This window comes from Martes martes (genome assembly GCF_963455335.1).
Source record: "Martes martes genome assembly, chromosome: 9".
Taxonomy (NCBI): Eukaryota; Metazoa; Chordata; class Mammalia; order Carnivora; family Mustelidae; genus Martes; species Martes martes.
In genome coordinates this window covers 131,117,864-131,259,241 of record NC_137896.1, presented here as the reverse complement: position 1 = coordinate 131,259,241, position 141,378 = coordinate 131,117,864, and the positions used below count along the sequence as shown (strand labels likewise).

At 51.4% G+C, this 141,378-nt stretch overlaps 2 protein-coding genes across 7 annotated transcripts; one reads left to right on the top strand and one right to left on the bottom strand.

The window, feature by feature from the left end:
- Positions 1-54,297: 54,297 nt before the first annotated feature.
- Positions 54,298-125,339, top strand: GREB1 (growth regulating estrogen receptor binding 1; the record flags this gene model as incomplete). Of its 6 annotated transcripts, none has more annotated exons than XM_080814435.1 (32): positions 54,298-54,469; positions 59,118-59,225; positions 61,473-61,649; positions 68,788-68,970; positions 70,347-70,490; positions 72,372-72,500; positions 75,897-76,010; positions 76,444-76,599; positions 78,969-79,154; positions 82,610-82,960; positions 83,821-83,949; positions 84,625-84,753; positions 85,599-85,796; positions 86,519-86,699; positions 88,168-88,360; positions 89,915-90,051; positions 97,935-98,274; positions 100,041-100,156; positions 102,074-102,273; positions 103,605-103,694; positions 106,304-106,932; positions 109,653-109,755; positions 112,014-112,172; positions 113,108-113,250; positions 116,365-116,526; positions 118,317-118,521; positions 118,890-119,064; positions 121,083-121,301; positions 122,146-122,281; positions 123,229-123,429; positions 123,884-124,022; positions 125,176-125,339. In XM_080814435.1, 32 exons carry the CDS (start codon positions 54,298-54,300, stop codon positions 125,337-125,339), a joined length of 5,868 nt encoding a protein of 1,955 aa, XP_080670561.1. The 6 variants fall into 6 exon arrangements, with proteins under 6 accessions (XP_080670561.1, XP_080670558.1, XP_080670560.1 ...); XM_080814432.1 differs by having other exon boundaries at positions 88,165-88,360; positions 102,074-102,263; positions 103,586-103,694; XM_080814434.1 differs by having other exon boundaries at positions 88,165-88,360.
- A 6,484-nt stretch (positions 125,340-131,823) lies between these two features.
- Positions 131,824-139,973, bottom strand: NTSR2 (neurotensin receptor 2; the record flags this gene model as incomplete). The annotated part of the gene is made up of 4 exons (XM_080814699.1): positions 131,824-131,992; positions 132,983-133,073; positions 134,650-134,899; positions 139,350-139,973. The coding sequence occupies 4 exons, from the start codon at positions 139,971-139,973 to the stop codon at positions 131,824-131,826; spliced, it is 1,134 nt and encodes a 377-aa protein (XP_080670825.1).
- Between the last annotated feature and the right edge of the window lie 1,405 nt (positions 139,974-141,378).

The window sequence follows — 141,378 nt, the reverse complement described above, 5'->3', positions numbered from 1 at the left end:
ACGCATATGAGAGCATTTCATTGATTCACAACTGCCTTTCACTCCACTGCTTTTGTGCTCCCCCACTCCTCTTAACCTTAATTACCTCCTTTTGGTTCTGTCTCCAAATACAGCAAAGCTGGGAGTTAGGGGTTAGGGCTTCGACATATAAATTTGGTGAGAGGTGGGGCACGAGGCTTTAGTCGGTAACACACTGCAAAGATTACCCCTGAGGCGAGCGTACCCAGTTTTGGATCCCGCAGTTTGAGGATCGGCGTGTAAGAGCACACAGGGGCTCCCGGTGCTGGCTCAGGGGCTCTGAGGAAGAAGCGCACTCCTCTCCTGGTGTAAGGCTTGGAGCACATGTAGGGGACGGCTGGTTCTGGCGCCTCTAGTGGGATTCAAGAACCGGACACCATTTGATTACTTGAAAGCAGTAACAGTCGTCTTTTATTAAAGACGTTAATTTCATATGTAAAACCTAGGCATTCAGCATCTCTACATGTCATGTTGTGCTCACCCCATGGGTTGCTGCCACCTGTCACCGTACAGTGGGATTCAATACCATTGACTAGTGAAACCGAGTAAATAATGGAAAGGTTCCTGCAGAGTTAGCTGTAGGCTCAGTTGTCTTATTGAACTGTAGAAGTTTCAGAGTTTTCATTGGTTCCTTTGTGGCAGCAGCGTAACATTGCACGCATCTAGTTGGATCCATGGAAGTAATTCGTAAATCATAGAACTCGAGGCCAGCAGAGGGAGTGAATCCTCCTCCCTTATCAGTGGGAAGGTTATCAGTGGGGCCAAGTCAATGGGAACCAAGAATTACATGGCTACTCTGGGCCACGTTCCAGATGGAGGGGTATGTCGTCCAGCCCCCCACAACTACCCTGTGAAGGGTAGGCATTACCGTTCCCATTTTGTATGCCGGAAAACCCAAGTCCAGAGACGTTCAGTGACTTGTTCAAGCTCATATAACAGGTGGATGCTGTACCAGGGTTTGAATGCACATCGGTCTGACTGTAAAGCTATACACAGACACGCCAGATCTCAGCATAAGAAAAAGTCTGTGTCCATGCTATGAAATTTTCATCTCTGTTTCAAGTTAATTTCTGCATAGACTTATTTGTCTGCCTTTGGATCCCCCCTTCTTCTGGCCCCTGAGCTGGTCAGAGTAACATCTGTCTCTCAGGACAAATGTTCTGCCCCTTTCCCCTCCGTCATCTCCCGTTTCTTTCTGAGAACCTGCATTTTCTCACTGGCTATTATGAAGGATTAGTCTAGAAACTTCTCCGGCCCTCTTACTAAGCTATATTTTGGTTTTGCCTGGAGAATGAGTTAATTGTGACTTTCGTAGCTCCAAGAAAGGTGCTTTGCCCCACTGTGTCTGCGATGCTGGCTTGATTTTACCCTTGCCTTCAAATCACAGACTTCCTTCTGTTAATTCTCGACTGTCTACAGCATCCCTTAGAAGTTAGCAGAGAGGAAAGGGTCTTGGTTGAGCAGAAAGCGAGAACTACTGTAAGCTCTCATCTCTGAAGGTTTATTTTTTTTCTCAGAATGTTAGTTTGACAGCAAATTCAGCCTGTTTGTTTGATCAATAAATCCATGTTGAATGCTTACTCTATGCCTGATTTTGCGGTAGGTGTGGTGAGGGCCACGTGGTGTGTAAAAGCCATGGGCCCTGTCCCCATGAGGCAGTTTGTAAACTATGGAGATAGGAAGTATTGTTGCTGTTCCTACTAATGCCTACAGACATGCAAAACCGTTTTTAAAAAGAACTTGGGCTGGTATGTTTGGGGATGTAGGGAAACTGAAACTGATTGATAAAAAGTGAGAGAAGAAATAAATCGTTACTGACTTTGTCCTAAGCTTAAGTACTTGACATATTTCACCTCACTTAACCCTTACTTGGTAAAGAGAGTTATGTTCCCATTGTAAAGAGAGAATAGAGATGAGAAAAGCCAGTGGACTTACTCAAGGTTATATGGGCAGCATATGTTGGCGAAACCATTTTTGTCTGGCTCCAAAGTGGGAGTGGGGGCTGGACAGATTCTGGCTGAGAAAATGGGCCTTATGGGTCTGAGTGTACCCCACGCTGAAGCCATTTTCCCTGACCTCCCATCCCACAGACCCATGAAGCTTTGGAGTTGTAGGACATGGACCAGCTGTATCAGCATCACTTGGGAAATCGTTAGATGTAAACTGTAAATGGAAATTCTCCGGTAACCCCCCTCCCCGATTTTCTGAATCATAGTCCCTCCTGGTGGGGCCCGGGAATTTGTTTTCAGGAGCCCTCCAGATGAGTCTTATCAGTGCTAAAGGTCGAGAAGCACTGCTCTAGAAGCTGCTTTAGAACTGCCTTGGCAAGAGGTCAATGGAAGGGATCTTTGATCTATAAATCTGGAGACCGTCCTGGCCGCAGCTGCCGACTTTTGGCTTCCTTGGTCGGTCTTGCTTTTCGTTAATGATCCTACTTCTGTGTCAATGAGGGTGAGCTGGTAAGGTAAGGGGAGTGTAGTTAAGAGCTGGTTGTCTGGAGTCATGCAAACCCAGCGTCAAACTTGAGCCCAGCTATACTTGGGCAAGCTGCTGAATCCTCTCTAGGTTTGTTTCTTCATCTGTCGAATGGGGCCAATGCTAATAAAGCCTCACAGGGTGGTTGCAAGAATTCAACATGCCACGTGTGAGCCAGATGCTGAGAACACACCTGCAGTCTGTCTTGGGGGGCTGGCCTTAGAGGTGCTCTCCCATGGGGGTGCTCATTTCTGAGAGGTTAAGGAAGTTAAAGCTCCAGAAGGCGATGCAACTCGATTTCGCGCGTCCCTGGGTCTGGGTCTGACTGCAGAACCCTGTCCATCCTTGCCCTCCTACGGTACAGTTGCTGTGGAAATCGTTCTCAGGAACCCCGTTTCTGGGGTGCCTGGTTGGCTTAGTCAGTTAAGCGGCTGCCTTTGGCTGAGGTCATGATCCCAGCATCCTGGGATTGAGCCCCGCATCAGGCTCCCTGCTCAGGGGAGAACCTGCTTCTCCCTCTCCCTCTGCCTGCTGCTTTGCCTACTTGTGCTCTCTGTCTCTCTAATAAATAAATAAAATCTTTAAAAAATAAAATAAAAAAATAACAGGAACCCCGTTTCTGCCCAGAAAGTCTCCATGCCTCGCTCTCGCGCTGGTGAGCCGAGGCGCTGGCCACACCGTGGTGCTGCTCTCAATTCACGGGGCTGCAAAAGCCTCTCAGACTGAGGCTGGGGTCACCACTAGGGCCTTCTTTCAATTATTTGATCACCATGGAAGGGAACAAAAATGCCTTGTTGGGATTTTAACCCCCTCCGCTTGTATTTATCTGAGGTCATTTGCATGGGTGAAAAGGAACAGGTTCAGACTCAGCCCTTGGATGCTCCCTTCCAATCCCCGTTTACACTGTGTAAAGCTTGCGAATTCCCAGGGGGCTTCTCACGCCGAGACAAAGGCAAGGGATAACACCGCATCTTCTCCAGCCCTATGTCTGCACTTGAATATCTGATTCCCAAAGCAGGGCGTCTGGACAAAGCATTCTCTGCTGCTCGGACGCCAGAGTGTTACGGCAAGTCACTAGCAAGAATATTTTTTTAAAAAATGCTGATGTTATTTTTAATTAACATTTTATTTTGAGATAATTATAGATTCACCTGTAGTTGCAAGAGATAATACAGAGCTCCTATGTACTCTCCCCTCCGTTTCTCCCAACGGCAGCATCTTGCAAAGCTATGGTACAGTATCACACCGGTTGTGCCATCCCTGCAGGGAGCCCTTATGTTGCTCTTTCAGGAACACAGCTGCCCCTTCCCCTCTCTTATCCTCCCATCCCCGAGCCCTGGCAGTCACAGTTCTGTTCTCCAGTTCTGTAATTCGGTTGAGTCACAAATTTTTCACGAAATTATGCAGTATGTGATCTCTTGAGATGGGCTCCCTCCTGGTCCCCACTTAGCATAATCCCCTGGAGACTGACATCAGTTGTTTTGAGTGTCAGTCCTTGATTCTGTTTCATTGTTGAGTCTATGCCTCGCTGTGGACGTACCACGGTGTGCTGAACCATGAACCCGTTGAAGGATATCTGAATTGCTTCCAGTTTTTGGCTGTTACGAATCAAGCTAGTGTGCACATTTTAGGTTTTTGTGTAAACATAAGTGTCAGTTTCTGGGGAATAAATATCCAAGGGTCCAGTTGCTGGATCTTATGGTAGTTTGTCTGTTTAATTTGATAAGAAGCTGGAGAATGGTTCTCCAGGATGGCTTTATCGCTTTACCTCCCACCACTGTTGTGTGAGGGTCCAGTTTCTCTGCATACTCAGCATTTGGTGATGTTGCCCTTTTGTGTTTTTGCCAACCTGATGGGTGTCTACTTATATCTTACTGTGGTTTTAATTTGTATCTTCCTGGTGGCCAGTGAGGCTGACCATCTTTTCATGGCTTATTTGCCATGTGTCCTTCTTCTTTGGTAAAATGTCTCTTCATAGTTTAACTAGTGAGTTTTGAGAGTTAAAAAAAAAAAAAATCCCGGGTATTGGTACTGTGTTGGGCATGTGGTTTGCAAATATCTTCTTCCGTTCTGTAGCTTGTCTGTTCATCTTCTTCACGGGGTCTTTTATGGAGTAAAACTTACACATTTCGATGAGGTCACGTGTATCACTGTATCATTTTAAGGATTGTGCTTATGGCACCAAACCTAAATTGTCTTTGCCTCGCCCTAGATCATGAAGATGTTCAACTGTGTGTGTGTGTGTTTCTCTTAAAGTTCACTATTTTATGTTTTACATATAAGTCTTTGATCCATTTTGAGTTGTATATGGTGTAAAGGTTTAGGTCAAGGTTCATTTCTCTGCAAGTGGATTTCCAGTCGTTCCAGCACCATTTGTTGGAAAGGCTGTCTCTCCTGCACCAAATTGCTTTTGCATTGATTTCTTTTAAGATTTTAAGAATCGGTGTTTTTTGGAATAGCATGGAGGACATTAGGAGAAGGAAGGGAAAAATGAAGGGGGGGAAATCAGAGGGGGAGAGGAGCCATGAGAGACCGTGGACTCCGGGAAACAATCTGAGGGTTTCGGGGGGCTGCGGGGGAATGGGTGAGCCCGGTGTTGGGTATTAAGGAGGGCATGTATTGCATGGAACACTGGGTCTTACATGCAAACAATGAATCAGGGAACACGACATCAAAAACTAATGATATACTGTATGGTGACTAACATAACATAAAAGAAAAAAAATTGGTGCTTTTTATTACCAAGTCAAATATATTGGGTCACAAAAGGGCCTAAAGTTTGCACAATAAATTTGAGATGCTCAGATAGATGCTTTTAGGCTTTAAAGCGATCATAACAGCACAGGGTTACTGTAGGTCAGGACTTGCTGGCACTTAGGTGGGGGTGTGAGGCGTGGTATGGGGAATCTGGGTGGGTGGTGGGGGGCTGATGTCCTGGTGAATTTTGCTGCTGCTGTGCAGCTGGGCAGCCTTCCTCTCCAGGGAAGGGTGGGCGACCCTGGGTGTCCTGGGTCAATCTGGGGCACACTGACCTCTGGGGTGGAGTTGACCTTGCAGTAGGCATGGGCATGACCATTAGGCTCCCACTTTGTCTCCTCTGTGAGCTGCAGCCCTGCCTGATCTCTGACTGATGTCAGCTGTCAGCTCCCGTGTGGTGTCCCCGTCTCCTCCGTGGCTTCCAGCAGCTGGCCGTTTGAAAACCGGTGTATGGAACACACAGGGCTCGAGTGCAGCTTTGGAAGTCCGAGTTGACATTTTAAAAATTATCGTTTTATTTTAAGATGTGTTCTGTTACTCTCTCTCTTGCTCTTGGCCTAAAATAGATAAATAAGTCTTTTAAAAAAATGGGGTGCCTGGGTGGCTTAGTTGATCGAACGTCCTACTCTTGGTTGCGGCTAAGGTTGTGATCTCATGGGACGTGGGACTGAGCCCTGCACTGGGCGCCCTGCTCAGGGGAGAGTCTGCTTGAGATTCTGTTCTGCCCCTTCCACTGGGTCCATCTCTCTCTCTTTCTCTGAAATAGATAAATGAATGTTTAAAAAGATAAATAAAATGTTTTCTGTTACACAAACGTGTTCATCGGAGAAAAGGGAGATAGCACAGTTAAGCAAAATTTATCTGTAATCCCCATGCCCTAGGATAATCCCCGTAAGCACAAAATTATTAATTTTGGAAGGAAGAAGAACATGATCATGATTATTGCTTGTTTCTTTCATAAACTCTATTCTCCACCTGGGTCATCAAGACACAAAGCTGATTTGGGGGGAAAAAAGGAAAGAAAGAAATTGTTTTCTCATCGGCTGGATGTGGAGAGTTCTGATGTCGCTGACCGCATCGCCCATGGGGCCCATGGTGGTGCAGTGGCCGGCGTGGGGGTGCGTACCAGAAGCGGGGAGCAGGTGGACCACTGCAGTCAGGACTGCGAGAATGATCTTTTGTTTCCAATGTTCATCTGTCCAGGATGATGGCCGAGGACATCAAAGACATGTCTAAACACTGTTATCTGGCTCTGTCCTTTGCCCCGAGTGTGTAAGGGGTCTCCCCACAGGGAACCCTGGAGACCAAAGCTTCTATCATGCTATTAATTCCAGGCAAGAACTGATCAATAACATTTGCATTTGCCATCTCCAGCAATCTCTCTGTTTTGTTCTGAGGAAAATTATTTATTTACTTTGCTGATGAAAAGACTAGAAAACATTTTCTTCACATTTGAAATGTTAGATGTGTGACACTGCAGAAAAGCTCATAAAACACAGACAAATACAAGACAAAAAACTGTAATTCCCCCACCTAGAAATAAGTTCTTGTTTTTTTAAATGTACACGTATAATACACATTTTACCAAAAATGCCATCGTATAGTATGCGTGATTTTTCCGGTAGGTGTGCTAGGAACCTTGAAGGTGTCTTTACTGTAAATATTCCACTACGCAAATTTTGGTATCTGTATTCTGTCATAATCCCTTTTTACATAATTGCATTGCATTATAGAGTTGTTGCTTTAAAAAATTAAATTGGTATGGCTGCCTTTTTTGATTAGTAAGAGAATTCTTACTGTAGCTAAGATTGTCCGCTTGGCTAACAGGAACACATCAGAGGTATCATTCACGTAACATATTGTTTCCTGGGGGAACAGTTGAGAGCTACTGAGTTTTGTTGAGCGGCTCTAGCGTAATTCACATCTTCATGGCAGGGAATGAATACTGGTCAGAATTCTGCCCCTCACCGGGCGCCTCTCTGGGAGGAAGTCTGAGCATGGGGGACCGCAGGTAGGTCCCTGGCACATTTTCCGAGACCAGCTTTTGGCTAAGAAACAAAGAAGAGGAAAAGGTAGAGAGAATATTGGCAAACTACTGTACTATTTCGGTGTTAGCCTGGAGATGTGAGAAAATAGAATAATTTGGGGGATGCCATGTCCCTCCCCTCTGTTCAGCTGTCATATGACTTGGCTGCCACGGAGGCTCAGGCTGAAGGTCCCATCTCAGAGTTTCAGATCCCGCAGGGACAAAAGCTCTACCTTTGTGCTGACCGCCCTGTGTTATGGTCACATGTTACCTGTGTCCCCCCACCGCCTGGCACAGCCTGCCCAGCTCCTGGAGGGCAGGAACCAGGGCTCCCTCCTCCAGGCCTGCACTGGACCCGAGCGGGGTGCCGCAGCCTCCTGGAATTGGCCGGTGAACTTGCTCAGTGCCGTTCCCTGTGGACTTTGCGTTTATTCATTGATGTCCTGAGTTCTACTGAGTACGTTGCTGTAGTGGTGGTGGGGAGACCAGGGCAGCCCAGGGGCAAGGGGATGAGCCTGGGTGGGGGGGGGATTCTTTCCATGATGGGATGTGACGTGTTTTAGACATTTCACGTGTATCTCTAAGTCACTGTAACCCAGTTCATTACAGAGAGGACGAGTTTTTAGATTCTATTTTGTGTTCTGCTTTTTAGGAAGATACTTTTGGGAGGTGCCCAACCACAAACACATGGGAAGTGCCTGCTTCCTGCCAGGCCCGTCCTACTTTCATTTTCAGGAATCATACTCTTAAAGGGCCCCCCCCCTTTTTAAAGATTTTATTTATTTATTTATTTGGGAGAGAGAGCGAGACAGAGTGAGAGTGCTGAGGGGGGGCAGAGGGAAAGGGACAAGCAGACTCCGTACTGAGCACAGAGCCTGACGCGGGACTTGATCTCACGACCCACAGATCATGACCTGAGCCGAAACCGAGAGATGGACCCTGAACCGACTGAACCACCCAGGTGCCCCCGTAGGGTGCCCTTTTCATGTCTGTTTGGGCTGAACTGATTTTAATTTGGCAGAGCCTGCATTTCCTTTTAAGTGAACAGAACCAGCATGAGGTGGAGCCTGGCTCAGCACTTGAAGTTGCTCCTTTAATCCTTTCCTTGAATAAAGGCAATGCTGACGAATATGAAGACGTTTGCTGGCCACAAACCTTGGACCAGGAGCTCTATCTGTATCACCGCCTGTGTTATTATTGTATCCACAGAATTTCACGTAGTGAAGGCCCGTTGGAGGCTGAGTGAGTGCCTGATTATCCGAACAAGCCCACGAGGGAAGTTTCACTATCTTCCTATCTTCGCATGGGAGGCTGAGAAAGCCTCACCGATGGGATCTGGGATCGTGCAGCTGGGATGCTGGCAGTGGGCGTCCAGACCGAAGCCCCGAAGCCCCCTGTGCTCTCAAGCCTGTTGTTGGTGCCTCTGGGCTATTCCCCTTCCGGGGCGGGAGGGAGCGGCTTCATTCCCGGTGCAGGAAAAGAAGGAGCTCCAGCGGGTGAAAAGAAAAGATTTTCAGGGCACCTGGGTGGCTCGGTCAGTTAAGCTCCGTCTTCGGCTCAGGTCATCATCGCAGGGTCCTGAGGTCGAGCCCTGTATCAGGCTCCCTGCTCTGTGGGACTTCGGCATCTCCCTCTGCCCCTCCTCCCTGCTCGTGCACACACACACACACACACACACACACTCTCTCTCTCTCTCTCTCTCTCTAATAAATAAACAAACAAAAAAAGAGATTTCCAGAGGATGGTTGTGTGGCCTGGGAGATGGTACCATCCCTGCCTCCTCCCAGTCTGGATAGGGGTTTCTCATGTGCCTTGGGTCAGAGGTAACCTCCCTAGTCTAGATATCCTGAACGGCTTTAAAGTTTCTGGAAGATACCATTTACTCTTTCATTGATTTCCTCGGAATTCTGGTGGTCAATTTGTGTGTGTGTGGGGGAACAATTTTAAAAAAGGTGGTGGTGTTTTGGGTGACTTTGGGGAACGAGCTGAAAACCAGTGGCAGGAGCTGCTGCTTCTCCCCAGTGGTTCCCGATGTGGCGGAAACAATCAGAGAGCCCCCCGAAAGCCAGGAAATGTTAGTCCGTCTAGCAGTCACTGCTACTTATTATCTTCAAATTCTCTTTAAATTTTGATATATTTTAATGGAATGATAATATTTCCTTTCCAGCTTTTAATTTTGATGTGATATAATCGAAACTATTTCCACATCTTTGTATTATATTTAATACGTTTAGAGAAAGGTACGCGTACATCAGGATCATGATTGATAATAAAGCCCCAGAATATTGACTTTGTCCTTGAGGAACTCTGATAATAACAAATCGATAAATTGTAACAAATGATGAAAGTGTTCCAAGTTACTTATAAACAGACACTAAAAGAAAAGCAGTCGTAAGGTATGCTGTACTAACTAATTCCTTAGGGAAGATGATGCAGGGGTGGTGCAGGGGTGCGGGGAGACCAGTAAGTTACTTACAGTTCTTTATTTTTCTTTATTTTTACATTGTATTGGCATATAGGGGACACACAGTGTTACACTAGTTTCAGGTTGTACAGCATAGTGATTCAGCAACTCTGTAATGCTGTGCTCGCGGCAAGTGTAGTGACCACCTGCCCCCATGTGATGTTACCACAACACCATTGACTGGGTTCCCCAGGCTGTACCTTTCATCCGGTGACTTACTCATTCCCTAACTGGAAGCCTGTATCTCCTGCTCCCCTTCACTCATTTTGTCCCCCTGGCCGTCCCGCAACTATCCGTTTGTTCTCAGTATTTAAACGCCTGATTCGGCTTTTTGTTTGATCGTTTATTTATCCATTTGTTTTTTATTTTATTTTTAAAAAAGATTTTATTTATTTATTTGACAGAGAGAGACACAGTGAGAGAGGGAACAGAAGCAGGGGGAGTGGGAGAGGGAGAAGCAGGCTTCCCACCGAGCAGGGAGCCCGACGTGGGGCTCGATCCCAGGACCCTGCGATCATGACCCGGGCCGAAGGTAGAGGTTTAACTGACTGAGCCACCCCCTTGTTTTGTTTTTCAGATTCCACATAGAAGTAAAACCATATGGCATTTGTCTGTCTAACTTATTTATTTTTGTTTTTACTTCTTTGAAAGATTTTATTTATTTATTTGACACAGAGAGAGAGCAAGCACAAGCAGGGGGAGGAGCCGAGGGAGAGGGAGAAGCAGGCTCCCCGCTGAGCAGAGAGCCAGACGCAGGACTCAGTCCCAGGACCCAGGGATCGTGACCTGAGCTGAAGGCAGACACTCCACGCACTGAGCCGCCCAGGTGCCCTGTCAGACTTACTTTACTTAGCATAACCCCTTCGAGGTCCGTCCACGCTGTCGTGAGCAGCAGGATCTCACCCTTTCCCAGCCAGGCTGCCGCTGTTGCGGATTGCTGCAGCCGGTCTTTGTTCAGTGCCTGCGGTGGGTCAGGCCCTGGGACAGGCTGGTGAGCCAAACACACATGCGCCCCGCGTGCATGGGGGTTCAGCGGAGTGGGGGAGAGAGACAATCTAACAAGCCCTGGATGGACGAGGGGGAATGCACTCAGATGGGTGGAAAGTTCCAGGAGAGCAGAGAGCAAAAAACCCAGTCTAGACCGGGACGAGCTTTGCGGAGGGTTGGCGGTAACTGCGAGGCTGTGGGGCGGTCTGTTGTGACCCAGGAAACGGAGCGTCCAAGGGCGCCGCTGACGTGGCAGGTGTCTGCAGGAGGGCCGATGCCAGGAAGGCAGAGTGTGCAGCCAGGGGCCTGCCCGAGCGGACTTTTCAGGTTTTGTTAAAGATGAGAGACTTCAACTTCGAAGCAATGGGGAGCTGCTGCTGCGGGGGTTTCAGAGGGTGAGGTGCGAGTGGGGTGCAGGGGCCATTTAGTGGGCTGTCCCCCAACCCTGTGTGCTTCCCAAGCTGCCTCCGAAAACCTGATGCTCTCTGTGAAGCTTTCTGCCAGGCCGAGGAATGCCCAGGCAGATGTAGCTGAAGGGGTTGGCGGGCCCAGCCTCTGGCTTTCGAAGCTGGCTGGCAGGTGGCCTTCCTGGGTCCCTCCAGTCGAGATCCAGCCACATGGATTGGGGGCAGTTGTGAGCTGTTTCAGGCCGTAGTCACGACTGGTATCTCCTGCATGTCTTACCTCTACAGACTCCCAGTGTTGCAAGAATTTGAGGCACCAGGGACTGTTAATGGGGTGACCCCCCTTCTCTTGCTTATCTGCACACTCCCTGTTTGAAAGCCTGGCAGAGTCCTAGTCTTGTAAGAAAGCGTCCCTGTGTTTGCAGATTTCTCTGATGTCTTCTTTCTCCTTTGTTTGAAGCTTATTGTTCACACTACAGAACTGAGGGGAAATTACTTGGGGGAAACCCTGATACAGGCAAGCCCTGAGTCCTTGATGGCAGAGTAGGGAGGGTCTGGTACGCACTCCCTGACTCTGCACACATTTGTGCGCATCTGGAGAGATGCCAACTCCTGCTTCTTTGCTTTCCTGAACTCAAGGGCTCCCAACTCCAGCTTCTTTGATGAGTCGAGGAACCAAACCAGAAGGTCTGACATTCATAGATGCTGAAACTAAGTTCAGAATTAAAAAAAAAAAAAAAAAGAATATATTTATTTTAGAGGGAGAGAGTGAGAGCACGAGTATGAGCAGGGGGCAGGGCAGAGGGAAAGGAGAGAGAGAATCCTCAAGCAGTCTCCCAGTTGAGTGTGGAGCCCCATGTGGGGTTCGATCCCCCAACCCCAAGATCATGACCTGAACTGAGACAAAGAGTTGGAGGCTTAACCCACTGAGCCACCCAAGCACCCCCAAAATTCAGACTCTCTGACTCTCCATCCAGTTTGCCAGCCCCTCGGGCAAGAGAGAGTGCCCCTTTCCTCCCCACTTCTTCCCTCTGTTGTGTGGGGAGTGGGGGTTGGGGTTGGGGGGGCATCTGTGTAGTAACTGAGAAAGGGCAGGCTGGGATTCCCTTCTGTGAGTTACAGGGGCTTGATCTTTGGGTGCAGACATCTTCTCAGGACGGTCACATGGGTGCGTACCTGGAAGATGTATGCCTGTGTCCTCACCTTTGGGATCCCTTGGTAGATTAAATTCATTGAATCCTGAAAAGATCAAGCAGGAGAGGGGTGTGTGCTCACACATAACGGCCCCACTGCCTCCATGAGCCTGGGTTGCCCACAGGGCATATAAAGTAAATAAAATTTTTCCCTTGTGGATGCAAACGTGTACGATGTGCATCATATACATGTAAGAAAATATTTTCTGAAAATGGAAGCTGAGTGTGTGCTGTGGATTTTCTTGCCTGTTTGATTCCTTAGTTTGGCAGGGGTGGGACTCTGGGGTTAGGCAGGATTCAGTCACCCACTTCTGGGCTCCTTTGCGCGGGGGGGATGTCATCACTTGGAAGATGAAGGATGAGCCTAGGAGACTGGGGTCCCGTTGAGCGATACCATTCTCTGTGCCCTCACAGGAGCATTTCCCACCACAGCGCATCAGCTAGTACTTGAGTGTAGACAGTGTAGACAGCGGGACTTCCTGTCGTGGAGAAGCTTGGTTTGGGATGGGGGCCAGACACGTAAGCAGGTAGTTAACACACAGCTGAGCGGAGCAGAGGCGGAAGTGACCAGACTGCACAGAAGCTTTCTCTAGGCACAGAGCCTGCGCTGATGTCCTCCGGGCACCAGGCACACTCAGTAGTCCAGGGAAGGTAACCGCTCAGGCCCAGAAATCAAAGCTTCTCTTCTCATGATCGGTCTCCCTGGCAGTCCTTTCTGCCAATCCTCACTCCATCTGTGTGTTTTGTTAATTGGATGATGGGAAACGCTTTGAGGCAAATGGAGAACGCTGGGGGTCTAACTGGTGTATTTATTATTTTTTTCAAGACCAGATGCCTTTGCAAGTGGCTAGGAATTGGGGGTGGCTTTCTCCAAAGGAGATATAGCCCTCCCCCTCTCTCCTTCCTTCATTTATTAAAAGTTTGTCATACTTAAGTGTTGGGACATAGGCCGGGCAGGAAAGAAGAGAATAAGGCCTGGGCTTGCAGTTTGGTTGTAGTAGGAGGAAGGAGAGTGCCCTGAGGGTATTCTGGGAATGCAGGAATGCCAAGGAGCCCCTTTGTCTGGAGATGTCACGGAGAGCTTCACAGAGGAGAGTCGTCTGAGTTCTAGCACTTTGAAGGGATGTGGTATGAGGACCCGTGAAGAGGAGAGGACTTTCCCTCTGGAATGGAAGGAGCTGTAGGAGCACAAATTTGGAGGTCAGATGTCTTTTCTAAAATTGCATTTTTAAGGATCTCCAGTTTAGCATTACGGCATGAATAATGATGGAGCCCTCTGGGGCCTCGTTTCTGTTTCTCCGTACAAACGGGGTGGGTAGACTCGGTGATTGTGAAGGTGTCGGCTGAGGGCAGCTGTCGGGGCTCAGAGGGGCAGATGGAGATATCTGGTTCTTGCTGGGCGCCAGGCAGAGCGCTGAGCTCTTTACACCGGCTGCTTCTGCTGCCAGCCAAAAACTCAACACCCGGCCTTGCCTCGTCCTGTTCTGTGGACGAGGTCGGGGAAGCCTGGGGAAGTCACAAAACTGGCTCGTGAGTGTGGGGTGTGTGTAGCCAGGCCTCCTGCCTCGCCAGACATCCCACGGGTGGGGGGGTCATCCCCAACGCTTCAGACCCACGGTGGGCTTATAGCTAACACCTTGGTTTTCAGAACTTTCGGGATCAGAGCTTCACCCACAGTAGCCGTCCTTGTAAATACAAAGTATTTATGTCACCTTATGTGTTACGTGAATTAAATATGGTGATTTTGATGCTGAATTGCAAAATAATGAATAACTCATTTAACCAAGGCGTTAAAACAATATATACTAGTTTTGCTCAGCGGGTAATAAGACAAGCATGGACATTTCCTCCCGATGAGCTGATAGCACTGGCAGTGACACGACAATGAAAATACTAACAGCAACAGTGTGGCCCTCCAGTGACTGTCTGCTCTGTCTAGTCACTAGGTCAGATGCTTTATGTTTGATATCAAGAAACAATAAAAGTGAGCCTGTGTCGTTTTACTTTTTAGTTTGTGACTATTTCAAAGAAGTGGTCCAGAACTTGCTGTTCTGTGCAATGGGCATGATTATTACTGACCCAGGAGTCCCAGAGGCGTGGAGCTCCCACCTGCTTCTCTGAGTCCCTCCTCCCCTTTGGGGGTCCAGCAGTCCACACCAAGCTCGTCCTTCTGCCTCTGCTCTAGGCTGGGGTCCTGAGATCAGCTGCCACCTTGCTGGCCTTGGAGTGGATGAGAAAAAGGCTATTTCGTGCTTTCCTGAATTATTTTAAGGAAGGGTTCTGGTCTTTCCTTAATTCTTTCCTTTAAGTCATCAAAACCTGGGTTGTATTCCTTTGATATCGTTCCAATTTTTTAGTATATGTGCTGCCGAAGCGAGCACCCTTTGAAATAACATATTAAAGAAATGATCCCGGGAGGGAATCATAGCCTGGAAAGCCCAAAACCACATGGTAGATAGGGTAGTTTTCAGAGGCTCCTAGACAGTCTCTAGCTCACGTCTCCAGTGGTGGAGTCTGCTCTCTCCTTAGAGAGAGAATGAGCAGCTCTTCCAGGTCTGTCCCTACCGTGGTCCACATTCTGTCTGCCAGGCTGTTCTTGTCCACTTTCCATCCCCAGAACTTCCTTCTCCAGAGAGCCTTAGCAGTTGGAATTTCTAATTCTCTCAAGAAAAAAACCCTAGTGCTTACAACTAGGGCTGGCTTTGCCCTCCAGCCCCACGCATCTGGGACTCAGGAGGACGACATTGGGATACTTCCCAGAGTTCATTTTCCGGTGAGAAGCTGTACCCCACGGGTTCTATAGCAGCATGGGCTTTCCGAGTGTGGCCTCCCCTCTGTCCTTTGTGTAGGCCGGGGCAGGTTTGTTTTCCATCCTTCCTGACGTCTCTGGATTGCCTCTCCTGCTTTTAGGAACAAGAACATACACAATCCTTCCAGGAACAAACAGTCATTTTCCAGGACAGTGTACTCTAAACCTATATTTAGAATGAAACAAAACAAAACAAAACATTCTTTTGAAGCCAATATAAACCGTCGGGGTTTGGCTTCAACCTTGTTGAAGATGCTGTTTTTTCTGGATCCACACCATATGCCGCCATTGCCAGAGCAGAGTCCCGGGGACCGCTGCCTGCCCAGAGCGTCCTCTCTGGGGTCTTCTGGAGCACAGACAACCTGAAAGCTGAGTCCAGACTCCTTTCCCTCACCACTGGCTTGCCAGAAATTACCATCTCCCACCCCCCCTCCCCACTGAGTCCCAAAGTTCTAGGGCCAAATCTACTTTTTCCCTTTTTTCAGTCTTTTGTTGTGGAAAATTTTAAACATACACGAAAGAAGATTATAGTGAGCCTCCAGATAGGCCTTGCCCATCCTGAGAAATGAGCAACACATGGAAATCCTGTTTTATCTATACCCCGTCTTTCCACATACAGGTTTTTTTTCTCTGCTGGATTATTTTATTTTATTTTATTTATTTTTTTGGAAAAAAATTTTTTTCCTTTTTAAATAACCTTTTCTTAAAGAGGTTTATTTATTGGGGCAGCTGGGTGGCTCAGCTGGGTAGGCGTCTGCCTTCAGCTTGGGTCATGATCTTTGGGTCCTGGGATTGGGCCCGACGTGGTGGTCTCTGCTCAGCACGGGGCCTGCTTCTCCTCTCCCTCTGTCTGCCGCTGTCTGCGGCTCTGCCTCCTTGTGCTCTCTATATAAATAGAGTCTTTAAAAAAAAAGGAGTGAGATTTATTTATTTATTTGTTTTGAGACATCATGAGTGTACATGAGTGGGGGAGGGGCAGAGGGGGAGGTGGGGAGATAGAATCCCAAGCAGACTCCCCGCTGAGCATGGAGCCTGACACGGGGCTCGATCTCAGGACCCTGAGATCATGGTCTGAGCAGAAATCAAGAGTTGGACTCTTAACCGATGGAGCCACTCTGATGCCCCTAGATTTTATTTTCTTTAAGTACTCTCTACGCCCAGCATGGGGCTCGAACTCACAACCCCAAGATCAAGAGTCGCCTGCTGCCCAGACTGAGCCAGCCAGGTGCCTTACTGCTGGGTGATTTTAAAGCAAATCCCAGATACATAGTTTCATTCAGAAATACTTCTGTGGTGGCGCAGCCTACGGAGTAGTAGCACTGTAGTAGCACTGTGTGGGGACAGATGGCAGCCACACCTGTGAGTATCGCATGCCGTATAAACTGAGTCACCTTTTACACCTGAAACTAAGGTCACATCGTGTGTTAACTATACTTCAATTTAAAAAAAAAACCCTGAAGGTACTTCTGTGGGTATCTCTAAAGGTATTCTCTTTTTAAAGAAGCCAGTGCACCTAAATAAAAAATTAACAGTAATTCCTTATAATCCGAACTATCTAGTGAGCATTCCGTTTCCCTGGATGTATCAATAATATGTTTTTGCAGTTGGTTTGCTTGTTGGAATCAGGATCCAAACAAAGTCCGTATGTTGCATTTTTATTGATAACTCTCTTAGGGGCCTTTTGATTTATAGTCGTTCCTCCCCCCACCCCTCTTGTCATTTATTTGTTGAGAACACCAGGTCACTGGTCTCTTGCAAGTCCCTACGTTCTGGATTCTCCTGATGGCCTCAGTGGGCTGTTGTTGAATATGTACCTTTCCCCTGTATAGTCAGTAAATTGTGGCTTGATGTAGAGGCTGAAGGTCAGATTCAGGTTCAATATTTGGCCAGACACGTCCAAGTGAAGCTGTGTACCTTATACTGTGTCACTGCGGGAGGCTCGTGTCTGGGTGTCCCCTCTGTGATGTTGGGATCGGCCGGTGGGTTCCGGGATCGTGAGCCTGATCTTTCCATGTGAAAATTCCCCATCAGCCTTTCAGCTCTGGATGCAGCCACAGCTGATGGTCCCTGCCAAGATCCCGATTTCCTTAGGGCCTGATACCTTGATTCATAATTTCTTCTTCATGTATTTGCTGGAATCTTATAGCGGACATTCCCTCATCACTCTTTGGCTACTCTAAAATAAAATACTTTAAGATACTCTAAAATTCCATGGGAAAGGCAGGGGAAGGGCTTGGCTCTTTGTCTATCAGGTTTCAGAATAATGGGTTATTAATCTCTAGCATCCTTCAAAGCTGACCGAGAAGTGTTGTTGTATTTTTGTAAATGTGTGGACGGTTGGCATATTCACACTGCTCAGTGAAGTGAAGGCATGGCTGCTTTGGGCACTCCTGTTGCCTACCTCTGTCCAGTGGGATCCCTTTCCATCGGCTCCCGCAGGCCGGGCTTGGTGAGGCTCAGGCCCGGCGTGTGGGGCTCATCTCCTCCCACAGTCTCTTTGAGGACGAAGCTTTTCCCTGTGAATGGCCTTGGGGAACCAGATTATGATGAAGGGGCAGCCGCTGGTCACTCTCTGTCCACTTTCCATCAAACAATTCTTTGACCTTTTAAAAGTTTTGGGAAGGGCACCCGGACCTAAATTTCTACAAATCAGAATTAAATTTTTGTATTTTCTACATTTGTTCTTCCCACGTTTTTTCCTTCCTGAAGTGGCTGACCGCACCCTGCTTTGTGCCACCTTGACAAATAGCGTTCTGGCTACATTAAGAGGCCTCGAGGCCACGCTCCCTTTTTTCGAGGTGCCCTGTCAACCACTGACTTCTGGAGAAGGACTCATTTCTTAGAATCATCATCATTTAATTTAGTAGAACTTGAAGAAAGGAATTATAATTTTTATGGAGCTGGAGTAGAAAATCAAAAGAGACAGCTCTTTTCCTATAAATAAAAATTAATTCACTCAAGTATTTATTGAGTAGTTACTATGTGCTATGTCCTGAGTGTTTGGTAATGCACTAGGGAGATGTGACTCCTGCAGGATTTTCTTGGAAACATTTGGGCAAGAGGAGAGGTGCATGTTTGCTAAGGCTTGAGAAAAAAATAAATCTTGGGCTTGGAGGGCGGAGGGTCGAGGAGCGCTGCAGTTTTGGTGGAAGGCGCAGTGAGCCTGCCCGCACTGGGATGGAGCAGGGTGATCGGTCCCCTGAGCCTCTTTCCCCACCTGACGGAGGGGGTCAGACCTCTTACCTCAAGAGGTGATCAGGAAAAAAAAAACCTCATTAAAAAAAAACAACACACAGCGGGTGCCTGGGTGGTGCAGTGGGTTAAGCCTCTGCCTTTGGCTCAGGTCATGATCTCAGGGTCCTTGGGTTTGAGCCCCAAGTCGGACTCTCTGCTCAGCAGGGAGCCTGCTTCCCCCTCTCTCTCTGCCCACTTGTGATCTCTGTCAAATAAATAAATAAAATCTTAAAAAACAACAACAACAAAAAACCACACAGGTGCTCGATGACCCAGCAGTGGATCTGAAGTGTCCTCTCAAGAAAAGAATGAAAGAAATGACTCTTCCCAGCAACTTGAGACATTTTACGCAGCCTCGCTAGTTTTATATTTGACTTAAGTGAGTACGATGTAAGATTTATAGACAGAGATAATCAGGTCAAAGTGACCCTCCCTCTGTGGCTGGAGCAGCTTTGGTGAAGGAGCCGAGGGAGAGGTTATGTGGGAAGATGGTTATGAATTCTTCGTCACGCCGTCTGCCTGGGACGGGAGAGTTCGATAAAGCCAGATTCTCAGTTCCAGAGCTGAAGAGAACGTTTAAAAACAGGAGACCTTATTGGATCTGGTTGTTTTCCTGTTCGTTATTCGTAAATGGCACCATAAATAGGCAGGGCATGGTTCCAGGAACCTCTGCAGATTCATCAAATCTATTCTCTTTGTTCTCAAAGAAGGACATTTCTTCATCTGTTCTGGGGGTGGGGGGTCTGCAGGGGGCCCATAGCTCATCTCCTGACAGAGAGACGTGGGCGTCTTTACCTTAGTCCCAGTGCGAGAAGAGTGAGGCTCCAAGCCCCCACTTCGGGATTCCAATCTGAGAACCGAAGGATGGGTTTCTCAGGGAAGGAAGTCTTAAGCATCTTGGCTGTTGTAATTAATTTATCCAGGAACGACATTCAAGATCTCTGCCATCATTAGACTTCCCGAATCTCTAGCACAGTCCTGGATTCCTAGGGAACCTCTTAGTTACCCTTCAAGGCCTACATCCTTTAGGAAGTCTTCCCTAATCTTCTTAGCCCATAGAATTTTCTCTCTTTTCCGAACTTCTGTAGCCTTAGGTTGGAATTCGATTCTGACTTGTCAGAAACCTAACACGAACGTCCCATTTCCTGATCAGTCTGGTTCATTGAGAGTTCTCAGTCTTGATCTCAAAAAGCAAGAACATTCACCTACCCACATCATCCATCCATCCATCCATCTGCCCTGCACCTACCCAACCTTTCACCTCCTTATCCACCCATCCATCCACCCACCCACACATCCCCCCACTTGCCCGTCCGTTACTCAGTCTTGGTTTCAGCGTTCTCTGAGTAACAGGCCGTGTGCTGGGCATTATGGCCAGTGCTGAGGTAAGAGAGTTGGAGTCAGAGGCAGACCGTGCTCCCAGAGAGCTCAGCGTCTGGACGTTATAAGAGGAAGTGTGGTAGGTACAAAAAAAACATGATTGAATGCAGACAATGATATTCGGATGCTTGGAACTCTCCAGGAAGATATCAGGTTGTTTCTTTTCTTTCTTTTTTTTTTTTTTAAAGATTAAAAAAAAAAATTATTTATTTGACAGAGATCACAAGTAGGCAGAGACGCAGGCAGAGAGAGAGAGAGAGGAGGAAGCAGGCTCCCTGCTGAGCAGAGAGCCCAATGTGGGGCTCCATCCCAGGACCCTGGGATCATGACCTGAGCTGAAAGCAGAGGCTTTAACCCGCTGAGCCACCCAGGCGCCCCTCAGGTTGTTTCTTTATCTTAAATGGTGTAGATTTGAACGAGGCAGCTGCTCTCGGCCCCGTTTCTCCTGTGTCTTGGCCTCTGGGAGGTTTCTGCAGGCCCCATCTGGCTCCTCCTCCTGCGGGAAGCCCTCCGGAGGCGCCTGCACAGCGAGGGAGGGCAGGGGGCGCCGACCTGGCAGCTTCAAGGTGGCCACTTCGCCAGCCCCTCCTGCGTCTCCCCGAGAGGAATACTGCCTAGGAGGACAGAACAGATGGTCTCTGGGCAGAGCGATCAGTCATCAGCCCCTCCCCTGGGAACGGGAGGTGACAGCACATTTCTCTGAGAACAGAGGCCAAATCCGCGGACGTTAGTCTTGATTCAGCCTGCTAGCGTCCTGTGAAACACTCCAGACTCCTGGGGCCAACGGACGTTCATTCACCTTCTCTGGCCTTTGTGATCGAGGGGCCCGGGCCAAGGTGCTCAGGGAGGCTGATTCGGCCGCGCAGGACAGCCGCTCGGGCAGGCTGCGGAGCACCATCCCAGAGAAACCTCCGTAGGGCTCAGCATTCCCGTATTTTCAGACCGTCCTGGCAAATGAGTCACCTGGGCATTCAAAGTGGAAAAGTGGAGATGGCCCGTCTTGCCGGACATAATGGGTCTCACACGAGTGACAGGAACAAGGGCTCCCACCAGATCTTCAGCCTGGGGGTGGGTCCCATGCCTGCCGGGGGGCTCCCCAGACGCATCTCCTCCAGAAGGCACGCCCATCTTCGGTCTCCCCCGGCTTCTCCTGGAGGCTTGGATTCTAGCCGCCTGAACTTGGGTGTCCTTCCTTGTCTCCACCGTCAGGTGATCGCCGGGTGCTGTGGCTTTCCTTCTCGGCCGCAGCGGGTGTGTTGGGGAGGGGAGGGCGTGTGTTCTCGCCTTTCACTCTTCCGTGACTGCTCCGGCTCCGGTCAGGGCTGCTCCTCCCTGGGCTGCTGGAACCGGGTCCTGACAGGTCCCCACGGTCGGTCACACTCCTACCACGGCAGCCTCCTGTGCCTTCCAAAACACAACTCGGGTCGTGCCACTAGGGGCTTCGAGCCCTGCTGTGCCTTCCCGTGGGGCTCGTCCTCTCTTCACCCTCGTTCCCGCTGCAGTAGGCGGACAAGTGGGATGGAGACGAGAGCCTCGCCTCAGATCTGCTGAGGATTGTGGCTCAGGTGTGAGAGCCCAATGGCCTAGTTAATACTCCCCGCCCCCCCCAACCCCAGGCTAGATCTTGGGGGGTCCATCCAAGGGAGAGTTTCACCCTGATGTTACCTAGGAAGCTGCCTTGCACAAGGAGGAAAAAAGGGACAGAGTCGCCAGTGCTAATGGGCTTTTTCTGGATAGTTCGGCCTGTTGGAGGTAAGAGCCGTGGCTGCTGTCACCCGGGTAGTGTGGTGAGGGCTCGGAGGCTGGGAGCCCTGCCCTGGGAAGCCCTTCCACCCGGAGCTCTAGGAACAGAGCGCAGGGATTTTCCGGACGTGGCCTGTTGAGTCAAGCCAAGCTCCTCAGTCATCTGGCCCTGCTTATTTTTCCAACTTCCTTCTCTGCTGATGTGTCCGGAAGGTTCTTTGGTATGTGCCACGGCCCAGGGTTACCCGGATGAGCCAGGCTACGGATGTAGGCATGGGTTTGCGTCCTGCAGTGCCCACCTGGATGGCCAGGCTCACCCCTTCCTCCCTGCTCTCCTGGCCTACCATAGCTCGCCTTCCTGTGGCACCTGTCTATTCCTCTTCCGGAGGTGAGGCTGGTTTCTCACTCCGCCCAAAGGTGCTGCTCCTGCCTTGCCCCGTCTGGCTCGCCTCCCTAAGCCAGGCACGGGCTCGTTGAGGCCACCTGCTTGACCGCCTCTTTCCCTGCTGAGTTGGGGGCCTTTCCCTAGTGTCACTCACTATTGCGCTGGATTTAGCGTGTCTTCCATTAGAGCTGAGGTTCCTTAAGCCAAGATAACATGCCTCTTGCGGTGCGTGGTACATAGACGGCCCCATGCAAATTTTTTGAATAAATGAATGGATCACGTATCCGTTAGGCTCGGGATTTGAAATGAGAGAAGGGCTTGGTTGGAAGCGGGATTGAGGTTAGCCGTTAGGAACAGGTGGCTAGGTATGGCATGTGGGAGCCAGAAAGATTAGGAAGAAGGTCTCGCAAGGGTGTGTTCACCGATTGGAAGTGAGGGACCCCACACGGGGAGACGTCAGGGTGCTGGAGTTCAGCCTTCCACACCTCTCTAACTCTCGTTGCTGTCCCTTCCCAATGACTTTCCATAGCGCCTGGCCTGTTCCTCCAGCTTTAGTGTGCAAGAATTCCCTGTCTGGGCTCGTCCCCCCAGACGTGCCGATCTTGTCTCCTTGGCATGTCATGAGTATGTGGTGACTATCCAGTACCGTGACCGAGTACCTTTCCCTCCCTGGGCAGTTGCCCCCTGACAGGTGTTCCCGCCAGCCTCCATGATAAGAAACGTGGGCTACCCCGGTCCCCGGAGGCCACCGCCCCGTTCTAGAGCCATTGGATGGCAGCTTGGTGGATCGTGACTGCCTCGAGCGGAATTTTGAACAGTGTTTGCTGGGCGCGGTTCAGTGCTGAGCTCCCGGTCAGTCACCAGGCGTGGAAGTGGACTGAGAAATAGCGTCTTCTCTCTGTTCGCCAGGCTTTGCCGGTTGGCTGGCAAGTCAGCCGCAGGGGCTCGATGGAGGCACCTGTGAGTGCCCTAGGACACCATGTATTCTAATTTTGCCTCATTTGGTCAAGAAATAGAGATTCCCCGAAGTCACTGCAAGTGAAGGAGTTTGCTGGGAGGGGCAGGAGGGGGTGTGCGTGACTGGGTCAGCGGTGGTCACGGGCTGGCTGCGCCCAGGCTGAGACCGAGCGTGTCTGGGTTAAGGCTGTCCTGGGTCCTTGGTGTCGGAGCTTGTGGGACTGGGTCCTCTGCTCTGCCACCAGTCTGACTCGGCAGCACACCGTGTCCCTGCTTCTTCCTGTTCTCCTCCGCTCTGCGTCTCCTGGGTTCTCGTTTCGAGTCATTCCAGCAAGGTCCTTCTTCCCACTCTGCAGCGAGTACACCATCTCTTGTTTGAAAGGGGGAACCCTGTAACAGAGGGCAGGGCAGGGAACCTCCTCTTTCTGGAGGGAGCTTGGAAAGGTCCTCTTGGGGAAGATGAGGCTTAAGTCATTGCTGTAGACTGAGTGTTGGTGTGTCGCCCCATGAAATTCGTGTTTTGAAACCTGCCCCCCAGTGTGTTGGTAACCAGGAGGTGGGTTCCTCGGGAGGTACTAAGGGCATGAGGATAGAGCCCTATAAATGGGATTTGTGCCCTTATAAAGGAGACCCTGGGGAGGTCCCATGTCCCTTCTGCCAGACAGAAGGTGGCCGTCTGCAGAACTGGAAAGCGGTCCTCATTGGAGGCCGGCCACACTGGCACCTGATCTCGGACTTGCAGCCTCCAGAACTCAGAGAAATGAATTTGTTGTTTACAAGCCACACTGTCTATGGTGTTTTGTTGAAGGAGCCCGAATGAACTAAGATGGTTGAGTAATGGACTAAGATGTGTTGAATTGGTTTCCTTGGGCTCCCATCACCGGGTTCCATACACTGAGTGGCTTACACCACAGAAATGCATTCTTTCCCACTTCTGGAGCCTCAGCGTCCAAGGTCAAAGTGGCAGCAGGACGTGCTGTCTCTGACACGCTAGAGAAGGATCTGTTCCAGGCCCTTCTCCCGGCTTCCGGCGGTTCGTTGGCTCACGGCAGCGTTGCTCCCGTGTTTACATGGTGTTCTCCCCATGGATGTGTCTGTGTTTAAGTCCCCCCCGCATAAGCACAGCGGTCATATTAGATTCAAAGCCCAATCTACTCCAGTATGATCTCAACTACCTACGTCAGCAATGACTGTATTTCCAAATAGGGGGGGCATTCGGAGCTGCTAGGAGTTAGGACTTTAACCAATGAATTTTGGGGGGCACATATTTAACCCATAACAGTTACCATCTTAACTTGAAAAGTACTTGGACAGGGAGTGACATGGGAGGTGGGGGGACACAGGGGCAAAAGCACAGGGCGGGGGCTGCTTCTATTTCTGCCAAGGTGATACACACCTGATCTGTCGCTCACGTCACCCTGCTGAGAAGTTAGTTCTTGGGACAAACTTGGGCACTGTAATTACGTATATCACTTCATGTCCATGGGACCTCAACCTGTCTCCCCAGCTGGACTTAAGGACCTCCCCAAATGATTTCCTCCTCTTTTCATATCAGGGCAGCCCAAAGGGGGTTGAAAACGTGGTAACTGGGTGACCCACTCACTGGTGGGAGACACTTGGCTTCGGCTTGGATTTTGTGTTGACTTCTCAGCTCTGAATAGAGTCACATCTGTCTTAACCCAACCGGAAGGATATGGTCCAATGCCCATTTTCCTGGGAGCAGATTTCTTAGGAGTGATATCAGCATAATTGGGGGAATTTGCCTGTATGCATAGTAAGGAGGTCAGTGCAGCTCTTCACTTGTCCCAGCCCGCCCCATGCCCTCAGAGTGGACAGCAGGTGGCTCTGGGACAGCCTTCTGTGCCTGGTGTGTTCTCTTCTCAGCCTGCTTGGCTCCTGTGGCCACACCTTCCTGCTGTCCTTGTCGGTCTGGTGAATGGACACTCATCTTCCAGCTCGCTCTCTGGCGCTTCCTCAGGACACTCTGCCCTGTGCATGGGGCTCGACTTGGGGCCCAGGCACACCTGGTTCTAGCGTCCATTGAACTCTTGAGGGGGCCTGGTAGATTTCAGAATCTTGGTTCCTCTCCTGTAAAATAATCCCCACTGGTCCACTTTTCTCAGGTGGTGAGGAAGGATGGAGATACCATGTGGAAGTCACCATCCTTGCTTAATAAACGTGTTCGTGGTTGGGGCGCCTGGGTGGCTCAGTCGGTTAAGCCTCCGACTCTTGATTTCTGCTCAGGTCATGATCTTGGGGTTGTGAGATCGAGTTGGCTCTGGGCTGGGCGAGGAGCCTGCTTGGGATTCTCTCTCTCCTTCTCCCTCTGCCCCTTCCTTCTCCCCTCAACCCCCTAAATAAATAAATGTGTTCATGGTCTTTCCACCACCCCTGATAGGGGTCACTCTGCCTTCCTGGGTGCCCAGGCTATGATCATGGGTATCACAAAGCGACATGTACTTTGGAACAGCAAGGAGTCCTTTACCTTGAAATTGTAAGGAATGACAGCATATTAGCTAGCCTATTTAAAAAGTCTGTTCTTTCTCTAAGAAATTATCCTGTTAACAAAAATCTATGCATTAACAATTGTTTTCTGATATAATTTATGACCAGCTTTGTTCAATAGGTGAGTAACTTTTCCAACAACTTCCCTTTTATGTTGGCAAATATTTTCCCATTTCTTGTTTTGGAAATTCCCCCAAAAGTCACGACTCCCTGAAAATGAGTATGAACTATCTGTATGAAAATATCATTTTCATATCTGAAATGAAATATCATTTCATTGGAAACGTTCGGGCTTTAAGAAAATGTGCTGTTTGACATTCACGTTCCTCGACATTCCCGTTTTGTGAATTGTTTCCAAAGATGGATGGTGGAACGGGTGTGCCAGGGTAGGGCCAGTGAAGCCTGTGGGGTCCTGTAGGGTCAGTCTGTTCCTTAAACTGCAGAAGAGGTGACAGTGACAGCCACCGTGCTCGCTTGGTTACTGAAAACAAAGCAAGGAACTTGGTGTTTCTTCACCCAGTCGAAGTTGGCTTCCTGTCCCACAGGCATTGTTCCGAGGGACTTTCCCACAGGTCTATCTTGTTTTAATGTGTTCATGTAATCCTTGTTTCTGCTACATTTCGCAACTGGTGGGGGAACATTTAGGAGTAATTAGAGGGTGCTGGTAACTTCTCAAGACCCAGGGAGTTTTCCTAAGAGGGCTTGTTGATTTAGTGCTATTTCTTAAAGGGCAGAGGGGAAAAAGAGACAGCCACTCTAACAAAACGGTCTCTGCATATTCAGTGACTGGCACTACCCAGCTCTCATCTCCCGCAGCCTGGGGTGGACAACCTGCTGAGGAAACAGGGGTCTTCTTTCCAAATAGGGGTCTCACGTCAAAGTCACAAGGAGCATGTGAACCCTTTCTGGGGGGAACTTAACGCCTCACAATCATCGAAAGCTGAAAACTAACACATTAAGCATTTTTAGTCCAGGGGAAAGTCATGCTCATTTTAAGGTAGATTTGGATTGTCCAGGTAGTGTGACTGTGTTTTCTTTTCAGAAGGAGGAGAAGTCATCATTTCTCCTTCTGGGCTTTTCATCTGTGTCTCAGACACTGAGTTTTCAAACTCCAGGAACATCAGAGGGGATGAGGTTTTGTCTCTGCTTCTGGGAGGCACTGCTGTGGTTAGGGAGTGTGGGGGCCTTAATTAATGCAGATCTTTTAGGCCTTCCTGGCCTTGGGCAGGTGGTTTACTTAGCCAAGGCTAAAATCTGTGCAAACAACTTACATTATTAGACTCTGATGACATTTTGCTGGCAATTTGAGTATCATGGAGGCAACTTATCCGGGTCTAACAGGTGAATACAATGAAATGGGGGAAAAATGTAAGCATAAGATAAAAACAGGTGGTTTTTTTTTTGTTTTTTTTTTTTTTAACATGAAAGACGCCCTCCCGAGTCTTACCTTATTGGAAGATCTCGTTCAGAAAGTTTTGACAGAAAGACATTAATGATTTGTTTTCCCTTTTAATCAGACCAGTAGTTGAATACAGTTTGAGATAATGTAGTTGGATATAGTCACCTGTCGTGTTGTACTGAAGGCTGTTTGGATCTTACCATCTGTTGTCTTGTTAATAGAAGGCACTCGGACATGGGCGCTGACCGTGTCTGAAGGTTTTTATTAGGTCTCTGTGAAGTTGGGAAGTCCGACCAGCTGTGGCTGATTGTCCTGTGTTTTCTCTCTTTTGGCCCTTTCACATTTTTTTTTTTAAAGATTTATTTATTTGAGAGAGAGAGGGAGAGTGAAAGCATGAGCATTGGGGAGGGGCAGAGAGAGAGGGAGAGAGGGAATCCCAAGCAGATTCCCTGTTGGGTGCAGAGCCCCCTGTGGGGCTGGATCTCAGGACCCTGAGATCATGACCTGAGCCAAAACCAAGTGTTGAATGCTTAACTACTGAGCCATCCAGGCGCTCCTGGCCCTTCTCCATTTTATGTAATCACTTGTTTAATTGTTTTTTGTCCTCCCCTACAAGACTGAAGTTCCGTGAATACATGAACTGTATGTATCTTGTTCACTCTTTAAAAAGATGAGTACTTATATGCAAGTCCTGCTTTAAGTGTCTTGCAGATTAAACTCTTCCCATCTCTACAACAGCTTTTCATGGTAGGATATGAGTTTCCTGTTGCTCTTGTAACAAAATATCAGGAATTCAGTGGCTTTAAAAGGGGGGAGAAAAAGCGCACCTCAGATTTATCTTACGATTTTGGAGGTCTTGGTCTCTGTGGACCAGAATCAAGGTGTCAGCAGGACCCTGTTCCTTTCTGGCTTCTCAAGGAGGAATCTGTGTTTCTTTGCTCATTTAAGTTGTTGGCGTAATTTAAGGTGGAGGCTGTCTGCTGAGGGCCAGTCCCGGTTTTGATCGTCTTCCCGCATTTCTCGATCTTCCCTTCCTCCATCCTCAAAACCAGCCACAACTGGTCAAGTCCCTCTGACTCTTGGAATCTCTCCTTCCTCGTCTAGCCCCCCCGGCTCTCTCCCTCTCCCCCTCCCTTGTCCTCCTCCTCTTCTTCCTCCTGCTCCTCTTCTCCTTCTTTTCTTTGTCTCCTTTCGGACTACGAGACAGAGGTTGCCCTCCCCTAAGGACTCGTGACTAGGCGGAACCGTTGGACAATCCGGGATAATCTCCCCATCTCCAAGTCTGTAACTTTAATCACTCGCGCAGAGTCCCTTTTGCCGTGGAAGGTGACATTTCCAGATTCCAGGGAGCAGGCTGTGGCCATCCTTGGAGTGGGAGGGGGTGGCATCATCTTCATTTTACAGGTGTGGAAACTGACGTACAGAGAGAGTAAGTAACGTTTTCAAGGTCACACAGTCAGCAGGCGGACACCTGGGTCTCAGCCGCGGGAGGTTTGGCTCTAGAACCTGCGGCGGGCAGCAGTCGTCTCTGTTGCCACTCTGCTGTCACAGGAGCCCCGGGCACGTCGCCGAGGCACTGCACTCGCCAATCCAGCATGAGTTCACGCTGGGCCCCTCTTGGAATGGACTGGCGTTCCAAGGTGAAGAAAAGTTTGCAATACACCTGTCCCTCCGGTTTTGGAAGATAAAACAATGGAGCCCTAAGCAGACATCTGTCTTTGCCAGTTGACCTTGACTGCAGTAAACTCCCTTCTGCTTGCCTCGTGGCCCTGAACCCAGCACGTTTCTCCCGTAGATGCCGAGGGCTAAGAAACGGCGGCAGCTACAGATTCTACTTCAGTTGTCATCAGGGAGCTCGCTCTTATTCAGAACCAACGTTACCACGCCAAAAAGGATGCCCACAAACCCAGTGCAAGTCATGCATGCCGTTTCTTGTTTGACGCTTTGTGCCGCGTGTAAAGATTTCCCTGCCGCTTTACTTTGCAGACACACTGCTGCAAGGTACTCCATGAAAATGTGATGATTAGGGGTGCCTGGGTGGCTCAGTGGGTTAAACCTCTGCCTTCAGCTCAGATCATGATCTCAGGGTCCTGGGATCGAGCCCCACCTCAGGCTCTCTGCTCAGCAGGGAGCCTGCTTCCCACTCTCTCTCTGCCTGCCTCTCTGCCTACTTGTGATCTCTGTCAAATAAATAAATACAATCTTAAAAAAAAAGAAAAGAAAATGTGATGATTAGAACCTCCACCCAAATGTAGGCTTCATAATGTGTGTCTTTGCTTGGACACAGTAACTAGGCATCCTGTCCTCAACTCAGAGACCCGCAGAGGTCCCACTGCCCTTGGTTGTCTTTGGGCAGGTGTCAGGTGTCTTAGGCAGAAGTCCCAAAGTTTTGATTCAAAATCAAACCGGAAGGACAGGAGGCCCTGGGCATAGCTCTGCTGTTTCAGGTATCTCTGGCCAGTCTCCTTCCTGCACAGGGAGCATCACCGATCCCAGGAGGCTGTCCCCACGCCTCCGCCCCTGGCGGGCTGTCTTCACAGCCTGTGTAGCTCACGGTTTTGGGGTCTCTGAATTGTCACTGTCTTTTCGACCCATTGGTTCAAAGTGCCTGGCTCAGAATGGAGGCTCTCTAAGTACATACTTGGGCGAGTCTTTTCTTGGGGCTTCTTCAGGCTCAGCTGAAGGACACTTTATTCCCAGAAAAGGGATAATAATTTAGTACCTCCGAGGAAACACTCTCACACAGACCAATAACATTGCTTTTAAATGTACCAGTGGACATTTAGGAAATTCAAACATGAAATTCACCCCTTTTTTTCCTCCTTCCTCTCGAGAAGGTGTTAGTTACAGAAGACAATTTGGTCATTACCGGTGAGGCTCCATGAAGCTCCACACAAGGAGAGAGCTTTTGCAAGGTCTGGGCGGGGGGGGGGGGGGGGGGGGGGAGGCGAATCAAGGCCAGACCGGGCCAGGCCAGGTCTAGAGGCAGGTTGCACAGCCTGACAGCCCAGGCGGCATCCATTGGAGGCTTGGGTGGCCGGACAGGCGGAAGGGAAGGTTCTCGAGGACAAAGCCAAGGTCTGTGTGAGGGACAGTCAGACCTCTCTGTGGGAGGTGATTGTGACCTGACACTCTGGTCTGGCTCAGTAGCCAGAGGTCTGGGTTGAGCAGAACAGAGCGGGGCGGTGGGTGGGGGGGGGAGGGGGTCTTGCTCGTCTTTTCAGGCTGATGTCCAGGATCCAGAAGTTGGAACTGGATAAGAGGAAGTGTGTGTGTGTGTGTGGGGGGGGGTCAGTGGCTTGCGAGTGTAGTAGATTTGCATTCAAGTCCTATCTCTGCCTCTCACTAGTTGTATGTCCTTGGGCGAGACACCCCATTTCTGGCCCTCGTGTTTCCTCTCCTGCTGAGCTCATAGGACTGTGTAGCATGGGGTGAAGGGACGTGTGAAATGCCTGGCCAGAGCATCCTCTGGGGGCAGGTCATGTGCCCTCCCCATCGGGTGGATAGTGCATCCTTAAGATAGCTGCTTCTGCACGATTGCAAAGAGCACTCCGGTATTTTTGCATTTGCCTTGTGGTACCATGTCCTTTCGGAACATCCTCTTCTCCCTAGAAGGTCAGCGTGACCTCATTGTCTGGAACAGATTTGGCCTTGGTCTGCTCTCATCTTATCATTGCTTTTCATACTGTGCTTTCCAAAACACATCACTCATCTTGTCACTGGCTGAATGGGCACTGGACTCTGTGTAGTTCGTGGCAGACAGCTCTGTTCATTGTCTGCACGGTGTGTCATGTGACGGGCCTCAAACCGTCACAATTCAAAGACTCGGTTCTGAACCCCTAGTCTGGATGTCCCCACCACTGACTCCATCTGTGGCATATCCTCCCTCTTCTCTGACTCATGGCATCCTTTGCACGCTGTGCTCAGAGGTCCTCCTGGCCGATTCTTGGTTGTGAACTTGACGTGCACGGGCTTAAACGCTCTTCCGAGTTTAGCTTGCCCTGGGGCCCAGTTCCCTTGTGGGGCGCAGTGCTTCTGAAGGCTTGTCCCAGCATTGTGTCGAGACAGCAGGCACTTGGTAGTGGTTTATGGGAGGCTTATTCTTATTTAAAAAAAAAAAAAAAAAGAAAAGTCCATTAGGGACTTGAGTTTATGTGGATTAAGATAACCCTAGTTTTATGAATGGTCTTAGTCGTTACTCTTCTCTCTTCTTCATCTTTCTCACTTTTTTCCGTTTACATTCATTCTGTGGTATTTTATGAGACCATGTGGCTCTAAGCTTTCTTCCTGTATGTCATTATTTCCTTTAGTACCGGAGAGTAGAGAGGGAGAGTAACATAGTGGCAAGATCAGGAACTTTAGATTTCAGTCAATCTGCGGTAAGCACTAGCTGCGCGATCTTGGTTACTTCATGTCTGTGAGCCTTAATTTTCTCATTAGTAAGATAAGAATTTCAGCAAAGGAGAAATAAAGGTATTGTATGTCCAATACGAAATGCAGTCTTAGTCTGCAGTTACCCACTCTTCCATCCCCTTTGTTTTGGGGAGGCAACAACTTTCGATCCTTTTAACTGCTTCTTTTGGTAATTATCTTGACATTTCTAGAGAACATATTTTACTACTTCTTGATTTTTGAATTTGGGGTAATATTTATTAACTTCTTGATAGGGAAGATAAGGATTTTTCTCTCACACTTGCCCTATTCTCCCCATACAGATGCACCCATTTGGGTCTCCGTCCTCCCAGTGGGGTTATTCATAGTTTTTGATAGCTCAACTCCACGTACAATCATTATGGCAATGTAAACATTTTGACAGTTGAACCATGCATGTAGTGTTAGTACATTAGTACATGTAGTATTAGTTTTTGTTTTTCCCACATAGCTTTCTGTTTTACCTGAAATTAGTAAGTGCCTATTTTTTTTTTTATGTGCGCTTATCACTATGTATCTGGTGGTCAGCCCAAAATGGTGAAGTGGTAAGTGCTGGTAGGCATATTACCAGAACGGGAGAAACATACCAGTTCTTCAGGGGAAAGAACTTTCTGCCCCTGGCATTGAATTCTCAAAATAATTCCTGTTGCGGGCTTACATGTATAACACAGTGGACCTAATGTTAGCAAATTCCAAAAGTCACTTCCGTGTGACCGTTTTCCACGACAGTGTTGGAAAAAAGTCAGTGTTATACTATTATAGCGAAGCTACCATTAATCTAAGAGGGACCCAGCTAATGGGGTTAAACACGTTCTGTGGTGAAACTTGATCCGAGAGCGAACTTGGGCGCCTGGCGGATTAGATGAACTGTGTGTCTCCTGGACGGTCTTTTCTCTCTCAATAGCAGGACTGCACTCATTCATTCAATCAGGAAGTAAATGGAGACAGCCAGCGTGGGCTGGACACTAAGGAGTCTGTAATCAACAAAACAGATGTGGTCTTTGCCCTCCTAGAGTTCATGGTCTTGTGGGAAGACAGACATTGAAGCATGAATTGTTGGTGTGATGAGTGTTGTAAAGAAGGAGGCAGGGTGGCCTGGGAGGCTGTTTCTTCTTATCATTGCTTTTCACCCGGTCCTAAGTCTACCAGTAGTTGCACGAGGTCTGTACATCTATTGTTCTGCTGACACAGAATTTCCCTTTCCTTTCACTGTTTTTGTGGCTACTCTGCTGCATTGACAGTCAAACTGCTGCTGAATGGAGGAAACCCACGAGATTTCAGAATCAGTCTTTCTGAGGTTGTAAGATCACATTCCTTTAGTAACGAAACTTGCTCAGGGAAACAGTACACCTGAGATTAGGTTGGACAATCCTGGTCCTTCTGTCCACACTGGGAAGGGGCCCTGAATTCATGTGTTTGCTGGTGTGTCTGAGGAAAAGATCAGAAAAATCCTGGGGTCAGTGTTCTGGTAGAAGAGAAGACCCATGACTTGCCAAGGATGGAGACCTTCTTATCACTTTATATCCACTCCAGATTCACGTTTATGTCAAAGTGAGTCAGTGGCAGACATCTCTTTCAAATTTGTTCATGAATAGCGAAAGTTTATAACGTGTGAACACCCTCGTTGAAAGTAGCAGAATTATTTACTTGGATTAAATGTCCTATTCTTTGTCTTTAGAATGATAGAATAGTTTATTGTAAGGTGGAGGGTTGGACCAGGTGATAGTTTTGAGTTCTCTTTTAGCTGTAAAATCTATGGTTATGTTTTATAAAGCTCTTTGCCAAGCTGCACTCTGTGATCAGTAAGTGGTACACATTCTGTCTTTTCTGGGAGAAATCCTTAATACCAGTCCTCTTATGAAATGATAAACATTTGTCAAATTTTACTTTTTTCTTTGTCAGTGATAGATAACTTTCCTAAAAGAATGACCAGATAACTTTTTTAGTTTGGAAGTCATTCAGTAATTGGATTGGATGAAGAATTCACCCTTGACAATTTTTTTCAATTGGCTTGGGCAATTTTCAACATTGCTCAAATGCCCTCCTAGAGTTCATGGTATATTGCCAGAAAGGTATGACTTTGGTCACTAAAAGTAGAGAACTGTAAGGCAGTGTAGTTAGACCTTCAAAAAATAACCAGAAGGCTAATTATTTTTATTTTCTCTGGTTAGTATGTTTGGTTTCCATAATGACTTCGAAAATTCCCACTCACCAGAATTCAGAAGATCTTTCTCTTTTGAAAACAATGGGAAGAAATTCTAAAAATAAAGCATTTAAAATAATGAAATGGCCAATCTGTAGTAAAACCTGTGAGGACAGAGGAGTTCCCCTCACCCCCATTAGGGAAGAACCCCTGCAAAACAGTAACTGGAGAATCTAGAATATATTGTTGGTCAGGGGCTAAAAGTATAAGGTGAAAATGAGATATTAATACTCACAGAAGCTTTTTTGGTTTGGTAAGAGACACCGAAGGGCTGATTCAGAATTTAGAACGGGGCAAGAGAAGCTTACAAACGTGGAGAAACGCTCAACTTCACTAGTCAAGAGGAAGATGCATATTAAAACCACAGTGAGATACCATTTCTACTAGTTGAGCCAGAATTTGAACGTCTGACAGTATCCGGGGTGGATAAAGACAGGGAACAACCATGTCCCGTGGTTCTTGTTCTCCAGACTCTTGTAGGAACCTAAATTGGTACAGCCTCTTTGCTCTAGGGGCCGCTGTTTATGCAGCCTACAATGTGAATGGTGCCCCCTGGGGTTGTGTGCACACACGGTGATGTTTATAGAAAGATGGGGGGACGCCTGGGTGGCTCAGTTGGTTAAGCGGCTGCCTTCGGCTCAGGTCATGATCCCAGCGTCCTGGGATCGAGTCCCACATCGGGCTCCTTGCTCGGTGGGGAGCCTGCTTCTCCCTCTGCCTCTGCCTGCCACTCTGTCTGCCTGTGCTCGCTCCCTCTCTCTCTCTCTCTCTCTCTGACAAAAAAAAAAAAAAAAAAAAAAAATTCCTTCAAAAAAAAAAAAGAAAGAAAGATGGGGAGTTTGGTGTTCGTGGGGGGGGGGCATCCCAGGTCTCTCTTGGGGCAGAGAAGTTGTGTCCGAGTCCACCCACCCCAGCCTGGACCTCTGTTGACCCCCGTGTCCAGTTCCAGAGGAGAAGGCGTCCCGTAGGTGGGTGGACTGGTGTTGCGGGGGGGGGGCAGCTTCGGGCAGGGACTCAGGAGGACGGCTGACCTGGAGGACAGCTCTGGGGACGTTTGCTTCCCATTCAGCCCCCAGTAGGGTGCCCCGTTTACTCTGGGGGGGTTGTCACCTGAGATGCTAAAGTAGCTGAGGGGCTGGAGATGAAGGGTGCTGCTAAGAAGACACCCAGCCAGGGCACCCCTTTCCTAGCGGCTCTAGACCTGCCCCGTGCGGGTCGCTATGGCACGTCCGTGTGGCTCCAGCACTCGCGCCCTTCACCTTCCCATATTGTGCTGCCCCAAAGTGGACTCACACTTGATGGAATGTTACGATTAGTATCCACCTCCCTGCAGGCCCCCCAAAATTGTTTATACAGACTGCACATGACTACTTGTAAAAAATGTAAAAAATGCAGACAGTGGGTGCCTGGGTGGCTCAATCAGTTAAGTGTCTGCCTTTGGCTCAGGTCATGATCCCAGGGTCCTGGGGTCGAGTCCCTGCTCAGCGGGGTCTGCTTCTCCCTCTGCCTCCGCCCCCTGCTCTTGATCTCTCTCTCTCTCTCTCTCTCAAAAATAAAAAAATCTTGAAAAAAAATACAGAAAATTAGGAAGATTTGTCCATAATCCCATTTCCCCAAACATCCACTGTTCAAATTGTCGTATATTTCCTCCCAGTCTCTTTTCTGTGCATTTAAACAAATTACAGTTGTTTTAGGTGCTAGGGATGGGAGTGAGATAGCTTTCCATCTGTGTGTTTTCTCCGTCTTCTATTATTCATGCTCCTTTGGGATCCTTAAGTATGTTGTGTTGCATATGCAGAAACTCTTCTTGCCAGTGAGTCAACATTAGCAAGAAGCAAGTAGAAAATGTCCATTTATTCCTGGAGAGTTTAGCAAATCTCCCACATTTTGGGTCATGACTTCTCTTTCTCCTTACTTTTGCAAAGTTCACCTGTAGTGCGCTGATAGGAGCGCTTCTTCAATAAACACTCTCTTGGTACTTATTTCATACTGGGTTCTGGGGAAACAGGTTCTAGGAGTTCCAATTTTGGCGGGGGTGGGGAGCATCCACGAAGATTATACTTCCGTCTGGTAAAATCTGAGGCCGAGCATGAGCGGTTTCTGTGATTAGACCTTGCTTCTGAGGAGCGGGTGGGCAATGTCCTTGCTCTGAACCAGAGCCACAGAGCAGTTATCTTTTCCTAAGCCTTTGGTTGTTATTGTTATAAGGTTCACCACAGACTTTTGCAGTGAAGAAACAGTACAGTAACTGGGTCATTCTGACCTAGAACCTACCAAAATACTTCTAATTATTGCAGCAGACAATGATGAATCACGCTTAAGCAAGCTTGCCGCCTTTTCAGTCCGATGCGTGCACAGTCAGAGTCATTGCACCTAAGCCAATGAGGCACGTGCTCCAGCAAGTTTGGGTCTGTAGGAAGAGAGGGCTGCAGACCTTCCCGGCCGGCCCGGGAGCTGCTGGTCCCCCGTGCTAGTGCAACGAAAGGGGGTCTTCATCTTTCTCAGGGTCGAAGCTCCCTGACAGCCCGGCTGTCCGTCATGATTTTCATCACCGAAATGCCTGATAAAAGCTCTACTCTTTGTTGAGCACCTACTACGTGCCTGGCAGTGAAAAGGTGCTTTCCAGTCCTGGGGTCATGTAAGGCTTCCCACAGCCTTATGATGATAGATACTATTATCCTCATTTTGCTGAGTAAACGGAGTCTCTCCGAAGTGTAGGGGATACGAGGCGCCTCGCGGGTGTCCGGTAAATGAGTGACTGACAGCTCCAAGCTAATTAATGGGAGGGAGAGGCAAAAGGTGAGAACTTGGCCACCATGAGCCCGAAGAGCTGGTCCCAGAAGTTCAGAGGCTTTGTTCTTCTCCGTTATTCCTTTTTGCAATTTTTAAGCTCCAAATTGGAGGTGAGGTCAGAGAGGGAAGGGGATTTCAACGTAGGCAGATAACATTAAGACACAGAGGAGGGAATAGGTTTGTGACTAGCAGGGACATCAGCTGACTAGTCCTAAAAAAAAAAATAAATAAATGAAAAACACTTAGGTGCCAGCCCCTGTGCTAAATACTTGATTCCATTGTCTTATTTGATCCTCATAAAACCCCTTTGTTATCTTGGGCTCATGAGAGAGGAAACCAGAGCTCAGAGGGTCAGGGAGTCTGCCCAAGGCCACACAGCTAACAGGTGGGGGTGAGCAGCCGTGGGGGAACCCAGGGGCGAGCTTGCGGCTTCCCTGAGGCGTGGCTACTTTCTTGTAAACAAAAGCAAGGAATGGAGATTTCATTATTTATCCTTGGATTTTGTTTTCTATTTGGTGGAAGGAAAAAAAAAAAAAACATGGTATGCAGATTTCTTTTATGCTAACAAAACCCAACAAATGGCCTTATCCCAGGGACAGATTCCGGCTCAGTCTGTGCGGGGAGAAGGCCAAGCAAGAGATGAAAGTTTTGGGGTCACCAGAAATAACCCACTAGGAGGGACTGGCATGGGATTCACTGGCAGGGACCACGTATTCCAAACCAGAACCAGCACTCCGTGCTCTTCAATATGATATAATACACCGTCTCTAATAGAATGCAGTATGCCTTTGTTTAAGGATCAGAGAAATTCTAGAAGGTAGTTTGTGTGCAGAAATAACAGTCATACGTCACGGCCGATTCTGCTCTAATGAGACATGCGTTCCTCAAAATCACGGCATCACGCGAAATTGCGCGGTAAGAACCACAGGCGTCATGGGAAAATCGGGGTTACAGTACGCACTCAAAATCTTCATCAGTGACACACTGGGGGGAAAAGATACAATCCTTTTAGAAAGGAAAGCACGGCTTTACACATGCAGAATGGCTAGGAAGTACATGACTATTGCCATAAGTGTGGGACTTGACTGTGAAGTACGAGGTAAGAGCGGTGCAACTTTGCCTGTGGAAGTGGGTGGTGGAGAGGTTGCAGCTCGTGAGTATTGTGAAGTAGGGGAAGGAGGGTGGTGTGGAAGATATGGAAAGTTCTAGCACCAGATGTGGACGGGCGTGCCTCATAGCAGTGCGCACGTGGCGATGGAGGCAGCTGGTGGGTGTCGGAGGGGCGTGCGCTCTCCCACCTGCTAAGCAGCTCAGTGTAGCTGGACGTCGTTCTTCTGCGTTCACCATAGTGCTTCTTGCACAAGAAATCACTCCTAAGCGCACAGAAAATTCACAGATATATCAGTGTGTTGGTATGAATTTGCGGTGTAGAAACAAATGTTACAGCAGAACTGACTGTATACGGAACAGTATAACAGAATGTCTAAAACTTTCACGCAGAAATGTATGGCTTTCCCATCCCCAGCCCGCCCACTCCGTAGCCATGGGTCCCTGCTGCCGGCTGAATGGTCGTTCCCTCCCCAAATTCACATGTTGAAGGCTGAGCCCCAGTGTGACGGTGTTCGGGGCTGGGGCTTTGGGAGGTGATTAGGTCCTGGCAGGGGGCTCATGCAGAGGATCAGTGCCCTTACGAGAGACCCCAGAGAGCTCCCTTGCCCCTTCCTCCGTGGGAGGACACAGTGAGAGGACGGAACTGTGGGGCCGTTCCTCCTGGTCTCCGAATCTGTGGGCACCTTGATCTTGGACTTGCAGCCTCAGAACTGTGAGAAAGACGTGCTTTGTGTTGAAGCCCCTCTGTGTATGATATTTTTGTTAATAATGACCTGCATGGCCCCAGACCATCCCTCAGCCCTAAAACCAGGGGACAGTCTGGGTCACCTCGAAGGGCTCCTTCTCTGTAGTTTTCGAGTCTCTTGTTGAACGGGCTGCTGACAAAGCGCGGCCCTCCAGTCCCTCAGAGGATAATAAGGTCTTTTTTGTTTTGTCTTAATTCTCTTTGTGTCTCTGGTTTTTCTCTGATTGCTTCAAAGTCTTTTCTTCTCCTGGATGTTCTTTTCATACTTTAGTCCTTCAGATGCCGCGGCCCGCAGATTTTCAGGATGTGTATGAACGAGAGAGAAGGTCAGCTGGGAGCTTTGTGTCCGCAGGGGGAGCTTATGGCCTCGCGGGTGTTGCTTTCCGAGTGCCCAGGACAGAATCAGCTAGAATTCCCAATCCTAGGTCTCCTCGGTTGATTCCATTTATGTCAAGAGGAACCTGGGGGTGTTTTTCTGGGGAGTGAATGCCTCCATGCTGACATTCTGTGTGTGGCCATAGGGTGGGAGTGGAGGGACCCAGTGCTCTGGACACAGCATTTCAAAAAAGTGTCCCGTTTTCATGTTGTTTCTCCACTTTACACATGCAGAGCACTGACTTTCTGATTTTTGGTAAGACCGTTCAGCTTCCCCCTGGGTATGCCCCGCAGTATCTTTCACTGGCATCAGCCACAGGTTCTGTCTCTCTAGTCTGGCTTCTAGAAGTTTGTGAAACCTAAACGAAGAAGTGTAGGGCCCAGGTCTGTTCAGGGAGGTCAGGGCTGCCACACGATAGAAGAGATGCCAGAACTGGGTTTTGAAGGATGAGTAGGAGTTCACATCACAAACGAGCGGCAAGGGGCTTTCCAGGCAGACAAGAACACACAGGATGCACAAAGGACGGGGAGGCATGACAAGACAGGGAGGCCGCCGAAATTGAGCCATCAGCGTTCAGTAGATCTGCTTTACAAACCGTGAAGTGTTGGTATGGCCGCTGCTGCCAAAAGCGGACAGCTTAGTGTCAGCAGTGGCGGCTGTTGTAAAGCTGATCTAAAGTGACACGAGAAACTCAGGGAAACCTTTTGTGAGAGCCAAGGCCTGTTTATTTGCTAACGGTGTCATCGTGATCCAGGGCACTTTGTTGGACAGGTGGAGACTCTTCTACTTTTTGAAGATCATTGCGTCGAGCCCTTGTGGTCAGAAAGAAAAATTTGGCCAACGCATCAGTCTCAAATGTCAGTGTTGGTGGCAGAGAATTCATCTCTGCTCATGGTAGCTCCTGTGCAGGGCATTTGGCTGGGAGAGAAGAGCAATTGAGAGGGGACAGAGAAAGGGGCTTATGGCAGGGAGATACGTTGGTATTGAGATATATGGGATTTGCAGAGTTCCCTTCGAAGGGAGACTCACACCAGAAACATCCTTCCAGAGCCGGTGTTTTGAGCTCTCTCCTCCTAACATACCTCAGGGCCTTTTCACATCAAAAGCCTATTTTGACAGTAATGGAAAAGCAGAGTCAATTCAAAGGCATTGGAATTCAGACCTAATGAAGACACATTTTTCTTTGCTAATTTTCTCCTCATGATGATGACAACTTTTACAGAGTTAGCACGTCATAGGAAAGCCTAAAGAAGCATCACAAAAATCTTGAATTCTTTCTTTTAGAGGCAACGCTGTAGACATTTTTCAATATATAAGCATAAATATAATTTACATATATTATGTAATGTATGGTATACCTTGTTATATGTAATATATAGTATCACATGATAAATGTTATATAATGTTTAATATATTAATATAATACAATGCTACTAGTATATAAATATAAATATGTATTATATAACATATAACAATATATATTCATAAAATGTGTGCATATATATTTCTCTCTATATATATTTCTATAACAATTTAAGATCTTTTTGTTACTGCATGTTATATCCTAAGTACATCCGGATCATTTAAAAATTTCATGCACATAGCTTTTGTGTGCCTGGATATTGGGAGTGCATAAGCACCTGTTTCCTGTTGGACATTCCAGAAGTGTCCAGTTTCCCGCCATTCCAGACCCAGCCAGCACTCTGTGCGTGGTCACCAGCCCCGTGGGTCCTCAGACCTGAGGGCCTCCCCGGGTGGACAAAGCCATGGTGCCAGGGGTTTGCTGGGCCTCCCAGAGCCTCACTCAGGCTTAACCACCAGGGGGCGCTGCCCCCGCCCTTGCTGGGAAGGTGGGGGATGCGTGGGGTCTCCTCCAGCCCTTTCTAGGGAGACACTGCTCAGCTAGGGAAGCGGTAGCTCTGCGATCGGGGTTCTTCCTTCCACCCTGGAGCCTCTGGTACTTTTGGGAACCTGGCCTAGAAGCAGCTGAGAACTCTCTTTGCTGACTGGACGGTTAACAAGAATAATCCGGCATTTTGGCCTTTGTCACAGAAGGTAGAGGACGTGAAAACCCCTGGTCATATCCAAGTCATCTTTGCGGGGCCAATAGAAGATCCTGATGAGAAGCTAGAAATAAACATTAAAGGTATTTAGCACAAATAAAGTGAGCTCCCATTCCTTCTTTCCTTTTTCTTTATTAAAGAGTTTGTTTATTTGACAGAGCGAGAGAGCTCAAGTGGGGGAAACAGCAGAGGCAGAGGGAGAAGCAGGCCCCTCCGCCCCCCCATGCCGTCCTGCCCCCGCCCTGCGCCCCCCTGCACTCCCCCCTCCCGCCCACCGTGCCTGACCCGGGGCTCGATCCCAGGACCCTGGGATCATGACCTAAGCCAAAGGCAGATGAGATGCTTAGCCATCTGAGCCACCCAGGTGCCCCTCCTTTTCTTTTTAAATTAGGATTTGATTGGGGTTCCTGGACTTCAGAGTCAGTTACAGCAGGACTGTGCAGAAAGCTCTGGCCAAAAGCTGCTGTTTTCTTGATTTCCATAGTGGAAATGGTTTAAATAAAAGAAGTTCGAAGATGTGCATCTGTGGCTCTCGGGGGAGGTTTTCCTGCTGGGGTGCGCTCCTGGTGTTCGTGGAGGTTACGTTGGGGGGCACGTGCTTCCCCGGGGTCAGGACGGCACCTGCAGCACACTGGCGAGCCGGCTTCCCGCAGCAAAGCCCATGCTCTTCTCCCGACCCTTTGTTCTCTGCACAAGAGTATGTGGTTCCACTCCAAGTACGAAACTTTCATGTTGTTTAAAAAGACTCGGTTTGACTGCGGGCGGTTAGACTGACAGATTGGTATGTACCTGCGCGGAGAGCACTGTGACCCAGCAAAACACTTCAGTGCGAAGAAGACAGAGAACCGTGGCGTTTGCCATCTGACCCAGCAGGAGCCCGGGGCAGATGGAGCTCCCCTTGGAAGGTCCGCTGCTGAATTTTTTTTTCCCCCTAGTTGTTGTTGTAGCCCCGGGAGCAGATACTGGCTTTGAAACCTTTCCCCTTGCTGGCTTGACTGCCTCTGCTTCTCTGGGCCCGGCTGGGGAGCCAGCATGTCAGGCTGACCGAGCACTGAGCCCCGTGGGGCACCAAGGGCTCCCCAGCGATCAAAGGCACAGCCCCCAGGAGGCAGCAGCCTCTGCAGGTGTCCCGATTTGCTTTGCAGAGCCGAGCCTGCTTTTGGCTGGTTTGTTGATGGGCTGCCTGAAATGACCAGCTTTTTGTAAGGTATGGTGCACGCGACTTGGGGAATAGAGCACCCCCTTTTGGGGTCGGAAAGGTTTGTGTTGGCTTTTAGCTTATTATAAAGACGGCATTGGTCTGTGCCAGGGAGAATAATGGCAAAACATTAGCTTTCAGGAAAGTGCAGGGGAGCGTGAACGAGTCTCCTTATTTTTATTGTTTGCAGTGGTATCTAGAGGGGTTGGGAAGGATTAGTTCCGCACAAGGGGGACACGAAAGCAGCAGTGAGTATAATTATGAATGATATGCCAGAGAGCTCTACGACCTTCGTGGATCCTGCCGGGTTGTTTCTGGAGAAGAGTTTTCCAGTAGTCTTACCTTCCCTGAAAAACTTCCCCGGCTTTGTTTGGAAGGTGTTCCTCCCCCATTCGGCGCAGCGGGAGGGGACACACCCACTGCTTTGGAGTTCCAGGGGAGAGAGCTTAGGGACCGAGGAAGTGCTTCAGCATCGTGAGCAGATGTGAACAGATGTCTGCGCGGAGGCGTCTTGGTTGTCGGGCAGCCGCGGGCAGGACAGCCTCAGTTAGAGAGCGGGAGGATTAGACAGAAGTCAGCCCCTCGCCCCGCTTTTCTTCCTTAAACAGCACCTGTGGAGTTTATGAGTTCCTCCAGGGAAAATCGGAGAAATCTACATTAGAATGCCGTTTCCTGTCCGGAGGACTGTCAAAGACTTTATAGGAGACCATTCTGTGTCTGAATGCATTTATGGCCATATCATATATTCAGGGCGGACTATTCTACACCCCCGTCCTTCACGCGGGAGGGCCCCAGCGCACCTGTGGAAATTACAGGATGGGGCTGAGAACATTGGCTGGAGAGGGCCGTGCTTCGTTTTTTGTTGTTTTGTGTTTTTTGTGGGTTTTTGTTTTTTTTTTGGAACTTCAGACTCACCAGTAATGTCCCTATGGTTGTGTGGTGGCTGAAGGAGTCTTAAGTTTTGCTATAAAGAGCTTTGAGGAAAGGGATTTGTGGCAGCTCAGATTGGAGCTGGAGTTTGGGGGCGTCCTGGTGTGACACTGGGGTGGGGCTGTGTCGCTGTGGCCGGCTGGGTATGTCTCATCCCTTCCCGTGAGGCCCCGGAAGGGCCGCAGGATACAAGGGGGGAGGAGGTCACCTGCAAGGACTGGGAGGCCAAGGCCAGCTCGTCCAAGACCTGCAGGTGTGCTGTGGGTGTGATTCGGAATTGGAAGCAGGTGGCGAAGCGGAGAGAGGCACCTGGCAGGCCGCTGTGGAAGGGTTTCCTCTCTCGAGGCCTTGAACTCCAGAGCAGGGCTGCGTTCTTCTCTGTCACAGTCACTGTCCAGTCAAGAATGAGGACACAGAGAAGTGGATGCTAGACCAAGGAGCCTCTGCTCATAGGAGGGGGTCAGCAGGGGTTCGGGAGGGAACGGGAGGCCAGCCAGAGTGAGGCTAGAGGGTCCTGGCACTGGGCTCACCTGGTTCCTGTTTTCTGCACGGAAGTCGGCCCGCCTCCCCCATCCTTCATCGTCCACGGGGGCCCGGTCTTGGGGCTGCGGTATTTTACAGGGTTGTCCTGTAGACCTTCCTTAGGAAGCCTCCGTGACCTCTGAAGTACACACGTCTGTGGAGTGTCCTTTCCTGGTTCTCCGGGGGCTGATTCTAAACACTTCGGCAGGACACGGTCCCAGCTGGCCTTTCGCTGCCCTCTTCTCCCTGCTTCCCCACCTCCATCCAGATCTGTGTCGACGTCTGGAAAGACCTGCTTTCCCCAGTCAACGACGTCCCCCTGGGTGCATTGCTCCCTTTCTTTCCAGGATGCCCTTTCTTTTCTGCAGCAAACCAATGCTCATCCTTCCTGATTCAGCTTTTCGAGAAGGCCCTCTGAGGTTGAGGGTTGAGATGGAAACTTCCACACTTTTCCATATCCCTTGAGCCACCTCCTTGCCTCCGTCCTCACTAAGGCAACCACCACCCTGTACTTTGTGCCGGAGCGTTTACCTGCTCTTTCTACACAACCGTGTCTTCAGGTCAAGGACACTGCCTGGTTCACTCCTCCCTTAGCTCCAAGTGGGAAGGAAGTTATTTCTGCTATATGTCCAAGTTAAACTATTTGAGCGTTTCATTTTAAAACATTCATCTTAAACCATGATCCTGGAAGGGGAAAGTTCACTTTTCCACAGAGGAGGCATAGAATGGGCTAGAAGTCATCGATCTGTGGCTTAAGACAGATCCGGCCGTCTCAGGCTGGGGCTGAGACCCGGGAGGCCTTCGGCTGGCTCTTCTCTTTGGGCCTGGCCTGACGTGGCTTGGGTGGAGATCAGAGACCCCCCCAGCGGCCTGGGATGATCAGCAGAGGCAACGGCCGTCTCTCTGCCATATCTGCTCTCTGTAAGAAACTGCTCTGGACTCAGTTGCTGTCTCCAGCAGTTCAAACCCCCGAGGAGGTGGGAGACACGCACGCTGTGTTCTTAGTGCGGAAACTCCCGGCTAAGTGGTTTTTCGTGCTCTCCCTGAGCACGCATTTGGCTTAAGTGGAAGAAGAGGCACAAGCAGGGCCCGTGGAGCAGCGGAGTGTTCATGGGGAGAGAACAAAAGTGCACGTCTTGTACTTTGATGTTCAGAAGAGAGGGCTTCCTTCGGACAGCTCTTGGAATAGAGTACAGTGAGGTCAGTTCAGGTGATATCCCGGGGCAGGGGGGCAGGAGCCGGTAGGCTTTCTGGAACTGTGGCAGCAACGGCTTCCCCTGGAGGGGCCCCAGTTAAAATCTCAGGCACGTTTACTTGGTCCAGCTGGGGTTTTAGTCCGGCACCTGAATGCTTCCAGACAGGACCGAGCTCCGTTTTCATACGGTCCTCGCTGTAACCTCCCATGGGTCCTCCCCATCCTCCCTTTTAGGAGGTATTTTCTGGAGGCCTGCGGCATCCTGGGGAAATGAAGAGGTGACTAGAAGGGTTCCTGCTGTCATCGAGCTCCAGGCTTTGAGAGGAAGGGGGACGAGAAAGGTAGAAATCATGTCTCTGCTTGGGTTAGCACATTTCATAGGTGCCAAAAGTTTATTGATTTCTGCCGGAGTAGAAATTAAGTCAGCGTCTCTGGTTAGCATCTAGAAACTGGAATTCTGAGCAGTTAATTCCATGTTTAGAGAGGAAACTAGAGTTTATGAATCTCTGTGTGCTGGCCGCCCTACACGTGTTAGTTTATTTGGCCCTCCCTACAACTCCAAAAGGTAATTCTTAGCCTCATGTTATAAATGAGGGGAGGGTGGTTCAGAGAGATTAGGTAACTTGTCCAAGGCCACACAGCTTGAAAATAGCCTAGTGGTGAATTAAGCCCCTGGTAGTCTTATTCTAAAGGACAACCTTTTAACACCTAGCAGGCAGATTATGAATGCTTTTGCAAGGTCCAACTTTGAAAAGTTGTTTGAAGTTGGTAAAGTCGAACTTGACCAAGAGGCTGATTCTAACTAGAAGGGAGCTGCGAGGCCTCCTCTGAGGGCCCCGCTGGTTTCGATCGAACTGGACGCCGTGATGAAGGACTGAAGAGCTTATTCTCAGCTCATCGTGGGCCTCCATCTCCGTGCAGAGGGGCTGAGCCGACAATGTGTATCCTGCGTGTTTGGGAAAAGAGCTGGCTTGGACGAGTGTGCAGCAGGGGAGGTGGTGGCTTTATTTTTATGAGCGGAATGACGCATGTGCAGCTCCCACGGGTACCCAGAGCTGGGTGTTATCTTGGGAAGGGCCTTCTAGCCCCTTCTGTGAACTCCGGAACTGTTGTCAGATTTGGGCTCCGGGTTTAGGCCGAGGTGCCCCATTCCTTGACTGATAAAAGCAAAGTGAAAAGTGCTAAGAAAGGAACTGGAGAATAATTGTGGGCCCAGAGGTCAGCTCGACACAAGTCTTCAGATTCCCCAGCAAACGTCTGTGAGCCTTTTAGGATAAACGGATTCTTCTGCCTCTTGGGCAAAACTTTTAATCTTCTATTCAGAAAGAAAGAAAGAAAAGACAAAGTGACTTTTCAAGGAGAGGCTGAGCTAGAATATTTTTCTTTGAATGGGCTGGAGTCTGGGTTTCCTGCTTTAATCTCCAGGGAATGGCCAGTCGGGCTGACAGAGAGGCAGACACTGTCCAGGCCCCCAGCCCGCCGGCAGCTGGTTGTTTGCTTTGTGGGCTGCCTCTCGGAGGGGTGGTCGGCCTGCCCCCCTCCTGCCTCCTGCAGACCTGTCTTCAGGCAACATTCTTAGAATGCTCTCCGTTTGTTGTCTGGCTGGAAATGTGTCTTTTTAAATGGGGCTTTCCATTTACAGAGGCTTTATTTTCTTAGCCTGGCACCCCCTCCCCTTTCAGGACCTTTCAGGAAGAGCCCAAGCCGACTTTTTTTTCTTTTTTCCTAAGCAAAAGTTTTATCCTGGCTAGACAAGTGAACATGATGAGCAAAACCCAGCAACTGAAAAAACCACTCCCTTTTCTGAAGTCACCGGCATCCTTAAAAGCCAAGACTCTGCTCCTTTGGGCCATTATTGGACAGTCTAAAATTGTGCAAAATGTAGGACTTTGGACAAGTCACTTAATCTCCCCCTGCCTCAGTTTACTAAAGTGAAATGAGAGCCGTGCTCTGTGCGTTTTAGAGCCACGATGAGGAGGATCTAAAATGACAAATGGGAGGAAAGGGGCCGCCCAGAGTGGTGACACGGATTGCTGTCTTTTGATTTTAATGTGTTCTTGGGGCTTGCCTTGCTGGAGGAAATAATAAAGATGTGAAGACAGCACATGCTTTAAATCCCAGTGTCTGTGTCGTCCTCTGCAAAATGAAAACAGTCCTTTTGTCACAGAGGGTGCTCTATGCGGAGTGATTACTAGACAGATACTGGTTTTCTCTCTCTTCCACTCAAGCTGGGGTCTCTCTCCATGTATACATTTGTTTGTTGATTTACAAATTGTGCACGTGGACCGCAGCATATCGTGTATATTATTTACGTTCTAAAACAGATGCCAAAAGCTAACTGGAGTTATTCGATGAAATAGCTGTGAACAGAAGTGTCGATGTTTTCTTTTCCTGTGCTCCTTGTGGGTCTAATGCCGAGATCTGTAGGAACTCTACCAGGGACCTACCAAGCTCGGTCATGTGGTTCTGTGAGTCTAGGTGGAACCTTCTGTGAGTACCGGCGGGGGGTGATGGGCTCCCAGAGATGCCGATGGGTGTGCACGCTTCGTCCCCGGAAGCTGACTTCCTGGCTTTGTCCTTGAGAAGTTTAGAGGAATGCCATAGCTTTCGGTGAAATTGGGAAATGTCTTGTCACTACTGGAAAAGGCGCCTGAAGAGAACGGTAATCCAGGTTTGGAACCCTTAAACGGGGCGTCTCCGGTGTCCTTTCCCGAGCACTGAGACTTCTCCCTGTGGCCTTGCATGGAGGTCGCTCTTTGCAGGTGGCCTTTCCGTTCCAGAGCGGGCAGCTGCTGTGTGTCATTAGACACGACTCCCAACCTTTCTGAGCTTCAGTTTCGTAGTCTGTAAAATAGTGATAAAAGGAAGGATGGCAATAATGGCCAGATAGGATCGTTGCTGGGATTAAATCTCGGTCTGCCGTGCACCATGATCTCCAGGGGCCGTTCTGCTGTGGTTCTGCGTGTCTGTCATTCATTTTTGTGCCTGCATTGTATTTATGTTTTAAACATAACCTTCAGTTTTTAATAAGCGTGACGATGAACACAGTCTAAAAAAGTCATAATTGGAAGCTTTAAGATGAAAAATACCTATTTCTACTGCCGGTCCAGCTACCCAGAAGGCAACTTTTAACTTTTTAGTTTTTTAATTCTTTCCTGGAATTTACCACTTAATATACAAATAACCTATGCTGCAGTTGATAATTTCTAGATCATCTTTTCACTTAAACTGTGGCATAGGAGAATTTAGCTTTCTCCCGTCTCCTTCCCTGGTCCCCAAAACACGCGCTCGTGTGCACACACCCAGCCATACACGTGCACACTCCATTCCGTTTCCCCATCCTTCCGAGGTAGTTCTAGCACAAACTTCGCTGGAATCCATATTCAGCATGGACTTACAGCTATAATTAACTTAAATTTCCAGTGCCTTCCCTCTTATTTTTCTTGCAGCTACTAATTGTCTCTATTTTTTGTTTACTTGAATTTTTAGGGACATATCAATAATTCATCCCGATATCCTGATAGAATTTATAATAAAAGCCCTTTCAGCATAGTTCGACACATCAGATAATGCGATCTGTTACGTCGTCTTCTTGGAGACATCCTTTCCTGAGCCGTTGTCCTTATCATGTTTAGAACCCCTTTCGCTCCTTGGGCGGGATCCCCTGTCCTGGGTCTCATGTTTTCAGATTTGTCAATATTTTCTGTTCCCCAGGAGCTTCTGCAGAAAGAAGAGTTGGGAGACAGTTTTTGTTTTTGTTTTGTTTTGTCTTTGGATCTTGAATTTCTGAAAATGGTTTTATTCTACTCATACTTTGGATTATTATTTTAGTTGGGTATAGAATTCTAGGTGGCACATCACTTTCCCTCAGAATTTCTGAGGGCATTATTTCATTGTTTTCTGGGGTCACTGTTGAGAAATCCAAAGTCATTCTGATTATTTTCAACTTGAGAATGTGACATTTTTTCTTTCTTTCTGGATCTTTCTTTGGGCTTCTCTCTTTATCCTTGGTGTTCTAAAATTTCCTTCTTTTTTTTTTTTTTCAAGATTTTATTTATTTATTTGACAGAGACACAGCGAGAGAGGGAACACAAGCAGGGAGAGTGGGAGAGGGAGAAGCAGGCTTCCCGCCGAGCGGAGAACCCGATGTGGGGCTCGATCCCAGGATCCTGGGATCACGACCTGAGCCGAAGGCAGACGCTCAACAACTGAGCCACCCAGGCACCCCTCTAAAATTTCCTTCTTATTTATTATGCCAGGCCCTTGGGTTTTTTTAAATTCAGAAACTTAAGTCCTTTGGTCCTGGAAATCTTTTTGGATTGTTTCTTTGGGAATATTATTCCCTCCTTTTCCCTTGTTCTCTTTTCCTGGAACTGCTGTTGGAACATGGATCGATCTAATTTTCTTACCATTCCTCTCCTTTCTGTCTTTATCTTCAACCCCACTTTTCACCATGTTGTCTAATTCTCCAGCCTTTTCTGGCTTCAATTGTGGTTTGAGTTGGTTTGCTTCTCGGAGGATGCCTTAGTTCCTACTCTTTCAAAATCTGTCACCTCTTCTCCTGCATTGCATCTTCCAGATTGTGGGCACATTGTGTCTGCTGTTACTTTGTCTCCTCACTTGTGTGTGTGTGTGTGTGTGTACGCGTGTGTACTGACGTATTCCTCTGCCGTGTCCTCCTAGGGCCCTTTGGGAGGGAATAGAGCTAATGCGTGTGTTCCATCTGTCCCCACCCCCCGGAACCTCCTCTCTCTCCTTTGTCTCTGCTTGTGACCATCCTTGACCTTCCTTGAAGCGCCTGCCCCACACTTACTGAACTTCACCCCAGCCGAGAGCCTGCTGCCCTAACGGAGTGCTCTGAAGGACACAGCTTGACCTACACGTGCTGCGGGAGGAGAATGGCTTGGGCCGGATGTCCCAGCGTCGAGAGCCGGCTGAGATCGCCGGCCTCGGGGACTCCAGACTCACCTGGGATCAGTCTGCTTTGTCTGGTCAAGTTCGCACGTGCTTCTGGGGCCAGATGAGCCAGCGGAGGTGTGGTACTGACCTAGAGCTGTATTTGAGGTTGATTGGGTGAAGTAGGCCCCCCTCTGATGATCATCTGTGGGGCTGCCCAGCCCTCCTGGGGCATTCCTAGGTACAGAGTTTTCTTTTCTTTCTTTCTTTCTTTTTTAAAAAAAATATTTTATTTATTTATTTATTTGTCAGAGAGAGAGAGAGAGAGAGAGAACAAGCAGGCAGAGTGGCAGGCAGAGGCAGAGAAGCAGGCTCCCCACTGAGCAAGGAACCCGATGCGGGGCTTGATCCCAGGATCATGACCTGAGCTGAAGGCAGCTGCTTAACGACTGAGCCCCCCAGGGGCCCTTGTGCTTCCCTCTTAAAGGCTCTCAGATATCCAGGGGTCTCATTGAAACTGCATCCGCCGGGCCGTCAGTTTTGGTCCCAAGCACGTCTGTCTGCCTGACCTGCCTAGAACACCGCCTTTGTCCCTGGAACCTCTAGCTGCGAAGCTTCCGGGGCTGTGCCCTACTCAAACAGTGTCTGATTTTCACCCTCAGTTTTGATTTTACTCTAGCACAAGGCCAACCTATAAGCCACTTACTACCCCAGAGACAATCTTCTACTTTTTCTAGGGCGTGTCTGTCTGTCTGTCCTCATGAGGCTTTCAGTCCTTTGTACTCTCCCATCCCTTTCTTAAAAATGTTCTTCCAAAATCTGCCCTCCCCAAATACCCTCCTCTTCCTTTCTGGCCCACTTTGAGTTCCTGCGCCTTGGCCCAAGTTCTCCCTGGTTCCCCCAGGGCCCCCTACACTGTAGCACTTTGTGTCACTTATCCTTTATGATCTGAAATTCTACTCAGGTGAATAGTCAGACTTTGCCAAACATCAGTGATGTACATGCCCTGACCGCTGGGTTTCTATGCTGGGCGCTTTCCTCACATTCTGCCGCTTTTACTCTCCATCGTGACCAGTCAGCCCTACAAGAGTGCCCGTTTTATGGATGAGAACACGGAGGCCCAGTGAGTCAGACACTTGGCTCAGGGTCCCACAGGCTCTTTCTCCCACAGCCGGGCTCTCGTGGGAAGGTTGTGGTTCAGGTTCTAGGGTTGAAGAGTGTGGGGCGCCAGCGTGGGGGGGAAGTGGCCCAGCCTTGGAGGGCAGCCCGGGCGGGGTACTGTGTCAGGGTGTGGAGGAAATCCCTGCAGCTCGTGGGCCTGAACAGCTGTAGCAGGAGGCTAGCAGGGACCTGTGTCGGAAGGGTGCAGTCAGAGCTGGGCGGGGTGGGGACAGCAGCCCTGGGCCTTCCCAGGTGTGATCTTCCTTCCACGAGGCCTCGGGGACGATACTGAAGCTTCCAGGTTGGCCCCTGAGCGAGGCTCCCCTGTTCCCTTTCTGACCGGGGCGAGGGCGGAATTCTCAGGCACCAAGAGCCCCAGCTCTGCCTTCCCCTCGCACAGACTCTCCCCTGGCAGGTGGTTCTGTCTGTGGGCTAGAGCTCTGTGTTTCCTTGTTAGGATTTCAGAGGCATCATTGAGTAGGGTGTGGGGCACCTTTTCTCTGTATTTGCTTATAGATATTAAAGCTTCGATGTTTGCTTAGGGTTGCACCATTTTCCGTCTTTTGAGTGTGAAGACTCTTCTGTGCCTTCGTTCCTTTTGTGTTTCTCCTCTCCCTGCCCCAGGCTCCCTCCTTCCCTCCCCTTCCCTCTTTCCCATCCTGCTCCTTCTCTTCTCTCCATCCCCCCTTCTATTGCTTTTCTTTGAACAAGAGTTTCTTCAGGTTACTTATCGTCTCCAAGACTTGAATTTGTCATCTTCAGAATGGGCTTCACAATAGCGCTCACATGACCCCCGAACGTGGTGGGCAGGGGAGCCCGCACAGAGCCTGGCACATAGTAGCTGGACGATGAACATTCGAGTTCTTTCTTCCTCTTACTGCTCCATCCACCTTAGGCACCGTCTGCTCTAACTGGTGGAACCCTCTGGGCTCAGGGTGCCAGTCAGCTGTCAGGTGAGCAGAACAGGACCTTGGGAAGGTAGGCTACGGATGCCTCGGTCATTTTCTCTCGATTGTCGAGCATGATTCTGTAGCGACATCATGTGAAACGGGATGGACTTCAAGCTCCTTTCTGTGGGCCCTAAGCTCTTCAGACGGGGATCGATAGACGCTGACATTTGTGACGTTACTAACCTGTGGCAACTTTAAACAGACCACCCTGAACTGAGAGTAACGCAAGCGTCCCCAGATGTGGCCAGTGACCCCTCGTTTGGGCATCGAGGGGTCAAGGCTTTCTTGCGTCAGATCAAGGAGAAAGGCAGACGCGAGGACCCTGGGGGCCCTTCTGACCTGGGTTGTTTGGGGGCTCCCGGCAGCTGACCTCTTTCTCCAGCACCTTCTCTGTGTCAGGCTAATTCCGGAGGCTCACTTCCCCAGGCTGGAAGCAGGGGCTGGCCGAGGGGCCCCACGGCCAGGGATTATTGCTACAAGCAGGAAGTGTTTAATGGTTTTCATTTACTTGTAGTTGGAAGAGGAAAGGCCGGACCTTCCTGACAGTAGAGGCAGAAAAACAATGTGACTGCTTGGGCCATTTTACGTTCTGGAGGGAAACCAGAGCTCCCTCAGGGCACCAGCGGCTCTGTCTTGAAATGGCTCTGCCACCCACGCAAGGGAGCCTTTGCTCCCCGAGTCTGAAGTCAGAGCGCTGTGTGAGGTGGCGGCTGGCTTGTGAGGCTGGGCTCATGGCCACTGTGACCGTGTGATCGCCGCAAGGGAGGGGGAGCTACCGCTGCCTTGTGGCCACGCTGGCGCTGGCATCTGCGGGAATTCTTTATGTCAGATGCTACTTTATGTCAGATGCTACTTATGTCAGATGCTACGGCCACTGTTGGCCGTCAACAGTGTGGTAGATGAGATGAGAAATACACAAGAATATAGAAGAACTGAGGGCTCTTTTGCCTTTCCTCCCTTAAAGAGAGTTGATACGTCTCTTTTCTTACATCGGTAGGCGATTTGTGAAAATCCATCTGGTATCCGTCAAAAAGAAACCCATAACATTTTAAAAGTCGAGTTTCTAAAGGCCACAGTCATGATTATAACCCAGTAAAAATCAGAAATAAATAAGACTGGGGCATCTGGACGGGCTCCGTCGGTTAAGTGTCTCATGCTCTATCTCAGCTCAGGTCTTGATCTCAGGGTCGTGAGTTCGAGCCCTGCTTTGGGCTCCATGCTGGGTGTGGAGCCTACTTAAAAGAATAAAAAAAGAAAGAAAGCTGATCTCCTGCCCCTCAATCTTGACTATTTAGAGATTAAAAATCCATTCCTGAATAGCTGATTAAGGAGAGAATCAAAAAGGAGGATTTCCACCTCAAAAGAAATGGAAAGGAGAGCACTTTATTCCAAGTCTGTGTGCCATAGCGGAAGAGGCATCCAGAGGAAAATAAGTAACCTGAAATCGCTTTGTTGTTAAAGGAGGTGGGAAATAAGGATGACAAGGAAGGAATCATTTTAAGAAGTTCGGAAAAAGTACAACAGATTAAGCCAAGAGGAGACAGAAACACAAAGCTAACTTTAAGGAAATAGAAAATAAATGGAAAACAGTAGGAAGGAATATAAATTTCCGTGCTGCTGCTTGGGGAGTGCTAAGCGGAGAGGTTCACCACGTACGATCTGAGGGACGTGTCTGAGCCGGTATCGTAGCTTTCTCTCAGCGGACTATGATGCGGCCATGACCATCATTGTAAAAGCGTTTGTAAGAGAACTGGGTGAAATGTTCGTGTCCAGTGAAAAGTGCAGAATCAAAAATTTCATTTACAGAATGATCGTAACTGTGTGAGTACAGTCTCCTGTTTCTCTCCTATCCTGTCCAAGTTGTGAAGAAATTAAGTCTGGGACGAATGCATCATCCTAGCCCAGTGAGAATGAGGTGCTGATGCTCGTGACAACACAGAAGGACCTGGAAAACGTGGTGCTTATCTGGAAGAAGCCAGTCACCAAAAGACCATAGACCGTAGGACTCCATTAATAGGAACTTTCCAGAGGACGCAAATCTACAAAGGCAGAAAGTAAATTAGCGGTTGCCAGCGGCTGGGGTGGGTTGGGAGATGAAGGAGTGACAGCGTAAGGATACAAGGTTTCTTTTTGGGGTGATGGGAATGTTCTAGAATTGATCATGTGAGGGTTGCATGACATTGAATACACTAAAAACCACGGAGTTGTGTACTTTACGTGGGTAAAGGGTATGGGATGTGAAGGGTATCTTAAACTGCTATAAAAAAAATCACAGTGATTATCTTGGGGGATGGGCATATCAGTGCTTTTTCCTTTTGTTTGTCCACCGTCTTCTGTAATTTCTAGATTTCCACATTTTCCAGATGTAACTCCACATTACTTGTACAATGGAAACGGTAATAACCTACAAAAACACTTTAAGGGAAGAATGTTAACAATTGGTCTTTTAGCAAAAAAGGCAGGGATGGGAAATCTGTTAGCCCACCTTCTGAGAAGGTGTGAGGGGTCTTGTAATCCTACAGTCTGGAGCCTAGCTGTCACGGATTGTGGAATTGTCAGCCGCTGTCGCATACGTAAAGTGGCACCGGGCTGTTCTGTGAGTCCGGGAAAATAAACCATCATTTGAGCTCCCTTGGGGGCAGGATCCCATCTCAGGCAAAAACAGGGTGGGTGGAGGGGAGGACGGCGGGGGAGGGCGGTGGGGGGAGTGGTCTGTGAAACCAGGGATGACCGGTTTCTAGGGAAAAAAGCGAAGAGGTGTCAGACTCTGCTATCGGAGTGCTAAATTAGAGATAGCCGTTACTTATATAACTTCCTGTAATTGCCGGGCAGGAGCTGTCGCGGACAGCCGCCCTCTCCTTGGATCCAGAGCCCTTCCCTCCTGGCGACCGGCTCACTTCTGCCTTTGGGCTCCGGGCGCACGGTCAGCCTTTCCGACTGACGCTGAAATGTCATTTTAAACAGCAGCCTCCTCTGTCCTTTCTGAAGATGGGGAACTCTTACGCCGGACAGCTGAAGACGACGCGGTTCGAAGAGGTCTTACACAACTCCATCGAGGCGTCCCTGCGGTCCAGCAGCCTGGTGCCCCGGCCGGTCTTCTCCCAGCTCTATCTGGAAGCCGAGCAGCAGCTCTCCGCCCTGGAAGGTAGGGGATGCGCTGGTGCGGGTCCTGCGGCCGTGCAGCTCCTGTTAGAACAGAACTGGAAACTCCTTCTCCCCTCTGTGTGGAAAACATTGGGTCTAGCAGAAAAGAATTATTAGAAAAGGAAAGGTGCACTTACATTTTTCCTTGGCTAAGACCGAGTTTCAGCCATAGGATGCAAGGAATGTGGTTATTCATTGGGTCACGGGGGAAGGAAGAGGGCTGTGTTGGGACTGTCGTGCATGGGTTGTTTCTGATGCTTTTGATAGGTTTGTTGTTCTCCCTGGATAAGTCAGAAATTTTAACACCCTTTGGCCCTTGGTGATTTTTTTTCCATCTCTGTCCAGGGATTCATGGTCCTATCTTCGCAAAATAGTCTCTAGGTAGTTTCTCTTTGTGACTGCAGATACGAGAGCCCTCTAGAAACTTTGAAACACCAAGAATAAACCCTTATGAATTGAATGTGTGCCAGGAATAAATGAATCAGTTATATTCAGGCGTGGGGACAACTTTAGGATTTGCTTAATTATCCAGAGGATAAAATGGTTGTTTTCAGTCTTTAGTGTGTCTCTTTTATAGCCACGTGTTTTTTATGGCAGAAGTAACCCCACAGCAGTCCACGGGATGAGCAGTTACCATTACGTTCTTTTGGGCGGTTTATGCCGTCCACTGGAAGTTCCCTGTAGACTTCACGTAGATATTGAAGGCGAAAAAGGACCATTGTTTAAGAGAAAAATTAATCAATTAAGAAGGCGTGCAGTATGCCTGGTCCTATACTGGGCGGGTCGCTATGTGTATGGGTCAGTCTGTGTGTGTGTGTGTGTGTGTGTGTGTGTGTGTGTGTGTGTGGGCAGGGTGTGGGGATGGCTGGCTGGGAGGGTTGCACCTAAGAGAAAATGAGGCACAGAGTTGCTTGTGTGGAATCGGATAGTTCCTTATTCTAGCAGGAAGGCGTTCCTTGTGTCCGTCTTTGAAAAGTCCTTACATTAATTTTGCAAACAGTCACAGTAAGGACCTAAAAGAGCTGGAGGAGGGTCTGGGAGAAACTGGACTGTGCCCAAAAGCACGGATTAGGAAAACCAAGAATTCTCTGGTATCGAGAGCAGGCACGTTTTCCAGCAGGGTAAGCATCAGTGCAACACTGGGGGAGATGACGAATGAGTGGAGGATACGGGCTGTGTTTCTGGCTAGCCGACGGACGCACGTAGAACGTATGCGTTGAACAGTCATCCGTAGCTACTTTCAGTACTGAAAGTCTTTGTTGCTAATCATGAATTACTGACGGTGACAATGATGACTTAGTCCACGTGAATGGCACCTAGAAATCTACAAAGTGCTTTTCACCTCCCCCTGCTAAGATGATTAAATCCCACAATTTGGGACCCTGGGAGATGGCTTTGCTGGCAGGTTGCAGTGTCGAAGGAGTGCCCGAGTCAGGGAGTTGTACCCTTAGCTTTGGTGGCTCTGTGATGGAAAGGGGGCAGACCGGTGGTTAAGTCGGCAGGGGACAGGGGGCGGTTGCTCACCTCGGGGGTGGGAGAGAGGAGCAAACCCTGGGAGGTCCCTCCCCCCCCAGCTTTTCTTCTGCCTAAGTTCTCTGTAGATTCCCTGGGAGGCTGCATCTCGAAAACTGACTTCTTAGGATGCCCTCCCCTGCCGATAGGACATTGGGCAGCTGGCACTTTCCGGGGGCAGCTGGAGGCGTCCCCTTCTCGTGCCTCCTGTGTTGAGTGCTGTAGGCGCCCTGCCTGCTGTCGGTGCAGCACCCCCTCACCCCCCACCCCGTACGAAAACCAGAGCAGAACCTCCAGCTTTTCCTGTTCGTGCGCAAACAGAGAAATCCTCCCGAGGTGCAGGAAAGACAAAGAAGGGCTCTGGTGGGAAGGGGGAAACTCTCTCAGTTGGCCAGACGCCACCATGAACTGAACGCACGACTCTGCCCCTGGACGCTCTGTCATAAAACTTGGTGCGGACGGCTTGTCCTGGCCACACTTTGTTTTGTCTGTCTGTCTGCCAGGGGTCTCACTGTTGTTCTTCCTCAATCACATGAGAGGTGGTGTTTACGGCCAGGGTGCCGGAGTCCTGAACACCCGGGGTCTGCTAACATCTTCTGGGCTCCAGAGCGCCTTTCAGCTGGGGCCTTGGGGCTTTGTTCCTGGGATTAGAGGATTTACCACACCTCCTCCCAAGGGAAAAGGCTTTTATGTGTTATTTACTTTTTTTTTTTTTTTAGAGAAAGACCAAACAAAACAAATACCACCCCAGGGTTTTGAGATAAGTATTAATTAATTAAACAAGATGCAGTTAATTCTTGTAACCCCACCCCCCTCAAAAAGTCCTATGGTTTCTTCTCGTGGAAAGAAAGGAAAATCCAGCTTGGCAGAGGGGAAGTGCGGCCGTATCTGCGGCCGCCTGTGTGTTCTCGTGTTAAGGTCCTCAGCTCCCAATCTGCCTGGTTTTGTGTGACGCCGTGGTAATGCCCTCCTCGCACCGGAGACCTTGGCCAGCAGGCCGGTGCGCTCCCGGCTGCAGTAAGTCTCTCTCGCTGCCTGACTGATCCCATCACAGGCGCTGGGATGTCTGCGGTGGACCTTTGACCTTTGAGGTCTTCTTTCTCATCCACCGGATTCTGAGCTCTTTCCTTGACTTTCTGAGGCTGAAGCCCTCATTTTTCATTCTTTTGGAGAGTCTGAGTTCTCCCCTTGGGCTTTAGCAGAGTAACATGCAGACAGGCCCTCCTGCGTGGCTCTGAGTTCTCGATCCTTCTCACGCAGATTGTTGGGGTCTTTGCCCTCCCCTCCGGGCTTCTGGAGTCCTGGCTCCGAGAGGAGAGTGGCTGGTCCCACAGAGCACAAACAGCTCTGTGCCGCCCACTCTGCAGGTGGTGGCAGGACAGTCCCAGCCCCCATGGGGACCTGTGCAGCATTGCTGGCGCCTGGGGTCTGGGCGGGACTCCACCCCTTAGGCTAATGGCCTGAGGGGGCTGCATTTAATGGCAGGAAGGAGGCATCTGAGGGAGGCTCCAGAGCTATCCCCACCCCCGGCGTGTGCTTCCTGGGTAATCTTTTTATGGTCTTCCTGCCACCTCCGTGTTCTCCAGGCTCAGAAAGATGGGGACACCAGGGATTTTTCACTTCCTGCTCTGACCTACCCAAGGTCACGGGCCTGAGCTGGCTTCAGATGTTCAGTTTCTTCTGCCTCTTGTCCCACGGGCACCTTTAAAGTGGCGGCCACCGTACTAATTAAATCACATCAGGAAGATGCTGTGTGATGCTGACGGCCGACCCTAGCAGCTCAGAGGCCCTGTATAACCACCTCATTTCAAAGATGCAGGGTCTGATGCACAGAGAGGTTAAGTAACTTTCTCCTGGCCACACAGGCAGCGGCAGGCTCGAGAATTGAGAGTTCCCTGATTCCCAGCCCTTCTCTTTGCACTGCACATGATTTCATCACTCACCTAGAACCACCGAACCCACTGGATAGACGGAGGGGGCAGAGCCGAGAAGAGGAGGAAGGAGAAGTGGGAACACAGAAAGCGCTAAAACAGGAGGCAGAGAAACAAAAAAGAAGAAAAGCGGTCTTCCAGCCCAGCGCATTCAAGGATGCTCGCAATGACCCTATTCCACAAAGAAGTTTGCATGCTAGTTATTAAATGACAGTTAAACCCGGACCAGTTGAGAAAGATTTTTGACCAAAAATGTCTGTTAAAAGGAGTTAGGAAGGTACTTCCATAGCCTGGGAAATTCATTTAGCTGAACCCCCTTCTCGAGCAGTGCTGGGCAAATGGGGCTCCAGGGGGTGTGCCCCCATCAGCTAGGCGTGTGTGTCCTGGGCACTGCCTCTGGGGTCACAGAGATGCGTGAGGGAAGGGGCCCTGTTCTCTGTGAGCCGAGAGGCCGCGGGGAATGACCAGAAGCTGTTTCACCACCTCGACAGAGCTCGTGAGCCGGGAGCGGAGGGACTTCAAGGCCGATCCCTGGCTCTTCCGGCCAGTTCCGTGTTTGCCAATATGCGACTGCACTTAAAAAAAGTTTCCCCAAGTCATAACCCGCCTTGCCGTGTTCTGGAATGGTGCTTTGTGTGTCTGTGCCAGACTCAGGTGTGTTTGTATTTCTGGTCCTCCCTATGCATCCATTCCTCCCCTGGGGCTAAATGGACACGGACAGCTTGCACGCTGGAGAGAGACCGCTCACACTATGCTCTGTATTCTAAGCCACGCAGGACGGTCGAACATCAGCGGGGGCCTCAGGCGCCCCTGGGAGCCGGCTGTCACCGGAGCGCTGCGGGACAGCCATCGTGTGCCTCTCTGTAAAATGGTCTATACCTGAATCTGTGGCCCCTCCCCCAGAAAGATTCTGGAGGGTTTCTCAAAGTTATGTGTGTGTTGAACCCTTGTGCCTGAGCAGACGCGTGCAGCTCTGCCGAATGGAAAGAGACGTGAACCTGAATTTGAAGTCACGAGGCCAGGCTGGGAGCCCGAGTCTGTGACCTTGGGAAAGTCCTGTGACCTCAGCTTTCCCCTCTGAGCAGAGCCGGGGTGGGGGGTGGGGGGTGATGCCCGGCTCCCAGCAGGCCTGTAGGGACTGGTTAATGATTAAATGGCTGAGATTTGCTGACCCCTTGCCTCTGTCTCCTCCCTCCCCTTTGCCACTCGCAGGCGGCCCAGTGGACAATGAGGACGAGGAAGAAGAGGGAGAAGGGGGACCGGAGCCCACCTGTCCCCCAAACGCCTGCCAGGTGCACCCTCCGCCCGAAGGCTGCTGTACTGTGGATGGTGAGGCCGGCGGCTGGCAGAGTCTGCGGCTGTGCGCCCCGGGTCACCTGTGCCCCTGGTCCCTGGCTGCATCCCCCTCGGGCCCCCGGGGGGCTGTCGGCTCACCGCCCCTTGGCACTCTGCGGATGGCTTGAGTTTATGAGTGGATTTGGATCCGTCATTCATTGGTTGTTTGGAAACTCAGATATATTTCCCAGGTCGGGTCTGCCTGCGCCGAGCTTTCACTCGGACCGCTCAGTGAGAATCATCTTCCTCCGAGATCCTGCTTTACTGTTGAGGAAGGGAGACGTGTGTTCTCTCAGGAGCCGTGCAGAATCAGTCCGTGGAGGAACCGAGGCACAGGAATGCTGGGGCGGGGGCACCTTGGTCTGATGATAAGAGCTCACGCTCTGCACTCAGAGAAACTTGGGGCTCTGCCACTCCTTAGCAGGACAGCCTCTCGGAGTGCTGTGCGTTCATCTGCCGGTCACCATGCCAGTCGAGGGGTGTCACTAGTTAGTTAATCCACTCCTGAATGGGCCCCTCCCCACTCTGGAAGTATGGAGATAAAAGGTACAAGAGCTCCCAGTTTCATGGAGCTATGGAGGCAAGCAGACACTTTGCACACGAGGTGGAAAGTGCTGACAGGGCGGGGTGGGTAAGCACGGGTGCCTGGGAGCGCAGGAAACGTTCCTCCCACAAGTAGAGAGTTTAGGGAAGGTTTCCTGGAGGAGGTGGCCCATCATCTGGGTTTTGGAGGATTAGCAGGAGTCTGTGAGAAGGTTGGGGGAAACTGGGACATTCCAGACAGAGGAGTACCGTGTGTAAAGGCTCAGAACGGGGAGAGTGTAGCCCCTCTGGGGAGCTGCTGGCAGTGTGTATAGGTAGGAGTCTGAGGTGTGGCCGGGCAGGGCGTAGTGCTGAGATCACATGGGGCGTAGAGGTCCCAGGTGCCCTGTGTGTGGGCCTGGACTTGGCCTTGCACAGGATGGCAGCAGGAGAGGCAGTCAGCTCTCACCTGGGCTGCTGTTCTAGGGAGAGAGAAACCACCGCTGTGGCTCACCTAGTTAAAGAAGGAAACCGTGAACTCTGCAGTGGTCGTTACAGAGATTTTTAAAGAATTTCCAAGCCAACGCGGTAACCACTGACTGTCCCCGGCCTCTTCTCCAGCTCTTCAGAAGGATGGGCCCAGGCCATGTAGGGAGAAGGCCTGCAGGGTGCTTGACCTCAGCCTCAGGGGCTTTGCTGAACTTGCCCGAGATGCTAAAGGGGAACTTTCCCCCACCCGGCCCAGCTCTGAGCACATCCCTGAGCCTCTCTGAGCCTTGATTTCCATCTCTGCAAACTGGGGGCAGAATCGCTTCCCCATGAGAGCTTTGCAGAGCTGCTCCTGGTCCAGTGCCTGGCACACAGTGGGCACTGTCTCCGTGCCTGCCAAACGCCCCCGCCCCCCCGCAGGGCCGCTCCGTGACCCTCCCCGGGGGCATGTGGGAGACTCTGGACCCAGGCGCTGTAGATGGTGAAGCAGATGCGCGCCGGAGGGCTCTGTTCGTGTTGTGGAGTCTGGCTGGAAAGCCGTGGGACCATCGGGATCCCATTAACTCTCATTGCCTCAGTTGGTAGCTAAGGGTGGAGCAGATGCGGGAGGTGGGGCCGAGTGCGCCCTCGTCCGGGGAGACCCTGGAGAGGCCCATCCAAATAAATCTCAGCCGTTTCTCCCCTTTTATTTCTAGACATTTTAGGGCACTTATGTTTCGAATGGGAAATACATTTAAAAGCTCTAAATACAAAATGTTCAAAAGGGTCTAGAGTGCCAGGCTCCCTGGTGACCACTCTCCTTGCGTTCCGGCGCCATCCCCAGAGGCAGCCAGCACCAGCCGGCTCTGGCTCCCTCTTTGTGACATTTCCCTGTTTCTCATACACGTGAAAAGTGCAGGCTGTGGAAAATACCACGTTACTCACAATTTCCTAGGGATTTATCACGTGTACATTTTAGTTGACCCTTGCTCGTCCACCGTTTTTCCTGCTGAGTTTCCTTTGTACATGAATGACGGTGACACCGCAGGCTTCAAAGGAATTAACATGCGTCAGGTGTCCCGAGTAACCGTGGTTCTAATTTCATCTCTTAAGAACTAATATTAAAGTCAGCCACATGCAGAGGTGAGGTTTGCTCCTGGCAAGACCTGGGATGTCCTCCCTTTGCCCCTGGGGAGCCTGGTTCTGGAGAAGCCCCTTGGCGTGCTTGTGAGTCGTGTCCATTCCTCGTAGGGTTCTGCCAGGCGGGGAAGGACCTGCGTCTTGTCTCCCTTTCCAGTGAGCCCATCGACGTCCCTGCAGGCTTTCTCCTCGTGGGGGCCAAGTCCCCCAGCCTGCCGGACCATCTCCTGGTGTGTGCCGTTGACAAAAGGTTCTTGCCCGACGATAATGGGCACAACGCTCTGCTTGGTAAGTACTTTTCTGTGGTTCCACCTGCCTATGGGGGTGGGGACAAGGGAGGCCTTTGGGGGTGGGGTTGTGGGCCTTCTCTTCTTCAGCAGGCCCTGTGGGCCCGTTTCTGCTTTTCGGTAGGCTCTTTCTTTGTGGAACTGGAATGTTAATGAGATTTATTTATTTATTTATTTATTATTTTTTTTTAATGAGATTTATTTTAAAGTGTGACGAACTTCCTATAGAGAACCTGACCTTTAGAATGAACTTTTTTAGATCTGTGTTCATCAGACCTTTTCTAAGTGCCTTCCCGTGTCAAGAATAGGATAGAGGAGCACCTGAGGGGCTCAGCTGGTTGAGCAACTGCCTTCGGCTCAGGTCATGATCTCAGGGTCCTGGGATCGAGTCCCGCATCGGGGCTCAGGGAGCCTGCTTCTCCCTCTTCCACTCTCCCTGCTTGGGCTCTCTCTCACTCTATGTCAAATAAGTAAATAAAATCTTAAAAAAAAAAGTAAAGAATAGGATAGAGACTTGTTCTAGATGGTTTCAGAAGCCATCAGACAGGAGGCGGAGGGAGGACAGGGCCGAATGTGTGTTCCTGCTTGTAGAACATTCATACCTTCTCCATCAAGTGCGGAGTGATTCCCACACGTGCTCTTGGCCGGTCGGCAATCTGGCCCCTTCGCCGGGCCTGGTGTCTCCTTAGGAGGAGGACCGGACAGGCAGAAGGGCTGTAATGATTGGGGCCAGACGTAGCATCAGAAGCCGTGTTCTCTGTAGAACATGTACGTTTCCTGCCTGACCCAGCCCCTGAAGCTGAGTAGGTCCGAGCTTGTGTGTGGGTATTTATAGCACATTTTATGTCTGAGACACCATGGGAAGGACCCAAGGGGAGGAGAGACCAAGGGGAGGACGGATGGAGCCACAGAAGACAAAGACACAATTCCTGCCTCGAGGCGACAGGGCAGGGGGTTAATGCTGGGAAGCAAGGCAGGCCGTGGGGGGGGCACACACAGCTCTGAGATGGTGACCAGGGAGAGAGCGGCTCTGGCTGGTGTGGGCTTATCCTAACGAGCTCCTGAAAACAAGAACAATCCCGGAAAATTCCCAAGGAGCTCATGGAGTCCTTCTGTCTCAGATTTAATGTGCTCCTTGAGACCGCTCCGGATGCTGTGTGCCGGTGGGACGGCGCTGGTGACTTGGTCCCCGTTCGATCCGGTGGTGGCCGGGGCTGTGGCTGAATTCCCCCACTTTGTGACTGTAAAGGACTTGCGAGGGTAGTAAATCAAGGAGGTTCTGGGTCTTGAAAGGTGGAGACAGGAATCTCTCCGCGTATTCACCACCAGCCGCCCCCCGCCCCCCGCGACAGCCCCAGCTCCTCAGGTGGCGAGGGCAGAGGAAGTGGGGTCTTTGTTAACTGCTCGCCAAAAAGCCATCGGAGGTGGGTAACGAGGGGCGGTTGGTAATAACCGATGCTTTCTTCTTTTAAAATAACTTTATGCTCTCAGCTTGCACACTTAACACTGTTTGGGTTTCCTGCAATTACCCCTGATGGTTGTGCAGGACGAGGGGGCCCCCCCCAGCCCTCCGGGGGCCCGGGCTTCGTCCTTTTTAGTGATCTATAAAATGGAAGCTCTGCAGGATCTTGGGGGAAGCAATGGCTTTAGCTCCTAATTTATAACCCCCCCCACCCCCCAGTTTATAATGAAGGGAATTTTGTTTGAATCAAGAATCAACCAAGCTCTTTTGTCTGACAAGATGAAAATCTCGGTGTGTTTTTCCGGGTGTTGATGGTAATTCAGCAAAATGGGCTCACAGCTCAGGTAAAAGAAAACATGGGGCTACAATGTTCATTTTTCCCCTCTTTACGTGTAATTAGTCCTGTGTTCCTTCAGCAGGCAGAGCATTAAGCATTTATGGAATGTGTACCGGCTGGGATGTGGACTTCGAGTTCAGCCCCAGGGCCTCAAAGTCAAGTTCAACTGGGTCCTTCCCTGGGAGCTTGCCGCTTGGGGCGAAAGCTCAGGCAAGTAGGGACTCAGCTCAGAGAGCTGCAGAAATCAAGCTTTTACTACATCTCTGTGCAGCACGCTATATGGGGGTGCTGCGGAAGGGCGCACTGAGCCCTGGTGATGGGCGGGGGGTCCCCGAGGGTGTGGTGTTGAGCTGGGCCCTGAAAAATCAGCTGCGTTTTGTCAGCTGGAGAACAGTGAGAGCAGCTAAGCACTCCGAGCAGTCCTGTTACGGAGCCCTGACCGTGCACCCGAAACTGCTCTGCGGGATGGGATAAGCCCGTGAGGTGGGTACGTTATTATCTGGCACTTATATATGAAGGAATGAAGGCACAGAGAGGTCAGGTGACTTGCTCAGGGTCACCCAGCTAGTAAGTGGCGGGTCTTGAATTTGAATCCAGGTGCTCTGGCCCTAGTCTCATATTCCAGAAGATGGGGTGCTCTCGGGCGGGAGGGGCACATGCAAGAAGGAGGATGGTGTGCTGGAGGAACAGGGTGGAGACTGGGAGTGGGGCTGCTTGGGCCCTGCCTGGGAAACGCTCTGGTGCCCCAGAAGTCACTTTTTTTTTTTCCCTAAAGATTTTATTTATTTAAGGGAGAGAGAGAGAGAGAGAGAGCAGGTAGGAGCAGAGGGAGAGGGAGAAGCAGACTCCATACTGAGCAGAGAGCCCGACACGGGGCTTGATTCCAAAACACTGAGGTCATGACCTGAGCTGGAACCAAGAGTTGGATGCTTAACCACCTGAGCCACCCAGATGCCCCAGGAAGACATTTTTAAACTGTGGACGTAGGTAGAAGCCTGTGGTAGTATTATGTATCTGTCTTGTGTCTTCAATAATTACTAAGACACGGTCAGTTGCATTTCATTCCTAACTCTTCCTCTGTACCTACCAGATTATTTGCAAGCAAATCCTAGACGTGTCATTTCATCTGTGTGCATTTCACTGTGTATCTCTAAAAAGAAAGGGCTTTTTGTTAAAAACCCAGCACCATTATTGTATCTACAATGTGTAATAATGATTCTATAACATCAAATATCCACTGTGTTCAAATTTTGTCTTACAGTTTTTGTTGGTTTGTTTTACTGTCAAGGTCCAAACAGGATTCTCCCACAGCATTGGTTGACCTGTCACTGATTGTCTCTCCTTGTATTAAACCCTTCCTTCCAGTTTTCCCTTAACAGTTTCTATGTTTGAAAATGTTCAAATGAGGGGATGGCTGTGTTTTTAACTTGCATTTTAGAACAATCTCTCAGAGGTCACATGAACAACAGATTTCTCTCCGCCTCTTCCTAAGGGAGAACTAGAGGCAGGGGAACTAGTTAAGTGCCTTACTGTAGGATTCTAGATAATCCCCGGGTCTTGTTGGGCATGTCCCCAGCCTTCTCACGTACCATCACTGTTTGTTTCATCTTTCCACGCCCGTCACCCCCATCTCGTTTCTGTCTCATCTGAATCCTGACTCAGATCTTAAGGTTTTTCCCGCCTCTCGGGTGTGGGCCTGTGGGACCGCGTGCCTCTCGCCCACTGCCCGGTGGGTGCTCTGGTCTGGGTCCCTCTTCTGAGGCACACCCGGGGGGAAGCAAAGGGAGGTGCGCCTCAGAGTCCCATGTTCAGAGACACAAGTAGAAGGTAGATCCCTTCTGTACTTCAGTTGGAATTTGGCCAAAATATCAAGGCTGGCGTCCATGGACATGTTTTTTCCTCATGGTCGTGAGGCGATATTTACCTCCACAAGCAGGATCATGGCAGGAATCACAGAAGTGAAGCACGAAGTGGAGGAGGGGGACATTGCTCCCCACCCCGCAATGAACATCTGTTTCACTCGGCCCCTTTTTCTTCTCCATCCACCATCCACGTGGGGCTTTGGATCGGTCTTCGAGGCTTGTGTTCACAGCCAGGCGCAATGCTCGATGCCGGGTGTTTCCCCTTCGTTTGCTGAAGGAAGCTGGAGATGATGCTGTTTTTGTCCCGAGTCACCATTCATTTTCAGGGAACAGGGGCGTGGCCCTCTGGCTCCCCAGTGTGGCACGTGCCTGCCTGTGATGGCTCCGTCCTTAAGTAGAGCGTGGAGCCCCTCTCCGGGTCTGACCTCGGCTGCAAGGCCCTGTTGAGCCCTGCCTTGCCGGGGGCTGCCCACCGGCGGCAGAGCCCGGCTCCGTGTGTACACAGGCCGTCTGGGCAGATGCACAAGGCTAGACGGGGCCCGTCGGACCAGCGGTTGTGCTGCCGCGTGTGCTCATGGGAGACTCGGTTTCATGCAGGGGTCCCTGCGCCATAGGGCATTGGAGGAACCATGTCTCTCAACTCTGGGTGTTTGTGCCCGGGGAGTCTGAGCACTCGGGCTGCATCCCGGGCTTTCTGTCTTCGCAAGAGATTATTATCAACGCCCCAGTCCTGAGGCAGGTTTCCAAAGAGAATGGCTCGTTTTATGCATCCTTGTGAAAATTTTTATTGCCTTGCAGACAGTTTCATGAAACGTTAGAATTACCTCATGTGTTCAGTTGGGGTGATTTCATCCATTTCCCCGGTCTCCTGGGACTGGTTGGGAAGCTGTCTTGTGGTTTTCTTGGTCACCCCCTTCTGTGGTCCCAGATCACCTCTCCGAAGGGCAGCCTCTTCTGGCCAGAAATTTCTGCCAAAGCAGGAGAGCAGCTTGCCTGCCAGCTTCCTAAATATGTGCTGGACCCAGAAGACCCGGGGTTCCCCTTCTGAACCACAGGGAGGCATTCCTGATGGTCTTTGCTTCCCAGCCCTGCATCTGAAAGGGAGCCGCGGTCCCACAGCCCATGTTGCTCATGGGACCAGACTATACAGACATCAGGGCCTGATGTCTGTATAGCTGCTTCTGGATGGCAGTGTTGGCCGTGGCATAGTGCTGTTAGCATCGCACGGCCTGGCAGTGGTTCTTGTCCACCCATGTTTTCAACACTTGGGGCCAGAATCCCTTCCCAAGAGCTTGGAAGGTTTCTTGGGGCCTTATTCTTCATTGGCCGGTGAGCCAGGTTGGAGACCAAGCCATAAATAAAAAACAGATTATTATCTCAAAGTATATGCAGAAATCCTAAAGCGTTCACGGGGATAGTTACCTTGCTCCTCCTGGCTTCCCACCTGGTGTTTACGGACTGTCTGCCATGTGCTGGACGCTAGTCCGTGCACATGAACTTACATGGACACACACAGCCCACACCTACGTGCACTCACACCACGATGCCAGTCCTTTAGAGCACGGGGAGAGTTATGGGGGAAAAAAGATGCAAATTTCAATAAAAATGAAAGAAGAGGTTACCATGATCCTCTCAACAGAATAAAGGGCAGTAGAGGGTTGAGAACAGTAAGTTTCAACCCTTTGGGTCAAGGACAGCTCTGAAGAAGTGGACATTTGAGATGGGCATTGAGTGACAGCGGGACACACGCAGGTGGGGCTTCTATAGGAAGGAGCATGCACCTGGGGGCAGGAGAGTGGTGGGAGTGGGCGGGGGTCCAGTTGGGGATTCGGCATAGCAGAGTGGGGAACAGGAGTGGAAGCTGGAGGTGGGGGTTGGGTAGGATTCGGGGTGGCCTTGAATGTCATGTTTGTGGTCGACACTCTGTTCTCAGGCCAGAATGGGGCCACACACTGTCTGCATCCGCTTGGGACTCTTATGTAACCTTTCTGGTTCTCAGCCTTCCCCAAAGAGGGTTTTGCTGTCCCGATCAACTAGTTGTTATGTCAATAAAGCCGAGGGATCTGTCTAGGGGACAGCAGATGGCCAGAACGTCCCTGGTTCTCTGGGCACGTTTGTTCCCTTTCTGTCCCCTTAAAAACAAGTAAATGGAGAGCACAGTGTTGGACATTTCTTGGTGCCTCATCTGTTTGCTCTGGTGCAGAGAGAACAGGATTCTGGAAGTTTAAACCAACCTGTGCCCGTCCCGTGGCTCAACCAAGAGACTTGTCCTCCTTTCTAAGGCCTCTAAAGGCATGTGAAATTTGCTTAGAGTAAAAGAGATCAGAAAATCCAGTAAGTTCCTGTAACATAGGTGTCTTGTTTCTCCGTGGACACGTGTTGAACCATCACAAACATGTTCTTTTGGCGGGGGTCTCAGGAGGGCCCTGTTTCAACAAGCCGGGCTTACGCACGCGGCCGCATGGCCCTCCGGGGCTAAGTCACAGTGGCCTTTGTAAGCTTGAAGCCACAGACTGTGACACAATTAGTTAGTTTCAGCTTCAGGGGCTTTGCTCCCAAAGGACCTCGTACCATGGAAACCCGACGCACCAGTGGGCGAAGCGCGGTCTGAAGGAAGGCTTTCTTGAGATGCTGGGGGTAGAGGCGAGCGGCTGTCGGGCAGAAGAGGCAGAGCGGCCCCTTCCTCCTCTGCGAACCAGCGGTTGCGAGCGTGGTTTGATTGGACTTATGGTTTGCAGAGGTCTTCCCACGCGTCCTCTCTGGATTGTACCTGCTCGTAGGGGGTCGTTTTGTCACGGGGCAGCCTTTCCGGAACCTCGCAGCTGGTGGGAACCTCTGACCCTTCCCAGGAAGGCCCATTCGGGCCTCAGCAGCGGGACGCTGACACGGTGACAGCCACACTCTCACAGACGGTCTCCGCTCCCCCTGGCTGCCGAGCCCCCAGCATGTTCTCACCGCTGTTCTGGCCGAGCAGCGTGATGCTTTCATTTCTTTTCAACAACTCCTGGGAGCGCGATGGAAGCTGGGGCTCTCAGGAGGTCCCTCCGGGCGTCCTAGTGTCGGTGGTCTGGGGACTTTGAGATTCTGTGACTGGAGATGGGGACGTACCGCCTGTTACAAGCGCTTGATTGGTATAGACAGTCGAACACGATAGTTCGTGTAAAGTTCGCTCTGTGTCACAGGCTTGAACCCTTGCCCCTGGGGCGAGTTCAGTCTTCAGAGTTGGCTGGGAGGTGCGGCGGGGGGGGGGGTGGGGGGGTGGGTGCGGCATGTTCGTGACTGAGTCTTCCTGGTCCCTCTCCTGTTTGAGTCAAGGTCATCCTGACCCCTGGCCCAGCATAAGGTGCCAGGGGCCTTTGCCCTGTGGAATTTTCTGGTTGGCGGTACAGAATGTGAATAGCGTTTCCATAAAGTCTGTGTTATTTGAAGAGGGTGTGGAACGTAAGCTGGAGACTTTCGTGGTCGCTTCCTCCCACAGGTTTCTCTGGGAACTGTGTTGGCTGTGGGAAGAAAGGCTTCTGTTACTTCACGGAATTCTCTAACCACATAAATCTTAAGCTGACCACTCAGCCCAAGAAGCAGAAACACTTGAAGTATTACCTGGTTCGCAACGCACAAGGGGCTCTCACCAAAGGACCTCTCATTTGCTGGAAAGGCTCAGGTGAGCCCTTGGGCTTTGGGCGGGGTTGGGTGGGCGAATGGGGGTCCTCCGAGCGGGCCCTGGGGCCAGGCAGCAGGGCTTAGAGGAGAGCAGGCTCCCCAGTCTCCAGGCAGGCAGGACTGCAGGCTAGGGGCCAGCCCCGTGCCGTGGCCGTGCTGCCGTGACTTAGGGGTGTGTCTGGTACCTGCGGAATTGTGCGGGACATTGAAAAGCTGACAGAGGACCACACTGCCGTGCCTGCGCCTGTAGCTGGTGTTTGGGGTAGAGGTTCTCAACCGGGGCTGATTTTGTCCACCGTGGGACATTTGGCAATGCTTGGAGACCTTTATGATCCCTGTGACTAGAGAGTGCTGTCATCCAGTGCGTATAGACCAGGGACTCCGTGAAACAACCTGCCCCACACAGGACAGCCACCCCCACCCCCCTGCAAAGAATCATCCAGTCCAAAATACCAGTGGTGCTAAGGCTGAGGAACCCTGAGTTAGGGGAATAAGGGCTTGAATAATGCCCCACTCTCTCTGCCCCGAACTCTATGAGCAGAATAGAAAGTCCAGCCTCACGGTCCTGTCCTTGAAGACATTCCTGGGCTTCTCTCCTCCCTCCTGTCTCCCCATATCACCTGTGGCTAAGTCATCTATGGAGGGAAGTGGGGGGACGGGTTTTCAGCCATAGGTGGTCCCTGAGATGCCCCCAATCACCTAGTTCTGGAGGGACAGGTCCCAGGAGGGGTCTCAGCCAGAATCTTCTGTCCCTCACTTGTCTGCGTCGGCTCCCTTCTGGTCGTCTGGCCTCCCCCAGCCAGCTGCTGTGAAGAGAAGGATGGGCTTCAGGAGGGTCTGGCTCTGGGCATTCCTCCCCTACCCCTCTCCTCTTCTCACATCACTCCATAGGTATTTCTTGAGCTCCTGCTATGTGTCAGTCATTTTCTAGGTCCTGGGGGCCAGTAGTTCTTCCACTGTGGGACCAGTTAAGAGTCTGTGATCACTTGCTATGACCACACACCTCCCGGCTGGCTGTGCGGCTGGGGGTCCGTCTTTCTGACAGAGGGTGACTTTTAGGATGGAGGGTGGGGAAGGGTGTTGGCGCTTCCTCTCCCTCTGTCTGTTCTCTCCTTGGCCTCGAAGGGCAGCGATTGGGTGACTCATTTGTGTCCTCTGTTTTTCTCAAATGCTCATGATGCCTTCCACTCCTGATCGTCAGAGCTGTCCCCCCACACGGATTCCCCCGGCCTTGGCCCGGAGCAAGCCCACCTCCCTCCAGCTACCCTGAAGCAAAGCCAGGAAGGCCTTGGCACCATTTTAGATATCTAGGTGTCTAGGAGAGCATTCCAGAACCGGTGCAGAATTGGTTTTGATGCATGCATCTTGCTCCCTTAGAGTTCAGAAGCCGGCAGACCTCAGCCAATACTTGCTCTGGTTCCCTCTTCCTGCCCTCGGAGAGCTCCGGGCCCCTGGCGGCCTTCTCCAGCGAACCCGTTCCTGGAGCGACGCCGAGCATCCCGATGGGAGCCCAGCAGGCAGGTGAGTGGCGGCGAAATGCCAGCCATGCTGCGTCCGCGGGCTGGCATGTCCCCGGCATGTCCCCGGCCTGGCAGCCCCGTGAGGAGCCACACATTTTTCAAGATAAACAGAAGGCTTTGGCGCTTTGCCGCTCTGTCTGCAGCGTCTTTGTGTTTCATCGTGAATTTGTAATAGTTTCCCGCACAGCGTGCCATGTTTTTAATTTAGAAAGATGTCCTGCCTTCCTGTGGGCAGCAAAACGTGATCTCCTTGTCAGTGGTGTGGGGCATGGGGGTCCCTCCGTACCCCCAGTTTGCAGCTTAGAGCGCGCTCTAGAATGGCACCATGTCCGTGCTGGACTGGAGTTCCCGGGAGGGGCAGGTGAGACCAGCTAGTGGCCCGCAGTCCCTCGGGCACCTCCTTGAGTCCTAAGAGCACTCTGCATGTGGGCTTGAGTTTCCCCGGTGTACTACCGGGGAAGTCGAGGCTCAGCTGCTGGCCTAGGACCTCATGGGCAGTAGGAAGTGAAGTTAAGATTTGACACAGTGGGTATTTCTGGCTCACGTGCTTGGCATTTTGCCATTCCGAACAGACCTTACAGGCGTGATTGCCGGGACCACCGCAGCCTCCTCAAGGACTCTGGAGGGGTGGCTGTTTACCTTCCTCTGGCCCAGAGGGTCTGCAGAGGGGCCTTGAAAGCAGGGGGCAGTGCCCTTGCTCCCACCCGGTTCATCACATCGGTAGAGAAGAGGCTGCCCCTGGGGTTGGGAACTGTGCTCTCCCACCGTGCCTCCCTCTCTGTGTGGCGTATGCTGTTGTCCTCACAGTGCCCAGGCCACGTGGGCCCTCTGCTACCAGCGTAACTGGGAAGCCCACTCTTTTTACCATCGGAGTACAGGGTAGATATCCCAGCGCTGATACCTTCTGGCCGGGCAGTTTGGAGCAACTCATTTCAAATTCTTTGAATCTCTCTTTCCTCATATATGTCAAGTCGGAGAAAATATATATATATATTTTTCCAAATGAACAGAGGGCTTGAACTCATGACCCTGAGATCAAGACCTGAACTCAGACCAACAGTTAGATGCTTAACCAGCTGAGCCACTCAGGCGCCCCGGAGAAAATCTTTCCTAATTTGCAGGGTGATTGTAAGAATTAAGTCTGATACCCCTGGGACATTCTTAGACCTTACTGCTGCCAGGCACCAGTCCACACACTTGGCTTCTGCGAACCACATCGTTCTCGCAGCGGCTCGGCTGTTGTCCCCGTGTGTAGCCGAGAAGGTTGAAGCAGAGGGAGGCCAAGTGGGTTCAGTGTGGTTGCTCGGAGGGGGGCAGCGGAGCCGGGGTTCAGACACAGGGCGGCTGGCATCTAAACCATGCTCTGGACCCCTCCTCATGCCGCCGCACCCACCAGAAATGGTCTGGGCCGCCCTCGACTCTGGAGGGCCTTCCAGACCATTCTGGCTGAGGCAGGCACGTAGGCATTGTGGTGGGGCTCACGAGACCCGTACCCCCGTGTCCCACAGGATTATCCCCAGGCCCCGTGAGCAGCCCGGAGTGGGCGACCGCAAGCCCGATGGGATTCCTGAGCGTGTCTGCTACAAGCCTGAGCCGGGTGGGGAAGGGGGAGGGCGGCGGAAGAGCCTTGCGTGCCCCCCTGGGATTCAGGGGCCCCACTGGCTCCCATTGCCTGGTCCTTCTTTCACGCAGGCCGTGCTCCCTGGGACAGGAGTGTGTGTGCGTATGTGTTTGTGTGTTCTCAGGGGGCGGAGTCACTTGCCGGCCAGAAGCTCGTTTATAAGTTTATAAAAATGGAAGAAGAGTAATTTCCTGCCAGCTGGGCTCGCGGGGCATCCTGTGAACTGAGTGTGTGCTCCCCCTTCTCTCTTTCCGCTGCCAGGACCAGCCTCCGAGCACCCCTCGCTAGCGGCCGCCGTGGGTCCAGCCGTGCTCAATGGCAAGGACTCCCCGAAGCACCAACAGCTGGTGAAGAACGACCTGTCGGCCATGCCGCGGCCCTCGGCGCTCGGTAGTGTTGCCGGTCCTGGTGGGGAGGGGCGGGGGTTCTTGCTTTCCTCTGGGCTGGGCTGTTGGGGGGGTCCTGGGGGCCACCATGCTGGGGCCCCCGTGCCTCCTGGAGTTGGTGTGGCATGGAGGGAGCGTTGGGACCGGCCAGCAGGTGTCTCCAGAGTCTGGGGGGCCGTGCCCAGGCCCCAGTGCCGGGGCGGGAGGACCCGCAGCTTCGGCCACCGACTTGGGCGATGGGCATCTGCCAGGAAGCAGTGGGTGACCCGTCTCCTGTGGGCTCACACATCAGCAGGGCTGTAGAGTTCTGGAGAATTTGGGGGCAGCATGGTGGCAGGGGAGGAACGTGGGCTCCCAAATCAGAGAACTGTGAAGTCAAAACTCAACTGCGGCTCGTATTAGTTGGGGCATCTTGGACAAGGCTTCTGACCAAATTGCCTCATCTGGAGATGAGAATTCTGCTCTCAGGGCAGCTGAGAGGGTCAGATGAGGGGCTGTGTAGAAATTCAGGGCACATCTGGCAGCTCACGGGTGGACACCATTAGGCCACCCACGTCATCATCATCCCTGAGCTGGTCTTCTCAAGGAGGGCTTCCTGGAGGAGGTGACAGCTGAGCTACGGCTTACACTTTGGGAAGCATGAGAGATGGTAAGGGAGGAAGCATGGAAGCGGGTGAGGAGGTGAACAAAAGGGTTAAGCAGATCTTCTGCCAGAGTCCGGGACATGGCGTCTGACCCTGGGCTCCGTGTTTGCCCCTCCGTGCTTGTGGGAGCTGTTTAGGGAGCCAGGCTTCCTTCTCTCTTCCTCCATGCGCATAGCTAAGTGGATTTTGGGATCCAAGACTGTTCACTGGAAGAGCCCATAGCAACTGTCCAGCCCCACACTCTGGTAGAGGAGGAACATGAGGCCCAGAGAGGCAGCCCAGCCTCGCCCACCCTTGCTTGGCCAGCGGAGGACTTCCCTGGCGGGAGTCTCCCTCTTAGTTGAAGGACCGTTGTCTTTTCTGAATTGGACCTGAGACTCCCCCGCCCTAACCAGCGTGGAATCTGAGGTCAAGCTCTTGTCCCTCCTCCGGCAGGGGGAGTCCCAGGCAGGCCCCCACTTTTCTTCCTCTGACTGGTTCTTCTCAGGGAGGGGCTGAATTTAGGGTGGCCAAGGACCGGGCTTCTGGGACAGTGTCAGCAGGCCTGACCTGTGACACCTGCCCTGCCTGCAGGTGCACAACCAGCCTTCACCCTGGGAAATGAGCCATGTGGGAAGGAGAAAGCCCCTAGGTCCCCAGCAGCACTCAAGCCCTTCTGGAACCTGACCCCAGCCAACCCGTACAGTCCCATCATTCCCTGCGGCTTCTGCTTGAGAGCCCTGCACTCCAGTGTGGGATGGTTCAGCGCCCTCCCCTCCTGTCCCCACCCCAGCCACACATCAGGATCTGAAAGCATCTCCCCACCTCACCGCTAAATGTGCCTTTCAGGGCATAGCTCGTGTGTCCCCACCTGCAGGGTGGCTCCCTCCCTCCCCGGCACGCCCCAGGGCTCTGTCTCCCTTCTATGGCCACCTGTGTCGTGTATGCAGTGACATTCCCGAGGGCAGCGCCCGCGTCCTCCCCATCTTGGGGCCCCGGGTGCCCAGCTTTCGTGGATGCTGACCGAATGGAGTTGCTTTAACAGCCAGCCGAAATGCCGGAGGGCTGGGCCTGCTCTGGGGAGAGAGGAAATCAGTTTTAAGAAACTTTCTGAAGCGATACGAGGTGTCGGATTTGGGCTTGAGGGCTGTCGCTCCGTGGTTCTCAGTGGGGAGGTACTGCCCCCTGCTGGGGGCTGTTAGCAGGTGCCCGGGATCCTTCCTTGGTGGTCCCACACTGGGGGTCGGGGTGCTCCGTGTCCCCCAGTGAGTGGACTGCGTAATGAAGACTTGCTCACCCAGAGTGCCAAGTAGTGACCCCTTCCCCAGTGTCAGGAGCCACTGCGGGAAATGGTCCACACTGGGAGCGCAGGGACAGCTCCCGGTGACGTCACTTTGGGAGTCCACACTAGGGTCGGCTAGAGCTTGTGTCCACACTAGGGTCGGCTAGAGCTTGTGTCCCAAAGGGGAAAATATTTGTAGATCTTCCGTCCTCAGTGTCAAGGCCCAACCCCTCCTTGGTGGCTTTAATGTGGTTTTTAGGGGCGCGGGCGTCTTCGTGTCTGTGGGCGTGCCTCTTTTGGCACCCGAGGACAGATGTCCCGGCAGTAGAAGCTGTGGTCTACACGGAGCAGCCGTTATCGGGTCTGCCTCCCAGGCCGCTGGGGGGTAGAGGGGGTTGAAGGAGCCCACCTGCTTGAAAGCTCTGTGTGAACAAAGTACCTTGTATTTTACCTTTTTATTCACTTTATTCATTTTTGGTCAGTCTAAGGAGGAGGTGAGAATAACTTTATGACCTTTAAGCAACTCTAGAACATAGTGCCCTTAGGCGTAGCCAGCGTGCCTGGGAGTCATGGCGTTCTTCTCACTCTTGTTTCCAGAGATCCGGTTCTAGAGGTCAAGGCAGGGCCCAGGAGTGGGCTGTTTTAACAAGCCTCTGCTGCTTCTGTCCAGCTCCTTCTCAGACCAAATGTATAGAAATGTTGCTCTAAACGATGGTTCTCAGTCCTGCTTGTGACTTAGTCACCAGGAGCTCAGGGCTTCACGATGCCCGGGCTCCCCCCCAGTGCTGGGTTTGGTTTACTTGGGATGGGCTCGCATCCAGGCACTCAGAGTTTTAAGGATGTCCCAGGTGACTTTAACGTGCAGTCATGGTTGAATGCATAGCTCTCAACGTAGGGGAAATTTTGTGTTGGATTGCTCAAAAAAGCATGGTAACCAGTTCCTGATGTTTTGAATAACCCAGGCGCATACCCCGAGTCATGTACATGCTGCTGTTGTCTAGAAAAGCAGCACCAGGGGCGAGTACCGGCTGCTGTTCCCCCGGACTTCTCTGGTCTGCGCCGGTGGCCAAGGCTCGGGTGGGAGCAGGTGGAGCAGTGCTGCCCCCCAGTGGTGAGACTGTGACGGTGGCGTCAGAGGAGGAGCTGGAAGAAGATGGTTATCTTGGGGGCTGCCAGTCAGCCGGCCAGACTCTGCTTTACGTGCGTGGTCCTTAGTCTTCCTCAAACCACCGTTCATGGTAGGGTTCATGATCCCGTTTTAAAGACTGGGGTGCCGAGGCTCAGAGATAAGCCTCTCAGTACTGGGCTGGTTTGGAATGAAATGTTCACTGAAAGGGACGGGGTGTTTCCTCACGCCCATCAGATGCTTCACTAGACAGCGGAGAACCGTCGTGAAGCTCTGATGTTTCACACTAACACGTGTTCTCCAAATCAGGGGGATGTTTTAAAGCTCGTCCTTCGTAGCAGCCTGATCTGTACTCTGCATGTTGTCCAGGTATCTTATCAAACTCCGGCCCCCCCAAAAAGCGCCACAAAGGGTGGTCTCCAGAATCCCCCTCCGCTGCAGATGCCGGCTACTCCCAGGGTGGCGGGAACAGAGCTAAGTGCGGTAAGTGACAGCAGCCTGGCCAGTTGTAGGACTCGGGGCCCGGGGTGTGCGCGCACGTGTGCACTGTGTGAATGTGTGTGAACTGGGGAGGATGTTCCGGGGGCAGACTTCGGTATCACTGAGGGGTGTCGTATGGTGGAGCTGCACAGCGGAGCCCAAGGTCCTTGTACAGCAGTGACCTAGTTCCTGGACCCTAAAGAAATTTAAAAGGGGCTTGCCTGTCACGTGGCTGTGTTGTTTGGGGGGGAAGGTTGGGTGAAGTGACCTTAAAGGTGCTTCGACCTCAGGGATCTGTGATTCTAGGACAGGGGTATTCCTGTAAGTGGGGGTTTGCATCAGCTATAGCAGGTACGTAGGCCGGCCTGACATCAGGTCTGCTGGAGAGGGAGGCCCCGTTCCGTGTGTCTTCCTAACACCCTCGGTGTGTTTCCAGAGAGCGCAGGCATGTCCTGCGTGCCCCAGGTTGGCTTGGTGGGACCAGCTTCGGTCACGTTTCCTGCCGTGGCCTCCGGAGAACCGGTGTCCGTTCCTGACAACTTGCTGCAAATATGCAAGGCCAAGCCGGTGATATTTAAAGGCAAGTACGACAGTGGGACGAGGGGGTGGGGCGGGGGGCTGGGGGGGTCCACACGGAGCAGGCAATGGACTGATGCATGGGTGTCCCCCTGAGAGACCTTGGAGGCCCCCTCCAGGCCAGTGAAAGAACGAAGCTACCCGTCACTGCTGTAGCCCCTGATCAGATGCCGAGTTCTGGAGCGCGTCACGATTTTCCACAAGGAGCCTGGGTGAAATGAAGTGGTTCTTCCGTGTCCTTGTGTTCATTCATTCACATGTTCATTCATTCAACCTCACTGAGCAGCTGCCCTGGGAACAGGCCCAGTGCAAAGCACCAGCGATCAGACATGGAGCCATCAGCCCCCTGCTTTGAGGACCACTGATGGGGTGGGTGGTCCTGTTGTCACCCTGGGCCCCTGGTATATTTTGGCTGTGGAATCTGACTTTGGACAAGGATGGCTATGGGCGCCACGTGAAAGCATAAAAGAAAACAAGATTCGATCTGTTCTGTGACCATAGGCTGATGTATGCCACGTGGGGGAGGTGTTCGGTCAACTGAAGAGGTCCCTTTCTCGTGACGCAGGAGGTCTTGAAATAGGAAGCTCGGCGGGACTTGTCTGAGGATGGTTTTCGCTGGTCCCACACACTGACCTGTGACAACACGTGCACGCACACACACGTGTGCACATGCATGCACACATACACACGTGCATTCAGATCCTTCATTAAGTTAATGCTGCATTTGGTATCATGTTCGTAGGAATAGAGAGAGGGTGGTAGGAGAGTGGGAGAGAGGTCTTACTGGCAGTTAAGAACTAAGAGAGGCACTCCTTTTTCCTAAAAAACCAAAAGTGGAAAGGGTATTTAGGAAGAAGGGTACAGGTCTGGGTTTTGAACCAGGCATGGGACAGAGCCCATTGGGCCTATTAGCTGACAAGGTGGAGGTCAGCACGCGGCCGCGTTACCTGTGTCCTTCGCATGGCTATCGCGGGTCTGCAGTAGGCCCCGAGAGCACAATGATGGGAAGACAGAGCACGGGGATATGGGCAGGATCTGTGCCTGCTCCTCCCCCGAGCTGGAAGCCCCAGGAAAGTCGGGGTGAGGGTCCAGCAGACCTGTGTTTAATGGCTAGCGACCTCAGATGGAGGCCATCCTCCTTGTTCCTCAAGTTCACGGCACTTCCCAGTGAGGCTGCTCTGTTCCAGCCATGGGCTCTTTGTAAGGTGCTTGCTTCCCTGGCTGTCCCCTCCCACCCCCACCAGTGCAGGTCCCGACCACCCCGTGCCTTCTCTGCGAGGCTGCCTTACCTTCTTCTGCACCTGGGCCCCCACGCAGCTTGAGTCAGAATGTTGGTAAGCAGTGGTACCCCAGCTGTGCTCTCTGGCCAGAGAACCAGCCCCCCGTCCAGGATCTCTTAGAGGCGTGAACTCCCAGGAACATCCCAGCGTCACAGTCAGGTCCCAGTCCTGAGCCAGACACTGTGCGGTGGGGCCCAGCAGTCTGTCTTGGGCTGCCTCTCCGGGACCCTCCTGCGTCTGCAGGTTTGAGAAGCAGTTCCTTGAGGGTGTGAACCATCTCAGTCATCAGGTTCTCCCTGGAGCCAAGCGTGATGCCTGCATGTGGCATACAGCAGGCGTTCAGTAAGTGCACGTTTGGTGCATAAGTGAGGACCACCTGAGTACAGGACGCCACACAGGCATTTAGCACAGCCGATCATCTCAGCAGCCCCATGGGAACTGCATGTGTCCCCCCCATTGTACAGATGTGAAGACTGAGGCTTAGGGATGTCGGACTTCCTGCCCAGGGTGCCCCAGCTGATGCACGGCGCCGAGGAGAGTCCAGCAAATACGGGCTCTTCTGCCTCTGGGGGTTGTCATTGGAATGAATCTAGAACGTGCGCTAAAGTGTCAGTTTCCATTAGGACCTGGAGCCTCCAGTCTGTACCGTGGTTTATTTTCCTAACCCAGCTTGCTGGAGAGCCCTGGGAGGACGTGAATCAGCATCCCACGTTGGAGGGGGGAGGGTTCGGGACAGCGCAGGCTGGCAGGTGGGCAGTCGGCAGAGAGCCAGAAGGTGGGGCTTCCACGGGGCATCCTGTGGCCGGAGCTGCGGGGCAGCCGAGGCGACGCTTCCACTCGGGGCACATCCCCGGGCCGTAGCTCGCTCACGGGGGGACGAGGCACTGACCACCTGCCATGGCACCGGTCCGTGATCAGAGCGACTACGGCAGTCAGCAAGGGCCGGACGTCTGAGGTCTCCCCGGAAAGGGGCACGAGAGTTACCCCGGTGGCGTCTGGCCTGCACGCTGGCGCCCCACCCCCGGATTTGGAGACCCCACACGGGCAGGGGCACACACTGCGCCCGCGGGCGGCCGCCAAGCGGATGCGGTTTCCTGTTCCGCAGGCCACGGGAACTTCCCCTACCTCTGTGGGAACCTGAACGACGTCGTCGTGAGCCCCCTCCTGTACACGTGCTACCAGAACTCCCAGTCCATCTCGCGGGCCTACGAGCAGTGCGGGGCCTCCGCCGTCCAGCCCATCTCCGAGGAGATGCAGCTGCTGCTCACCGTCTACTACCTCGTGCAGCTGGGTGAGTGGCCCGCCTGCCGCCTGGGAGTCGCCCATAGAACACCCAGCGAACAGGGCGTGCGGGAGCCCCAATCCCAGCCTGGCCCTTGGAGCCCCTGTGAAGCCCGGGGCCGGTGGGATGGCAGCCCGGGGAACGTGGGGACACCGCAGTCAGGTCACCGCCTGGAGGGCCTGGGCATGGCTTAAAGTGGGTCAGAATCGCTGGAGATGATCCAAGACCGTGCGGCTGCTGTTCCAGAAGAACAGAGGGACCAGGGAGTAGGACAGAGACGCGGGAGAGGAGCCGTGATCGGAGGGAGTGTGGAGCAGGGAGAGGGAGACCTGGGGCGGGGGGGTGGGGGGGTGATTCAGCCTCGGGGAGAAAGGCCTCTGAGATGATGCTTGAGTGGGGAGAAGCTGCCTCGTGAGGAGGTGGGGGAGGCGAGGGAGAGGCCGGGAGGGCTGCGGGCCAAGCCTGGTGGTTACAGCCCCGTGGGGGAGGGGGTGCCGGCGGAGGGGCGGGGCCTCCGGGTGCAGCCAGGACTTTGCACTTCAGACACACTGACCAACAGCTTGGACCAGTCAGCTCTGGCCAGTTCCAGCTCCACAGTAGAGCCTGGCCCCGGGGCTTAGACCACAGACGTTTCTGTCTCAGGGCTCTGGAGGCTGGAAGCCCGACATCCAGGATGCCAGACGGGTTCTGGGGAGGCCTCCCTTCCTGGCTCGCAGACAGCCCCTCTCTGTGTGCTCACGGGGCCTTTCCCTAGTGCAAGTGTTTGGGGAGAGGGACAGAGGACTCCGGTGTCTCTGTTCACGCCAGCACCAGAGCGGCTGGACCAGGGCCTCACCCTGTGACCTCACTTAACGTTAATCCCTCTTTAAAGGCCTTATCTCCAAAGACGTCCCAGTGAGGGTTATGGCATCCACAGATGCATTGGGAGGAGGGACACACAGTTCGGTCTGCAGCAGCTCTGGAATGGTTTGAGGCAAGACGTGGTTATGATCTGAACTTTGCTTCCAGGAGACCGCAGTGGCTGCTGTGTGGGCCTGGCTGGTGCAGGGGCCGTGTTGTCCCAGTCAAAGTGGGAGGTGGCTTTGACCACTGAGGGTCTCGGGAGGGAGAGGCTGGGTTTATTCTGAAGGGGTAAGGGCGGTGGGCTGGCTGTCTGAGGGAGGGGAGAGGACGGGCAGCCCGGCTTCTGCCCTGAGCCCCCAGGTGGATGCTGCACCCCCCAGAGGGCAGGTGCAAGTCCTATCTTGGCTGTTTTGAGTTTGAGAGGCCCTGAGGCCTCCAAGGGGCTGATTCCAGGATGTGGCCGGATAGGACTTGAGCCCCAGGGAGAAGGTGCAGTTGCTGGTGCCAGTTTGGGGCACATGGACCCAGTGATGAGCTGTCCTGCAGCTGGGAGATTGGACAAGAGTCCCGGGGAGAAAGGCCCCGATGTATGAGCCCCTGGGCACCCCGGCAGTCAGAGATCTGGAGGCTGAGGTGGATGGAACGGCCAGGGAGGCACTCGCTTGGGCAGAACTTGGAGAATGTTGCCTGGAACGGTCAGAAATCTGGGAAAACGGGCGTGCGTCTTACTCTTTCTCACGACGCACATCCCATGCGCTGGTGAGCCCTGGTTCGGCCCCGACCCACCCTTGCCCACCCTCCCCATCGCGCCTTCCTTGCCCCTGCTCTTGCCCCGCTCGGCATGTCTGTTGCAGTTGTGAGTCTGCTCGTATCGGTTCCCTGCTGGAGCCCGCCACGGTTTCCTACCACACGCTCAACCCACACGGGTTCCAGGGGCCAGGTGACCGGCCTGCCTCCCGCAGCTGCTTGCTTTGCTCCAGCCCTGCTGTGCCCTGGGGCATCCCAGTCCCCTTGTGCCTGCTGTTCCTTCCCCGAGAAGCGCTCCTGCCCAGGACGTTTGCACGGCTACTGCTTTGTGGCCTCTGGGTTTTGGTTCCCGTGTCATCTAGAGAGGCCTTCTCATCACCGGATCTAAGACAGCGCCCCTCCCCTGGCCCCTGGGGTTCTGTCTCCTCTTTATCTTGCGTTTGGAACACCAGCACTCCCGGGAATTACACGCCCGTGTATTTGTTTACTTCAGGTGCATGTCCCCCGGGGAGGGTGCCAGGGCTGTGAGATCAGGAATGTCGACTTCATTCAGGCTGCGTGTCCGGGAGCGCCTGAAGGGTAACGTTGGCGCTCAGCCAGCACATGTTGAAGGAACAGTCAACAGCCGCAGAGTCTAGTGAAAGCATTTCAAGAGAAGGACTTGTCCCCTGAGTCAGGCTGAGAGCAGAGTGAGGGCTCGTGGTTAGCCATTGGGTCTGGGTGTATGGAAGCGATCGGCACCGCCGGTGGTGAGTGTGTACGAGGAGTGTGGGGACGGAAGCCACCTGCTGCACTGGCTTGGGGAGAGGAGGTAAAGAAATAGGCGGGTGAGGGGAGACAGCTCTCCCAAGACCTTTGCTTGGTGACGGTGATTCCAGAAGAGGGTGTGGGCTCAGGGGAAGGTTTTAAAGATGGGAGGACTAACGTCTAACCTCATAAAATCATGGCCCAACCAGTTGAGGGGGTGGTGTGATCCCCATGTTCCTGGTCAGGAGCCGGTGTCCTCAGACAGCTAGCGCTCGGCCTGAGCTGGGGCTGGTTGGAGCCGGGAGAGAGCATGTCTTCTGAACTCCAGCGGGCTGCACTTCCCTCCAGCTCACCCATCTCTAAAATTTGGACAAATACACCAGAAAATGTCCGCAGGAAAGAAATGCTAGAAGTATTCAGTGTTACTAGGCATCAGGGAGGCACAAATGAACAAACTGAGTAATATTTTCCAGTGAAATTAACACAAGCGATGGTATCCGGTGGCCCTAAGGGTACAGTAAAGGCAGGGTCCTCGTCCGCCCTTAGTGTCGTGGCAGGTTGGCACACTTGGACACCCTGGAAACAGCTTGATCACATGTATTAGTTAGCTCCAGAAGCCCAGTTCTGAGAATTTAGAAAGTAGGTTCTATCCATAAAGACATGTGTCGGGGAGGTTATTTATCGCGGTGGTTATTTGGAAGCAATAGGAAGATCAACAGTGGAGCCCCTGCTGAGTAAATGGCGGTGCCTTGCTCGAAGGGACCCGATGTGCCCAGCGAGAGCACTGGCTGTATAGACCGCAGACAGTGTGACCCCCGGCTCCACGTGACCGTAGGGGAAAGGAGACAAGCCCCGAAGTTGGAGGCTTCAGTCCTTCCAGCGATTTAAAACCTGTCGCTGAAAACCAGACTGAGAAATGGGCGGAAAGCATTGTGGCTCGGTGAGGCTGGGGAGTGGTGGCTGCTCGCGTGCCCGCCAGGTGCTCGCAGCCCAGCATCCATAAGACGACGGAGCCTGAACGATGCCCATGGCGATCTGTCGGGCTCGCCCGCTCGTGTCGCTCCGGAGCCGCACTCTGCGCGTGTGGGCGGGCGCTGAAGCCTCTCCCGCCGTCCTGTCGTTGCCAGCAGCCGACCAGGTGCCCCTGATGGAGGACCTGGAGCAGATCTTCCTGCGCTCGTGGCGCGAGTCGCACCTGACGGAGATCCGGCAGTACCAGCAGGCGCCGCCGCAGCCCTGCCCGCCCGCGCCCAGCGCCGCGGCCCCGGTCACCTCGGCGCAGCTGCCCTGGCTGGCCGGCCTGGCCGCCAGCTCGTGCAACGACAGCGTACACGTCATTGAGTGCACCTACTCCCTGGCCGAGGGCCTCTCGGAGATGTTCCGGCTGCTCATCGAGGGCAAGCTCGCCAAGACCAACTACGTGGTGATCGTCCGCGCCTGCCGCAGCCCCGCCATCGACTCCTGCGTCGCCGTCACCGGTGAGCCTGGCGGCTGGGGAAATCCAGCTGCGTCCTCTCCCTTTGCCGATCGGCGCACCTTGCCTCTCGTGGCCGGGTTTGTGGCAGCCGTTGGTTCGTGACTGGGGTTAGGGCCCTCCCGGTGTGAGAGGCGCGTGACCTGGCTGGCGCCCTGGGTTTGGAGTCGTTCCTCCCCCGCGGGGAAGGTGAGCATTGCCATCTCCCTCTAGAGAGCCTGGCCAGCTCTGGAGGCCGGATGGACGGGGTCGAAAACCTGGCTCTGTGCACCCGGTGATGTGACCAGTCCCCTCCTGACTCTGGCGGTCCGTTCCTTCAGCTCCCTCATGCAGAACAGGAACAACAAAAAAACCCACAACGGTGATCTTGTGTTGTGTAGATTAATGAGTCATTTGTTATATATAACAAATTATATAGTTACTTATTGAAGCCCTGCTACGCGCAGACGCTGTTCTAAGGGCTGGGGACGCAGGCACGAAGACGACAAGATCCTCGCTTTCCTGGAGCAGATGCCAAACACAGAGCTGGACAGCTCGGTGGGAGGGCCCGGGGATGCAGATCCCGTTCGGGACGCTGGCTGTTAGGAGGATCAGGAGAACCTCTCTGCAGAGGTGACGTTAGAGGGGGCCTGAGAGACGGAGGAGGCAGGCAAGGTTACCACTGGGGACAGCTGCTGGCCCCCCCCAAGACCACGTGGCAGCACGCTGTAGGGAAGCAGGAGGCCAGGGCAGAGGACGGGACTGGGCCGTTGTCGGGGGTTAGGGAGAGAGAGACAGAGTGATGAGCACAGACTCTGCCACCGAGGGGCTCGCGTGCTAATTCTAAGTGGGGGAGCCCAGTGAAAGGTGTTGTTTGTTCTCCAGGAAAATACCAAGCCCGAATTCTTTCTGAGAGTCTTCTCACCCCAGCGGAGTACCAGAAAGAAGTCAGTTATGAGCTGGTGACGGGGAAGGTGGACTCCTTGGGGGCCTTTTTCAGCACCCTCTGTCCAGGTAGGCCTGCAGGGAGACAGCTGTGAATTCCCAAGTGGGAGGGACAGTCTTCTTGGAGCCCGTTCCCCAGAGCCTGCTGAGGCCGACCTGGGTTTGGATGGGCAGGGTGACCCCTTCGTTCTCTGTGTTAGCATTTACGACCCTTTCCGGGGGAGGGTCTCTGGTTGGCTGTCTTCCTGCGCGGGCTGTGTGTTCTCCTAGGTGGGGGCCGGGGGCAGGCTGTGTGGTTTCTGGCTTTTGAGGGTCCTGTGCCTCTTCCCCTGTGCCTCCCCAGGCCTGTGCCCTGTGGCTCCCTACCTCTCCCTCTGGATTACATGAGTCCGTGTGTTCTAGGCTGTGGGTTCTCTGCCCTGCTCCCTTCTTTGGCCGTTTCCTCAGCCCATTTCCTCCCAGGAACTCCTGCTGGCCCTTCCTTCTCTAGGATGGGCTCGGACCCCTCTTGTCCTTTACCATCTGGCTCTTCCTTCTGTCCTGTCACCTGCCACCTCACAGTGTGGTTCTCTCTGATGTATTTGCCTTCCCTACTAGGCTGCGGGCTCCTCGGCCGAATGGGCTGTGTCTTCTCTAGTTCCATTACCCTAGACCCAGGACAGTGCCTCGTACGCAGGTGTGGCATGGAGGTTTGCTGGGCTTCACTGAGATGGAAAACCCATTTTTCTGTTCTGTTTTGGGCAGAGGGTGACATTGACACTCTGCTGGACAAATTCCATCAGGAAAATCAAGGCCATATTCCGTCCTCACTCACTGCGTCCTCTGTCCCCAAATCAGCATCCTTGGATGTTGGTGGAGCTCCAGTGTGCACAAGTGAGTGATGCTGGGAGCCAGCGGCCAGGGTCTGGGCTGGTGAGACAGCATCCAGGGGGCACCAGGGGTGGGCGGGGGGATGGCTAAGAGGCACATCCAGAAGGCAGGGCATCTTCTTAGCATCTGAGTTTACTAATGTATAATTTTTATTTTAGTCCTTAAAACACTAGTAGTCTCAGGGCGCCTGGGTGGCTCAGTGGGTTAAAGCCTCTGCCTTCGGCTTGGGTCATGGTCCCAGGGTCCCGGGATCGAGCTCCACATCGGGCTCTCTGCCTGCCAGGGAGCCTGCTCCCCACCCCCTCTATCTGCCTCTCTGCCTACTTGTGATCACTGTCTGCCAAATAAATAAATAAAATCTTAAAAAAAGAACAAAAACAAAACACTAGTAGTCTCATCCAACCCTGAAATGGATGCTTGTATACTTTTCCTGAGATGATACATTTCTCGGTGTAAATTTCCAGCTTATCAATGCATCACTGTAACATTTCATGTATCCTGAGTTCCCAAAGAGCTGTGATGGTCACCCTCCCTTCCAGACAACTCACAGTCTCTTCCAAAGTCCTTTCTCAGGGTCAGCTTCCCTGCGATGCTGTCTTTGTCCTCTTTGGGTAGAGCAGGTCACTGCCTCTGTGCTCCCTGAGCACTGTTCATCCTTTTATTATTAATTCCAAAAAGTGTGAAATGTACACAGCTCAGAGTAGGTACTCGATAAATGTTGGTGTGACTCCTCTTTGGTCTCTCTGTGCGCTAGACAGGGACCTACTGCACAATTCCCTAGCAGATGTCAAGGGTTTTGGCCCTCTGCTCTTGGGTGCATCTCACCTTTTTGGGGGCCCTGGTTCCAGGTTACAATTTGGAGCCCCACCATATCCGGCCCTTCCAGCTGGCCGTGGCTCAGAAGCTCCTCTCCCACGTGTGTTCCATTGCGGATTCCAGCACCCAAAATTTGGACTTAGGATCCTTCGAGAAGGTGGACTTTCTGATTTGTATTCCCCCTTCAGAAGTCACCTATCAGCAGACCCTGTTCCATGTCTGGCATTCAGGTACGGGGCGCTTGGGGGGCAAGTTGTGACGTCTGCATGGGAGAAGCTTTGATTCCCTTAAATTCAGATTTGGCATCGAAACATCAGTCTTTGCCTCTAAAGTAGGTGGGGCGAGGATTAATACTCCCATTTTACAGATCATGAAACAGATGCTCAGAGATAGCAAATTGCCCAAAATTTTATAATCCATTAAAGCTTGAACCATGACTTGAGTTCCCACTCCGTCCCACGCAGGTCCACAACCAACGCGTTGATAACGTGCTTCAACTTCACGTATTTTCCATGTACTTTCAAGGGGGTGAGATACGAAATATGCAAAGAGTCAATGTCTTAACTCAGGGGATTTATTCTAGAGTTCTGTAACCTACAGCTCCCCGGCCTTCAGGCTGGGGGATGGTTTTGCTGGGGGTGGCAGGGAGGTGGGACCCGACCCTTCCCTTCAGTCACACTGAGCCTAGGATCACCAGCTTCATGAAGCCAGCTTGGCTCTCCTCCTTGGGTGGCCGCTGTGCACACACCTCACTAGGAAACGGGCCCATCTCTTTGCCCAGGGGTCAGCTGCCCTGACCCCCATGTCTCACACATCCCCGTAGGCTCGGGGCCGACCAGAATGCCGGCCAGACAGCAGGCGCTCACCAGGGGTCTGCTGAGTGCGTGAGAAACTTGGGGCAAGGGTTGTCCTTGTCATGGATTACTTGTGATGTATTTTTACCACATTACAGGGGTTTTGCTGGAGCTTGGCTTGGAAAAGGAGCACATGACCAAGCAGAGGGTCGAACAGTATGTTTTGAAGCTTGATGCCGAAGCACAGACGAAATTTAAGTCCTTTCTGCAAAACTCCTTTCAGAACCCACATACGCTCTTTGTCCTAATCCATGACCACGCCCACTGGGATCTCGTGAGGTGAGAGGGGGTTTGGCCTATGCAGGGTTGGGTGGTTCCTTCCTTGAATCACTATGTGGGTGATAACTTGGGGCTCTGGGTACGAGCCTTGACGAGATGAATGATGTTGGGGTTTTGGCATCTGTAAGCAGATGTCATGGATGTATTCCAGAACCGTAGAGCTGGAGATGATCTCAGGGGACATCCAGTGGAGCCTCTGAAAGATACCATCATGGAAATGGGCTCAGGGTCTCAGGGCTCAGGTGGGGGCAGGAGGGGATTAGTGCCAAGCTGGCCTTGACCTAGGGCCTCCTTTTCTGTACCCCACTCAGTGAGAAGGTGCCCCCTGGTTCGGGGAGGGGACCCTGACCGGAATAGGTCCCTTCCTAATGGCGGTCCCATTGGCTTCAGCACCGAGGGCCACAGCTGGTGCCACCCTTCTGTAGGGGCCATTTGATGGACTCAATTCAAGTGCACGTAAATCTAGATGCATTTTAGATGCTGTCAGGCTTGGAGTCTGGCAGGATTTCTGATTTACCGGGGCCCGTCATCTCCATAGACTGGCCTGAGGGCTGTGCATTTAGACATTGCCGCTGACTGGGTGAGGAGGGAAGGGAGATCCCGGGTCAGATCGCAGAGGAAGGCTTTGATTTCGCATGGATGCAGGCGTGTAGGGCTCGGCAGAACCTCAGAGATCACCTGTATGCAGGGCATAGGACGTAAGGTCCCTACTTGGGCTGGGAGGGATTTGAACGCCCTGAATTCTAGGAAAGGCTAGCTTGTGCATATTCACTGGGCAGGGGGTGGGTTTCTCAGAGTAGCCTCCTGCCACCCAAAAGCCCGAGAGTTTTCTCTTCTGCTGGGTGCCCAGGAGAGAAGGCCGAGGCCATGGCCCACAGGGAAGAGCTGAGTTGCACTTCTCTCCTGGGCCCCTCGTCCAAAATGCTTCCCCTTTCCGGTCCCAAACCTTTAAATTTAATATAGAACGTACCATTTTATCCCCTCTATGGATCATTTCAGGCCAGTAGGAACTTAGGAGAGAGAATTTAAGGACACGAGTACACAGTCAGATGGGGCCGAAGGAGCACTTGTGGGTGAGAATTCCCGCTCTGGAGGACTGGGTAGATTGTGTGTCCCAAGCAATCCTCCTTAAATACTGCTCCCCCAGCTAAGTTTTTGATAAGCAGTGAGTATCCAGGGAGTCCCTGGCAGGTGCTTGCAGTGTGGTCATTTTTTTTTTTCTTAAATTTTCCTCATCATGGGCAGAGCCAGAAGCTTTGATCACTTGCACGCTTGGGGGTGGGGCTCGTTAGAAATGTAATGTGGGTGGAGCTAGTTAGAAATGTAATGTGGGTGGGGCTAGATAGAGAAATGTAATGTGGGCGGGGCTAGTTAGAAGTGTGTTCAACCGCTTGATCCTTGTAAAATTACCAAGCAGGATTCATCTTCCCACTCACCGCATCTTCTCCCCCCTTTCCTGCCTCAGTAGCGCTGTTCATAATCTCTATGCCCAAAGTGACCCGGCCGTGGGATTGGTGGACAGATTGCTCAATTGCAGGGAGGTGAAGGAGGCCCCCAACATCGTGACTCTCCACGTGACGTCCTTCCCCTACGCGCTGCAGACACAACATACCCTCATCAGCCCTTACAACGAGATCCACTGGCCTGCCTCCTATAGTAACGTGAGTGCCACTGGGCTCCCTTGCCTGGGGTCCCGATGACCCTTGAGTTGGGAGAAATTCTGCTTGGTAAAAGTCCTGATTAACTGGTGTCGTTGGGGGTCACATGGGTCCCCAGTTTCTTGGATCTTTGATTTGACCCAGAATTAGATTTAAACCCTTCCTTGCCAAAGGACATTAGTTGGCTTCCCCATCTGAAGACATGTGATGTTTAGTCTAGAAGCCTTGGAAAGGTTCCTGCTTTTCCCTATGCCCACATCCTTGAGGAGCAGCCTTAAAATCTCCTTCCGAATGGAACACACATCCATAAAACCTTGTGAGGTTGTGCTTTGTCCCCTGCCTTTTCTCATCAAAACTGACGGCTGCAACTGATAGTCTGAGAATTCTGAGAATAGTTGGAGAATTCTGGGTGGTTGGATTCTAGTTAATGGTACAAGTAATAAGCAAACCTCAAATTCTAGACTTCTTTGGGGCATTCCAGAGTCATCTGAGGAACTTATGAAGATACTGATGCTTGGTGTCAGTCCGTTAGCATTGGAATCAGTGGTGGGGATACCGAGTGGTTCTGTGGCACTTTGGTGAGCTAGGGAGGCACTGTTCTGAGCACCTTATCGAATGAACTATCAGACGCAGGGGCTAGGATGATTTCTGATTTACAGAAGGAGAAAATGAGGCAAAGGAGGTTTGAGCTACTTGCCAAAAGGGCCATGCGGTCAGAGAGTGGTAGAGCCCAGCTGTGACCCTGTCCGGCTGGCTGTGACCCTCACATGGAACCACTTGCTGTGAGGGCGAGTTCATAGCTTTGCAATTTTATTAGCCTCTCCAACTCTGACATTTGAGCAGCTCTGGTGTTAGTCTGGGAGGAATGTTAGGTCCATGGGAGTGAAATTGATGAGATAAATGCATTTCTTTCTGCAGGTTTTAGCAGCAGGCCAAACACGGGATGACTGATTGGCCTGTTCCTAGAACTAGCTTAAGGTTGTCAGAAAGAAGCCATTTCACCCAAGAACGTTGTGGGTTTAAAAAACAAGGCTGAAAAAAAAAATTAAAAAAAAAAAAATAAAACAAGGCCGATGTTCTTCCTGGCAAAGACACCAGGGTCAGATGCAGGGAAAAGTGTTGACTGACATGGATGCGGTGTCCTTTAATCAGAGAGTGCTCTGTGCTCTGAGTCTGCAGAGGGAAGTGGTCTGCGGGACTGCAGACTCAGCACCATTCATTTTTATTTTTATAAAAATATTTTTTATTTATTAGAGAGAGAGAGCATGCATGTGCTTGGCCATGCCACGAGCTGGGGAGGGGCCGAGGGAGAGAGAGAATCTCAAGGTTTCCAAGATGACCATGGAGCCCGATGCAGGACTTGATCTCATAACCCTGAGATCATGACCTGAGCCAAGATCCAGAGTCAGATGTTTCACTGGCTGAGCCATCGAGGCAGCCCACGTCAGCACAATTTAGATCAAGAAGCCTGTGCCAGCCATCCGGGTGCCCAGGGTGGGACTCTCTCCGTCCCCACCAATGCAGTGTTTGTGTGACTGATGTTCTTCTCTGTTTCAGGGGGTAGACTTATATCCTGAGAATAAGAAGTACTTCGGGCTGTCAGAGTTCATTGAGTCCACCCTCTCGGGACACAGCCTCCCTTTGCTCAGATACGACAGCTCCTTCGAGGCCATGGTCACGGCATTAGGAAAAAGGTACACGTCTCGGCTGGAAGTTACCAAAAACACTCAGGAGTTGAGTGTGCAGCCGAGAATTCCAGAAGGGGGGCCACCTCCCTCCTTTCCTGGGTGACTCCGTCCCTCCGCTAAAGGGATCCTGGTTCATTTCTTGCCCTGCCTGTGTGGCCACTGATACCTGTCATGCTGTTGTTCCAGAACAGTTTAGAGATGAGAATGGGCAGCGGCATGTTGGAATGGGGGAGGGTGTGTTTGCCATGCACGGAAGTGAAGGAAGTGGGAGGAGGTAAGACACCGAAGGATTTAAAGGCGATGGGAGTGACAGTCCTAGTCGGCTTCCTCTTTCGTGACCCGTGTGAATCACCTGTTGAGAGTGTATCTTATGCTGTTTGCTGTTCCAAGAGCCTCACCGTCTCTCCTAGCCAGTTGCTTATCTATTATCTCCATTTTGCAAGTAAACTGAGGCTCCGAGAGACCCCGGCGACTTCCCTGGGCCACACATCTGGCCACTGATAGAACCGGCTGTGAACCCAGAGTCAGCCTGACTCTACAGCTTGCGCTCCGACCCGCGCCACAGCGGACCGCTGAGGCAGATGTCAGGGCTGCCATTTCCCAGATGAGGAAACCGAGGCCTGGGAGGTTAAGTGATGGCCATAAAGCCAGGCCAGGATTTACAGAGTGGCTACTGCAAAGCAGAATGAGTGGCTCTGCCCCGGACTGTCAGTGTCGAGCCGGGCTCTGCCGCCTTCCCTTGTGGAGCCCCATTCTCGTGCCAACGAAGGGATGAAGTTACACGTAGGTTCCTCACGCTGTGTTCCAAGCTGTATTGCTTGGGCGGGATGCAAATGGCTCTCAGGCCTAAAGGGGTGCCTTGGTCAAGTGTGTTTGAGAAACCTGACTTTAAGGTTTTCCTTTCCACAAGAGTTCTTCGAGCCTTCCGTTGCCACGCGTGCTGTCGGTCTGTGGAGGAGGCTAGACTGTGCGGCATCTCCGGTGTGTGTCATGGAATCAGTGTTCCCCAGGAGGCCCTTTGAGAAGCCAAGTCCCTGTGAGTGTAGGATGCTGAGGGACGTCTTCCGTTCTCCCCCTCACACGTGGGCAGCTGAGGGCTCGGACACCTGCTGAGGGGAGGAGTCCTGCCTCTGTCTCCTCACACGGCTCCTGCCGTCGGGTGCTCAGTGAGCTGTCACTTTGGGTCCAGTGCTCCGTGTTTATTGCCGAAAATATGCTCACAGTGGAACAGGCCCTGTTATCCCTGTGTGGCGGAGGAAGGAACGGACTTAAGTTGGGTCACCTGCCCTAGGTCACATGGGTTCGTAGGGAGGCCAGACCCGATCCTTGTCACTTGACTCCAAAACAGTAGAACCTAAGCCATATGGGGTGAGCGCTCATGGCTACAAGGCCAGACTGGCCGCGGGACCATACGTTCTGGCTTAAACATGAGTTTTAACCTGTGGCAAATCACGGAACCTCTCTGAACTTCCGTAATGTCACCTGTGAACAACTCTACTTTTCTAGTGGCTTCTCATGAGAGTTGGATGAAGCAGGAACATGGGCCGACTCAGGAACAGTTGTGCGCTGAGAGCTGCGGCTCCAAAGTCACACTTCCTGGGTTCGAGGCCTGGGTCTGTCACTTACCAGCTCTGAGACTTTAGGGATGCCTCTCCGTCCCCCGTGGGGAGAAGAAAGCCTACCAGATGGGGATGTTATGAGGACTAAATGAATTAATACATACAGAGCATTAAGAGCACGGCTGGGGCACATTACATGCTCTTGGTAGCTGCAGCCAACACCGTCATGGCTTTGTCCCCACCATCACCACTGTCACCATCACGGTCACCACCATCACCACCATTGTCAACACCATCATCAACACCACTGTTACTGTCACATCCCATGATCACGATCACTACCACTGTGACAACCACTGTCGTCATCATCACCGGCACTACTGTTAACCACCATTATTACTGAGAACATCATCATCACTGTCACCATCAGCACCAGTGTCACTGTCACTGTACCATCATCACCGTCACTGCTATCACCACCATTATTACCAAGAACATCATCACCATCACTGTCACCACCATCACCGTTGTCACCATCACCATCCCATCATCACGTCACTGCTGTCACCATCATTACCAAGATCATCACCATCACTGTCCCCACCATCAGCACCAGTGTCATCGTCACTGTCCCATCATCACCATCACTGCTGTCACCATTACTACTGAGAACATCATCACCATTACTGTCCCCACCATCAGCACCAGGGTCACCATCACTGTCCCATCATCACCGTCACTGCTGTTACCACCATTATTATGACATCATCACCATCATTATCACCATCATCAGCACCCCTGTCACCATCACTGTTCCATCATCACTGTCAGTGCTGTCACCACCATTACTGAGAACATCACCATCACTGTCACCACCATCAGCACCACTGTGACCATCAGTGCCCCATCATTACCATCATGATGCACCTCACCACTGTTGTCATTGCTGCCATTACCATCAGCACCATTACTGTAACCACGACTGTCACTGTCACTGTCATCCTCACCACCATCCTCTTCCTTTCTCTCCTCTCTCCCCCTCTGCTGAACCAGAAGTGTTGCACAGAGATTAAATTTCACTACATGAAAAGAGAATAGAAAACTCTGGAATGTTGAGTTATGGAGAATCATAGGACTGCCTAGGAATCATTTAACCCAGCCACCCCACCCCATCTTATAATTGTGGGAATTGAGACCCAGAGAGGGGAAGTGATTTGCCCAAGGTCGCACATCCTGTTTGTGGCACCCTGGATTATAGCCAGGTTTGGTGTTCTTTCCACCATGCCATGCTGCTGCTCCTAGCAATCCCCTATCTGGGTATCTCCTTTGAAACAGGCAACTTGGACAGACGGCACTGAAGGTGAGAACACATTGGTTACTGCCTCTTGCCACCATGTGCATGGCCAGCCTGTTGATACGCCCCTTGTTGCACACAGACCCCAGCCTGTGGCTGGGAAGTCTGCTTGTAAGACCACAGACTCACTGGTCTTTAAGAGATTTAGACATTTAACGACTCCTGTTTTTATTCCAGTATGTTTTCTGTGGCGCTTCCTTCCTATAGGGCCGACCACAAAGGCCTAGGGGCAGCCACGTCCTACCTGTACCTACTGTTTGGAGCTGGGCTAGTTCCTGCCTCCCACATGGTAGTTCTTTTTTTCTTTTTTTTTTTTTAAACAATAGCCTTCATGAGGACTGACTGACCTACAGTAAACTGCAGATATTTGATATGTTCGATTTGGTGAGTTTTGACATATGTAAACCCTGGCAAACCCTTCACCACAATTAAGCTAACAAACGAGAGATTCCTCCACTCCATTGCTAAGTATTCCTTCTTTTCCCTTTCTCACTGTAGACTATGCGTTTTCTAGTGTTTTATAGGAATGAAATTACACAGTATTTGTCAAAACTTCATTTGTTTCTCCAGTTTACTGATAATGTTGAGCATCTTTTCATGTGTTTGTCATTTGTATGTCATCTTTGGTAAAGTGTCTCTTGATGAATTGACTCTTTTATCATTATGAAAGGACCCAGAGGATATAATTCTTTGTTCTAAAATCTACTTTTGCTGATATTATATAGCTGTTCCAGCTTTCCTTTGGTTAGTGTCAGCATAGTTTATAGTTCTCCATGTTTTCACTTTTAACTGACTTGTGTCTTTATATTTAAGGTTTTCACATAGATAGCTTATCGTCGGGTCTTACTTGTTTATTGCATCTGGCAGTCTGTGACTTTTAGTTGAGGTATTTAGACCATTTACATTTAGTTGAGGTGTTTAGACCATTTACATTTAATTGTTGATGCGGTTGTACTTAAATCTACCATCTTACCATTTTTCTCTTTGTTTCCTCTGTGCTGTGGACTCCCTTTTTCTGTCTTCCTTTGGATGAACTGAGCATTTATGGTTTCATTCCCTCCTCCACTTGCTTATTAGCTGTAATTCTTACGTCCTTTTAGGTGTTGCATTAGACTTTACAGTATATATTTTTAAGCAATTTCTCCTTTCAAGTAATATTATACCACTTCATGGATAAGAACCTTACAGCAGTGTATCTATATCTCACCTGCTAGGCTTTGTACTTCTGTGTTCAGATATTTTACTAATATATGTTATAAACTTCACAATAAATTACTTTTGCTTTAGATAGCCAATTATCTTTTAGAGATATTTAAATAATAACTTTTTAAAAACATCTTTTATATTTATGCATGTAGTTACTATTTGCAGTGCTTTTCATTTCTTTGTGTGGATTTATCTGGTTCTGTTATCCTTTCTCAAGGACTTTTTAATCAACATTTGTAAGGAAGGTCTGCTGGTGATGCAGTCTTTATGCTTTTGTGTGTCTTTATTTTTACTCATTTTTAAAAGATATTTCCCTAGGTATAAAATTTAGGTAGTTTTCTTTTTCAGTGCATTAAAGATGTTGCTCTACTGTCTTCCGACTTGCATTGTTTCAAAGGAAATCTGTTGCTGTCACCTTTGTTTCTCTCTATAATGTGCCCTCTCCTCCCAGGTCCTTCTATCCCGTGACCAAGCCACTTTAAAATTTTTTTAAATTTGTTACTGGCTTTGGTATAATTTTCTTCATGTTTCTTGTACTTAAGTTAATTGAATTTTCATTACGTTTGAGAAAAAAAATCAGTTATTATTTCTTCAAATATATTTTTCTACATTCTCCTTCTCTCTTTTAGAGTAATCCAATAACATACAGTAAGCTGCTTGAATTTGTTCCGTAACTCTCTGGTGCTGTAGTCATTGTTTTTTGTTTCCCTTTTTCATTTTAGATAGTTTCTATTATTGTGTTTTTACATTTGTTAATCTTTTTTCCTGCTGTCAGTGACATCTTGATTGTTTCCTTATGTGTATATATGTGTGTGTGTGTGTGTGTGTTTGTGTGTATATATATATATATATATATATTTTTTTTTTAATAAAAGCAAAGGAGTCTTGAATAACAAAAAGGAACTTTTCTCCTAGGAGAGAAGTTGTCCTCTAAGAAAAGAAGAAGGACAATTTAGGTAGCACATGCGCGAATGTACATACACGTTGACGGATGGATGATAAACAGTTACTTGTGTTTGTTTATTAATCAGAACTGTTCTTTGCAAGTGACAGAAACTCAACTTGAACTACCTTAAGAAAAGGAGAGCCATGTATTGAGTCATGAAATAAAAGGAGAGGTTGAATAAATGAACCACTGAATGTCAGAGATGCAGCTGGTTTCAGAAGGAACTTACGTTAGGTATTAAACACTGCGGAGACTGTGTTGTCTTGTCTTTGGTATCTCTCTTTGTGTTGTCTGTATTGTATCTCAATGCACAGTGGCTTCTTCCATGAAAACATCACCTCTCATTGCTGCTGAATTACACAGTCTTCAGCTTCTAGAGGGCGACTGATTGTTTTAAACAGTTTGAAAAATTGAAGAAAAGACTGATGACCTATCCTGGGTCAGGTACCCATCCCTGAATGCATCTATTATCACTGGCAGGGCAGGGCAAGTCCAAATACCAAGATGGCAGCTCCCTTGAGAATTCAGGGTCCAGTTTCATCTTGTTTCTGAAGCTTTTTAGTTTTGGTCTCTGGAATTGGAGTCTTTTTTTTTTTATAACATCTCTAACATTCTCAATCTTTCCTGTAGTTTTTTAAATGGATAGAATTTAGTTACAATAATTGATTTAATGTTCTTATCTACTAATTCTATCATGTGTGTCATTTCTGAGTCAGTTTCTATTGATTGATTTTTCTGCCTCCTTACTGTGGGTTGTATTATCCTCTTTAAATATCTGGTAATTTTTGAGAGGATTCCAGACATTGTAAATCTCACCTTGTTGGGGCTGGATGTATTTGTATTCCTATAAATGTTCTTCAGCTTTGTTCAGGGATGTAGTTAAGTTACTTGGAGATGGTTTAATCCTTTTAGGTCTGACTTTAAGCTTTGAGCTTTGTTAGAGAGGACCAGTTTAGTCCACAGTTGTCCCTACTAAGGCAAAACCCTCTAAGTATTCTATAATGTTCCATGAATTCTGAGGTCTTCCACGCTGTTAGTGGGAACAGGAACTATTCTAAACCCTGTGTGAGCTTGAGGCATTGTTGCCTTTAATTCTCTTGGATGGTTCCTTTCTTGGCCTTGAGTAGTTTCCTCATCTAATGCACTGATCACTCCTCAGCTGACGACTTGGGGGACCCTCTGTAGCTCTCCTGAGTTCTCTATTTGTGTGGCTTACTCCTTTCTGGTTCTTCCCCCATGCACTCTTGATACCTTGATTTCCCTGGACTCCAGTGCTGTTCCTCAAGTCAGGGAGAACAGTGATGCTTTGCCTGGGTTTCCCTTTCCTGAGCACATTCCAAAAACTTCTTCCAGGAAGAAGCTGGGAGCTCACCCAATTTGGTTCCCCTTTCTGAGGATCATTGTCTTTCACTTCCTGATGCCCAATGTCTTGAAACATAAATATGGTTCCTTGTCCTTTGAACAGAGTTGAATGCAGGTGCTTCCCACCACATCAGAGTTGGGGAGAAAGAATGCTTCCTCCCAATGACATCCTGCCCTTCTTCATCCCCCTTCATCCCACCTTGCTCAGGGTGACACGGGGCCACCACAGCTGGGACAGTGCTGTAGGACAGGGGAGACCATGTGTTTTCCACCCGGCTCTCTGCTTTTCTTCTTGAGCACTGTTTGGCCAGTGCACCAGGGGCAGGGCAAGGCAGTCCTTGGACGGCTGACTCCCCTTTGTTCCAGAATCTGCAGATCAGTCGTGCCTTCCTGAGACAGCAGGCGTGTGGTAGTGGTCAGTTTGCCCAGCCAGCTCTCCAGTGTGTAGAACCCCTGGCATAGTTGAAATGCTAAGGACGAAGGATGAAGAAAAGGAGAACAGTAGATGGGGGAGACCTCAGAAACTCTGCGGAAGGTGACTGATTGCCCTGGTGGAACTCTCAGGGTGGCATGGCCATGCTAAGGGTCCGATCTTTGTAGATCAAGAAACTTCTCTATCTTTGCTCCAAAAAGCCACTGTGTCAGGAGATGCGTTCCAGCGAAATAAACCCACAAGAGCATCATTGGTAAAGCAGATGTCAGTTTGTTCCTACTGAGAAACACGGTGGCCTGCAGGGGTGGGGTTTTCTGCTGGGGCTCTGGGTCTGTTTCTGATGCGCCGGTCACAAGACCGTTAACAGGGCATGTGGTCATGGTGGGGCTGCCACTTTTGTGTGGAAACACAGATGGTAACAGTTTCTGAAGCCCCAACCGGGGTTCTTGGTTTGACTGAATGTGTTCTGATTTGTAATTTATGTCAAATCACATTTAGGTATGTTTCTGGTTACTCACTGGCCTTGAACAAAGGCCGAGGTGTGCCTTCAGGATGGTCACCCTCAATCTGGGGAAGGTGACAGCCAGGCTTACGTGCCGAGTGCTGGTGGTTCTATTTTCAGTGGGAACGGGGGCAGATTACAAATTAAGCTGATGAGAGACGGAACAATCATTTGTTTCATTCATGCCTCTTTGCTCATTGCACAAATATTTATCAAGCCGCTCCTATGCACCAGGGGCTGGAAAAGTGCCGAGAAACAGCGGACCCGTGCCCTTGTTTCCTAGCTGGAAGTGCCAGAGCAGTTTTCGATTCGACTTCTAAGGAAGCCTTCCCTTTCAGGTTGGAAACAACCAGCTTCGGAAGGAAACACAAGCTGCGCGCAACCTGGGAGTCGCCGTGCCTGCGTCGGTGGCCGTGCTGGGCCCCCTGCTTGTCGGGCGCCGGCCCCGCTGCTCCTCCCGGAGTGCTCCGGGCGTCCCCGAGGTGGCCGGCAGCCCGGTCACGGCCCCGTCTCTCCGTTTGTTGCAGGTTCCCCCGCCTGCACAGCGCGGTGATCAGGACCTTTGTTCTCGTGCAGCACTACGCGGCCGCGATGATGGCCGTGAGCGGCCTCTCGCAGATGAAGGACTACACGTCGGTGGAGACGCTGGAGATCACCCAGAACCTCATCAACGCCCCCAAACAGTGCCCCTGCGGCCACGGGCTCATGGTCCTGCTGCGGGTGCCCTGCTTGCCGCTGGCGGCCGTGGCCTACGAGCGACTGGCCCACGTGCGGGCGCGCCTGGCCCTGGAGGAGCATTTCGAGATCATCCTGGGCAACCCCAGCTCTGGCATCACCGTCGGGAAGCACTTCGTGAAGCAGCTCAAGGTGGGCGCCGAGGGGAGGGACGGGGGGGGTGACAGAATGGCAACAGACACCTCAGCGAGCCTGTCCGTCACGCCCCCTCCATGCCGGGCCATGCCTCTGGCCGCCTCTCTTGTCCTGGCCCTGCCTGCTGGACCAAATTACTTATAAATGTTGCCCCACCCACCACCAAATGCTTTGTCTTGCTTTTTTTTAAGATTTTATTTATTTGAGAAAAAGAGGGAGAGTCAGTGAGCCAGAGTTGGGGGAGGGGCAGAGGGAGAAGCAGACCCCCCACTGAGCAGGGAGCCTGACACAGGACTTGATCCCAGGACCCTGAGATCATGACCTGAGCCGAAGGCAGACGCTTAACCGACTGAACCACCCAGGTGCCCCCTGTCTTGCTCTTTCAAACTTCTGGGCTGCGGTGTGCCTCTCATTCTTCCTGGTGTAAGGTCCGTTATTAAACGAAATGAGACTGAGACAAAGTTATTTAAAGCTTTATTTTATGCCAAGTATTAGAAGTCGGACTGATTGGCCAGGGGAATGAGACTGAAACAGAGTTAAAGTTATGCAAAGCTCTATTCTATGCTAAGCATTAGAAGTCAGACTGACTGGCCAGGGCCGTCTCCAAAGAGAGCGACCACCCCCAGCTTACAGGCTCAAGAATTGACTGACTGATCGGTCAGGGCTGCCTCGGAGGAGAGCAACCCCTCCCAATCTTATAGGCCACCTTTTATTGGGTGAAACTGCAACCCGTATCTTGGTACCTCAACCCACCGGGTTTGTGTGTCTCTTGTTGATTGGCTAGTTCCATCCGGTCTGTGACATGTTATTCAAGATTACCCCATACCAGGAACTGTTAAACACAGTACTTTTGGGGAAGGCTTAGTCAATTAACACAGTCAGTGTAAATAGTAAGATCGTCGTCCTTCCCAAGACGGAGTTGTTTAGGTTTGGGCAAGACCTTCTCACTGTTACAAACAGTACTTCGTACTGATTAGATGACTCCGGCTGGCCTGACTCGTCCTTGTATTCTGGGCTCTGTTATCAGGAACCAGCCGACTACATTTTACTGGTTTCCTGGACTTGCTTCTAAGTAAGTTTCTCTGGGGGGGAGAGTCAGTTTAAGTTTACTGCACAAACCGCAAAGTGGCTGTTTACCCAAGATGGAGTCGCTCTGGCTAAACACGTCCTTACACTGGGAGTGCTTTTCTCCTCCTCCCTGGTTTAACCGACACTTGGGGCCTGTAGAACTCAGCTCCGGCCTTTTCCTCTTTCGGGAAGCTGCCCCTCCCTGTCCCTTGGTTCTCCTGTGCACGGGGGCAGGGGCTGGCGTGGTGCTGCCTGTCCTCTGGCTCTATCCCCAGGCGGTGGAGGGCAGGGACCACCCCCCCAGCTCAGCACCCCCACACTAGCACAGGACCCGGCCGAGCCCACAGAGAGGGAGGGAAAACGCGGGAGAGTTACACAGGACCCCGAGGGAAGAATTGAACAGAAGCTGCGAGGGAGAGGCCCGGTTAAGAAAGCTCCGTGCAAGCGGTAGACCCAACTGGGAACGCACACTTGGTCCCGAGGACGCGGCCGCAGATGGCCCGTGATGACCAACACGGGCCGTGCCGTGCGGCTGGGAGTACGGCCGGGAAGCCGACGACACGCTTTCTTGTCCTGTGAAGAACTGTCCTTTTCACGAAACGCTTCGGGTCAGGAGGACGCCGTGGAGCTGTCAGAGCTGGGCCAGTCCGGACGGAAGGGGGCTCGCCCGCCTTACTGCTTTCCATTACCCGCAGATGTGGCAGAAGATCGAGGCCGCGGAGTGGCGGCCTCAGACTTACCTGGAGCTGGAGGGGCTGCCGTGCATCCTCATCTTCAGCGGGACGGACCCGCACGGGGAGTCCTTGCCGAGGTGAGCGGAGGGGCTGTGGCCCTGGGGGCCTTCGGAGAGCCAGCTGCCCGTGCCCGCGGCTCTGGGGGGCGGTCAGGCCGGCCTGCCGGTGCCCGACGGCAGGTGGAGTCTTCACGTTCATGGTCACCACGGAGTTGTGTGTTTATCTGACAGTTTTCCGGCCTGTGGCGGTGGAACGTGTCTGAGGTCTGGGCACCAGTCCCTCATTCGCAGACAGGCCCCTTTGGGGCTCCCAGGGCCGGTGGGGTGGCTGTTGCTGGGCCCGTGGGTGGAGGTCTTCCAGCTGGGGTAGGGTCGATGCCTCTCTCAGTTTCTCCCCCCGAGGATCACTGGGTGTGTTGGGGAAGGCTCTTCTGTTTAGGAAAGAATCTGATCATCTTGGGGGTCAAAGCTTCATTTCTCCCGGCATCTCGCTGCTGGGATAGTGGGGCCCTCCTGGTGGACGAGGTGGTCTGGGAAACGGGGAGGCAGCGGATGCCCCTCCAGAGGGGCTGGTTTCCACACAGAGCCGACTGTCTCAAAGGCTGTCTTCCTTTGGAGACCACAGCCACACAAAGTCAGCTGTGAACCCACTCAGTGTCTCCCAGGGTCTCTGGGCCATCACACGGACAAGTAGACACTCAGGACAGAAGGTCACTGGGTCTCCAGTAAGGCAGTTGCTTGAATGAGTGGCAACAGTTCGGCTCCTAAAGGTTTACTTAATACCGTGGCGAGGGGAGGCAGCCACGCACTCTTCTCTGTAGAACAAAACAGTACGAGGGGACACTTTCTGAGTTCCTGTCTCGCACTGGCACCGTACCAGACTCTTCTCAGGTGCTGTAGCTCATTTTACCCTCACTACTCTAGCCCTGGGGGGAGGTCGTATTTCACTGTCCCCTTTGAGCAGTGAGGAAATGGGACATAGAGACTAAGCGCGGGTGGCAAACCACGGACTCCAGGCTGCCAAACTCCAAAGCTGGGGTTCCTTCCCCTGGGCCACCCCACACATACACGAGAGCTACTGCACACGGCGTCCTCGCAGGCCAGGTGAAGGGGGCTCTAAAACATTTGACCTTGATTGTTGCGTTTCACACAGATTATTTCTTCCATCCCTCAGCTCCCTAAGAACTAAGACAATGCATTAAGCCATCTTAAATTTGAGCAGGCATTTACTGAGCACCTTCTCTGTGTTAGGCCCAGTGTTGGACGTTCCATAGAGAATTTAGTCTTTGCAAGGATAGCATCACTGTCCCGCTTCGTAGATGAACAAACGAAAGGCCATTTGCCTGAGGTTGTAGAGCCTGCTCGGAACCCGCATCTGCCTCTCTCCAGGCGCTTTGCCGTTCCCACCCTACAACCTGAGTTCTGCATTGGCCTGACCTCTGTGCCCACTCCCCTGCCTCTCTCATTGCTTGTTGGTGTCTGTCTTCCCAGAAGACTCCTTTCTCATATGGCGGTGACTTGATTGTCACTCTGTCCCTAGCATCTAGCACCGTCCTGGCACATTTTAAGTGCTGATTGAATCATGAAGTGTCCACTGACTGTATACTGTCCTCAAACAGTGCACTTAGATGGCCGTTAATTAATTCTCATCTTTGAGATGAGCATCTGAGCCTGCAGGAAGTCCCCCTATTTGAGAAACATTCTGGCCCTAGAAAGTAGCAGAGCTGGGGTTCAAGCCTGCTTTTCTTCTGGCCTGCAAACGCTCTTTCGCTGACAGGACAGGGCTGAATCCATGGCAGGTGCCTCCAAGAGACTAAGTTTTCAGCTGACTTGGTTGCCAAGGGCTCACCATCTGGCGATCTGTGTTTCCATTTGCACAAGTCCGAGGGCCCTAACGAGGCGGCAGGGGGCTGGTCCTGATCCCCATTCCCACCAGCACCGGGAGAGGGGCCTCACTGTACAAGACACCCAAAAGATACTATCTTTTTCCTCTAGGTCTCTGAGGTACTGTGATCTGCGTCTGATAAATTCCTCGTGCTTGGTGAGAACGGCGCTAGAGCAGGAGCTGGGCCTGGCTGCTTACTTTGTGAGCAACGAGGTTCCCTTGGAGAAGGGGGCCCGGCACGAGCCCTTAGAGAGCGATGCAGAAAAGCTGAGCAGCACGGACAACGAGGATGAGGAGCTCGTGACGGAAGGTGAGGGGTGGCGGGTCTGCCTCGCCTTCTCATCTTGGGGACAGCCTGCACTTGTGCGGCCCTGGGGCTCGTCTCATGGTCAGGAGCTCTGACGAGCGCAGTCCGGATAGGTCTTTCGAGGAGATGGCACGTCCCTTGTTGCATTCTGATTTTGCTTCCTGCCCCCTTTTCTGGAGGTTCGAGAAAATGGAAATCCCGGCTGGTTCTTCCGAGCTCCAGAATTCTTAGCGAATAGGAAGGGAATCACGATTTCTCAGGACTCTGTTTGCTGCTCTGTGTGACTTGTCGGTGGCGTTCCTGCCCCGGATGAGTTTTGCTCGCTTCTTTCCTCTTTGTGAGTCAGCGGGATGGGTTGATTATGGGGATTGTTGATAAAAGGCCAGTTTCATTCAAAGACATGAAAATCCAACGCTCTGTTTTAATAGGGCACATGCATCAGAGCAGTGCCTGGGATCAGACTTGTCAAAAGCGCAGCAAGAGAAAAGACAAAGCTGTTTATACAAACATGGGAAGCGTTTGCGGGGTGGGATGCGGGGTCTTCCCGCTGACTGTGTGACTTGGGACACCTGCTTTCTTTACTGGCTTCAGATTGCTCATCGGTAAGACAGACTAGAAGACCCCCTGGACAGACTCTGCTGGGGCTGTAACGACCTTGCACAAACATGATTGTGACCCTGGCATGAAGATGCCTCAATCTCCCTGTTGTCCGTGGGATGAATCCGCATTCCTGGCATTTTACAGCCTGCCTCTCTAGTCTCTCTGTTCATGCTTCTCACACTGTACCCTGTGCTGTGGGTCACACTCAGCTCATCGGGTTTCCCTGGCTGTGCGCTGCTCTTGTCACTCTGGGCCACACAGAGGCTCTCCTGTGACCTCGAGCTCCCTCTCCTCTGTGCTTTACCTGGAAACCCCTGCTAGCCCTTCAGGGCTCAGGTCGGGTCACTCCTTCCAAGAAGTCACCTGCTCCTGTTTTCCCGTTCCGGGTGGGAGCCTGGCTCCCGGGTCTCTCTGCACTCCTCACACCTGAACCTGTGGGTCCTGAGAAGGAGTCTGCGTGAGCCGGGAGTGCCTGAGTGGCCTGCGTTCCCCACTTCTGTCTCCTCGGGGCTCTGTCAGAGGCGGGTGCCTGCAAGATGGTAGCTGGGTCGACCGATGGATGGACGGACGCATGAATGGATGGTTGGACCCATGGATGGTTAGATGGATGCATGCATGGATGGTTAGACGCATGGATGGATGCTAGGTGTGAACACACTTTGCAAACTCAAGTGCTGGGCGAACACATGAGATGATGATTATGAGGCATTTTCAGCACGTGTGTCTTGAAACAGGCTCCACCTCGGAGAAGAGGAGCCCCGTGAAGAGGGAGAGGTCCCGCTCCCACGATTCCGCGTCTTCGTCTCTCTCCTCTAAAGCGTCCAGTAAGTCTCCAGGTGGGAAACAGTGCACTTCTGGATGTTTCTTTTGGATATTAGAGAATGAGAAGAGATTTTATTTTCACCTAGAACTGGAAAGAGAAGGAGATCTTTGAAAACCAGAGTTTCTTCGGGAGTGATTGTGTTTCCGGATTCGTTTCTGGGACGTGAAGAGTTTGGGCAGGAACTCCGAGTTCCTGGGAGAAGATCACGGATTCTGTCCCCCTCAGTGGCCCGTGCTGGGCGGTGTCCCCTTGCTGCTTCCTACGCAGTTGTTGGTTTAGGGAATGAGTTGCCCCGACGGAGGAGAGGGGCTGGGGTGAGGTGTTCTTGTCGAGTCTGAAGGCAGAGAGCAGTGCACCCAAATTTCCCTGGGGGAAAAGCAGCAGAAGGCAGCGGGTGTCCCCTGAGCGCTGGACCCAGACGGCAGAGAACTGTGGATAACATGCCCAGTCTCTGCCTAAGGGAGGCTCGGCGTCCGGGAGCAGTCAGGACCGGCCCGCATGAGACGGTATCGCCCGTCTTCCTGTTGGACCGTTACCGAGAACCCACCTTGTATCTGAGTCTGGGCGGAAAGACAGGTGAGGTACAGCCCGCTCTCAGGGAGCCCGTGGTCCCTCGCCAGTGTGTGACGTGCCGCAGAGGCCTCCTTGCTGTCTATGCGCACGCTCACGCGCGTGAAGTGGGACAGGCGTGTGGGTGAAGAGGTAGTTTTGCCTCAGGTGGGGGCAGATTTAGGGGTCGGGTGCGGCCCCTGCAGGTTTCAGTGAGCAGCTGGCCTGTGGGTCTCGGAGGAGAAGATACTCAGGAGGGAGGGGGGCTTGGGCGGTGGAGGCGCGTGTGGCGTCTGGGCCCAGGACGCGGTCACGCGGGCTGCAGCTCCGTGCAGACAGGTGCCTGGCTGGGGTCAGGGCACGGCTGTGGGGTCAGAACGCACCAGGGGGTTTCGGGTCAGTCAGAAAGCCAAGTGCTGTAGCCTCTGGTGTCCTCTGCCCCAAACAGTGTCGGGCACCCAGGGCCCCAGAGTGGAGCTGGCGAATGGGTGAGTGGATGACTCTGCTATTCCGATAGCCGGGCATGGGGCTTTGTTCTTCCCCAGTCCTGATGGGATTGCTTTCTAGAAGGTTCTGGGGACACACCTCTCTGTGCATTGTCTCCAGGAGTAGAATGTCCAGGCTACGAGCCAGGCTCTCTCCTTCTGGAGTTCTTCCGTTACGTGAGGTGACTTTCATACTTACCTGGCAGGGGAGGTACCGTGGTCATGGAGGTGACTTTCTTGGCCGGGACTCTTCAGAAGGGCCTGAGATCCTTAAGGGTCTCTGACGAGGTACTTCTCATGGCGTTGGCTGCCATAGACTTCGGAGATGAGGGGACGGAGGCCCAGGGAGGTGAGACTTGGCCACAGCCACATGAGTTGGGGTGGGGACCTGGGTGGCCCTGGGTCTCATCTTTATGGACTGGCAGTTCCCCTGGATTCAGCTGGGGACAGACCAGTGGAGGTCTGGAGTTGATGGAGAGAAACATCTGTGTGGTTGTCGGTCCTCAGGGTCCCACCAGGCTGGCCCTCATGACCTAGGGAAGTGGCTGAAGGCATTGGGGTTCCCTTGGTCTACTTTTGGAATCTTGTGCCTCTTTGATGTCCTTCAGGCCCATCTGTCCCCTTGCCCCAGACCAGGGCCCAGGTCCGGGTCCCTCACAGCCTCCCCATATCTGCTCTTCCGCTGTCACTATTTCAGGTGCCTTGCCCGAGGGTGAGGTGTCTCAGCCGGAGCCTTCAGCGGAGGGGGCCGGCCAGTGCCGCATTTCCTCCTCCGGTGGTTCCAGAAGCATCTGGAAGGGGAGTCTGGCCACGCAGGCCATTGCTGAGTGGCGGGGCCCCTGCTGGGGAGCTCGGATCCACAGGGGAGGTTGCCTGAGCGGCGTGGTGTGTGGGGTACGGGCTGAGCCAGGGGCAGGGGGGCGGGAAGGCCTTTCTGCGGAGGGTGGTGCGGGGGTGTCGTGCCTCCCTGGGTCTGTCTCCTGGGGCAGGACAGAGTGAAGGCTACGGTGCAGCATCCTGTCTGCCCTGCTTTCTGCGGGGCGCATGTGGGGGAGGGGCGGGGGAGGGCCCTTTGTGGGGGGCCGCTGTGCCAGCTGCCCCTCCTCTCCCGATCCTTCTGGAAGTTAGGGAATTCTAGCGTTTGGTCGAAGCTGCTGAGTCCTGGGAGTCTCGCTGGCAGTTTGAGCTTGGAGCTGCCGCTGTGCTGGTGCGGAGGCGAGACGAGAGCTGCAGGAGGGGACAGCAGGGAGGGGTGCTCCCGGGGAGACCTGCACGGGGCGTGCGTGGGGCTCGAGCCCTCAAGGCAGGGGCATGTGGAGCAGATTGGGTCAGGGGGTGCAACGGGGTGGCTTTTGAGGCCGTGCGCCGGGTGCTGGGGCGGGTGTGGGGTGTCTTCGGGGAGCCATGGCTCTGTCGTAAGACAAGAGAGTTTCTGTTGACCCAGAGGCGGGTTTTGTTCGTGAAGGTTCCCGGTGAGTGTCAGGTACGGGTAGTTTGTGTCACAGGAACAGGAATGGTGGGTGCTTCGGCGAAGGGTCCTTCCTGGGGCGTGACTGACAGACGCATCCCTCCCCAGGCTCAGCGCTGTGTGGCGAGTCCTCGGCTCAGCCCGGGGCACCCTCTCAGGGGGAGCGGGCCAGATCGCCACAGCTCTGCGGCCCCTTGGAGGAGGCCAGGGCCCCCGGGGAGAGACAGAGGCCCCAAGCGAGTCGGGGGCCACCGTCGGTCATCAGCAGGCACAGCCCTGGGCTGGCCTCCCAGCCGGACCCTGGCCCGAGAGCCAGCCAGAAGAGCGTCCAGGTGTCGGTCACCCCGTCGTCCTCCCAGCTGTCCTCCTCGGGCTCCTCCCCCTCGTCCGTGGCCCCCGTGGCCGGCGCGCTCATCCCGCAGGCCTCCCAGTGCTCCATGACCAAGGCCTGCCGGCAGCCCCCCGTCGTCTTCCTGCCCAAGCTGGTGTATGACATGGTCACGGCCACCGACAGCAGCGGCCTGCCCAAGGCTGCCTCACTCCTGCCCTCCCACTCGGTCGTGTGGGCCAGCTCCTTCCGCCCCCTGCTCAGCAAGACGATGACGTCCACCGAGCAGTCCCTCTACTACCGGCAGTGGACGGTGCCGCGGCCCAGCCACATGGACTACGGCAACCGCGCCGAGGGCCGCGTGGACGGCTTCCACCCGCGGAGGCTGCTGCTCAGCGGGCCCCCTCAGGTGGGTGCTGCCCCGCTGCGCCCTGGGCTGCGTGGGGGTCCTCGTGTTCATGCCCGCGGGGCGGCTTTGGGGCTGACAACATCCCCTCAGTCACATCCTGCCGTTCCCAGGGCAGACCCTACAGTGGGCGGGGGGTCGGAGGTCGGGATCTGCTGCTGCCCACGGCTGGCTGACGTCCAGCCTCGGGCCTCATATTCCCGCCTGCATGATGTGGGGGCGGAGAGCTTCTCGGGGGGTGCTTCTCCTTCCCACGGCCAATCTGTGCCCGTTAGAAACACCCCCCCCCCACCCCGCCCGCACCCCTGCCCAGGGTTCTGCACTGGAAGGTTTCGGTGATTCGTAACTGGGAGGCAGGAGGCCCGTCCCTGTCCCAGCCTCTCACGTCACTGCGTTTTCCTAACGACGAAAGACTGTTGCCCTTGTCCAAATGGCAGACATCTGCCACGTGCTGGGGGTGCATGAAGATGACCGTGTCCGGTCCCGGAAGGCGCTTTGTCAGGACAGTGCAGGGGGGGGAGTTGGGCTCCGGAGTGGGCTCGGATTCTGGCTCAGACAGTACCTGGTGCCCTGGGCAGGAGCCGGCCTTCTCTGTGCCCCAGTGTCCTCTCTGCGAATGAGGATGAGTGCGGCACCCGAGTCGGAGATGGGAGCATTAAACGAGAGAGTAACCCCAGGGCATCTGGAGGACAGCCTGACTGAGGGGGGCACGTGGGGTCTGTTACTGCTCTCTTCACCCCTGTCAGCACCGTCCTGTCCCGAGCCGGGATGCGCTGCCTCTGGACTCAGCCTGTTCATTTCCTTATAGTCTGGTCCAAGAGATACAAACCCGCAAAAATGTGTATAAGAATGCTCATTTTAGGGGTGCCTGGGTGGCTCAGTGAAGCCTCTGCCTTCGGCTCAGGTCGTGATCTCAGGGTCCTGGGATCAAGCCCCGCATTGGGCTCTCTGCTCAGTGGGGAGCCTGCTTCCCCCCCACTCTCTCTGCCTGCCTCTCTGCCTACTTGTGATGTCTGCCTGTCAAATAGATAAATAAAATCTTAAAAAAAAGGGAAAAAAATTGCTCATTTTAGAATTATTTACGGTAGTAAAACAAACTGGGAACAGCCAAAGTTCCGTTGGTCAAGGTTGGTTGAAGAACTTCGGGTACAACTGTATCGTGCAGTTCAGCCATAGAAAGTTGGAGATCGATCTCTAGATGCTGACATGAAAATTTCTCTAAGATTTTAAATTGAAAAAGTTGAAATCAAAATTGAAAAAAATCAAGTTACAGAGTAATATATACACGGTGTAATATCAATTAGGAAAGTAAGCATTGGTGTGTATGAATACGTCTCTGTGTGTGAAAACACCAAAAAATCCCCGGCGGAATTGCCACTGAGGAGGGAGTGGAATTTGTAAACTTTCTTCTTCATCGTCACTCTGTATTTCTTGAAATTTTTAATGGGTGAGCATATATTAACTTTTTGTAAATTTGAAAAAAGGGGATCCTGGTTTCTTCCTACTGTCATGTTATTGGATGGTATCTTTAAAAATTTCATCCATTTGATAGGTGAAAAATAGTATATTATAATTTTGTTAAGGTTGAATATATTTTTATATATTTATGGATCACTGCTATGACTTTCACAGTGATTTTTCCGATCTGTTTCTCTTGTTTATTTTTCCTGTAGGCATTTGACCTTTTCCTGTTGCTTTGCAGGAACTCTTTGCAGGTTACAGATGTTAATGCTTTGTCTGTTACTTGTATGGCAAATATTTTTCTCTGAAGGTTCGCCTGGTGGTATTTCATATTTTTTTCCTAAAGTTAGTTATTTCTGTTCATCCACATTTGTTGACTACGGACTATGAGCCAGGCACTGAGCTGAGAACTTAGAAAGCACATTCCCAGAGCAACAGAGTGGGAGGTTAGCCCATAGGCGCCTGTTTAACCACCTGCGACCAAAGTGCACGAGGTCCCCTAGTGTCCTAGCCTGGTGTGGGGTGGAGGGGGTGAGGGACTCTGTGATAGAAGAAGGAAGACCAGGAGGAGGAAACTCATTTCCTTTTCCTGTCCTTAGGAGGAGAGAAATGAGATGCCAGACTTTGAAGTCTTACACAACAGAGTTTATTCTTTTATTAGAGACCTATCAATTAACACAAATAACAATCTAATTATGCAAGATTTTTTTTTTTTTTTGAGAGCGAGTGCAAGTGCGTGGGGGAGGGGCAGCAGGAGAGGGAGAGAGCAAATCTCAAGCAGGCTCCACACCCAGCACGGAGCCCGACCCGGGGCTCGATCTCACGACCCTGAGATCATGACCTGAACCGAAATCAAGTTGGACGCTTCACTGACTGAGCCACCCAGGCGCCCCAACCCAAGATCTTTTTGAGACATTATTACGCTTTGTATCGGCAATTCATCTTTTGAAGCAACCTTTCTTCAATTTGCAATGCAAGTCCTATTTCAAACAGCTTAGAAAGTATGGCCGGTTAGAAGCAGAAGTGCACTGCCATGATTTATAAGCGGGCAGGTCTGCTGGTACGGGAGTCTCTCTGTGGCCTGCCATCCTTCTTTAGGTCCCATGTCCCCTCAGATGGCTTTGCATACCCCCGGCTCCTGCTTTAACGAGGTGGGGTCTTTGAAAGGGACAGGTGACACAAAGCATGTCCGGTGCTCCAGCCAGTGCCTGCACGTGGACGGGGCATACTGAGCATCAGCTCCAATTTTAATGTCTTCACAGATTGGGAAGACAGGTGCCTACCTGCAGTTCCTCAGCATTCTGTCCAGAATGCTCATTCGGCTGACGGAAGTGGATGTTTATGATGAAGAAGAGATCAATATCCGTGAGTTTTGCGTGGGTGACGCTTGGGCTTGGAATCCTCTTCAGTCCATTTCTTGGGTGACCGTGTGTCCTTTACCCTCTAGATGGAATTCTCAAATCAGTGATCCCACTCATCCCAGGGGCCTTGAGGGCTGCTTTTATCTCTCCCTTGTTTGCCGTCATTTTGCTCAATATCAGAGTAGTGCCTGGGAGGCCTTTGTGGAGATAAAATTACTACACTAAAAATAACCACTGTTTACTGCGTATCTTCCCTGTGTCCAGCCCTGTGCTGGATCCTTTCCATGAATCGCCACATTTAACTTCCGGCACATCCCAATGAGAATAACTACTTATTTGCTGGTAAGTAACTCGCTCAGGCGCCCAGCTGGGAGATGGTGGAGCTGGAGCTGAACCGGATTTGACGGCTGCCCCTGGAAAGCAGGGCTGTCCTTGGGGAGGGTCCCACTCAGGCAGCTGAGCGCAGAGGTCTCTATCTTAGGACAGAATGGAAGTATATCATTTCTCCTTACTCAGGGAACAGAATTTGCCCAGAGGAAGGTAAGACAGCTGTCTTCTGCTCCCTACCTCGCCTCCTCACTCGTTCCTCCAATGGCTCATCCACTTGGTCTGGTAAATGGATCTGATGCCTTGGGAATTAAAATTTGCGCGAGGCGTCCTGTCTGTAGGCAAAGAAAGGGAACCAGTATGTTGTCCTGACATCGAAATAGCACTTTTTTTTTTTTAAAGATTTTATTTATTTAATTGCGAAAGAGAGCATGAGAGGAGAGAAAGAGGGAGACGCGGACTCCCCATGGAGCAGGGAGCCCGATGAGGGACTCAATCCCGGGACCCCGGGATCATGACCTGAGCCAAAGGCAGTCACTTAATCAACTGAGCCACCCAGGCACCCTGAATCGCGCTTCTTTTTATTTATTTTTATTGTATACATTTGAAGTGTACAAGTGATGATTCCATACACATATGCATTGTGAAATCACCACTATGACGAAGCTAATGGACATGTTCCTAGTTGCCACATTCACTGCAGTGTTATTCACCACAGGCAAGACACAAGAACCACCGTATGTTGTCCGTCGATGGGTAAATGTCTATCAGCAGATGGATGGATAAAGCAAAGTGTGGTATATACAAGTAATGGCGTAGCATTCAGCCTTAAAAGAGAAGAAAGTCCCACCATTCCCAAACACACTTCTTTAGCTGTTCCTGACTGAGTTTTGACTTGGAGAAAATTTGGAACCAGGGAAGCTCATCCATCCCTTAGTCTTTCCTTTGAAGGAAAGAGGAGGGAGGCTCTTCATCCAAGCTCTGAGCTTTCACACATCCCCTCTCACAGTTTGGAACTGAATTTCAGATGAAAATCAGCAGACCTGTTGAGTGTCTGTGTCCTCACGTTCTTGGCTATCCCCAGGACAAAGACAGGATTTGAACCCAGTTTGTTAAACTTCAAAGGCCATTTTTTCAGGAACTCTCTTATTGCCTTGGTTTTCTCTTTGGGGAAGCGTGGATAATTGCTGTTTCAGGGGTTTGTGAAGATTAAGATACATACGAAGCAATGAGTATCTGTTACATATGCAGTAAACATGCCTCTCGTCTTCTTTGTTTCTTCTCTTGTGGACATGCACTCTGCCCACGTGTACATAGCATGGATATAAAAATCAATATATTACGTAATTTGTGTTGGATCGTCTAGATTTTTTTACTTTTTTAGCCAACAAGCATGGGGTGAGCATCACAGATTACCCCAGTTATGACGTAAGATGTAAGGTAGAATTTGGGCCATGAGTGCTGTTGGCATTCAGAAGGGAGAAACCAGTGGCCTTGAATGCTTAGGCTTTCTAGAGGTAGGAGTTGGCCATATTGGCTCTGTAGCATTTAGATGGAAGACAAGAACGAGAACTATGTTAGGTTCCATTGGCGGTGGGAACCAGTGTGCTACAAATGGGGGTGGGGGACATTGGGGGGAGTGCAAAAGGAGCAGTAGGTTGATTGGGAGGGGCTGAAGTCAGCATGGGAGCCAGAAATGCAGGAAACACGGCACAGGCCACGGATTAAAGGTAGACCCGAAGGCACTTCTTGCTTCCTTAGAGCAATCCTGAAAATGCGATGTGTTGCAGGAGCCTTCCAGATACAGTAGCGTCCCCCAGGAACCCAGAGACTCAAGGACAGCTCTACCGCAAGCATCGTCCTTACACACATTCAAAAATCAGTCATTCTCACTTCCTAGTTTGTCACCTGTCTGTGTTTCTACCAATCTTACAGATCTCCGAGAGGAATCGGATTGGCATTACCTCCAGCTCAGTGACCCCTGGCCAGACCTGGAACTGTTCAAGAAGTTGCCTTTTGACTACATTATTCATGACCCGAAGTATGAAGACGCCAGTCTGATTTGTTCCCACCTCCGGAGCATAAAGAGCGAAGGTCAGCCTTACAAAGCTCCCGCGCCACCTTCTTCTGGAGTACGGAGGGAGAGCCTCTGAAAGAGCTGAACTGTGTTGGCGATGAGCTCAGTTGTCTGCTGGTGGGAATTAAGCAGCGGGGCCTGGGAGAGAACTGAGGTCACTGCCTCAGTGGACAAGGAAGGGCTCTTCCCGTGAAGGTGGGCTGGCGGCTCTGCACGTGCAGACAGTGATGGGTGTGCTCCTGGGGGTGTGTCATGGTCAGGACATCCTCAAGGTTCTGGTTAATAGGGGACACAAGACACAGATGCTAATGTATGAATGGGGGTTGTCCTAATGAAATGCACATATCTCCCTCTCTAGCCTCAGTGTCTTGTTCCCCCTCCTCCTTCAGGGATCACCGACTGTCAAGGTATTAGGACCCCATAGGGTTTCGGGGTCACTGTCAGCAAACATCGGATATTAGTGGGCTAGTATGATTTTAAGCACAGACTGGGAGAGTTGGATGAGTGGAAAGGGAAGGAAGATACTCACCCGTCTCTGTGTCACACCAAGAATTCTCTCTTCTGTCTCTCTGAAGCATTTTCACTGACCAGTCCTTCCCATAGACCAGTCTCTAGCTCAGGTTTGGGGTTAAAATCTCCATCTCGCCAAGTCGTTCGGCAAACCAGAAGCGGTTCATCCGCAGTATGGCGTCTGCGTATGGAGGTGCCAGTCCGTTTGCGTTGCCCAGGAGCGAATCCTTGAATCTGTGTTTACAGCCGTAGGTCCGTCAGGAAGACCCGCTGCGAACACTGTCTGTAGGTTCCTCCCGCCGAGTCGCCCCGGGGCCCAGGCAGACGCGGTCACCCCAGATCCCAGCACGGAGTCTCGGTCCGCTGCGATCTGAGCGGGCAGCGGAGGGCGCGGCGGCTGTGCCCGCGGCCGCTCGGTGACCGTGACCCGTGTTTCCTGCAGACGGGGGCGTGTCCCGGAAGCCCGAGGAGCTGCACGCGCGGCGGCAGACGGCGCGGATGAGGCTGTCCAAGTACGCGGCGTACAACACGTACCACCACTGCGAGCAGTGCCACCAGTACCTGGGCTTCCACCCCCGCTGCCAGGTGGGCTGCGCTCCCGCCTGGCTCCCTTGGGCCCGCTCCGTTGGTTCTCTGTGCCGCTGAGTTTCACTTGTCATTCCAGAGCAGGACGTGGAGGGTTCTGGAAGCCTCTGCTTCCAGGTCCACGTGTATCTCCAGTTCCCTGCAGTGATCTGCGCAATGACCGCTGACGCCACAGAAGCGCCTCTCCCGGGATCACACATTTGCTAGTGACTGTGCATGTCTGCGTTTTCTTTACGTTCTGGCAATTTCCAAAGTGAGTTCAGGGCAGCAGACTGAGGGCTGATGGACCAGCCACAGAGAGGAATAAACTCTGTCCCCATAGTCAAGACGCACAGTCTAGGGACGGAGAGATGCCCGGGCACAGAAGTTCAGAACAGTGAAAAGCTGGCAGGAAAGGCAGTAAGGGGAAGCAGAGAAGGAGAGCCGTGTGCACTTACCGAGCACCGACTGCATGCCCGGCAACGTGCTGGGCACTTCTGATGTGTCCGTACTGCCTCTAACCTTTTTACATAATAGAGAGTGACGCTTACTTTAGACACTGGGGTAAATGGGTAAGGCTGCTGACGCCCGGCTCTGGCTGGTCACTTGGAGGTGTCTGTGTTTAAGCTACACCCATTATCCATTCAACAGGCACCGGAGAGGAAACACTCCTGTCTGGTTTCTTACTTCATTCTCACTAAAACCTTGCAAGGCAATAACATTATGTCCATTTTGTAAATGAAGATACCGTCTTGGGCGGGGAACAGAGGAGAGGGTTTTGAAGGATCAGTAAGGATTTGCCAAGGGGCCGAGGCAGACAGAAGGAGAGGGAACCGTGTCTACAGGAGAGGGGAGACATGAGGTCTTTGGGGGAATTAGAAGTGATTTTAGTCAGGCATCACTGGACGTTAAAGTGCAAGGGGAGGGTGGTCCCAGGAGAGGACACTGGGAAGGGGGGTGGGCAGAGGGCAGAGAGCCTGCCACAAAAGGCATCAGGTTCCGTCAGAGGACAAATACCATATGATCTCACTCATCTGTGGAATTTAAGAAAACAACAGAGGAGCACAGCAGGAGAAGGGAAAGAAAAATAAGACAAAAACAGAGAGGGAGGCAAACCATAAGAGACTCTTAACTCTAGGGAACGAACGGAGGGTGGGTGGGGGGATGGGGTCGCTGGGGGATGGGCATTAAGGAGGTCACGTGATGTAATGAGCACTGGGTGTTGTGTGCAATGGGTAAATGGCTAAATTCTACCCCCAAGGTGAATACTACATTCTATATGTTAACTAAATTAAAATTAAAACATTTTAAGGAATGGCACCAGGTGCTGCATGCAGGGAGAGCGGAACGGGGGCCTTTGCAGGGAGAACTTCAAGGGGTGGCCTGAGGTGGGCACAGCTGTGCTTTGCATAGTCTCTTAGCGGCCGCGGGTGAGTTCACGGAGGGCCCGTGAGCCTGGTCCTGAGGGAGGGGCAGGCAGGACTCTAGATGTCGTGTTTCATTTCAGACCTAGGTAAGGGAAAGGGGAGGAAGGAGTAGCTGGGACAGCTGGAGGTGGTGGGAGCCAGGACACCTGCGAGGCCCACAGGGGTGTGCAGGGCAGCTCACGCCCTTGACTGCTTCCAGAAGGTTCTGCAGCAGCCTGAGGATGGGTTTGCCAGCTCTGTCCCTTTTGCAGAGGGAAACCACAGACAGCGGCTTTAGTTCTCCCAAGTCTGCCCAGCCTTCAGCTATCCCTGAAGTAGCATCAAGACTGATTTTTTTTTTAAACTATTCAATTTTACTGGAGACAAAATTGGAGAATGCATATGAGCAGTTTTTTAAAGAATTAAAAATAGTAATTCTATTTGTTCCAGATAAGCTGTCCTAACATTTCCTCCTTGGAAATGGAATTTTTCTTTCAAAGCAGAGAAAATACAAGCGAAAACGTTCTCTTAATTTTGAAATTTAAAGAACCAGAGGAGACTCACGGGTTTTAGTCATGGTCACATCAGTTAGTGTCTGCAGAGAATTAACAGAACCAAGGTCCAGAGACCCTGGGCTCCGGCTGGACTGTGCCCCCGTGTCCAAGGGTACCCAGGTCTGGGGGCTGCAGTCACAGGGGACTCAGAAGCAGGCCACGTGAGCAGTGCTGAGGCCCCACTCCCTCCTGGCCTCTCCAGCCTCAGTTCCCCCTACTCTTTCCCTCTCTCTCGAGCCTCCCTGATCCTTTTCATGAACCTTCCTCAGCTGCACCCCCCCCCGCTCCCTCCCCCACGTCAAAATCTATTTCTGTCTCATTTCTGCTCCCAGAGGGCTCTGCGGTTCTAGTGGAGCCACGGTAGGCGTGTACAGCCGCCGTGTCCTGCGTGGCCCGCCCTCTTCGGGCCCTGGGGATTCTCAGGAGCGCGGGGCACATGCCAGCTGCCAGTCTGGGGAGGGGCTGTCTGCTGGAGGCCGAGAGGGGTCAGGGAGGGAGGCTTGGGCAGAGCCATGTGGCACGGTGGTCTGGGCGGGGGTCACACCAGGGGGCAGTGCAGGCAGACAAGGGGTGAGGGGATGTGAGGGTAGACCTGGGGATGGGAGCAAGCCCAGGACCTCTGAGTGTCAGTTCCCATGTCCACACAGTGGGGACGGGGACGGTACCTGCCTCATAGGATTGCTCGTGACGGCACCGAAGGGATGGGAGGGGCCCAGACACAGTGAGTGTGACACAGATGTGTAAGCATAAGCACTTAGTGACATGGTTTATTAATATGTTGCTATGCGTAATGCCTACGATGGAAAAATGCATTCATTAGAGTTAAAAAGAGATGTGTGGTGTGAATGCCTTTGTCGGTAACCTAGTGCACCCCTGGGTCAAATCCAGGGTCCAGAAGGCGTCGGTGCCTAGAAGGGTGTCTCTGGGCAAAGCACGATCCGAATTAAAGATGGGGAGACCCCCGGCCGAGTGGATGTGCGCTCGCGCGTGTTGGCCCAGGAGCGACACCTGGGGGTCCACACTTCGTACCGGAGTCAGCCTGCGGGCGGGTTTCTCGAGCTGCGGGGCAGATGGCGCCGAGCTTTGCGTCGTCATGCCCGCAGCGGGCCTGGGTTCTTCTGAGCGGCGACGGCGGACTCTGCTGACACGCTCTGTCCTTTCCCCTCACACCTCAGCTCTATGAGTCCACCCTGCACGCCTTCGCCTTCTCTTACTCCGTGCTGGGGGAGGAGGTCCGGCTGCACTTCATTATCCCCAAGTCCAAGGAGCACCACTTCGTCTTCAGCCAGCCTGGGGGCCAGCTGGAGAGCATGAGGCTGCCGCTCGTCACGGACAAGGTACTGGCTCCGGGTCCGGGGCGGGCCGGTGGGGGGGCATCCTAGTGGCTGCGAGTGACCATTGCGCTGGGGCTGCCGCTCGTCATGGACAAGGTACTGGCTCCGGGTCCGGGGCGGGCCGGTGGGGGGGCATCCTAGTGGCTGCGAGTGACCATTGCGCTGGGGACCTGGAGACCATGGCCGCCTCATGAGTCAGGGGCAGGTGGGGATGGGCACGGTGGCTGAACTTGGAGGAGGCCGGGGGCGCTTGGGCTTTGGGTCACTCCGACTGCGCTTTGAACCTCGCTCTGCCGCTCTCGAGTTGTGTCATTTGAACCTGTCCCTGAATATTGCTGAGCCTCTGTTCCCTCACCCATGAACTTGGGCGGTAGTAAGTCCTGCAGGAGCTTCCCGTGAGCGTGATTTGGAATGACTGACGGAAGGCACCTGCACGGTGCCTGGACGATGATAGGTGCTCCCTAGATGTTTGTCCCTTCCCTATCTTATCTCTACTGCTGTTACGGAACGGTTGAAACTGCCCAAGGCGGTAGAATTGTGCAGTGACTGTCCCCCCACTCCCGGGCCTGTTACCTGGATACAGGGACCGGTATCTCACAGCCAGCCTCTATCCGTCTGTCCTTCTCTTCTGCCTTCCTCTGGTATTCGGAAGCGAATCCCAGATGGGGCATCACGTCATCCATAAAACATGCATTTTCTCTTTTTTCAAGAGGCTGTTCTTCCCAACTCACTGTCTCTGTGACCGGCCTCCTTAGGGGCGCTGCTCCCAGGGACGCCTGCGCTGGCAGATGAGCCCGACACCGCAGGGTCAGCTTGTTGCCCTCCCGCCAGCCCCAGCCACTGTCAGCCTGCTGGGGAACGCTGCTTTCCTTCTCCGGGTGACGGGGCCAGGATGATAGTGTTGAACAGCCTTTCAGGCCCGGCAGGCTTTCACCGAGCATCAAAAACATTAGTGAAGAGCCAGTGGGACCTTTATTATGGGGTGTCTCGTACCCCGTGGGCTGGGGTGGGCAGTTGCCCTGGAGGAGGATTTCTCTGTTACCCCGCTCACTTTTCCAGCCGGCGCCCACCAGAACTTCCGGGCGCCAGCTACAGCCCAGGCGTGTAGCGGGTCCTCTGAGAACCTCAGAAGGAGTACAAGACCTAGCTCAGCCAAAGTGGAAGAAAACAGCTATTTATGTAAAAGATTCACACCCCAGTGGATCAGGAGCTAGGCTGTATGGATGAGGCATTGAAGGACTTGAAGACATCCAGAATAGCATGTACTCAGCACACAGCTGATGCTAATTTGGCAGGGTAATGCGTTTGGGTAATTGGGAGATGCTAGTTGGGGTTGCGTAAGAAAACCATTCCCAAACAAGCACTGACTTCGCTTCTGGTTCTCTGGGCTGGCAGCTTGGGCTCAGTCTCCGTGTGTGGGGACGCTGGCTTGGATGCGCTCACTCATGTGTGTGCTTAGCCACCGGGTGGGCTGGGGGCTGCGCATTAAGGGTGGTCTCCGTGGGATGTCCGTCCCTGCTCTGCTCCCTGTGGTCTCTCCTCCTCCAGCCACCAGCCCTGGCTCATCCCTGACAGGGTTCTGAGAGAAGGAGCATGTGTCCATCCTGTGGAGGCCAGGCTCGGAACTGGCATGCCATCATTTTCACTGTTTTATGGGTAAAAGCAAGGTCCCAGGGCTAAGCTGGATTGCGTGAGTGTGGGGATAGGCTCCGTCTTCTGATGGAAGGTGCTGTAGCATGAGGGAGGGGAGTGACTGTGACCATCTTTACAAACACTTCCCCTCGTGATTCCAGAGTCACGAATATATAAAAAGTCCGACATTCACGCCAACCACCGGCCGTCACGAACACGGACTCTTCAACCTGTTCCACGCCATGGATGGTGCCAGCCATTTGCACGTGCTGGTTGTCAAGGAGTATGAAATGGCCATTTATAAGAAATACTGGCCCAACCACATCATGCTGGTACTCCCGAGTATCTTCAACAGCGCCGGAGTCGGTAGGCATTGTTTAACTTGCCCTACTTGGTAAAATTTCTGAGACTGGAGACTTGGAAGAATATTCTAGAGATGAACGTGCTTAACGTTTTTCATCAGGCTTTTTGATTTTTTAAAGCTGTGTTCATCTGCTGGAATATTCTTCTTTGATGTTTGGTTATTGATTTAATTCACATTCTCCATGATTAGCAAGGATAAGCAGCCCCGTGTGTGTGCGGGTTGGCGATGGAGACAAGGACCGGACCATGGGGAGCTGGCTGGTCTCGGGGTGGGCCTCGATGAGCCGCTCTGATTCTGACTGGGGCTTTGGCCCCAGGGGGGTGTCCACGGAGCAGAGACCGGAGAGTGGGAGTGGTTTTGGCCCTTTCAGGTGCCGCCCATTTCCTGATCAAGGAGCTGTCTTACCACAACCTGGAGCTCGAGCGGAACCGGCAGGAGGAGCTCGGGATCAAGCCTCAGGACATCTGGCCTTTCATCGTGATCTCCGACGACTCCTGCGTGATGTGGAACGTGGTGGACATCGACTGTGGTGGGGAGAGAAGCAGGTGAGCCTCCTGCCCCTACCCTGGGATTCTCAGCCACCGTCTGAGGACCACAGGGGACACCTCATCTCAGAAGGCTTGGTGTGTGGTGGACAGGACCCCACAGGGGGCAGCCTCCTGTTCCAAGCCCAGATTTATTTTGAGTTTTAGGTTTGTTAAAAATTGTACTGATGTCCAATCCATACAGAAAATCACAATATATAGTTAGTACAGAATATCTACGGGGGTGTCTGGGGGGGCTCTGTCGGTTAAGCCTCCAGCTCTTGATTTCAGCTCAGGTCGTGATCTCAGGGTCGTGAGATCGAGCCCTGCGACGGGCTTCCTTTCAGCGGGGAGGCTGCTGCTCTCCCTCTCCCTCGCTCCGTCCTCCCGTTCAGGCTTGTACACACACACACACTCTCTCAAATCAATAAATAAATCTTAGGAAAAAAATGAAGCATCCACAAAAAAAGGCAGCATGATACACATCCGGAAGTTCTCACGCACTGAACTTCCGCTTAACCAACTCCTGTGTGAAGAAATGGAGCATCACGGGTGCCCCAGAGTTTCCCTGCTGTGCTCCTACAGACCCTGCCCCCCGCCCCCCGCCTAACTCCTAACGCCCGGGTGTACTTTCATTTGCTGTGTCACATTAGGGTAACAACTGAAATCTTCTTGGGTTCTCGTTTCCTCACCTTTTGAAGGGGCACTAAGACCTGGGCTGGAGGTCTGTCGTGAGGGTCCCTTAGCCTCTGAACGGCCTGCAGGTGGCTGTTAGAGCAGCACGAGGTGGAAGAGGCTCGCTGGATGCAGACGCCCAGCGTCATTGGGAAAATAGCTCCTTTTGTGATTTGCCTCAGGGATGTTTCGGTTTAGGGTTGCCTGGTTATTTTTGGCTTGTTTTTAATTAAAAAGTTTTTAAATATTTGTTTGAGAGAGAGAGAGCACATGCATGCACGAGCTGGGGGTGGGCAGGGAGAGAGGGAGAAGCAGGCTCCCCGCTGAGCAGGGAGCCTGATGTGGGGCTTGATCCCAGGACCCTGGGATCGTGACCTGAACTGAAGGCAGACAGACACTTAACCAACTGAGCCACGCAGGGGTCCTTTCTTTGTTTTTTTTAAAGAGATATGACGTTCATTTACTTCTTTTATGTTAGTGATATCCTCGTGAAATAATGACCGTTGATCACTGTTTTTCTAGAAAAACATTTTCTGAACGATGGAGCTGCCCGTGGCTTATGGGAGCAGCGGTTCCCCTTTGCTTGCAATATTTGCCCAGACGCTCTTCCAAAGGCTAGAGCATGGCCAAGAGCTGAGACTGGGAGAGAACTGGCTCTTATTCTACCTTCCTGAAGTCCATTCTGAAGCAGCAGTTAACGCCCTGGGATGTTGGAACTGGCCAGGGCCCGGGGGGGGGGGGTTTACTGAAGCCCCGTGGAGTGGGGAGCAAGCCGGGGTCCAGAAGAGTTGAGCTGCGGGCCTGGGTCCAGCTGCTCACTCCAGAGTCCCTGCCATCAGCCCCCTCCTTGGTCATCAGGTGTCCCTGTCGTCTTCACAGACAGCAGGTGCCGGCAGTCAGGGTGGGGGTGAGGCTTATACGCCACCTTCCTCCTTCCCATCCCCTCACTGGCATTCACGGCCGCAAGCTTCGTGCTTTCCCCGTCACTTTAACTTCAGGTCTGCAAACCGGAAATGCCAAGTGTTTTAGCACAGGACGGGAAGAAGGGCTTTGGGGACACACAGCGCTGTTGGGATCCAAGCCCTGTTGAGTCACACTGGGCAAGTTACTCGGAGCCCTTTTTCCCTCCTTGGTAAAATGGGGGTGACATGTCCGTGGCACGAGATTGCCATGAGGATAAGTGACAGTACAAGTGACATGCCCAGCATGGTGCCTGGCACTCGGGGATGGTCGTGGCGGTTTCCACCCGCAGCCACCCTACCCGCCGGCACGTGAGCTCCCGTTGGAAAGTGGCCCCCCGTCCGGAGGGCCTTGCCGCTGTTTGCGCCTCAGCCCGGGGATGTCAATCTTCCTCTTTCGAGCAGGGAATTTTCCTGGTCAGAACGAAACGTGTCTTTGAAGCATGTCATGCAGCACATCGAGGCGTCCCCCAACATCACCCACTACGCCCTGATTGGCATGCGGAAGTGGTCCAGCAAGACCGGGAGCGGTGAGGTGCGCGAGCCCTTCTCCCGCTGCCACGTGCACGACTTCATCGTCCTGAACGTGGACCTGACCCAGAATGTACAGTACAACCAGAATCGGTGAGTCCTGCCGGCTGAGGGGCAGTCAGCACCGCCCACGGGCCCGGGGCCCTCCTCTGCCTGTAGCATTGGTCCGACCCTGCTTTCAGTCCTCAGGTTTTAAAAAAAATTTGCATCGTATAATTTCGTGGAGGGGAGATTTGCATGGGATCATGCCGCTTGCTTCCCTAGTCCACGTGATCCTTTACTTAGTGATTTATGTATGCGCTGCATTGTTTCTCTGGCTTTTGGTCTCCTTGCAACACTTTGCTTTAAAGCTAAAAAGTAACTTCCATGTGATACTCTCTCCTGGTCTAGCCACAGACGTGCTCACAACTCAAGAATAACCCCCTGGCCAGTGCTAACCGGGCCTCTGTGTAGGCCGGGCAGTGGGCACACAGCCAAGATGGCCCTCATAGGAGCTTCGATCTGGAAACCAGGCTGCCCTGCTGGGAATCTGGGTTCTGCCACTTAATGTCTTTGCATTTTAGGCACAGGCTTCCATCTCTGAACCTTGTTTTCCAGCTGTAGAAAGCGGCTCCTGTTTTTATTCTGGGCAGTTTTCGCTCTAATCAGTAGATGAAAAGGTGTTTGCGGGGTCCCTCACGCAGCACCTGTAGATGGGTTCGCCCGTGGGAGTGTTTCTGTGGTATTCACCTCGGGTACGCTCCGCCTGCCTGGTGCAGACACCCTGCAGCTGGGCCTGCCCTCCTTGTTTGTTTTGCTGTATTCACATGACTCTGTAAGGTGGGGAGGAGCCTACCCTGCCTCTAGAGCAGGGGCACCCCCTCCACTTGGCTGGTGGGGGCATGCCGGCGGGGGGGGGCGCATCCAGTCCTGTGTTCTGTCCTCTGCTTCCGCGCAGGTTCATGTGCGACGATGTGGACTTCAACCTGCGCGTGCACAGCGCCGGCCTCCTGCTCTGCCGATTCAACCGCTTTAGCGTGATGAAGAAGCAGATCGCGGTGGGCGGGCACAGGTCCTTCCACATCACGTCCAAGGTGAGTGCGCCCGCCGAGTCCGCTGCCGGGGGCTGTGTGGGCTGCAGACTGGGAGCCGAGCAGAGCCCGGTCTGCGGGGCGGGCCCGGGAGTGTACAACCTTGCAACCCCGGGGCAGATGTGCCTTCGGTAGCAAAGTGTCCTTGCGACAAGCACCACTAGAGTGATGCGTGTCACAGAGACCTAACCGTGCGAAGGGTGGGAGTGGGAGTCTGTGTGAGTGTCCCTGAGAAAGTGACATTAAAGCGGGGGGTGAGAAACGTCTTCATATCCAGGTTTGGGGAAGAATCTGGGTAGAGGAGCTGAGCAGGTGGGAGGGAGGAGGTGAGCATGGAAGGAGAGGAACCGGCAGGGAAAGAGGCAGAGATGGGCTGGAGGGAGCAGGCAGAACCTTATCAGCCATGGGAACATTCCAGACTTTCCCGAGCAGTAATGAGAAGCCACTGATGGGTGTCCAGTGGAGGAACTGATGAGCTTTATTTATGTCAACGGTCTCTCTGGCTACAGCTTGGGAAGCGTGTTGGCTCTGGAGTACGAGGTGGTGGGAGAAGATGGCCAGGGGTCAGCGGGAAGGGCCATGGGGGTAGGTGGGAGGTGGACAGGATCTGGGGGCAGGGGAGGCTGACCCTTCCCGGAGATTCACATTCTTGGATTTAGCGGGGAGAGTCCCTAAGGTCCACGGGTTCTCTTGATTTTTCTAGACAAAACGGCCAGTTTTCTGATGGAATGCTCAATGTCACACTTCTTCCCGATCTCATTCATTAATTTCACATGTCTCACTCGGGGAAAACCCCAGTTTTTCTTAACAGAGAATTTTATGGTTGAAGGTTGGGTTCTCCATTGCCAGCCCTACCATGTGACAGAGTCTTTTGGGCCGGGGCCACTCCCCGCAGAAGCCTGGCTGGGGGGAGTGGCTGGGAGTGGCTGACACCTCGCCTCCCCGCGCAGGTGTCCGACAACCCCGTGGCCATCGTCCCCGCCCAGTACATCTGCGCCCCGGACAGCAAACACACGTTCCTCGCGGCGCCCGCGCAGCTCCTGCTGGAGAAGTTTCTACAGCACCACAGTCACCGCTTCTTCCCTCTGTCCCTGAAGAACCACAGCCACCCCGTGCTCTCGGTCGACTGCTACCTTAACCTGGGATCTCAGGTGACTTTCAGGGGGGCCCCGCTGAGCCCTCGAGCCAGCGGAATTCCTAAAACAGATGCGCCACCATCCCGGACTCGGACTTTTACCGGCTACTCGGCTCCTTTGCCTCAGGTGTTTGCCTCCCTGTGCAGCTGAGAGAGCTTGAACGCTTTGCCCCGATGCCAGAAGTTAGGGACGAAAGCCGACTCTGAGGCCAGATCGCTTCTGACCCTCAGATGAATTAATGAGTAGATGAATCGGGAGAAACTTCCTGGAATTGATTTTTAGGATTTAGATTTGGAAATGACGCTAAATATCGTCCCTATTCCCCCATCCCCACCCCGCCCGGCCCCAGCCTCGAGCTTGACCGAGCCGTTAGTATTTGTTAGATGGAAAGCCCTAGTTAGTATCATGCGGTTGAGGATTTTGGGGTTTGAGGATTTTGACGGTTTCTCTTGGATTTCTTCTTTTTCAGATTTCTGTGTGCTATGTGAGCTCCAGGCCCCACTCGCAAAACATCAGCTGCTCTGACTTCGCGTTTAGCGGGCTGCTGCTGTACCTCTGTGATTCTTTCGTGGGAGCGAGCTTTTTGAAGAAGTTTCATTTTCTGAAAGGTGACTGCTCGTACATCTTACTCTGGACCTTGGTTTGAACGCCTCTCCTTACCCAGTGCGTCCGAGAAGGGGACTTCGGCCCACTGGGTACACCGAGGCTCGGAGAGGAAACGGGACGGCCCCAATTATCCGGGAAAGTCCAAGGAGGCTGATGCAACCCCAGGGCGGCTCTCGTTCCTTTGTACCTGTCTGTAGAGTCAAGACACATCCCCTTTCTCTTAGGCAAAGCGATAGTTTCGACTTCGTGTTCCTTTTCAGCCCAAATCCTTAACATCAGCGCCTGGTTCCCTCTGTTCCCTCCTCCTGGTGCCTGAGCTCTTCTCCTCATCCTGGTGGTACCGCCTGCTTTTTGCCTTTCACTCTGACCTTCCTCCTTCTGTCGCTGTTGTCGTGCTAGAGTGGCTGAGAGTGACAGACATTCATCCTGTAGGGCATAAAAAAATGGGTTTCCAGCCAGCTGGGATCCCTCACCGATCTTCACGTAACGTTGGGGGTCTTCACTTTGACCTCTGGAGCAGGCGTTTCCTGAGCACCAACACTCTATAAGGCCTGGGAATCGTAAGAGGTTTCTAACACCGTCTGCCTTTGGGAAACATTTTGTGTCACAGGAGGACAGGACATGTGGGTAGGAGGGAGGTGGACCAACAGGATGAATGAGCAAACCAGAGTGATGGACTGACAAGTCGAGGAGTGGAGAGGAGGGAGAATTCCCAAGGCTGGGCGGGGAGGGGGGTGCTGCGTTGGGCCTGGATGCAGGCAACTTGCAGGGGATGAGAAGGTGGGGCCCCGCTGGGAGGTGGCCTAGCACAGGGCAGTTCACACAGAGCTGGAGCCGGGAACACTTGGTTTGCGACTAGACCCACCCGTGTGTCTGCTTCCGGTTCTCCTCCCTTTCTTCCCCTCACTTCTTTCTGGACCTTTCTTCTGGCCTCCCTGTTGTCTCACCTGCTAGACCTACCAACCAGCCATTGCACTGTGCATGCTGCTAAGATAACGCAGCGTTCCAGAAGTCGCAGGAGGCCACCTGGGGGTCTGGTCCTTCCCTCCCAAATAGCATCCCGTTTCTTTACTGCAAGTAAATGCAGGCGGTCTCTTGCCTTTGGATAAACTCACCTGTTTTCCTCAATGCCTCTGCCATTGCCCGTGCATACAGGTGCCACCCTGTGCGTCATCTGTCAGGACCGGAACTCCCTGCGACAGACGGTGGTCCGCCTCGAGCTGGAAGACGAATGGCAGTTCCGGCTGCGGGATGAATTCCAGACTGCCAATGCCAAGGAGGACCGGCCACTCTTCTTTCTGACAGGGCGGCACATTTGAGGGTGACAGAGGCAGGTTTTCTGCAAGACCGGAGCCTTCAGAACCTCACGCGCTCGAGGCTAAAGGAAATCCGAGACCCCTGGGGGCTTGACCAGGAGTGGCCCCAAGATTGGTAGGACGCCCCCTTGTGCTGTGTGTTGGGGACCCCGGGCCCGGAGGGGCACAGAGTGTTCGTGAGAGCAACGAGGAGGAGTTGGCGGCAAGCAGGAGGGCACACCCCTGCCACCCGGGTTCCGGGCCGGGCCACGTGGCCCTGGGCTCTGTTGAAACCTGTTTCATGAAGAATGAACTGTCGCCTGCTGTCATGTCATCCATGTGCTTCCATGGACAAACTTGACTTTTCTCTTAGTGCTAAAGGATCGCTCTTGGATTTTCTCGTAGAGGTGCCAGTATCTTGGGCGAAGGGTAGGATTTGGGCTATGAGGGTTTCCTTATCACCTACTACAAAACAATATTCTAGAAGGACATTTTAAGTATAAAGGCTGGAGACAGGAAGAAGCTAACATCATTTCCCAAGAATTATGTAATTGCCTACAAGTTTGCTCTTCTAGAAGCTAGCCCAAAGACATCGACACTAATAAAGTAAAGCAAGTGGTTTGACGTCAGAGCACACAAGATTCTATTAAAATAAAATAGTAGAGGGTCAGTACCCTACCTCTTAGAAAGGGCAAAAGTGAAAAGACGCTTTCTTTACAACAAAAAAGCATTTCAGAAAGAAAATTAGGGTTGCTGAGGTTGACCTGAAGAGACAGACTTTGCCTTACAAAGGAAAGAGGACCAAATTGCTTGCTTTGAAACAACAAACACAACCAAAGTGACATAGAAAAGAGTTGGTAAGAACTAAACTTTTGACTAATTTATTGAAGCTGAGTTTTTGGTTCCTTAAATAGCTTGTTTTCCCTTATGAGTGCTTGGCCCCGATCAGAGTGGAAGGGGACAGAGCAGAGAAGACAGCAGGAATGTTCCATGATGCTCCCGGTCCATCTCTCTGATGGGATGTGTATCAAGCCAGCGTGTGAGAGCGCCACCCACAGGCCAGGCATTGGACCATGTGCTTTTACAGTTTGGGTCCTGCTTAGTCCTTCCAGCAGCCCACATGGGGACAATTATCCTCTACTTGGAAGACGAGAAGGTTCGGATACAGAGAGTCTATACCTCTCCGAGATCACAGTGCAGGAGAGGAGCAGAGGGATGGGCAAGTAGACTTCTGCATCCCGGACCAGAGTCTGTCTTGCCCTGGCACCACTCTGCTTTTGGAGTGTCTCTAACTCAAGGAAGAATTTAAAGATACTCAGAAAAGAGCCATCAGAATGCGTTCCAACACATCCATGTCAGACTCTTACAAGCACTCTGACGGATAACAGTCCAAGAAGAAATTATTACAAGCACTCTGACGGATAATAGTCCAAGAAGAAATTATTTTAAAAGACGATGCCAAAGAGTTAATCCTTTTTTCCCCCCAAGAAAAAAGAGCCCATGAGTATAAAAGATTCATTCACTGTTTATAAAATGATCACTTTGTATATGCCATTATTCCTATCTTGGAATAAAAACTTACCTTCTTTAGTTATATATTTTTTTGTAAATAGCAGCTTCTGTGCTATTCTTCCCATTTTATTAGTTAATTTAAACTTGAAAAAAGTCCCAAACATTCCTCTTTGTTCCAGCCTTATAAATAAAACATAGAGTGTGCTTGTGGTTTCTTTGATGAGTATTAATTGCATTATTTTGAGAGGAAATAGTGGGTCAGTGATCTCCAGGGGCTCCCTGCTTAAAATCTCAGAAAAGACAGTTTTGGAAAAGAAATGATAAATCCATAAAAACAAACATATATTAACATGTGGAGGAATCCCTGAAAGAGGAAAGCAGACAAATTTAGGTGTACAGAACAGGAATGAAGCAAAGCACAGCTCAGACCATGCAGAGAAACCTGCGCAGACAGTTGGGTCACAGTGCTGTGTGCTTCAGAGTGGCTAAGGAAGCTGGAAAGGGGGCCTGGAGCAATTATCAGGGTGATGATAGTGTGGAGCAGCTGGGCTATCCAATTCATTCCGGCTCTTCTGCAACACTTAGAGATGCCACCAGCCTGGGCTAAGCAGGTGGCCATTGCTAGGGTAGAGTGTGGAGCTGACTGTGGAGCCTCGAGGAGGAGGGCATGGCGGTCCAGCAAATGGTAATGCTTGTGCCCATGGATGGACTCTTTTCTGTTTTAGGTGCTTCCAACATGAGAGCTTGGGGTAGGAGTGGCTTGTGATGGAGGAACTGACAAGGAGTGAAATTGAACTAAAATTCTGGATTTAATGGGGCAGGAGTGATTAACATGTTAGCAGAAAAGGAACATTTAAATACACGTGAAAACAACAGTAATCTCGGGATGTTCAACATCTAAACAGTAAAGGGAAAGCAGCACCAAAAAAACAAACAAAAAAACCCAGTGTATGTGGTATAAGGGAAGAAAAAGCTGGGGAAGGGAGAGAGAAGCAGCTTGGTAAATGAAGTAGATGGCAGAAACACGTTCAAATGTATCCCTCATCACAATAAACATAAATGGATTAAATTCACCTAATAGCAGATTGAGGCTCTCATTCCTGGTTAAGAAAGCTAACAGACTGGGCTTCAAAATTTTAGAAAATTAATGGACGAAGAGATACTTTTCAAAGTTAAATCCAGAGGGATGATAATGGTCACAAAACTTTGTAGATATGCCAGCACTACGGTGAAATCTAGAAAGCCAGAACAGGAAAAGAATAGGGAAATGATGGGATAGTTGCATGACCATGATTGGAGACTAGAACATCTCTCCAGAAATACAGGCAGAAAACCAATAGAAATGAGAGTCAACTGACACAGTAACATGTTTGATTTAAAGTCATTAACCTCCAAAGAGGAGAGAGTTCTTGTGGAATAAAAATTCCAAGAAACGTTCTGTAACTAGACAGAGGCAATGGTTGCATTACATTGTGGATGCGCTAAATTACACTAATGGTAAATTTTAGGTGTATTTTGCCATAATGAAATTAAAACTATTCCAGAGCATTGGAAGGTATGGAAATCTGTACTTCTGCAAGACCAGAAATAGCAATCACCCTCAAATCAGAGAAGAGTAATAAATACACAGATTGGTGACTCTTTTTCCCTGAATACTTACAGCAATTTGAGAATTCTTGCAGTAAAGGAAGAGAGACTGGGCTGTATGAACAATGTTCACATGGATGTCAGGGTTCTCCCAGCAGATGTGACAGCAGAGAGAGCACAGAACTTGAAACTCAGAGACTTGGTTTCACGCCTTGATTCCTTTGCCAGGTCCCTTGGCGCCCTGGAGAATGTGTTAGCTATGAAATGAGCAACAGTCAGTAGCAAACATTTTTGAGCACCTAATAGGTGCCAGGCGTTTAACTGGGTGACAGATTGCCTATTGTTTAATCAACTCAACAATACTCTGAAGTAGATACCATTGGGACCATCTTACAGAAGAAAAGCTGTGGCTCAGCGAGTTTGACTTGTCTAAGATCACACATCTATCAAGAGACAGAACAGATCTAGATTCATGTTACAGGTGTAAGCATAGTTCCACTAACCTCTCAGCTGCTTTCCGTCTTGAGTAATTGACTTCCACCAAATGTCACATATTAGAAAGGCACTATTGGCTCCAAAGGCTGTCTATACGATTAAAGTATGGATCCAAAATTCTTTCCGTGGGAGAGATGTGTTGGGTTGCCTGTGGGAGATAATGCTGGACGCGAGCATATAGCAAATACATTACATTATATATCATCCTGAGTCTGGGCAATCCCAGCCTTAATGTTCAGAAACCCTTTTAATAACAAGATTTGCATTATACTTCCCAGATCTGGCTTCAGAGTCTGCAGACAACTCTTTCAGTGAAGACTATGAACCAAGGGCACGTCCAATGTCGACGGCTTTCATTTCTTTTTCAGTCTACTTGCTTAGGCAGACTTCCCAGCTCAGAAGGAATTAGCATTTTAATTAACAAAACAGTTGGAAAGCCAGTGCAGAGTTTTCAAGCCCTTCATGTCTAGAGAAGAAACAAGAATCCATGACTACATTTGTCATTCACTGAATATACTGTCCCAGTTTCCCTTTGCCTTTCTTTCTTTAACTCTGACGAGCACTAATTTCTCTCTCTTGGGATCTTTGGCTACTCTAACTCTGGTTCCTGCTCTATAAAAGGATCTTTCCCAAGGGTGGCAATCCACCCTATTAAGAAGGGTGGGTTTGGTTGCTGTTTTGGGTTGAATCACATCCCCGAAAATATATCCAGGTCCTAACCCCGGATACTTAAGAATGTGATCTTATTTGGAAATAAGGTTGTTGCTCATGTAATTAGTTGAGATGAAGTCATACTGGAATAGTGGGCTCCTAATCCAGTATGGCTGCTGTCTTGAGAAGAGAGTGAGTAGCAGAGGAAGGCTGCCATGTGACCATCAAGACAGAGATCGGAACGATGAACCTACAAGCCAAGGATTGCTGGGAACCACCAGAAGCTGGAAGAGAAAAAGTAGGATTTTCTTTAGCCTTTGGGGAGCATGGCCCTGCTGACACCTGGATTTTGAACTTGTAGCTTTAAAAATTGTGAGAAAATAGATTTCTGTTGTTTTAAGCCACATACTCTGTGGTGCTTTCTTATGGCAGCCCCAGGAAACTCATATGTGGACAACACATCCTTCATCTTTCAAGGTTTGGTGGAAGCTTCCTAAAATTCTGGCCCTGGATGAAGTCATGGCTGTAGGACTAAGGCTGACGAAAGGAACAATTTTGGGGTCTTTTGATCTTAGCCAAAGAGGCCAGTGGTCCAGCCAACCACACAAATAGACCTTAAGAGGTTTAGAGAATTAGGAAGATAATTTGCATTTGTTAACCAAGATCCTCCTTTATATTAATGACGGTCACTACTAACCGAGCTCTTTTTGGTGCTTTTTTCATGCTTATGATGCCATTTAATTCTTAAAATTAAGCCCAGGGGATAATCGTTATAATGTCTGTCTCACAGATGTGACAAGAGGCCCAAACAGGTGAAGGAACTTAAGTCATACGGCTGATAAGTGACAAAGGGAGGATCCGCCCCACGCTCCGGGCTCTGTGGCCACTGCTGGTGCTGCCCGTGGGATGATAGGGGGAACTTAATTTCTATTTGAAATTTGTCATTTAGATGTCATACAAACAATACTATACCAACAGATTAGAAGAAAACAAACCAGGTTTCCCCACCCTTCACCAGACATCTGTCTGCTGCATGCCAAGCGTCATTAGGCTCAGACCCTGACATGAAAGAAACAGAAACCACCCCAGTCCTTGGGTCACTCGTGCCTCCTTAGCAAACCCATCATTTTCACTAAGGGCTTCATTCTAGACCTTTTCTCTGCATCTGGATGATTTCTACATACCAGTGTAATTTTGTATCTGTTCTTTTTGAATAGTACAACCACAATGTTTTTGTTGCTGAATAAGATTTATTCTTATTATTTAATGGTGGCCTGATAAGTGGAATTTGGGTGGACCGAGTGGGTGATCGTGATTCACTCAGTTCCTTCATGGCGAGCCTTTCTTTTCTGTTGCTCTTTGGCCATGAGACACTCGGGAAGATGCAGGAGGCACCGGTGGGCCTTGCTGCTCGTTCCCGAGCCTGAGCTTTGGTCCCTGAGTTGCTAAGCAGTGGGAGAAGGACCTTCCCTAACTTCTCTTTGCTTTTGTTTTCCCCACGTAGAAGATGGCAGTGGTCATGAGCGTATTTCTAGGATCTCCAAAATAAATAGTAGTTTGACACACTGCCACTTCTGGGTCGGTCACACATCTGTCCTCTGCCCACCCCCGCCCCCTGCCCCCGGTGGCCCTGCATGCCTGGCGTCAGGCAGTCACTCCAGCCAGAGGCCCCAGGGCCTCTCACAGCTCATGGAGTCCTACTGGGCAGACTGGACAAGGTTACTACAGCTCATGTGATGTGACAATACGGTAAGCTTCTGGAACACCATCCTTTGTCATTGGTGGAAATTCTTAGGACATCTGAGCCCACAACCAATGAGCACGTAGCTACAGGAGAACGTGGTGGACTTCAGGAGAGCAACAAACAGCAATAATAACACAACAATGACAAACATATGCCGGCCAACGTTTATTATTTATTATGTACTAGGCACTGTGCTAAGCACTTTAATCTTCAAACGACTCTAAGAGCTGGGTACTGTTCATCTCCATCACACAGATGGGAAGACCAAGGCTCGGCGTGGAAGCGACTCGCCTGCAGATGCACAGCTGGTAAGTGGTGGGGCCAGGGGTCCAGGTGCGTGCATCTGACTACAGAGCCCGAGTTACTTGTGAGAACATCGCTCGTCAGAATGCTAGGTGACCGAGGCATCAGTCACTGTTTGCTTCATTCAGTCTTCTGTTTCGTCCGGGTGGGTGTGTCTGGAGGATCCCCGGAGCCCAGAGCTGGGTCCATTCATGGGGTCCCTGGGCCTCCGAGGGGTCATGGCTCCATGTGGTGGTGCTCTTGACACAGGGAGCCGAGGGCTTTCAGGAAGAGTTTTCTGAAGGAGGAGGACACGACGTTGTATAGGACAGGGGTCACCGCTGAACTAACGTAGAAAAGCGTGTTCGTCACCAGGTAGAAGTAGTGATAGAAATTGTAGAGTGCCCTGGAAGAGAAACCCGGGAGGGTGTGTTAGAGGACCTGCACCTCCTCACCGCGCCCACCCCTTTCTTCTGGCGAAGGCATCTCTCCTCCAAAGGGCAGGTGAGGAAGGCCTGTTTTCTGTTACCGGGAGGCATGGCTGAATTCAATAAATGGTCCATCAACAGCTGCCCTTGGCAGGTGCGCTCCACCCAGCCTCCGAGTCCCTGTTCCCCATGTAGTTCCCGGCCCCCTGCACAGTGAAAAGGGCACATGCCGACTCTCAGGGGCCATTGCTAAGCCCACTGAGATGCTGAGGGCCTCCTGCTGTTGGGTGAGGTCCAGGAGATGCGGCTTCCCTAAGAAGTGAACGCCTTTCTGAGAAGCCACGCTCCTCGCCACCAGGATTCTCAGCCATGGGAAGGGCTTTGCATGTGCATCTGTGTGTAAGGGGAGGTAGGAGCTCTTGAGGATGTGGCTTCTGTTGGCACAGCCATTTCCTTGGAGGCTACATGGATCTTTTTTCCTGGATGTTTGCCTTCCACTTAGGATCAGGGCATAGTGATATCCCAAAGGAAGACAGTAGGTTCTCTCCTCTTTTCCAGTTGGGACCCAAAAGGCATACATGGTCTGTCTCTGTCTAAGGGGCCCTTTAGCTCATGGACTCAGTGAGGCTCTGAGGCATCCTGCCCTCCCTTTGCAATAGCAAGGCCCTCCCCCTGCGCCCCCCACCTGTGGGCCGCTCCATCCTGTGGTCAGGATGCCCATAGCCTTGATCACCATTAAGACCTCTCACTCACATGACCTTATCAGTTCACTGAAGTTGCTAGAAAACGCCCTGTTCCGCACCCCCAGCTCGGAGGGTTTGAGGGCACAGACTGGGCAGGACAAGCTAGAATGGAGGCCAGAGTTCCAAAAGACCCAGCAACTGGGAATCCCTGTGGAGAGCATAGTAAGTCCCAGGCCCAGCCCAGTGGCCCTTCCCTCCATGCTTGGTTCCCTCAGCCGCACCTACCCAGTCCACCCGTCATCGGAAACGTAGCAGTACATGAGCCTGCGGACGTGGTACGGCATCCAGCAGACGACATACACACCCACAATGGCTCCTGCAGAACAGGTGGGGAGGGACAGAGCGACAGAGAGCAAACGTTCCCAGTTACGCCATCTCCAGGGAGGAAGATGCCGAGCTGACCACAGCATGTCACTGAAACGTGTTCCCGGAATCCAGGGGTTGGGAGGGAACTTTGAGGCTATCTGACACATTCTTATCTGGATCTGTAGCCAAACCTGATGGTACCCTGATGTCCTGGGTGAATACCCACTTTAACTCCCACCTGTACACGGACATGCTTCTAGAAACTTCTACAACCTCTATAACCTCCTCCTGACCACCAGAATATACTCTCAAACCAGGACTAGATATTCCCACCGGATTGTCTAACTGCAGAAACAACTGAACTTAAATGTCATGAGCCTCTTCTGTTCCTTTTGCTGATTGACTGGTATTCCACCATCCGTCTAGTGCTCAACCCATAAGCCAGATTGTCTGTCGATAATTCCATTACCCCCAGATCCAATCTATTAAAAAGCTCTTTCTTAGCATCTCTCCATTCCTCCCTCCTCACCTCTATTGTCCCACGCAAGGGGCTCATATCTCCTTCCCACCGGACTGTGAGAGCAGTCTCCCAATTCACCCCTTTGTCCCTAACCTCCTACCCCTTCCATCCGCTCCTCTACACCTGCCATGACTGGTAAATCCATTTTGTTGTCCTGTGTGTCTTCTGGACCAGGACATCGACATCAACTGGGAGCTTGGTAGAAATGCAGAGTCTCGGGCCCACCCAGAGCTACGGAATCAGAATCTCCGAGTGGGGCCCGGCAGCCTGTGTTTTACAACGCTCCACACTGTTCTCACGCACACGGAAGCTGGAGAAGCATAGCCTACACTCCAGAGACTGCAGAGTAAAACCTATCTCCAAAGCAAACCTCCGTGCATTCTTGGACATTGAGTCTCTGTGCTAGCCGTTGTCTATGGAAGACAGGCATATCATGGGCTGCCTCTGTTCTTGTCACATCACATGACACTTAGCTTTTGCATTGCTGTCCTATGGACAACACTGGGGGCATTGATGAGAGCAGACCCTGATCTCATTCAGTCTTCCCAGACCTTAGCAAGTACCTGCATTGCTGCAGATGTTGGGAAAGACCTGTTTTCCTGTGCCTCTTAATGTCTCCCCTAGAGGCCAAGTTGACCTAGAGACTTAGAAAAACCAACCAACAATCAATGTTGTATCAAGGAAAGCAGGGAGTTGGTGGGGAAATAGACCGGGGACCCAGCTGGCCTGAGTTTTCCACTCCCAGACTATCCTTAAATATAGTTGCTTCTTATATTCACCCATAGGCTGGACTCCCTGAAAACCAACCGGGAATCTGCTTGTCTTTATGCGTTATTCCCTGGAGCAGGTGGGGGTTTCATGTACAGAATTTGCATTCTAGCCTTTCATCATACCACCAAACCTTATGGAAGCCTATTGGTGATCAGACAATTCCCCTAAGGCATAGAGAAAATGTGAGGCCTGGAGAGAGGTAGCAACTAGCTCAAGGTCACTTGGCCAAGGGTTAGGGGAGGCATCCCTGGAGCCCCAGCTCCTCCGCTCAGGACAGTGTTACTGAGTACTTAACTGAGAACCTGGACGCTGTGCTGGAGACGGCGGAGACGGCTGGAGTCCTTGTGTCGCACCAGGCTGGCCCGGCCCCCCAGGGGGAGCGTCCTCCTCTCCTCACTCGTTAGCTCCATGTGGCTGGGGGTGGGGCTGGCTGGGGCAGAAGTGGACGGCACCTGGGAGCAGAGGGCCACCAGGTGGCTCACAGTGACCCCGTTCAGGAAGGCAGTTAATGCCAAGGGGAGCACGAAGGATACCAGCACATTCACCTGTAAAGGTAATTCCATGGCTTATGGTGGTGGCCCCAAGGCTCTGTGATGCTCTGGCCATCAGGCTGTGCCCAGGGCCCAGGAGTCTGCAGCAGCAGGAGTGGGGTGGGGGGACGACAGCAGGGCTACAAGATAAGGTCGAGAAGCTTCTCAGAAAGATGGGAAAGTACAATAAAAATAGGGGAGACAACAAGAACATTTGGGATGAGTTGAGGACACTCATGGTCTAAGTAACAGTGGGTTCCAGAAAGCAAATAGAGAAAACAAAGGGGAGGAAATCATTTTAAAAAATAAACCACATTGAAGAAAGTTTTTCTAAGAGTGAGGGACATAAGCTTCCAGATTGAAAGGCTGCCTGAGGGCCCGGGGATGAAAATAAGTCCACATCAAGGCATGTTCTTGGGACTTTGAGCATGCTGTGAGTTAAGAAGACCTTGAAAACTTCCAGAGGGATAAGACAGAGCGCATACAAAGGCGGGGAACCAGAATGGCGTTGGACTTCTATAAGGCAGTGGTGGGAGCTGGAAAACAGTGGAGTGATGCTTTACAACTTGTGAGGAATTCTGTGCCTGGCCATAATCTGGAACATTTTCAGACATGCAGAATTGCACTTTTTTTTTTCTTCTGTGGACCTTTTCTCAGGTCACAGGAGGTTACGACAGCATGCGTTCCATCAAAATAAGGTTGTAAACCAATAAAGAGATACCCAGGATCCAAAAATAGGGTCCGTGGCAGAAGAGCAGAGTGATGGAAGATGCCACTGCACATCCAGCTAGATTGGAGGAGGAGCGAGGGCTTCAGGGGCGACCGGAGGATGTGACTGACAGTTGCCCGAATGGGTCTGGACGTACTGAGATAGTATTTATACTTCTAGTAGAGGAGTAAAACATGTATGAGAAATAGATCACAGGAAACTAAGCCAATTGAAAAAAGACCATTGTTGGTGGCAAGGAAGCAAACGTAATGTGGGGAAGGAACTCTAATGGAAATATGTGACGTTTCGTCTGTGAAGAACGTTTAGCATAGCTCCAGTATGCAAGTACTGAGCGTAAGATGAACCTTATTATACCCTGCCGTAATTGCCCCGGAGGAGCGGTGAGAAGCGTGTGTGGATGCGGGACGAGGAGGGGAGGGTGGCCGTGTGAGACAGCAGGATGCTCTTTCTCTCCAGTGAGAAGACACTGCATAAAATGAAAAAACTGCGAAGTCAAGCAGGCGTGTTCTTTAGAAATATGTAGGCAAAGAGCAGCTAGAGCTAAGGGGGACAGAAGCTGCCCCTCAACAAGAGAATATAAACCCAAGTGTGAAGGGGCGTAAGGGGAACAGCTGTTTTATGTTACAAGCCTTGTAACAGTTATTAGTTGATATTTTTTGACTTATGGAAAACAAGCTTATTATATGATACCTTGTTTTTTTATGTTTAATTTTTAAAATTCAAGGTTTATGGGGCACCTGGATGGTTCAGTTGGTTGAAGGTCTGATTCTCAGTTTCAGCTCAGGTCATGATCTTGGGGTCGTGGGATCGGGTCCCATGTCAGGCTCCGCACAGAGAGCAGAGTCTGCCTGAGTTTCTTCCCCCTCTGTTCTTCCCCGTGCGCATGCTCTCTCCCTCTCTCTCTCAAATAAATAAATGAACAAAATTAAAAAAAAAAATTCAAAGTGTATGTGTTGTAGGGTTTTTCCTTATTGGTTCTGTGTGAACATTTTGTTTTAAACTGAACACTTTAAGATTTTATTATTATTTTTTAAAGATCTATTTATTTATTTTGATGGGGACAGAGTGGGAGTGCGAGAGAAAGAATCCTCAAGCAGATTTTTGTGCTGAGTATAGGGTCCCACAGGAGGCTTGATCCCGGAACCCCAGGACCACAACCTGAGCTAAAATGGAGAGTCCAACCTTTAATCGACTGAGCCAGCCAGGTGCCCCTAAACTGAACATTATGTTTTTTTTTTACTTTTTTTCTGTTTGGAAAAAATGATTTTATTTATTTGAGAGAGTGAGCAAGTGAGAGAGAAGGAACAGGGGGAGAGGGAGGGAGAAGCAGGTTCTCCGCTGAGCAGGGAGCCCAATGTGGGGCTCAATCTCAGGACTCTGGGATCATGACCTGAGCTGAAGGCAGATGCTGAAACATTTTAATAACACTTTAAAGCGTTTAATAACACTTTAAAATCGGTAGAAAATAGCTGGGTTGGGTGCTGTAGCTTTTTAAGGAGTTATCACTCATGCCCTTTTCTTTTTTTTTTAATTATCTTTCTTTTTTTTTTAATTAGCATTTTTATTCGAGAAAAGCCAAAATCAAAATCAAAACAAAACCATGATGAAAAATAATATATACAAAGGAAAGAGCTGACTAGTGTCACTAGTAGACTGAAGACAAAAATAGGTAAATATAACAAATCTACAACAACAGTTCTGTTTTCTAGGAGAAGACATTTTTTTTTGTTTTGTTTTTTTTGTTTTTTTTTTTAATTAAATTTTTTATTTATTTTCAGCGTAACAGTATTCATTGTTTTTTCACCACACCCAGTGCTCCATGCAATCTGTGCCCTCCCTAATACCCACCACCTGGTTCCCCCACCCTCCCACCCCGCCCCTTCAAAACCCTCAGGTTGTTTCATGCCCTTTTCTTGATGTGTGCTCACAAGTCAGCAGCACAAAGAGATAAATAAAACACTGAGTGACAGTCATTTTAGTTTGTTGCAAAACCAAGCAGGGGTTTTATCAGCAGCAACATACTTATTATCAAATTGTAACTTTAATACCAGTCAAGACAGAAATCGAAGGTAAAAAATATATTCATCAGTTAGTAATTAATCTTTGGGAGCTTTGAAATACTATACAGTTTTTTGTACTTTCAATAACTATGAGCAATTTTTTGTTGTTGTTGGTGGTCAAAAAGCACATAGATAAGGACAACGAGTGATAAGGCACTGAAAAAGAAGGTGCACCGAAATAATCCTAATTTGAGTTTGGTTACCTTGTTGTGTTAACATAGACTGTATGTCTCAGGTTAAATATTTTAAAAATTTATTTATAAATATAAATATTTATAAAAATATTTTATAAATATAAATATTAATACTATACAAGAATATATTCTTCAAATAAAAATATTTTATATTATATTTATAATATAAATATAAATATTTTATATTTAATAAAATAATTTATATAAAATATTTTATTGAAGAATACTGTTACTGTGAAGGAATTCGCTACACATGTCAAAAACTTGCCCCTGGTGCATTTGTTTCTATTGCGTTAGTCAGCTTGCACCACATAAAGTAAACTATGCAAGCTGCATATTCACAGCCCAGACCTTGCTCGGCTCTCTCCCCGCCCTAAGCCCGACTCCAAAATAGGTGCAGCCTGGAAGCTACCACCGTAGTCTGTGAAGACTGGGGGGCCTTGGCTCCCAAGCTTTTTGAGCATGTGGTTGCTGGTTCATTGCCAAGGCCACACCAGCGCGCAGAAGGGAGCCGCACAGTCAGACCTTGGGCAGGAGCTGTGGTGCTCCGACTGTTCAGCTAGATCATTCTGCTGCAGCTCAGAATCTGCGTAGAGGCTGCTGGGAGGTCGACGGGTGCTCTAGATATGTGGTTCTGTGGCGGTGATGTGCTTGGGCCGGCATGGGGGAACACTGTGTGGACTGGACCCATGAGGTCTCAGGTCATGACTAGTCGACCTGATGTGGTAGGAGGAGCAGCTCCCACTATTTCAATGGGTCCCCTCCTTCTGACTGCTGTCTGGAGTCCCCCCGCATGACGAGTTTCATTAGTGTCATTACTGTTCTGCTTGCTGGTGTGTGTTTGCTTTTGTTCTTGTCTTTTTTATCATCATGTCCAGATTTGGGTAAAGAGTTTGACAACCCACGAACATGTCTGATATACGAAGTGGATTTTTAAAAATTAGGGGTTCTACCTTGTCCCCATAGTGACCATAGTCAGCAACTTCTGAAGCCAAGTGGAGGGTTTTCTAATCAGGTTTAACTTAAATTTTTCCAAATTCTTGTTAAGGCTACGATTAATACATGTATTTCTTCTGAAATCCTTCATTAATATTGAATATTCAGACCTCTCTTTTGTATCTCCACAAAATCCCATTGAGCTGGATATTCTGCAGTGAGGCTGAATAAAGATGGTTAGTTTTGATGATAAAAAAAGTATAAAGCTGGAATGGATTATGAAATCTACATTTTTACAGCCCCCCCTCCCCCACAGTTCTTTTGCCCAGTGGTGTTTGGTCACTACTCCTGTAACACTGGGAAGAACGCAGACTTTCAGAATTAGTTTTGAATTCAAACCTGAACTTCTCTTAGTGCCTCATCTTTGCCAAGCCTCTCCCCGGTCCTTCGTAAAATGGGGCAGTGAGACCCAAATTTCCGGGGTGGGGGGCGGTCACGAATATTGGAAGTGAAAACCCAGGCCCTTTAGCCTCCCTCCCCCTTACCTGAATGAAAACCTGGAGCGTGGCGCGGCTCACCAGCACGGTGCACACGCGCGAGGCGGGCTCCGGCTCCCCGCCAGCCGTTTCCAGCTCGTACTTCTGCCCCATGATGATTGCCATGGGCAGGGCGAGGCCGAGCGAGACGGCCCAGATGAGCGACAGCAGGCGGCGGGTCCGACGCGGGGACAGCAGGCGGCGGGCGCGCAGGGGCTGGCACACAGCCAGGCAGCGCTCGGCGCTCAGGCCGGCTACGCTCAGCACGGTGGTGTAGGCGCACAGCTCGCGCACGAAGTAGTAAGCGCGGCAGCCCAGGTCGCCGAACACCCAGGGGTAGTGGAACCACACGAAGTTGTAGAGCTCCATGGGCACGCTGACCAGCAGCAGCAGCAGCCCGGAGAGCGCCAGGCTGAGCACGTGGTAGCGCAGGCGCCCCGGGGGCCCGGCGCGCCCCTTCAGCACCACGTGCACGGACAGCGCATTGCCCGCCGCGCCCAGGGCGAAGATGAGCGAGTAGAGCGCGGTGAACAGCACCTTGGCCCAGAGGCGCGTGTCCACGCCCAGCCGGGCGTCCAGGCTCAGCGCGGGAGCCGAGCTGGGCCTCGGGGGCCGCGGGCTGCTGCTCTCCATCCCGCTCCCGCGGCCGGCGCTCCCTCCCTCTCACTGGGCGCAGACTGGGCGAGCTGCCCAGGGAGGAGAGCGAGCGCCTCCTCCTCTCCGGGAACCTCCAGAATGGGAGGACCCGCCCCCCGGGAGGGTGCCCCTGAGCAAACTCCCGGGCGGGACAGGACTGAGAGTGTAAGCCCGTCCGCTGCGTTTACATTTCTCGGTTCAGTTCAGCCCACGGGAGCACTGGGTGCCGGATGGAAGGCGACACAGAGGGGTTGGGCCTGACTTGCCAGCTGTGTGAACTTGGGCAAGTTTTTTAAGCTCTCAATCCATTTCTGCATTTAAGAAAATATCATCTATACTGCCGAATCTCCTACACCGCAGAATCTCCGTGAAGATTAAATGAACCAATCTGTGAGAAAGCTCCAAGCCTTCAGCCTAGAGGGGCATCCCGCAGGTCCCATGCACCTGACCGGGTTCTGCGGTGCTGTTGTGGGCAGGGAGTCCCAGAGACAGCCGCCCAAGGACTTGCCCGAACTTGCCCGCTTTGCAGCCGGTACTCTTCTTGCTGAAGGGCTGTTTGAGCACCCACGGGCACGCCCCAGGGATTGCCTGGGCACCGATAGACGCATCCTTAGGGTATCGGACTTTCCCGGGCTTTTAGGATGTTGTTCCCATGGAGCAGGATGAGGAAGTGAAGTGCGTTAACATGCTTGAAAACCTTTCGTCAGTCTCTCTCCTTAACCCTTGTAAATGCCAGAACTTTAGAGTTAAAAGGCCCTTAATTATCTTGTACTTAGAGCCCCTGGTACTTACTAGAGCCAAACCCAGGTCTCCTGATGTTTTTGTCTCTGGCAAAGTTGCCCTGATCCACTGATGGCTTAATCTTCCATCCAGAGAGATAATGTTACAGTCACATCGTGGGCTAAGGAGGCAACAAGTGGAATTTGGGGGGACATGATTCAGTCCACAACAAGGATTCCATTCATGGGTTTTAGACAAATTTTCTTTGAAGCAAAAGATGTGTATTAATAAATTTTTCACTCTTTACTGGGTTTCGTGTAGCTCAGTAAGTCCTGTAGGATCTGGAAAAAGACGAGTTCCTGCTTCCCTTTGGGGAACTTCTCCAAGTACTCCGTCTCCCAAGGTCTAGGACGGAACAGTGGAGAGGACGGTGGGCTTGGGATCAGGAGAGGTGTCTACGAGTCTCATCTCTGCCATTCACTTGCTGTATGTCTCCGGCGAGCCATCGGCCTCTTGCTCCTGTGTGTTAGTCCCTGGGGTCCCTGCTGTCCCTGGGCTGTCGCTACAGGAGTCCAACCTTAACTCCTACATGTTAGAGAAGCTCAAAGACAAAGGGAGCGGTCCTTGGTTTTTCACTTGTGGCACTGGTGGGGCTATCCAGGAGGTGAACGAGGTGTTGCCG